The 114,258-nt window shown below is 29.4% G+C and overlaps 8 protein-coding genes, 3 long non-coding RNA genes and 2 pseudogenes across 28 annotated transcripts in view; 7 read left to right on the top strand and 6 right to left on the bottom strand.

Annotated features, from left to right (window-relative positions):
* Positions 1-3,831: 3,831 nt before the first annotated feature.
* LOC145190529 (DDRGK domain-containing protein 1-like) lies at positions 3,832-9,149 on the bottom strand. Its single transcript, XM_090091285.1, has 8 exons — positions 8,929-9,149; positions 8,042-8,158; positions 7,082-7,191; positions 6,486-6,587; positions 6,275-6,397; positions 5,835-5,873; positions 4,415-4,520; positions 3,832-4,049 (listed from the first exon to the last, which is right to left on the bottom strand). Exons 1-8 carry the CDS (start codon positions 9,056-9,058, stop codon positions 3,874-3,876), a joined length of 903 nt encoding a protein of 300 aa, XP_089947411.1. The 5' UTR covers positions 9,059-9,149; the 3' UTR covers positions 3,832-3,873.
* Positions 9,150-12,107: 2,958 nt separating this feature from the next.
* On the bottom strand, positions 12,108-46,865 carry LOC145189710 (uncharacterized). The gene is made up of 10 exons (XM_090091473.1): positions 46,513-46,865; positions 40,710-41,376; positions 40,461-40,607; positions 40,208-40,330; positions 37,496-40,079; positions 32,315-32,642; positions 15,761-16,430; positions 15,366-15,512; positions 15,113-15,235; positions 12,108-14,985 (listed from the first exon to the last, which is right to left on the bottom strand). Exons 1-10 carry the CDS (start codon positions 46,780-46,782, stop codon positions 12,407-12,409), a joined length of 7,638 nt encoding a protein of 2,545 aa, XP_089947599.1. The 5' UTR covers positions 46,783-46,865; the 3' UTR covers positions 12,108-12,406.
* LOC149887101 (uncharacterized) lies at positions 22,832-24,269 on the bottom strand (annotated as a pseudogene).
* LOC149887100 (uncharacterized) lies at positions 32,997-34,652 on the top strand. The gene is made up of 2 exons (XR_016453421.1): positions 32,997-33,222; positions 33,324-34,652. It is a non-coding gene; the product is annotated as an uncharacterized LOC149887100 (long non-coding RNA).
* A 189-nt stretch (positions 46,866-47,054) lies between the features above and the next one.
* LOC149887096 (5'-AMP-activated protein kinase subunit gamma-1-like) lies at positions 47,055-70,657 on the bottom strand. 9 transcript variants are annotated; one of them, XM_090090698.1, is made up of 16 exons: positions 69,869-69,924; positions 69,313-69,420; positions 68,131-68,231; positions 60,386-60,643; positions 60,112-60,163; positions 52,089-52,192; positions 51,318-51,351; positions 51,138-51,185; positions 50,924-50,982; positions 50,718-50,763; positions 50,548-50,602; positions 50,205-50,331; positions 49,986-50,063; positions 49,692-49,814; positions 47,665-47,811; positions 47,055-47,504 (listed from the first exon to the last, which is right to left on the bottom strand). In XM_090090698.1, exons 4-16 carry the CDS (start codon positions 60,569-60,571, stop codon positions 47,355-47,357), a joined length of 1,209 nt encoding a protein of 402 aa, XP_089946824.1. In that variant the 5' UTR covers positions 60,572-60,643; positions 68,131-68,231; positions 69,313-69,420; positions 69,869-69,924; the 3' UTR covers positions 47,055-47,354. The 9 variants fall into 9 exon arrangements, 7 of the variants coding, with proteins under 7 accessions (XP_089946824.1, XP_089946820.1, XP_089946821.1 ...); XR_016453419.1 differs by lacking the exons at positions 68,131-68,231; positions 69,869-69,924 and adding an exon at positions 70,237-70,657 and having other exon boundaries at positions 50,523-50,602; XM_090090694.1 differs by lacking the exons at positions 68,131-68,231; positions 69,869-69,924 and adding an exon at positions 70,237-70,657.
* Positions 52,853-59,911, bottom strand: LOC149887098 (uncharacterized). Its single transcript, XR_016453424.1, has 3 exons — positions 58,751-59,911; positions 55,183-55,751; positions 52,853-55,099 (listed from the first exon to the last, which is right to left on the bottom strand). It is a non-coding gene; the product is annotated as an uncharacterized LOC149887098 (long non-coding RNA).
* Positions 54,932-58,646, top strand: LOC149887099 (uncharacterized). Of its 2 annotated transcripts, XM_090090692.1 has the most exons (3): positions 55,979-56,112; positions 56,468-57,922; positions 57,992-58,646. In XM_090090692.1, the coding sequence occupies exons 2-3, from the start codon at positions 56,473-56,475 to the stop codon at positions 58,519-58,521; spliced, it is 1,980 nt and encodes a 659-aa protein (XP_089946818.1). In that variant the 5' UTR covers positions 55,979-56,112; positions 56,468-56,472; the 3' UTR covers positions 58,522-58,646. The 2 variants fall into 2 exon arrangements, with proteins under 2 accessions (XP_089946819.1, XP_089946818.1); XM_090090693.1 differs by having other exon boundaries at positions 54,932-57,922.
* Positions 66,980-70,505, top strand: LOC149887097 (uncharacterized). Its single transcript, XR_016453423.1, has 3 exons — positions 66,980-67,065; positions 67,722-67,768; positions 70,366-70,505. It is a non-coding gene; the product is annotated as an uncharacterized LOC149887097 (long non-coding RNA).
* A 10,412-nt stretch (positions 70,658-81,069) lies between the features above and the next one.
* LOC145190356 (vesicular inhibitory amino acid transporter-like) lies at positions 81,070-85,619 on the top strand. Of its 2 annotated transcripts, XM_090091937.1 has the most exons (3): positions 81,070-81,348; positions 82,715-82,851; positions 83,826-85,607. In XM_090091937.1, exons 1-3 carry the CDS (start codon positions 81,224-81,226, stop codon positions 85,148-85,150), a joined length of 1,587 nt encoding a protein of 528 aa, XP_089948063.1. In that variant the 5' UTR covers positions 81,070-81,223; the 3' UTR covers positions 85,151-85,607. The 2 variants fall into 2 exon arrangements, with proteins under 2 accessions (XP_089948063.1, XP_089948064.1); XM_090091938.1 differs by lacking the exon at positions 82,715-82,851 and having other exon boundaries at positions 81,219-81,348; positions 83,826-85,619.
* Positions 85,620-93,283: 7,664 nt separating this feature from the next.
* LOC149887095 (N(6)-adenine-specific methyltransferase METTL4-like) lies at positions 93,284-98,666 on the top strand. 7 transcript variants are annotated; one of them, XM_090091932.1, is made up of 10 exons: positions 93,284-93,378; positions 94,647-94,709; positions 94,842-94,917; positions 95,168-95,251; positions 95,396-95,548; positions 95,707-95,773; positions 95,900-96,074; positions 97,569-97,743; positions 97,933-98,024; positions 98,155-98,666. In XM_090091932.1, exons 2-10 carry the CDS (start codon positions 94,689-94,691, stop codon positions 98,200-98,202), a joined length of 891 nt encoding a protein of 296 aa, XP_089948058.1. In that variant the 5' UTR covers positions 93,284-93,378; positions 94,647-94,688; the 3' UTR covers positions 98,203-98,666. The 7 variants fall into 7 exon arrangements, with proteins under 7 accessions (XP_089948058.1, XP_089948055.1, XP_089948060.1 ...); XM_090091929.1 differs by having other exon boundaries at positions 93,328-94,571; positions 94,842-94,911; positions 98,155-98,387; XM_090091930.1 differs by lacking the exon at positions 93,284-93,378 and adding an exon at positions 93,416-94,571 and having other exon boundaries at positions 94,842-94,890.
* A 548-nt stretch (positions 98,667-99,214) lies between these two features.
* On the top strand, positions 99,215-101,376 carry LOC149887094 (large ribosomal subunit protein bL33m-like). The gene is made up of 5 exons (XM_090091936.1): positions 99,215-99,274; positions 99,375-99,432; positions 99,546-99,564; positions 100,911-101,017; positions 101,197-101,376. Coding segments are annotated over exons 2-5 (201 nt in total). The 5' UTR covers positions 99,215-99,274; positions 99,375-99,431; the 3' UTR covers positions 101,271-101,376.
* A 1,168-nt stretch (positions 101,377-102,544) lies between these two features.
* Positions 102,545-104,733, top strand: LOC149887093 (uncharacterized; annotated as a pseudogene).
* Positions 104,734-109,713: 4,980 nt separating this feature from the next.
* LOC145189817 (histone acetyltransferase KAT2A-like) overlaps positions 109,714-114,258 on the bottom strand; it is a 15,040-nt gene continuing 10,495 nt past the window's right edge. The window contains exons 9-19 of one of the 2 annotated variants that reach the window (XM_090090347.1): positions 114,023-114,231; positions 113,454-113,580; positions 113,210-113,320; positions 112,974-113,054; positions 112,188-112,250; positions 111,935-112,049; positions 111,739-111,772; positions 111,153-111,219; positions 110,575-110,659; positions 110,260-110,472; positions 109,714-110,148 (exon numbers count right to left, since the gene is read on the bottom strand). In XM_090090347.1, coding sequence (XP_089946473.1) covers positions 110,129-110,148; positions 110,260-110,472; positions 110,575-110,659; positions 111,153-111,219; positions 111,739-111,772; positions 111,935-112,049; positions 112,188-112,250; positions 112,974-113,054; positions 113,210-113,320; positions 113,454-113,580; positions 114,023-114,231 — 1,125 coding nt within the window. In that variant the 3' untranslated portion in view covers positions 109,714-110,128. The remainder of the gene's footprint in view (positions 110,149-110,259; positions 110,473-110,574; positions 110,660-111,152; positions 111,220-111,738; positions 111,773-111,934; positions 112,050-112,187; positions 112,251-112,973; positions 113,055-113,209; positions 113,321-113,453; positions 113,581-114,022; positions 114,232-114,258) is intronic. The other variant, XM_090090348.1, reaches the window with a different exon arrangement.

Here is a 114,258-nt window from a genome sequence, read left to right as displayed (position 1 = left end):
TCTGTTACTTGAAATTAAAGGATGCGGTCATCAGAAAAATTGAATTCACTTTACATTACTCTTGGGAAAATGCAACTAATATGTTAAAAAATAATAATAGTAAAAAAAACCATCGTAAACTTAATAAAGTACGCTCTCCTATTTATATGCTGTAAAACAAATATCACGTTTATTCCCCAATGAATCCAAACCAGGGACGTGTTTAGGGAAGCTCGAGTTGTTCTTGTTTTCCTCAGAATACTTTCTAGAAATATTTCAAAATAATTATGCTTAGCTGATATACACTAAAACTTTTTTGTCTTTAACCATACAAAAAGTAAGAAGGACGAACTTTCATTTGAAACCTACTGTTTAAAAAAAAAAAGTTTATCATTTCTTCACTCAAATTTTATCTCAGTATCTTTAATTTCTTCTTAATTTTTTTTTTTTTGCTTAAGTAAAACTGTTTTTAACTCGCTGACAGAAAATTTAACAAAGACTTTTATTTACTCATTGACAGAAACGATTGTTCGTGAGAAACGATTGCTCGATTCTGTTGGATGAAGTAAGTTGCTTTCATTTGCATTATGAGGCAGACATATACCTTGAACATATATAGGAAAAAGCAAAAGAATTAAAACTGAATAAGTCTCTCCTGACTGTCAATTCCAAATAAAATGTTAATGTTCTGTAATCTTAATCATAAGTTCCAGAAGAGTACTATGATTAATATAACAAAAAAACAGTTTAGGAATGTTTTTTTCTCCATTTGGTTATTTTTGGGGATGTATATGTCCTGTTTGCCTGTGTGAGAGAGAGCGTTTTGAACAAATCTTTAAGATTTTTATGAATATTTTTGCGTATGAATTAAGTTAACAAGAACGGGGATTAAAGAGAAAATATTGATGTCAAAACTCAATGCCCCAATCTTCCAAACTCGGTATAAATGGTTTAAAAAATTTGGGGTATTGGAGAAAAATTTCATGCTGAAAAAAATTAAAAGCTTTAACTGATTGTAGTAACTTAAGCTTTAAATTTTGGTTGTTTACCATGTGGCTTTTAATGATGAAGCATAAAACTATAGGAATTTACTTTTTAGTAACAAAAGTTGCAATTATAATTTATTAATTTTCATAGGGCAATAACTGCTGTTTCACGTTAAACATCTTTGATTTTGTAAAAAACATAAGTGTGGAGGATATTAGTCTTACAGAAAATGGGAAGACATTCAAAACGTCAAGTAAATAAATGTGACCTATGTAGGTTAATGGAGTTAGTTTTGTCATAAGGATCACACGGTGAAAAATTTTTTTTGTCAGAGATTTTTAAGGCAGTGGAGCTTGTATTGCAAAAACTGAAATCATTAAGAAGAGCAACTAAATTGCAAACATTTTTAACGGAACAGCCATGTTATTAAATTTCTTCATCCTGACCAAATTGAAAGGTTAACAAGCTAAAATAAAAAACAATGAATAACTAAAAACAACATAAGGTTTGTTTTTTTTACAAAAAGTTATACTTAGCGCTAAATTTTATAATTAAATAAACGAATCAGAAGAATAAACTTTTATATATGTATACTTTTCCAGTATAATACTCAAAATCCATTCAGTTGACCAATATTAAAGATTATTTACTTATTTAAAAGCTTACACAGCATTTTTGTTAAGTTCGTCTGAACTAAACAAAAAAGTTGAGACACTTTATGCTAGAGACGAAACATACTCTTAAAACTTGTTTTTTAAATGATAAACAAGGATAAACGCCATTAATGTCGGCATAGTTTGCGTCATTGATGAACACTGGGAGGAATTGGGCTTTGTCAAACTGTAAACTCTTTTGTCTTTAAAAAATGGGTTTACTGAACTTTTTTCTTTATAATATTTCTAATATTTCTTGTATTTATTTCCAGTAAATTCTTACTTCATTTTAAAAAATTAATACTTTGATGAGAAAAATCAGAGTGCTGAATAATTTTTAAATATACCTGGGTATGTTTTTTTTTTATTTGTAAGTCGGATTTTTTGAAATGTTATTTTATTTAAGAATTGTTTATAAATAAACAATATTCATACAAAACTTTGTAAAATGAATAATAATTATAGCAAAAAGTTGAAAAATTAATTTTCAGCGTCAAAGAATAATTTTTCAACTTTTTTTGTTACAATATTTTATTCATGCTACACAAACAAATTTTAAATAACTTTCCAAAAAATCCAACTTGCGAAGTAATAAAAGACATAACCAGATATGATAAAAAACATTACCAGATATGACAAAACTAAAGTGTATATGAAAAATAAACTCAAATCAAATGATTTCAATTACTAAATGTGAATAAGCATTTTTTCTTTTCTCCATCACCCTAAGTGTATAAAAAAGAAGTGGTATACAGGAAAACGTTTTAGCTATTTATTATCCGGCCTGATATTACAGGATGCATAAGCTATTTGCTTAATGCCATCATTTCTTTGTTACATTAATTTTTTTTATTTTTTGCAGATAATTAAAAATGACAGATAATAAACTAACACAAGAAATGAAAAGACATGCTGTATTGTAGCGTTAAAGGCAGAGCATAGCGATTTACAAATCACACAATTTCTTAAAGTCCTCCGATCTTATGTTTTTAAAGTTTGCAAGGAGTTAGAAGAAAATGATGGTGATTGTAATCAAGCTGCTAAACGTAAAAAGCACGAGCAACGGTCAGACACGACTTGAACACCTTAATTTATTTATCAAGTTCAGAATATCGTTGACGAGAGCCCTAAAAAGTCAATGAGGTCCATCGCAAAACCACACTTCTTTCTGCAAGGACTAAGAGTCACTTCTGCTGCTTACATTGAAGTCTTGGGTACTGTTGTTAAGCCTTGGATCGATAGAGTAAGAAATGGAAGGGTCTACATTTTTCAACAAGACTCTGCACCAGCAAATTATGCTCAAAACACTCAGGAATGGTTGGCGGACATATTTTTATGATCACATCACTCCAAACTTGTGGCCTGCAAACTATCCAGAAATGAATCCGTTAGATTATTATGTGTGGGGCGTATTCGAGAAAGAGATGTTAGTAAACATCTCCACAACACCAAAGATTCTCTGAAAGATCCCATTGTCCGAGTAATGGACAACAGATTAGGGCCATCTCAAGCGCGCTTGCGGTCGGCTTAGGTCTCGAATCGAAGATTTCATTGAATGAAGTTACAAACAATAGTTTATCTTATATTATTTATATAATTGATTTTGATTAAAAGTATTTTCTGTTTAACTTTTTATTATTTATAAAAAATTAAAAATATGTTCTCAAATGGCTGACGCACCCTGTATATTGAAAAATCCATGTGATGCATCACAGTTTATGACATCACAATATAAGACAAGTATATTTTCGGACTGATTTCTACTTTTAATTACAATGAAAAATTTTTCGAGAACCTTTAAACTAAAGGTTCTTGGTTATTTAAATGAAAGACAAAAAAATAAATAAACTGAAACGAAATTATTTGAGGCTTTTTAAAAATTAATTTAGTTTCTAAATAACATTTATTACTTGCATATAATCGGTCACAGACTCTCCTTAGAATTAAAATCCGATACTTTTATTTCAGAACTGATTTTTGAATCTTATTGTTTTGTACCATTTTCTTATTTCAGGTTTAGTGAAATATTCAATAAGGTTTAACACTAAATTTCGATAAACTCCAGGAAACAAGAAAAACTTTATCTGCTTTCGTCTTTGTTTATTCATAAGATACCAAGTAAAGAACCTCTCAAGCGTATATATATATATATATATATATATATATATATATATATATATATATATATATATATATATATATATATATATATATATATATATATATATAATCTGTGTGTTAATAATTAGTATTATTAGGCTGTTGCTTCCACAAGTTCATTTCTCCTTTTCTCTTCCAGTTTTATTAAAGAATTACTTGATTCAGCAAGCTCGGCTATGGATATACGGCCACGTTGTTTTATGAATTTAGCAATATCTTTTAGCTCCTCTTCAGAGATGTAGACAAATTTACCGCGGTCGTCCATAACGCCTAAAATTGAGAAAAGAGATAAAATTTGATTACCAATCAATTTGAGTTTCTCTAAACTTTGATAAGAAATAAAACAATTAGCTTCGACCACAAAGCAAAGGAAGCAAAACGCCTAAGTCCAAAAAACTAAATTTTACAGGGCATACAAAAAAACTGTTTATTTTGTCAATATCATATAATCAGCTATAAATCTTTGAGAATTCAATAATGTTGTAAAACATAATTAAGCAATTTTTAATAATTAAGCAATTTCTTTTTTTTTTTTTTTAATAATAAGCCAATTTCATAAATTTCGGTGATTTGCCTCAATTTTGACTTAAATGGTTTGCTTGTGGCAACGACGATAAATAACTTTGAAAAACTACCGGTAATTCTTCCCATTTCCTGCAAATTCTCTAAACGCTCTATCACTTCTTGCGTTTTTAAATTAAAGTGTGCTGCTATGTCTTCCAATAAAACGACTTTGGAATTCTAAATGTTATTGTAAATTCATTACTGGTATAACAAAGTCAAGAAAAAAAACAACAACATGAAAAACGTATTAAAAATTTCAAAAACAAAATTGAAAAGCATATTGCACAACCAGGATTGGCAAGATTTGCAAATTGGCAATTAAAATTTTGCAGAAAATAACTTATTCACCAAAAAATTTTCATAAATCATCATTTGGCATTTAACTTTTTTTTTTAAATCGTGATTTTTATTTTAAATTTTAATATATTGTGACTTCTATTTTAAATTATGCTGAATGCTTGTTTTCACACTTGCATTAACTTTCCCTAATTTTGTAATTAGTGTGAAAATACAACAATATTGATTGCTGTTAAACTTTTTAAAAATATCCTTTTTTTTTGTTTTTTAGATATGATGTGTTTGATACATCTGATTATTTCTTCAACAACCTTAAGGTATGCAGATGTAGTTATAGCCTTTCTATCAATAAAACCTCTCTACTGCAAACCAGATTTAATTTGGGTTTGAATTGGTTATGTATTAATAATGAGTCTAAGCAAACTTATCTAAGCAAATTATTTTTTAAATTTTGATTTTTTTTATAGACTTTCCAAAAAAATATCATCTTAAGTGCTAATGTTTAAAGGAGAAAGACCCAAATTATCAGTGTTACAGCATTTTTAAAAAGTGGATTCAAAAATGCAATATGCTAAACAAATTAGCAAAAGCTAGTATGATTGGTGATGCAAGTAACAACTACTAAAAATACTGGACACAAAAGTGATCTAAAAGTGCAAATCTATTGTCTAAAAAACTATTGATTCTGCTGAAGTAAAAAAATATGAATGTCATGTGCAAAATGTTATTAACAACCTCCACAATAAAAATGCATTGCCTCTTTTTTATTTTAACACCTGTTAAACCGACTTAGCCCAATTCTAACACTACCTACCACAATAAAACATTTATAATTACTTCAGGAGCCATTATACACCATCAGTATACCTAAAAAATAGCTTAGGTTTAGAGAATTAAGCATATCAAAAAACTTTTTTTTACACAAAAACTAAAAAGTGTAAATTGAAGCAAGTAACTCTTAAATAACTCACTTTCAGTTTGCTTTCTCTTACTATAACAATGTATAATGACATTGCTACCATATATAGGATGTTGAAACTTTTTATTGTTTTGCCATGGCAAAAATCCAGCCCTGGCTGCTGCTCATTTAAGTATTACATTTAATATAAACAAATTTAAACATTTCAGATATTTTCAATTATATAATTTGAAAATATCTGAAAATGTTGATATTTTATTATATCTAAAGATTACCTTTATAAAATCGATAAACTCTTGCAACAATGATTGCGACTGAAAACAGAAAAATTTTACAAAATTAGAAAATACAAGGTATAATATAACAAATCACTCATAGATTAACAACAATAGTTTAGAATGTAAAAATGCTTGTTTTTATAACTTGCCATTGTACTGACAAACATTACAACTTTACACTTAAAATTTTGCTGAGATTTTGTAGCTTTAAAGATATTGATATTGGTAAACATATACTTAAGTGATAGTTTAAAAGCAAACTTAAGCTGAAAAGCTGGTATAAGATCACAGCTAGAAAAAAATACAGTCAGACAACAATAAACGTCTTTTTTAGATATTTGTTAAATTACATTTATGCAAAACTGTAGTGAGCCACTTTTATCAAACTAATTTATTTAGTTAGATTTTCACAAAAATAGTAAAAAACAAAAGTAAACCTCTGCTTCACTTAATATTGCAACATCACCACTTTCTTCAATTGTAAATTCTGCTTTTAACTTCAAATATTCTTCGTATTCTTTTCGCTCTTGCTCTTCTTTTTTCAAACGCTCTTGTTCAGCCTAAATAACAGACAAAAGGGTAAAAAAACTGCAGATGCTGTGTTGCTATAGTGAACTTCCATTCTGCAGCTTAAAAAAAATAACTCACTTTCTCTGCTTCAGCTTGAATTCGAAGCTCATCTTCTTTTTTTCTTTCTGCAGCTATTATTGCCTCTCTTTTCTTCTTTTCTTCTCGTTCTTCTAATTCAGACTAAATTTTATATTTAAAAAGAATTTGAAACTATGTATGTTAATAAAAACCTTTTAACATATACAACTAGAAACTGCATAGAGTAGATAATTAAAAGGCTTATAAGCACATATATTTCAAATTTGTAAAAATATCTATTATACAGAGCAGAAAAATTTATGTGAGGAACTTTAGGAACACTACATTTACAAAAATGCTTTATAAACATTTAGGTATATTAAATTTAAGAACTTGTTAAATAAAAAATACTTAAAATATTTAGATTATTCATCAGAGAAGTAATACATAATGTTATAATCTTAATAATACTTAATAATATAATCTTAATAATACTTAATCTTATATGTTAAGATGACAAAAGAGATACTTAATCATAGTGTTGCAGATTTTTTTTTTTTATATATTTTTTTGTATTTGCAAAACTTATAAGTAAAACATAAAAAAAAAAGAAAAATTTTATAAACTATTTTTGGAATCTAATACATTTCTTTTACCTGTCTATTTTCACGTTTCTCAGCTTTCATTTCAAGTTTCCTAAGTTTCTTAGTTCCAATTTTACCTTCTGGTTTATCCTCATCCCATAATACAGATCCTTCTTCATTATCTATATTAAAATAAGTTGTTTTTAAATTTAAGATTTTAATTTTTAGAGGTTTTTATCTCATTTAGAAGTCAAATAGAATAATTTGGCCAAGAAATCTTAACAACTAGATTACTATAAACTACTTGTAAATGTAATTACAACATTGAGGGAAATAAACAAAAGAAACTTTGTATATTTCCCTCAATGTTATTATTAGAAAGCTGCTTATCTGCCTGTCATTTTCCATCTTCAGAAAGCTGCTTATCTGCCTGTCATTTTCCAAATACATTGATTTCACTTTTGAGAAACTTCAAAAGTGAAATCAATGTTTTTTTTAAAAAAGTGTATCAAGAAGAAACTCATTCCTTTCATAAAACTGTATTGTAAACAATCTCAAACTCCTAAAATGGCATCCCAAGACAGTATGTCATCAAGTTGGAAGAACCAAAAGAAATTGAAAAAGATTGAAATTTTAATGTAAGAAGAAAATACTTTATCCAAATCTTTTGATAAAAATAAGTAAAAAAAATGTCTTTTTGAACTCAAAATTAAGTGAAAAATACATTAGTTTGTAAAACATAACTTTACAAATTTCTATCAATAAAACATAAACAACTCAATTTCTGTTTTGAACAGAAATTGAGTAGTTTATGTTTTATCAATAGTCCTCAAATGATGAATGATTGTTTTCAACCAGGCTGCTGAAATTGTGCTCTTGAACTTCTCTTACATGCTGAAACTAAAACTGCTAACAAAATTTATTTTTGCTAGACACCTGTTTGAGTTGTTAATGGAGCTTGAGTAATTGCAGCTTAATAAAAAAAATTTATCACAGGAAATAAAAGTCTCAAGCATGCAAACCCTGTTGTACCACTAAATCTTTCCGAGTTCTCATCACCACTTCCTCGATGTACTCTCATTCTACGAGATCTTTGCACTCGTGCACGTGATGGAGCATCTTGAGGAGCTGGTTTTACAGGGAATTTTTCTGTAAAATAGATACACAGTATTTAGAAACACAAGCAGTATTTAGGTAAATCAATCTTATTCAATTTTTCAAATGCTATTATGCTAAATTTTTGATGAAAATATTATACTACTTCTGCAATGAAACTTCTCTCATTTAATGATGTTTATATATATACATGGTGGCCATAAAATTTTAAAAGTTAAATTCCAGGACATTCCAGGACATTTTGTTGCGTTTTCCAGGACATTTTATATCCTATTAAATGAATATTATCAATTATCTTTATATTAAATTTATTCATATTGATTGAATTATAGAATAGAATATTATATATGTATAAAATAATAAAAGTAAATAATTTTTAGATAATTCTCTCATATCTAAAATTAAATTTAAACCATTTATATAAATTTTTATATTACTTCAATATTATTAGTAATTTTTTAACTTGATTTAGAAAAAAAAATTCCAGGACAATTCAGGACATTTTTGAAAAAAATTTGATTTTCCAGGACATTTCAGAACATTCCAGGACACTTGTAAAAATCCAGGACATTCCAGGACTGTGGCCACCATGTATATATATATATATATATATATATATATATATATATATATATATATATATATATATATATATATATATATATATATATATATATATATATATATATAGACACACACACACACACACACACACATACACACACACACACACACACACACACACACACACACACACACACACACACACACACACACACACACACACACACACACACACAAACCTTTTTTTTTCTTTTTTTCTTTGTCTACAAAGTAATAAGTAAGCATTAGAAGTAGACCAAATACACTTGCCAAAATCAACCATATGAATGCAGCATACTGAGCTTGACCACCTCTTTGCTCTGAAGCCATTTTCTTCTTTTTCTTATATTTTGTTTTTGTTGATATTATTTCTTACTTATTTCTTTTTTATTAAGATACTATTATTAAACAGAAATTTTATTTAAAAAACTATCAGCCGAAGATTTATCCCGAGTTAATATATGATAATATTTTACCTGCTAAAACTTTCTGTAACTAGTACACTTTTATTCTAAGTTACAAATTTACTAAATTATCTTTTTCTTTTTTTTTTTTCTTTTTTTTTTTTTAAATTTTACGTAATGCTTTTTACATTTTATGTCTTTTTGTGAATAAAATTATGCTTTTATTGTATTGTATTTAAGTCTCTAATTAGAAGAAAAGAAAAGAAAAATTGAGATAAAGTTTATCTCAATTTTTCAAATTAACAAAAGTAATCACACTCTACTGGCAGTTTATCATAAACTGCCAGTAGGGTGTAATTACTTTTGTTAATTTGATATATGATGCTTCTTATAGTTTAGATTTAGATTTTTACAGAAAACTGTTTATAATGTAAGTATTATATTTTGGCTATTAAAATTAAATCAAAAGATGAATGAATTTATATAGAAACCCCATAAATGGGGTATCTGTATTTTACGTCACAGTCGTTGTAAATTACACTTGAAAGCAAAATAAGTTGGTTAAGTAAGCGTCATGATTACGACAAATTATCGGTAAAAATATTTTAACCGGTACTGTAGTAAGTTTAAATTTCGGTATATACCGGAGCTCTCATCATTCCGATGAAACTTTTTTTCCAATATCATATCGGAATGATAACGATACGGAAATAAAACAAGATGCCATCGCTTAGCGTTGAGTTCAAACAGCTGATCATCTATAATAGATAAAAAAAGGGAAAAAGAGTGAAGAAATCAAGAAAAATATCGAAGAAACAGCATTAAAAAAACTAATATTTAAGGAACGGATTTGTACTTAAGGGTATCCAGAAGTAACAATATAATTAGAACTTCTTAAAAGAACGGAACAGTAAAATTTTAATGACTTTTAACTTACATTTGTAAGTATTAGCTCATATTATCTTTGCATGGTTAGATTCTCTACAGAAACTTTTGAAACGTCTCTAATCACTTTTCTTTGGGTATTGCAGCGACTACCTCTGTAATCTGCATTTTTAGGATTTAAACTTCTTTATTGTCAAATAGATGTTGCTTATTTTTGCCAATAAACCAAAAATCAAAAGGTGCCAACTCCGATGATGGCATTGTTGTTTAGAAACTCTCAGATAATATAAGGTTTTTTTCATGCAAAATTTTCATGTTTTTGGTGATGTTGGTCATTGCTTCTAAATGGTGCTAACTAACTACTGGCTTGAGTCAGTCTTTGATGTATAATTAAACAGGTTTTTTCCTTATCCAGCCAGTGGATCAGAAAGTGGCCTGTAGATTTCAACATGATTATAATCATGCATTTAGGCTTAATTTGGCCTTGTTGAGTATGGCCTAATTTTACTTGAAAAAGGCTACACGCTTTGCTTTTTGAGCTGTAGTAAGCTGATGGGTGACCCGGCGATTTTTTAAATACAATGATAATTATCAACGGTTCTTTCAAAGGTACCGTAGAGCAAAGGTATTTGGGCTTCAAGTTGATGTAAATAATAAATGAGGTACATCGTTAATGAGTTGCAGTAGAGTTTCGAGATTCTGTGGTATTGTAGTTGTAATTAGTACTCCAAGACAGTCTTGGTTTTCGAGCCAGCGATGCTGCGTTTTAATTAGGCACCGTCATATTCCCAAAAACAGGAAATTTTTCTTAGATTCTCCGCGATATTATGAGAAGAAGTGGTTATTGTGGCCGAAATGTGTGGGAAAAACCCTTGACAACAAGATCAATAAAGTCAAGCGAATAAACTATGCTTATTCAAATAAACCGCAATCATTTTGGAATAAGAATGGGCCAATATGTCTACACATCCTTTAGCAAAATCTACTCTGAAGTGGTTAGGGCTTCCAGCAACATCAAAAAGGTTCTTCAGCAACCAACTCTATCTTCAGATCTTCATCCAATTGAATACATATGTATTCCACATATTCCACAATTGAATGCATATGAATTCCACATTGTGAAATCATTAGAATCAAAATATTCGAAACAAGAAATTAGCAACCTTAATGATCTTATTTCAAAAAAATATTGAGTATATATTGTTTCCATAAACATACTTAATTTTTTTATATAAAAATAAGTACAAAATGCTTTTAAGAGAACATTAGAAAAACAAATGAACGAAACCAAAAGTATCATTTATTATATGTATTAAGCTCTTAAATTCTGAAGGTCAGAAAATGCAACAAAATAGTTTTCATGAGATACTGTTATAGGTAGTATTTCAAAAAATTTAACATGGACTCTAGTTAAAACTTGAGTTCATTTATATTTAATAATTTTTTAGAATAAAAGTAGGCAGGTCGAATTAACAATTATTGAAACCCTAAGCAAGCATTAACACATTTAAAAAATGATTGTAGCTTTTAAAAATCACAGTTGCGATTTGTAAAAAAACGTACACTAACTTAAGTTGGTGTACGTTTTTGTACTCAAGTCAGAATCAAGTCCTAAGTAGAGTTGCTAACTTTGGATCAGGACAATTCCAGACGCTACACACACACACACACACACACACACACACACACACACACACACACACACACACACACACACACACACACACACACACACACACACACACACACACACACACGACTTTAAACTTTAGCTCTTAAATTTAAATAATGCATTCATCATTATTTTCTAATAAAACACTATACTTTCCCTCTTTTAACAGCCATTAAAGCCAGGAGAGGTTATGTTAAATAGTGTATTGAAATTAACTTGGTTTAAGATATATTTTAAACAAATATTTATGGAATAGTTTTTATCTGGTATAATTATTCTTTTATAATATATCTTAGTTACATTTTGTTAAAAAATCACAAGCATTATTTTGTCTAAAATATTTGGCACCCCTGTGCTATTTTCTAAAACTAGCTCAAGTTTAGTTTTCAAATATAATTTGATTAAAACACAAATGTGCTAAGCTCAAATGTTTTCTTGTTTTTCAAAACTATACATTGATACTTATTACAATATGTTTGTTAGTAGAAATCATTCAGTTTGTTGACGTACACAATTTAAGTTTTCTTACTCTGTGCCAAAAGATTGAATTAATCAAAATACTTTTATTTTGAACTAGTCAGGGTTAAAACTTATCTTAGAGCTAATGCTTAACCTAACTTAACAATACCCCTGATCTTAAGCGTAACTCTAAAAATAACATACTTATACTTGACATTTATTTCCCAAACTGGTCTAAGTTCTTTAATTGTAAAGAGTTCAACGTATAAGATAATTATCTCCAACTTCATTTCTGAAATCAGCTTCCTGGTCTTCATCGCTAGATGAATCTTCTTTGATTGGTTCATCAACGGCTGCTTCTTGGAAAATTTCGTTTTCTTCTGACTCGACAACTATAACTATACTCTTGCGTGGTTTTTGAGTTTCATTGGGTACTTCAACTTCAATTTCTTCAACTTCACTTTCGCATGGAGATACGTCTAAAAACATGCCACCATCTTCTGTTTCCTCGACGTCGTCTCCATCATCATCTTCTCCTATATCAGGCTTAGGACCAATTTGATTTGCTTTAATTATCGGATCTTCGCGTCTTAAAATGCAATATAAAATGACGATCGAGAAACCTTGCAGCATATTGCACAGCGCAAACAAATACTCCCAACTAAAGAGCCGGGTCTGAAGAGCTAACGCCCCAAAGATTGCTGTCAACAACACAAACAAAGTAGTAAACGCGGTTTTCATGCACTTCTCTTGTAATATTATACCGTCTTCTAAGTTTTTAGATTCCCAAATCACGTCTACTAACAAAAGAAGCGTTACTACACCAAGTGTGATCACAACGCTCGAAAAGCCCCACACGTTTGTTCCCTCAAACAAATACCAACAGAGTTTTTCGTCGATTTGCTTTTTAAAGCTCAACCCGCTGATGGTAAAAGTCACTCCTAACGGAACAACGTAACCAACAAACAAATATATTTTGTAAGAGTTGTATTTCTCCGTGTCGAAAATCTCTTGAACGCGGCTTTGCAAAAACAAGGTGTAAATGTACAACCAGAAGAAAACCGTTTGCAAAAAGTAGTAGAAAACGAAAACCAACACGTAACATTTGCCAGACTCGCCTGAAACGTTGAAGTTGATCACCATGAAAAATATCTCCGTCAACAACGTGTTTACCATGATGTGCAGTTGAATGACTCGACCGGAGTCAAATTCTTTCCTGCGAATTACTTCGAAGGCAGCGGCACCCCATTGGTCTTTTAAGAACAGGTACACCGTAGCGATCAGCAAGCTCAGAGTAACTAGCAAACTGGAGTAGAAACAGTTTATGCCGAGCTCAAACAACCCCGACAGGCTTTTTTGATGGTACGCGATTGCACGTCCGAGTACGGCAACTATACCCCACGTCTTGCATTCGCATATGGTATGAGTTTTGTTGGTTTTGACTTTTAGGCAAACGGATTCCGAAAACGACGCTGCAGTGGAGTCAAGACTCCAATGAATGCACTTTTTTTCGTTTCTATCGTATCTGAAATGCTCAAAAGTATAAACGATGGGTCCTGGACGAGAAACGTTGCACTGCGGATATTGATAGCAAGCCATGAGTTTTGATACGGGAACAAAATCCAGTTTATTGTCGCGGTCTAGTTCATCTCGCCAACTTTCTAGCATATCACTGGGCAAAGAAGCTAACTGATTATAAATTATACAAGCTAACGAGACACGTGGGTACAAGAGACCCCATTTCGCTTTGAAGCCTGTATATTGATCAAAACTATCGCTAAAGAACTCCACCGTTAGTTTACTACCAGAGCGAACAGGTAATAAGTAATTTGTACGATTATTTCCGCAATACTTTTTTAACTCTATGCCGTTCTCATCTTTTACAGCCACATAGTCGTAAATACAGAACTTGCTTGGCTCTAGGTCAAACTGATCATCAAAGAACCTTACATATACATTGTAAGGTTCTGGAACAACAATGTCCCATTTACATCTTGTTCGAGGAGGGTATTTATTGGTCATTCCATCTTTTGGGCTTTCAAAGAAACCTTCTATTTTCACAAGAGAACCTTCAATGTATGTATCATTACATTGGTAAATTGGAATAATGGGAGGAGCTATAGTAGTGGCATTAATTGATGCAACACTAGAGTTGGCTGTAATTGGTAAAAGAGTGATTATATCTCTTTGAAGAGCATAAGGAGCTGGTGTAGCTCTTGATTCTTCCGGTGTAGTAACATTTACTGACAACCATATGTTAACAATGTCTGTGAAAAAAGGGTACTGGGTACCATCATAACTAGAGTGACAGAAATTAGGGAAAGATACATTCACAACATCAGTGCAACGCAAATCATATAGCTCTATTGAAAAGTAGTTCCCGACCGTTTTGGTCATGAAAAAAGAATCTCTCACTTTTTTGAAATGAAAATCATAGCTCATTTTCAAAAAGTAAGATATGGTGCGTATCCTTTGTGCGTGGTAATCGAGTGAGAAGCGATAGTTTCCATCTGTCTCATCCTTTAAATTATCCAGTACAAAGTTCAAGATTTTACGATCATAAAAAAGATTTTCGTCGAAAGGTTGCTGCATGGGCATAACACTAGGACATATGCATGCGTATGAACCAGGTTGGTTTAAGCAAAACTCTCCATCTTTACAAACTTGTACTCCATCAGTTCTCTCGCACTCATTATTATCGATACAAATGAAACCGTTTCCAGAAAAACCACTTTTACATCGACATTCGTAGCCAGGTGTTGTATCGGTGCAATTTGCATTATTAGAACAAGGAAAACCAAGGCACTCGTTGATATTTTCGCAACTGAAACCGTCACCTAATAATAAATCTTTCTAAATACAGTTTTTCATATATGAGTGACTAACATTTTAGCAAATAAAAGATGTTTTTTTTTTCGAAAAAGTTCAGAATATTTTGTTTGAGAATGAAAATTGAAGTCGTACCTTTATATCCTGACTTGCAAGTACATTTATATTTTCCAACTATATTCGCGCAATCTGCATTTACATCGCACTTATGTGTTCCTTGCCTACATTCGTTAACATCATTACAAGTTGTGCCATCGCCTAAAATCAAAAGTTTTATTTTACTTCTAATAACAAAAAAATATCATGTCAAATGTAAACACTTCTTTAACAAAAAAGTTTGACTTAAAAGTTGTTAAAGTTTAGAAATTCAAAATATTTGATAAAGAACCTGAGTAGCCCGGTTTGCAATTGCAGGTGTAGCTGCCGATTGTATTGTTACAAAATGCGTCATTGGGATGACAAGTCGGATTTGTCGGAGGAATTGGTAAGGAACATTCGTCTATGTCTTCGCAATAAAACCCATCACCTTGGTAACCTAAGTTCAGAAAATTCTCAAATAAAAATTTGTTAAAGTAAAACAATCATACTAATTAAAGTCAAAATCTGTTTTTAAAGAATACAATTAAATAAATAGCATATAAAACAAAAAGGAATACTATTATACTAGCAATATTAAAGAACCCAATAACAATACAATAGCAAAATTAGCAACAATAGCAACAGTAGCAGTTAGAGCAACAAAAACTATTTCGACAAAACGGAAATCAATCAACTTTGTGTTACCTCTTTTACACGTGCAAGTATAAGAAAATTGCGTATCTTTGCATTCTGCATTTAGGTCGCATTTATTTTTATACAATTCGTCTTTATTTGTGCATTCATTTATCAACACGCATATGAAACCATTTTTGTTAATGTCTATCGAACCTTGGTTGCATGTGCAATAGTAACCAGCAACTGTATCTGTACATATTGCATTAACTTTATCGCAGCCGTTGAGTTTTGGAAAATCACATTCGTTTAGTGTCTTCTTCCCGTACAATTCGATTCTCATGAATACTTGAGAGATGATAACGGGAGTGATTTTAATTATTTGAGTGTAGATTCCTGATGACCCAAAAAAGTTGTAGATCACTTCTTCGCTTAGGGTATTTAATGGAACATTGAAGAGGTAATCAGTGTTATTGACTTGATACCTCGTGAGATTATAAGTACTGTTACCATAATCAACGTAAAAAGATTTTACAATAATGGAAGTAGTGGGGAAGCCTGGTCTTCCTTGCGAACCTATCATCCTAACGAATGCTACTACTCCTAAATCAATTTGAAGATAAGATGTAGGAAAAATATTCCATCCAGGTGATTGATAAAGACGGGCTAGTGATGGATTAGGACTGTTTGATGAAAACTGAATAGCTGGAAGAGCTTCAAAATCATAATCAGGCACAGCAATCTAAGCAAACCAAAAATGACAGTAAAAGTAAAAAGCAACGATAAGTAAAAAGAAGCTTGGTAACAATTCAAATAAAAGCGTAGCAATTAAAAACATTTGACGTAGAAATACGAATAAAGTATCTCTTTTGCTAGATAATTTAAGAATGAAATTTTTATTACATAGTATGAGGAGGGAAAACGAAAGAAACTATAAACATAATCTTGAATTTTTTTTTGACTCAAACAACTTACTTAATCGAGCAAAGAAAAGTACGAGGCAACCGAGACACACCAGATGGACACACATGTGCAACTGCATGAAAAATAAAAGTCATGCAATTTAAACTTAAAACTGTTTTCGCAGAAGCAAATGTTAATCAAAAGATAACTGGCAAAAATCTGCTTCAGAGAACCATGACTCAGAAGTCAAAATAAATGACATTTAACAGTTTTGAAGATAAAATCCATTGTCTTTGCTAAGACAAAACCTGAAACATCTGCGGATGCATAGAAAAAAAGGGTTGAGAAAAATCTAGGGGTTTTCTTGAGATTTTTTGGGGAAAATCTTAAAAAAACCAATAGATTTTTCTCAACCCTTTTTTTCTTTACCTCTTCTTTCAAAACCTGTTTTCTTTCTGAAACTCTCTTTTCAAAATTTCCAAAGATTTTGAAGATTTTGAAAAAAGAGTTTTAGAAAGAAAATAGGTTTTGAAAGAAGAGGTAAGGAAAAAGAAGAAAAGGGATATATCAAGAAAGAGAAGATTTGTAAGTTGACAATAGTTCTAATATAAGTAGATATTTTGGCTATAAGTTCCAAAGGTGGTTAGAGATATAGTTTTCTAAATAACATTTGCGTATCATTTTCTGTATTTGTACTTAACAAAAGAATACACTTGAGTTAAATATTTGAAAGTATAAGTTAGCGGAGAAAGACGATTAGTAAGATGGTCTTTCATCTGTAAGTATCATGATCATATTTCGATTTCGGAGTTAGTTTAACGTTGTTAAAAAATTGCATTAAACTTGAAAGCAGAAATAATGTTCTGAACAAGGTTGCTAGGCTACCACAAAGTTGAAATTTAAAAAAAAATTGTTTTGAACTGATTTTGTCATTTAATAAGCGATTTCTCAGCAAGTGAAGCATTTAACAAATAATATACATATGATTTACAGTGCTAATTGGCTCATACAATCGATAAATATGATTTACAGCGCTGATTGGCTCATACAATCGATATATAAATTGAAAATCGTTCAATTAATCAAACTGTGTAAAAATTACGACTTACAGCTTATAATTATGACTATTTAACTTTTTGAAAATGATATTGGCAGGTTTTATTTGTTTGCTGTCTAATATTACTATGGCTACAAAAAATATAAAGAATAGCAGAAGCTATACCTTAATGCTGAATAACAAAGTGAGTTGCATAAAACGAAGAAAAAAGAGCAAAATTATCTTTGAGCGAGCAATTAGATGACCTGCGTGAAAAGGTTAAGAAAAGGCAAAAGAAAATGAAGAGACAAAAACTTGCTTAAAAAATGATCGAAAGGATTAACACAAGTAGTGAACAAACATTTAGATTTTTTAAGAATTGATCGTGATACATGGTCTTCAATGTGAAATTAAGTATATTATAAATAAGTCTCATTAAAACATCCAGTTCCTGAAAAAACAATCAAACACATGAAGCAACTTTGCAACAATCATTACCACTCGCGTGTTATGATGTCAAAGTGGAATTAAGTTAAGACGGAAGTAACTCAAAACGGAAAATTTGAGTATGGGAAAAAGCCCAAAAACAAAAAATGTTTAACTAGTCGTAAAAGAAAAATGTCAGAACGGAAAATTCCCGCAAAAAAATGAGGTGAAACGTGTTTTGTCGCAGAAACACGTTTCATCCCAAATCATTTTTTGATCAATATTATCAAAAAACCCTTTGGTCATAACGCATTCTTATAAAGGTAACGCATCCTAATAAAGGTAAAGCTATTAGCTTTAGCTTATGAATTACTTTTGTAATTTGCTGTCAAAAAGAAATCAAAAAAAACATGAAAAAATCAAAAAAAAAAAAAAAGGAAATCTCAACTTTGATGATCAACTTTTCCAATAGTCAGAAAGAAGATCAAATGTTATTGGGATTTCATCTATGCTGCTAATATTCTTCAGTGCAAAGTTAACAAATTTCATTTTTTTTCTATTTAGAATTTTCACAATGCTTTTAACTTTTCATCCAGATCCAGTTGTAGCATCTGTGCCATTTTAATTGTCTGTCTTAGGCAGAGAGAAAACCGGCTTATAAATCTTGTACAACACCAGGAGAGCTTTTAAGCTTTCACATTGATACTTTCATCTGAGCAGCTTTTAAACAAAAAGATCTTTTTCTTCCAAAGCTTCCACGTAGCTTGCACTCAAGGATAAATTTATTCAATCCTTCTCGGAAAGCTTCCACGTAGCTTGCACTCAAGGATAAACTTATTCTTCTTCTATATCCTTGTTTCCTTTGATCTCCGATTAAACTTTCATACAAACAAAATTCTTAAGTTGCAGATCCGTTGCTTTTTTCTTCAGCTCGCTGAATTATTTTTAACTTTAATGATGCTTCAAATGAACACCTTTTTGTTTTTATGAATTAAAAATCTTGACTTTTATAAAACTTAAGTGATATTAAATCAAGCATCGGAGAAATTAAAACCTTTATATTAGTTTTATTGAAAATGCTCTCAAAACCCAGTTAAAACTAGATATTTTATTTTTAATCAATTACTAATCCTATATTGATATTCAAGCTGCAGTTATTCTAACTTGAAATAGTAGTAACCGTATATGGTCCCATCCATGGCTTTCGAAGCTTATCATCTTTTCTAACACGTTTATGATTTCTTAACAACTCTTTTGTTCCAAAAGCAATTCTATTCTTTAGGTTGACTCTTTTGTCAATGCAATGTTTTTGGTTTGTGAGTTAAATGTTTTCGTGAGCTTCATTAAAAAATCCACTTCATGGCGCTACTCGACTTTCTCTCCCCCCCCCCCTCCCCTAATTTTATGATTGATTCTGATAGAAAATTTTATGCTGATTAAGAATCGAGTAAAAACATAGGTCTCAAAATCAATGGAAAGTGCTCTAAACTGAAGTTGAAAGTACAAAATTATACGATAAATCCCCAATGATATATATTAATTAGATGTCTAACTTCACAAATATTCCTTAAGAAAAAATGAAGCAAGTTTTTAAAGTTCTTAATGCCGGTAGCCGTTTTATTTAAACTGACAATTCATTTTTGCATTACTTTGACTTATGATTGCGTCATTTCAGGCTAGCAAAACATACCTGGGCTGGCAAAAAAATAAGCGTCTGCGTCTCGGAATCGTTTTCTCAAAATGAACCGGGAAAAGCATAATGAGACAAGTGATTTTCCAGAAAAAAATAACGAGACAAAGGAAACAATTGTCCCGGAATAAAGTTATATATTGGAACATAAATTTTGTCCCGGAATTTAAAAACTGTGTCCCTCATAATTACGAAACGTTACGAGACAGATCAATTATGCTAACTAAATATCTAACTCGCGCTTTCGCAGTGAAGAAAATTTTTTGCCAACCAAGTTTATTTTGCCTGGCAGAAACGACGTACAGTGATTCAAAACAACAAAAATGGCAATAAACCCCTCACAACCTTTTTGTAAATATAGTGCCCTTTTTTAAATAATATTAAATTAGAATGAGCATTTATTTAAAAAGTAAAAACAGTTTTTTCATAAAACTTATATTTTATATTTTATGGTTTATATTTTATGGTTAAAAGAAGTTAAAAATTTTAATATTATTTTCAAAGAAATCTAAAAAATGAGAGATTTTTATTTAGTAAAAATGGAGAACTTTTAATCTAAATTAAATTCTATATTTACTTTTAAGATAATTTTTTAACTTTATATATTTTTTGAAGAAAAACAAATGTCAATGAACCCATAAAAAACCTTGTCTTCCGCCATTTTTTAACAGTGGTATATTATATCAAAATAAATGAAAATGGCGGAAAACAAGGTTTTTATGGATTCATTGACATTTGTAGTTCTTGAATTTGAGTTTTTTACTTGTATGACTTGTTTCAACATATCAAATATAGTTTCAAGAAACATATTTTTGTCATCATATGCTATTTAGAAATTTGTCAAAATGTTTTTATTTGAATAATGATTTTGAAATAGCATTACTTAACATTTTCAGTATTTCCTGTAATATACAAGTAGCATTATTTACTTAACTATTATAGGGAACGTAATTTGATAATTGTCAAAGAAATAATACCATAAAATGTTAAACAGTGTAAAATGAAAAATCATATAAAGTACTTAAAAATGTTTCTGATATATATTAATGTTTTAAAAACAACAACAACAAAAAGATTAGATCTTATCCCGAATATACGTGAATTAGGAGTGGATAAATTACGATTTTGGAAGGATTTACTTAACGAAATCAAATAAAACTGAAGAAATTAGTAAGGAGAACATAAACTAATACTACTTTAGATAGATTTATTTCAAAAGTGAAGAAAAAAACTAATACAATGTGGTAGAAATTATGATTCTTTCATAGAAAAAGAATACCAATAGCTTCAAGAAAATCTAATAACCAATAAAAGTAGCCATTTAGGTTCTGGAAAACCCCATAAACAGTGGGTGGTCCTTGGAGAGCAAAGGAAAAAGAAATAATAAAAGAACTAAGTATTGAACATCATGCTCTATTGTTAGTCTCTGCAAAATTACACTTTTTAAAAAAAGTCAAATGTTTTATAGATCAAAAAAGTTTTACAGATCAAAAGACTTTTTGGATAAACTTTCCCTTAAATATATAAAGCAAACTCTTGAATTAGAAGTGAATACTGACCTCAGCGATAAACAATATTAAATAATCGGAAACTTAGCCCTTGGACACATATTTATCCCCTTCTTACAAGATATTTTAGTGGAAAAAGTTAAATACTATCCCAAAAATATTCCCCCCCCCCCCCTGATTTCAGTTGCTACCATTAATTTTTATAAAGCTGTGTTTATATAGATAGTAAAAAATAGTAATAATAGCAGCTGAAATAAATAATGGTAATTGTGCTAGACATTCATTATTCAAATTTCACATTAAGGATTAACTAGTATGTCTCGTTAAGACTCGTTATGTCCCGTTAAAAACATGAAAATTCCGGGAAATTGTAAAGCTCCTATTTTGTCCGGGGTTATCTCGTCTCGTCTCGGTATCGTCCCGGATTTCAATTGAAAATTTAAAACTGTCTCGATATTTATCGCTAATCGGGACAATGCTTTTAGGATCGTTTCATCTCGCCTCGAATAAAAAAAAATAACGAGACGCAGACGCTTGCATAAAAATTTGCTTCACTGCGGAAGCGCAAGTTAGATATATAGTCAATATATATCATTGCATATCCCTAATATTCGCCATCTTGAACCGTAATTTTTATTTTTATTATTTTTTTTAAAAGTAGGCTTTTCAGTCCATTTTATGATCTCGTAATATAATTAAGCTAAAATGTTAATTTTAATTTTATTGCATTCAAAATGTTAATCTTCTTTTAAAATGGCTTTAACCAACTTTGTAGCACTTCCGGTTGTCAAGAAATTTGCATTTTTATACACCTAATTTGACATTTTTTTAGACAAAAAAAAAAGCGTTTTTTTATTAGTTTTTTTTTAAACATTTTTTTTTACCCTCATAACTGCGGAAAAATTTTACGCAACGACTTTAGGCAATAATCTGTTATCATTAAACAATATACAATTAAAACAACTTTCAGCTCACAACTAATCTTTAGAAAAAATATATATACAGAAAAAAAATATATAGCAGAAAAATATATATACATTAATATAGTCATAGACACATTACACATTAATATAGTCATAACTCTATTACAACATTAAGTTGTGAAAAAATAAAACACAAGGTTGCCCAATTTTAAATTTTCTTAAATATTATAGATACGATATTATAAATATTATAGATCAATATAAACGATATATATCTATACATATATTTAAACAATATAAATAATATAGATTGATATATATGACTAATTTATAATAATATAATATAATTTATAATATATTTCTACTATAATAATATTAATAATATATATAATTACTATATATGTTACGTTATAATAACGGTAAACAATATAGATATAAATATTATAGATGAATATATACAACTAATTTATAATAATATTATAAAATTTATTATATATTTATAATATAATATTACTAATGATATATAATAACTATATACGATACGTTATACAACTATAAACATTATAGATGTAAATATTATAGATTAATATATACGACTAATTTATAACAATATTATATAATTTATAATATATGTAATATATTTCTAATAAAATATTACTAATAGTATATATAACTAGTAATTATTTCAAATAAATTGTAAAATAGCCTTTTTACAACTATAACCTTTTCTTTTTCAAGGTCAACAAGCGATGGAAAAGTCCATACTTGATTTTCCTCAGTCTCATAGACCACATCAAACAAAGTTTTTTTTAAGTTAGGAGTTGACTTGTTTACTCGAAGAACTTCACCTGTACACCAAAAGTATTTTTTAGTGTTGATTTTCATTATTTTATGTTGAATAAATTTCCCAACAAGATAATTAACATCATTTAGAATGACAGCCAAGATGTTTGTTTTTTGTTGATTTGCTAATTGAGACAGTCTTGCATTCTTTATTTTTTCACTTAACTCTTCTTTCTCTTTTGCAATCAAAATATCTCGTTCTTTTCTTTCAATAAGAATAACTCTTCTCTCAATGGGCTCTGGAAAAGTCCTTGTTCTAATAACTGATTGTAAATTACTGAACAACTCATAGTTTGTTAAGTCTATTTGCTTACTTCCATGCATTTTAGTTTAGTTAAAATATTTAGGTTCACATTTAACTTCCATAACATACCTATAAAAATCCAACTGTGCTCTTAATATTTTTTTGCTTTTAAATGTGTCAACTAACAAAACATTCATCATCTGCTTCTTTTGACGTCAACCACACCTTCATCCTCAATTTTAACAACTCATTAACCAATTTAGCTTTTTTTAAGGCTTTATCTTCAGTTGTTTTTTTAGCTTTATGCTTTTCAGACAACCTTTCACTCATTTCAAACTTTAATTCTAAATGACGATGTTTGTATTTATCTTTCATTTTATTAAAGTTTATTGAAGCTTTTTTTTAGCAATGAGTCACACTCATCTAAAGTCTTTTGATCCAACCAGTCTAGTGTTTTCTTTTTATACCACATAGTATAAGCTTGTATAGTTTGTATTTTGGCATTTGGCTTTGTACAAATTAAAAGATCCAATACCGCAAAGTCACTTTCTGACGCTTTGTTTGTTGTTGGAACATTCTCTGCAGCCTTACTTATATTATCAGAAGGATGCCAATATTTACCTCCAGGAAGTTGATCAGCAGATTGTCTTTCCAGAACAACTAACAAAGAATGACAAATTACTTCTAATGTCTGCTGTGTTAAAATATTTAAATCAGTGTCATTAGTCTCTTTAAATAATTTATCATACAAAATATCTTTATGAATATTAACATCACTTGGACTGAATATAGGTGTTTTTGAGATCATAATCGATGATGCATTTTTACACAAATCTGAAAGTTTCATTATTAGGGTTAACAAAAATGGATTCATATCAAGAATACTCTTTTGTGATTCAATATCTGCCAAAGTGACCTGTAATTATTTTATCAACTATTCCAAGAGCCCGCAATTCTGCTAAATATAATTTGTTGCTAATATCTTCTTTAACTGCAAAAAAAGGTTATTTTGATTTGGCCAATTTTGAAGAAACTCTAAAATATCTTTTGAATGAAAATACAAAGCTGCAGCATTATAATATAATATATTAAATCTGTTACCAACAAAGGGTGCAAGCATACACTTACTTTGTCTTTTACCAGCAAGAAATGCATTAAAATACCCAGCAACTCCAGCTTCATCACTTCCCCTTACATGAAAAGCTTTACATGCAGTTCTTATTAATCTAGTGGCACCTGATTCAGCAGTATTGAATGCAAAAATATTTTCATAACTAGGACTTAAAACTAACTTTTCAAATGAGTTTATTGTTTTATCAGTTTCTGTTGCAAAGTTAGATAATAAATGCAATTTACAAAAAAATTAGACATTTCAATGAAATCTGCTTGCTCGCCTTTTTTTACACCTTCCCAGTTCTTTATAACTTTAGGCAGTAACTTTTTCCTCATATCTTTAAGCTTTAAAATAAACAGTGGATTAACTGGCCAAAGATCAGACATGATAGTTTTAAAAGAACACACAAGGTTAGAAAAATTGTTTTCCTTGCTGCTACTTTCTAAAATGTCAGATATATCATCTAATGTTTTGGTTAACACATTAATAGTACAATCTGCATCACTGCCAGCCATTTCACGTAATCCAAAAGATAAAGTACTTCCATTTGTGGTAGTAACTTGGAAATTTTGAAAATGTCTATGATGTTTAGTGGTACCGTCACTGTGAAGACAATTGCCCGAATTAATTTCTACAGTGTTTATCATTTCTTCTGCAACTTGAAGTTGAGCAAGTACTAAAGCCTCAGTCATAAATCGAGATTTTGTACAAATTGAGGGAAGCTTCTCTATATCTACTTTGCTAGTTTTTTTAAAACAATTGTGATAACTTCATTAACTTTGTTCATGCTGACATTCAAAGAAACTAACTCCATAATAACTTCTCTTGTATCATTAGAATACCTTCTGTTTTTTTAAATATTATTCTGCGATCATGAAGAAGAGAACTTAAATTAAAATCTTTATTTTTTTTGCTTAATACTCTAGTGTTAGGAGAGTTGGTATCCTTTTCAGGATTATTTAAATTGTAAGAAGACAAATTTTCATGTTTATTTACTACCATGCTAAACTTCTTGTTTACATAATACAATTTTTTGAATGTAATACTTTTTTTTTCTCATGAAGGAGTGCAACTTTATTGTCACTTTTTTCAAGCTCATCTAACAAAAGTTTAACTCTTTTATTAAGATTTGTAATGACTTTATTATAAAAATCTTTTATTTCCTTATTTTGTTTCTTTTTCAATTGATGAATCTTTGCTTTATTACTTGCATGTAATAGTTTATATGTCCTTCTAAGGTCGTTAGAGGTAACTTTTTTTTTCATATTACTAATACGAACATTAGAAGATTTGAACTTATTTATACAACCAGATGAAGCAAGTTTCAATTTTTTAAAACAGTTTTTCGAGGTTTGTTGGTTTAATTTTCTTTTTTTACCCTTCGTCTTATTTTTTTCACTTGATATGCATAATTTACAACAAGTTTCCGAAATAGGCGGTTTAAAGAGCAGATTTAAGAAAATTTTAAAACAATTAAAATTGTTTATTAGTAAAGTATACATATTTAAAATAATAGACTTTTTTTTAACACTTCAAGTTAACCCCCCGTAAAGTTTATCTTCATAATGTCTGTATTACAAAAATGTTTCGAAATAGTTTTTCTGTTTCTTGATTTATCTACATCTCATAGCTCTTCAAAAACCAACAAACAAACGCAATGCCTAGGATCGTTCTAATTAAAAACGGATATTTTCATAGCCACACAATTTCATTAAGAAAATTCTTTGCAAAAAAAAGTTATGAATTCCATTTTTATAATTCAATGAAAGTCTTTTCCACTACTTTTTTTTACTTTTTCTTTTATAATAAGGCAAATTTGTATTGAAAAAATAGTCGTAAATTATTTTACAAAAACAAAGTTCTCAAGAAAAAACCACATGTTTCACAAAAGATGTTTTATAGCTTGTTCGTATATCTTATTAAACTCGAAAGAACTTCGCGCTAACAATAATCTAAAAAACATTTTTCTATTATAAGAACAAAATAAACCGTAACGTTAGTTTATTCAAGATGGCGAATATTAGGAATTTGTCGTATAATTTTGTACTTTCGACATCAGTTTAGAGCACTTTCCATTTATTTTGAATTATTTTTTTATACAATTCTTAATCAGCATAAAATTCTCTATAAGAATCAATCATAAAATCAGGAAGGGGGAGGGGGGGGGAGAGAAAGTTGAGTAGCGTCGCACTTCATTTCATTCATCTTATTGAAAGTTTCCAAAATGTTTTTTTATTTATTTGACTCATCATCTTTCAGAATCGCATCATCATTACATTGAATGAAGTTCTAATCAAATTGACAGAACAGCTTCTCTTTGAAAAAGTAATGCTAAAGGCGGATTTCCACGGAGGGAATTATTTCGCGCGACGCGATATAATTCGCGGCTCGTTTTTCGCCGATATCAGAATTTTAATTTGCACCATCAAGTTGGCACGCTTTTTTTTTTTTTTTTACTAGAAAACATGTCATTAATATGAAAAAAGTTGTTACTGATTAGTAGAAAAATAATTATTTAAAGATAATACAAATGAAACGAGAAAAATTAAAGAAACAATTTTGGGGAAGGAAAATTTATGCCAAACGCCTACAGAAAGGAGAGTTTCATTTATTAGTACAAGATTTACGTTTATACGACCAGAAATACTTTTTTAAGTGTTTTCGTATGTCTCCAAAAACTTACAAAGAGTTGCTTGCGTTTGTAGCGCCTATCATTGTGAAACAAATCACTATAATGAGAGATCCAATCAGTCCAAGTGAGAAGTTAGCCGTAACACTTAGATTCCTTGTAACAAGAGATGCTCAGTGCTGATGCAAGTTACAGAATCAGTACTTCCACTATCAGTGGAATTATTGGTGAAAGGTGTGCAGCCATTTGGAATCCATTGAAAGAGAGAACTTTTCTAAAAGTTCCATCAGAAAAACATACATTTTAAGCAAGCTCCACATAATGGAGGGTCAAAATATTTAAACTATAAAAAAACGCATAGAATTGTCCTTCTAGCAGTTTGTAATGCTAAATACGAATTATGGTGGACATTGGTGACTCGGGAAGACAGAGCAATGGTAGTGTTTTAAACTGCAGTTTTGGTTATGCAATTAAAAATGATAAATTAAATTTTCCTGATCCAAAAAATATTGGTAATTCTGAAAAAATATTACCATATGTTTTAGTTGCTGATGGTGCTTTTGGTTTAAAAAAGCACATGATGAAACCGTATCGTAATGAAAATATTCGTTTAGATCAAAGAATATTTAATTACAGACTTTCAAGAGCCAGAAGGGTTATAGAAAATACCTTTGCTATTGCAACAACACTCTTTCGTATATTTTGCAGGCCAATTATTACTAATCTCAATAAATTTATTTTAATTACACAAGTAATTGTAGCTTTGCATAACTTTCTTATGAAAAAGAGATTAGCAAATAATTACCTCTTCTGTCCCAATAAATACACTGATATTGAAGGTCCTGCTGCGTTTAGACCAGGTAATATTTTAGGCAAATAATTACCTCTTCTGTCCCAATAAATACACTGATATTGAAGGTCCTGCTGCGTTTAGACCAGGTGACCAGGAGGAAAGATAATTTATGTTCCGCTGCACTCCAACCACTGACACAATCAGGTTCTACTCAAAAGATGCAAAACAGGTTAGAGACGGCTTTAAAGAATTCTTTAATACACCAGAAGGAAAACTGGGATGGCAATTAGATTTAGTAAATAGAAACTCATACATTTGAAAAAATGTCAACCAATCAGTTAGAATTTCAATTAGAAAGTAAAAACTTTAAATTATTATTTCTGTTAAGTTTCTGAAATTAATGTAAAAATACTGTTACTCTTAACAACAAACAAAGACGTTTAGATTATGACTCAAATGTTAATTTGTGTAATGCATTTATATTTGCATAACTTGTCGGCCATTTTTAAGTTAAATTTCTTTTCAACAATTTCGATGTGTTTGTTTTTCAACACGATTGCTGAGTTTGTATATTTTAAAGAATCTGATTGGTTTTTTATTTACGCGAATAAATTCGCCACAAATAAAGTTGAAATCTATTCAACTTTTTTGCGAAACGAAAAAAATCTCCAGGCGATAAAAAATATTTTTGTGCGCATGCTCAAAAACATTCGCGGTGAAAAAAATTGCGTCGCGGGAATTAATTCGCTCCGTGGAAATCCGCCTTAACGGTAAAAACCCAGTCAATTTGTGTTTTTTTATTCCAATGATATATTAAGAATAACTAGATGTCTAACTGCCGTAAATCGGCATAAGAAAAAGTGAAGCAAAAATCGGTCATTATGGGGGGCAAAATCTTTACGCTATTTATCAAAACAAAACAAATACGAAGCTTATGATTTGTTAAATTTGCCCCCCATAATGGCCGATTTTTGCTTCAAAAAATACGCGGAAGTTAGACATCTAGTTATTTTTAATATATCATTGTCTAATTCGCACTGAAAACAAAAAGCCATTAAAGATAAATTGCCATTTATTAGCAGCGTTTTCTAACTTTTTTAAAAATTTAAATTTTATTGATTTTGACTTTCCACTAAACCATTTGCTTATGGACGGTATGCACTAGTTACACGTTGACGATTACCTATTTCCTTGTGGAACTCTTCGGACACCTCATGTACAAATTAACGGCCCTGAACGTTAATCTGCATTTCAAAACACCACACTCATTTATACAAGAATAACGCCATAGATTTTACAGTTTTATGCCTCTACCCCATTTGCATGTAATAATTTACAAGTACAATCAGATGTTTGTAATCATTCACTTCTTGAAGTTGACTTCAATCAATTCCAATTTACTTCATGTTACCTTTTGGAACTATATTTGTGATAATGGTCTCACTTGAAGTTTCTTTTTTTTTACATTTTGTTTTGTAAAAAATGTGTAAACATTAGTAATTTAAGGAACAATAATTTGCGTTTAAAAGTATTGACAAAATGCAAAATGGTTAAAAAATAGGTTTTTACATGAGGAGTAAAAATCAAATGATGAAAGTAAAAACCTCATAATGATCGTAAAAAGTTGGTATGAGAATTTTACTTAGGAAAAAAAAATGTGGGAATAAAAATTTCATACTTCACCGGTATGAAACTTTAAGTACCAACAAAGTTGTTATTCTTCAATGTATTTTTGATATAACTGTTCTTATCAATAAAGTATTGAGCAATCTAGAGGGAGGATTTTTTTATAAACATATATATATATATATATATATATATATATATAGAGAGAGAGAGAGAGAGAGAGAGAGAGAGAGAGAGAGAGAGAGAGAGAGAGAGAAGATACAGCGAAGAATGACAACTTTGTTGGAACTTAAAGTTTCATACCGGCAATCATCATCCAAATTGCATAATCAAAAAAACGTTACAAAAGCATTAAAGAAAACGAAAAAACCGTTAAAAATGTCGTTAAAAAAGAATTGTTCTTGTTTATATATATATATATATATATATATATATATATATATATATATATATATATATATATATATACACACTGTGTGACAAAAGTTATCGTACGCTAAGAAAAAAAATAATATTCAATATAGACACAATTTTTCTGCTATATTTAATGAAAATTATTTATAATTTTTTTTTTAATAGTATTTATTTTGTTAATTTATGAATTTTTTGGAATTTATATTGAAATAACATTGAAATTAGGCTCAAAATTTGAAAAAAGTACATTAAAGATGATGACAAAAGTTATCGTACACTTGGCGTACACTAATATTTATTTAACTCCAAACCGTTACGTCCACCATTTTTCATACATTTTTGAAAATAAAGTAAACTATAAACACTTTAAGATTATTTTCAATTGTTTTAAATGAATTTTTGGTTAAAAAAAAGTAAAATGAGCTCGAAACGGGTTAAGACCACTGTAGAAATTCGTAAGCTAATAATTAAGCATTGGAATGAAGGAAAATCGTTAAATTGTATTGCAAAAATTGTTGATTCTAAAAAATCCACAGTTTCTTCAATTATTAACAAGTTCAAAAAAACAGGAAAATTAGCTGATTTGCCCCGAAGTGGTCGTCCAAAAAAACTGAATAAGCGTGCTGAACGAAGCTTAGCTTCCACAATCAAGAAAAATCGTTTTGTAAGTGCCAAAACTTTAGCTTGCAAAATAGAAAACGATTTGGGGGTTAAAACTAGTCCAAAAACAGTCATTCGAAGTCTTAAAAGACAAGGAATAGTGAGTCGCGTTCCAAGAAAGGTTCCTTGTATTAGTGATAAAAATTGTAAGCTTCGATTAAACTTTGCTAAAACGTACATTGATATGCCAGACTCATTCTGGAATAAAGTCTTATGGACAGATGAGTCTAAATTTAATGTAAAAAGATCTGATGGTAGAATTCGTGTATGGCGTTCATCAAAAAATTGCTTAGAAAATGGAACTACAGTCCGAACATTTAAACACGGAAATGGATCAGTAATGGTTTGGGGATGTATGTCGGCAGCAGGTGTTGGAAAGTTAGTATTTATTGAAGGAAATATGGATAAACATTACTATAAACGTATTATTAAAGAAAATGTTGAACAATCAGCGCGTAATCTTGGTATTGGTGAAGACTTCGTTTTTCTTCAAGATAACGATCCTAAACATAAGGCCAAAGATGTGATGGAATTTATGGAAAAAAAAGGTTGGGACATACAAAATCATCCACCTCAAAGCCCTGATTTGAATGTAATAGAACATTTATGGGATGAAATTGATAAACGAATAGATAGAACAGGTGTAAACATCATTAAACAATTAAAAGTCCAAATTGTAAAGACGTGGGAATCAATCGATCCGTCTATTACAAAAAAACTTGTTGAATCGATGCCAAGACGTCTTGCTGCTGTTGTAAAAGCTAAAGGACAAAATACACGATACTAAAATATAAGTTTAGTTCCCATAATATTTATCAAAGTGTACTATTTTGAAAGCGTACGATAACTTTTGTCACCTTTTTGTTACTTTTCTTGCTTTTTCATCAAGATATTAAAATGAATTTTTTTTCTTGTTCTGTTTTTTCAATTTTTGTTTAAATAATTATAAATGAAATAGTTTTTATTCAGTTTTTAACTTGTTCCTTGAATTTCTTTTATTCTAAATTAAAAGTTAGTAATTTTTTTAAAGTGTACGATAACTTTTGTCACACAGTGTGTGTGTATATATATATATATATATATATATATATATATATATATATATATATATATATATATATATATATATATATATATATATATATATATATATATATATATATATATATATATATATATATATAATAACAACTATGTATGGTTCTTAAAGTTTCATGCCTAACGACAATCATCAGCCATGAAATACCATATTTCATGGCTGATGATTGCCGTGTTGTTTCTTCGTTTTATATATATATATATATATATATATATAAACTATATATACTATATTATACTGTATTATACTATATTACATATCTTAAATTATTGCATTCCTTATGATAATGGGTATAAAATTATGAGTAAGAAATGATGAATATACAATATATCTTTAAAATCTTTAAAATTATGTACTCATAATTATTGTATACTTATATACTCATAATTATTGCCAACCTTATCAACCAAATACAAGAAGATGCGCCCTATGTTTAAATGAAAAAACTGAAATTGCTATCTATAGAGGCGCAAATTTATTAAATAAAAAGCAAGAGCTGGTAAGTCAGTGTAGGCATATAAATAAATACATGCTTGCGTCGTTTGACAGTAAAGACTAATTTGAAGCAATTAATAAGAACAATTCTTTTTTAACGACATTTTTAACAGTTTTTTCGTTTTCTTTAATGTTTTCTTTTTGTATGTATGTATATATATATATATATATATATATATATATATGAGATGATAATATAAGAGTTGAACAAATTCATACTTACTTTAACTCCATTTTCCTGAGGACTAAGAGACAGAGGTTGAAAACCATCTGTACAGCTCTCATACCCAGGTTTCCACGAGTTGCCATTTTCATAAAATCTTCTACAAATACAAATGACCGATGGTAAACCTAATGAGGATGACGTTTGACTTGTATCCACGCAATCGTTAAAAGGACATTTATTAGAGCTGCACTTTTTAGCATACATTTCGGCAGCATTTGAAACGTCGTAAAAAACCATCCAAGAAAAAAGTCCGTATAGAAGATTCATTGTCTTTAAAGGAATCATAACGGCCTTCGTTTTGTATGAAAAAAGTGCTTTTAGCAAAAGTTAAAAAAAAGGGCATAAATTTTGAATGAAATGATACTTGTGAAGATTAATAAATAAATTGATTCAACTTTTTTAATGTTTAATTTTTCTCCTTGCAACGAGCAACAAACAACGCTTTTTTTTTCTCTTCCTGTGGTGAAACAGTGAAGCTTATCATAGAATTCAAACACTTATTGTGTTAAAAATTAATGTGCTATTCTATAATATAGTATAATATAGTATTTATGCGTTGATTATGTACATAATATAATTATATATATATAAGAAAGAAAGAAAGAAAGAAGAAATTTGTTTTTGCCTGCATTTGGAAAATATTTCTTTCTTTTTATTCAATAAGATTCCTTGATGAAACATTATCATGTACTTCTCATGCAGGCATAGCATGCAACTTTTTGTGGCCGGGTTGTACGGTTTGCAGTGCTTAATATTTTTCACTTACAACAAGTGTAAAATTTTCATAGATAATTCCGTGTTTTCAATTCTAAAGGATTTTAGGTGGCTTGCATACCTTAATTTGATTGGTGTTTCGCCGATGTTTCTTATTTTATTTCTGGGTTGTTAGAGGTGACAATTGCATGGTAAACTATGTTTCTTGTAAGGCAGTTCGGATGTAAGGATAGTTTGTTTTATCCATGCAATTGAAAGTTTTTTCTCTAATATTGGTTGTTTTTTTTTGTAGAATGTATTGGTTGTGTGAATCTATGATGTCTTTTATGCTTGGCATGCAGCTGTAACTCACTTTGATGGAATTTCTATTGAATATTTTATAGAGTTTGTGGTTTACCGGAAAATGTTTGTCAACCAGATTTAAAAACTGCCTTCCTACATTTCTACAAACATTTTTAATGTAAGGAGAATTACACCAGATAACTTTTCGCTTACAAGTTTTGTTATTAACGGGTTGTAAGTTGGGAATGTATTTATGCTTTTGGTTGTAATCGGATTTTTTTAAAGCTTCCTCGTACATATATTCTGAAGATGTATTCGCAAGATGAATTGGCCGACAATCGTAGATTCATGGAATACGGAATCTGTTTTAAGATGTTCGGTGGATGGTTGGATTCAGCATGAATAAAGCTTAAAGCGTTGTCGGGTCTCCTGTAAGGCCTGAAAGAGTAGTCATCGCAGTAGAATCTGTTTTAAGATGTTCGGTGGATGGTTGGATTCAGCATGAATAAAGCTTAAAGCGTTGTCGGGTCTCCTGTAAGGCCTGAAAGAGTAGTCATCGCAGTTTAAAGTAACATCATAAGAATTGACACCTTTCATATTACATTAGATGGAAATAAGTAGGCCATTGTCTAAGAAGATTTGAACAAAGTGCTTTTTGATTCTTTTTCTTTGCGGACAAAGAGAAATACAGCTAAAACTGTCGTCTCGATATCATCAAAATCAGTCTTGCTATAATGTTGCGATAGTTGGAAAAGTAGGAAAATACCAACAAGTTCACAAACCTCGGCGCTGTCAAAAGCTCCCATGGTAACATCAACTTGTTCATTATTGAAGAGCAAAGATTTTCTTGCGTGTTTAGTAATTATTTTTTGATCGTCTATTAATTGTTATGTGTTGCTCAACGAAGCTAATTGCGTCGGTTAAAAGTTTTTCATTAATTGATGGGTAGAAATCATTTGTCAAAAATAAGAAACTTATAAAGGTGTTTTTCAGTAATTCTCTTAAACCAATCAGTAACATCTTGAATACATATCCAGTGGTTGAGAGCAAGTATATGCTTGATATCAGAGTTTATTTTTGATAGTATACTTTTACTGAATCTTCCAATTTCATTTTTTGCAGGATTTAGCAATCGGATCGTTGGGTTGTTTATAAAATTCTCTTTCAGAGTTAAAAAACAGATGTTCCATTTATTTCAATTCCGTTAAAAACTTCGTGGTTATTTAAAATCATTAGTTATTTAAATTTATTTAAAGTTATTTAAAATTAGGTGATCAATTTTTTAAAAAATGTAGAGTGTTTTAGAGCAATTTTTAAAATGAGTTTACTACTGTTAAAAGATTATTAACACTTTTCCCTATGGTAGTCATTAAAACAGAAGAAATACTCAAAAGAAACAAGAGTAACTCAATTGGTTTATCTAACAATGAAAAATTATATATCAAAAACAACAACAACGATAAAGAAAACTAACTGTGTATCTTTTTGCTTTACGCCTTTTTCATGCAGAATCAATCTTAGTAGCAAAGTAGTAAGCAATCAGAATCATACTTAGTAGCAAAAAAGCTACTAGATCATTTCATAATCGGGAACCTATTCTTTCCATGACTTTACACAACTGAATTTTCTTTAAAATTTCTCCTAGGATGTTTTGTTCTTGAGTACAAAATTAGAATTCACAAAGCCAATACCGTAACTGCACCAACATTATAATAAGCATAAATTAAATTTATATATTTACCAAAATATTAATATTATATATTTACCAAAATATTAATATTATATATTTACCAAAATATTAATATTATATATTTACCAAAATATTAATATTATATATTTACCAAAATATTAATATTATATATTTACCAAAATATTAATATTATATATTTACCAAAATATTAATATTATATATTTACCAAAATATTAATATTATATATTTACCAAAATATTAATATTATATATTTACCAAACTTTAAGTGGAAAACTTTTCATTTCAACATTCTTTACTTCTACACCTGTGATTTAAATAAAGTAAAAAAAATAAATCGTTTTCTTTTATTTATATCAATATTAATTTCGGAAAAACTACTTTTTTGTTGGAATTTAAACTAAAAAAGTTGGAATTTAAATCAAAAAGTAATATATGAAATCAATAATCAAAGTTAATTGGTTAAAAAAATCTCACCAAAGGTGGCAACCAGCATTACCAAATACAATTCCCCCAAACACACTAGCCAAGTGCATCTCTGATCTAGCTTCAATATCACTTATATATATATATATATATATATATATATATATATATATATATATATATATATATATATATATATATATATAAAAGTATTATAATTATTAAAACATCATATACGGTATCATACTATTGTTTCTTTTTCTTTTTTATGTAATATTTCGGCTCATATGGTGAGAGCCATTATCAAAGTAATAAAACCGTTGCATACGGTTTTATTAGTTTGATAATGGCTCTCACCATATGAGCCGAAATATTACATAAAAAAGAAAAAGAAACAATAGTATGATACCGTATATGATGTTTTAACAATTATTATATATATATATATATATATATATATATATATATATATATATATATATATATATATATATATATATATATATATATATAAGAGAGAGAGAGAGAGAGAAAACTCTCTCTCTCTCTCTCACAAAAACTCTCTCTCTCACTTATATATATATATATATATATAAGAGAGAGAGAGAGAGTTTTTGGCCAAAGAAATTTAGTTAACTTTCTTTGCCCAAAACTTAACAATTCTTTAAGGCGTGTTCTTTGTTTGTTCTTTTAGGATTGTTCTCGACGAAATATGATTATACGAACATTAGCAACGTTTTCTGAGCGACTCGCATTTGCTGAGCAATATATAAACATGCCGTTATCATTCTGGAAAAAAGTTTCGTGGACTGACGAGTCAAAATTTAATTCTGTGAAGTTTGGTAGAGCTCAAAAAGTATTGAGAAAGGAAAGCGAAGTTCAGCATCAATCTGATATATTTATACTTGAAAAACTTAACCTTCTTACACACTAAATGGTGTAAGTTAGTTAAATGAAAAATTGCAATTATGTATGTTGATGAATTTTGTTCTTATATGTTTAGATAAATTATGTGTTTGTATGTGTAGATCCTAGTTAATTCAAAGTATTTATTCAAACTATATGTTTGCAACTTTTTGATACTTTGTGTCATTTTTTAATAAAAGGATCAGTCAGTAAGAATCTGTCCACAAGATTAACAACAGAAAGTTTCTTAAACAATTCTATTACTTTTTCAAACTCTTCTGAGCGTAGAAGATTTTTGAACGTAGAAATCTTCTGAGAAGATTTCAAAGAAGAATAGGATTAGGATTATAGCTTGAAGATTTAAAAAGCAGCAAAAATGAGAACATCTTAAAGTGAGCAGAAATAAAGAAACGAAAATTGATATTTTAAAAACTTCTCGCCTTTTTAATCATTCAAAATTTTGATGAGAAGAAAATGGTCGTATATCTGATTATATTCGTATGTCGTATATATGTCGTATAGTGTAGGTTTTGAGAAACCATATATAGTGAGGCGAAACCATATATGGAGCACCTTTAAACAGTATTAAGCTTTCCAGTTAAATTATCTTGAACAGTCATTTTTATTTTAAGTAAACAGTACTTTTATTAAAAGTTTTTAATATCCCTTCTTCATGACTTATTAGTAATGTGTAAATATTTTAATACCTTTTTATTTTTAATGGTTTTTAAAGAAATAAGAGTTCTTGATCATCATGAAAAGAGTCTCAACTATATTTGTTATATTTGCTACTCAGCTATATTTACTCAGATGTTGTATAAACAACATAAATACAACATACATAAGCATTCATACAGATATACACACAGCATACATACACCATAAACTGCACTGTACTATCTGCAAACTTTGCATTAAAAATAAAACTGAATTTACGTTTGTTAATTGACAATATAATCATCATTAATTGAAACTGAAATGATTTAAAAATGCAATCTAAAAACCACACTAAATGAAATTAACTCGCCTAATTTTATTTAAACACCGGTGAGTTACGTCATTTAAAACTTTAAACATCAAAAGTTTGCTTTTTAATTAAAGATAAAAAAAACTTTCATTTTAATTGCTAAATATTTACTGTTCATCGAATAAGATAATCGTCTCCACTTTCATTTCTGAAGTCGACGTCCTGATCTTCATCATCAGTTAATTCATCTAAAATTGGTTCATCAATCGCAGCTTCCTGCAAAACGTCATTTTCTTCTGGCTCAACCACAATAAACACGTTTTTACGAGGTTTTAGAGGCTCTTGCACAATATTTTTGTTTATCTCTTCAACTTCGCTTTCACTTTCGCATGGAGATACGTCTAAAAACTTACCACCATCTTCTGTTTCCTCAACGTCGTCTCCATCATCATCTTCTCCTATATCAGGCTTAGGACCAATTTGATTTGCTTTAATTATCGGATCTTCGCGTCTTAAAATGCAATATAAAATGACGATCGAGAAACCTTGCAGCATATTGCACAGCGCAAACAAATACTCCCAACTAAAGAGCCGGGTCTGAAGAGCTAACGCCCCAAAGATTGCTGTCAACAACACAAACAAAGTAGTAAACGCGGTTTTCATGCACTTCTCTTGTAATATTATACCGTCTTCTAAGTTTTTAGATTCCCAAATCACGTCTACTAACAAAAGAAGCGTTACTACACCAAGTGTGATCACAACGCTCGAAAAGCCCCACACGTTTGTTCCCTCAAACAAATACCAACAGAGTTTTTCGTCGATTTGCTTTTTAAAGCTCAACCCGCTGATGGTAAAAGTCACTCCTAACGGAACAACGTAACCAACAAACAAATATATTTTGTAAGAGTTGTATTTCTCCGTGTCGAAAATCTCTTGAACGCGGCTTTGCAAAAACAAGGTGTAAATGTACAACCAGAAGAAAACCGTTTGCAAAAAGTAGTAGAAAACGAAAACCAACACGTAACATTTGCCAGACTCGCCTGAAACGTTGAAGTTGATCACCATGAAAAATATCTCCGTCAACAACGTGTTTACCATGATGTGCAGTTGAATGACTCGACCGGAGTCAAATTCTTTCCTGCGAATTACTTCGAAGGCAGCGGCACCCCATTGGTCTTTTAAGAACAGGTACACCGTAGCGATCAGCAAGCTCAGAGTAACTAGCAAACTGGAGTAGAAACAGTTTATGCCGAGCTCAAACAACCCCGACAGGCTTTTTTGATGGTACGCGATTGCACGTCCGAGTACGGCAACTATACCCCACGTCTTGCATTCGCATATGGTATGAGTTTTGTTGGTTTTGACTTTTAGGCAAACGGATTCCGAAAACGACGCTGCAGTGGAGTCAAGACTCCAATGAATGCACTTTTTTTCGTTTCTATCGTATCTGAAATGCTCAAAAGTATAAACGATGGGTCCTGGACGAGAAACGTTGCACTGCGGATATTGATAGCAAGCCATGAGTTTTGATACGGGAACAAAATCCAGTTTATTGTCGCGGTCTAGTTCATCTCGCCAACTTTCTAGCATATCACTGGGCAAAGAAGCTAACTGATTATAAATTATACAAGCTAACGAGACACGTGGGTACAAGAGACCCCATTTCGCTTTGAAGCCTGTATATTGATCAAAACTATCGCTAAAGAACTCCACCGTTAGTTTACTACCAGAGCGAACAGGTAATAAGTAATTTGTACGATTATTTCCGCAATACTTTTTTAACTCTATGCCGTTCTCATCTTTTACAGCCACATAGTCGTAAATACAGAACTTGCTTGGCTCTAGGTCAAACTGATCATCAAAGAACCTTACATATACATTGTAAGGTTCTGGAACAACAATGTCCCATTTACATCTTGTTCGAGGAGGGTATTTATTGGTCATTCCATCTTTTGGGCTTTCAAAGAAACCTTCTATTTTCACAAGAGAACCTTCAATGTATGTATCATTACATTGGTAAATTGGAATAATGGGAGGAGCTACAGTAGTGGCATTAATTGATGCAACACTAGAGTTGGCTGTAATTGGTAAAAGAGTGATTATATCTCTTTGAAGAGCATAAGGAGCTGGTGTAGCTCTTGATTCTTCCGGTGTAGTAACATTTACTGACAACCATATGTTAACAATGTCTGTGAAAAAAGGGTACTGGGTACCATCATAACTAGAGTGACAGAAATTAGGGAAAGATACATTCACAACATCAGTGCAACGCAAATCATATAGCTCTATTGAAAAGTAGTTCCCGACCGTTTTGGTCATGAAAAAAGAATCTCTCACTTTTTTAGAATGGAAATTATAACTCATTTTCAAAAAGTAAGATATTGTGCGTATCCTTTGTGCGTGGTAATCGAGTGAGAAGCGATAGTTTCTATCTGTCTCATCCTTTAAATTATCCAGTACAAAGTTCAAGATTTTACGATCATAAAAAAGATTTTCGTCGAAAGGTTGCTGCATGGGCATAACACTAGGACAAATGCATGCGTATGAACCAGGTTGGTTTACACAAAGCTCTCCATCTTTACAAACTTGTACTCCATCAGTTCCCTCACATTCGTTATTATCGATACAAATTCGACCATTTCCAGAAAAACCACTTTTACATCGACATTCGTAGCCAGGTGTTGTATCGGTGCAATTTGCATTATCAGAGCAAGGAAAACCAAGGCACTCGTTGATATTTTCGCAAATGAAACCGTCACCTAGTAATAAATCTTTCTAAATACAGTTTTTCATATATGAGTGACTAACATTTTAGCAAATAAAAGATGTTTTTTTTTTCGAAAAAAGTTTGGAACGTTTTGTTTGAGAATGAAAATTGAAGTCGTACCTTTATATCCTGACTTGCAAGTACATTTATATTTTCCAACTATATTCGCGCAATCTGCATTTACATCGCACTTATGTGTTCCTTGCCTACATTCGTTAACATCATTACAAGTTGTGCCATCGCCTAAAATCAAAAGTTTTATTTTACTTCTAATAACAAAAAAATATCATGTCAAATGTAAACACTTCTTTAACAAAAAAGTTTGACTTAAAAGTTGTTAAAGTTTAGAAATTCAAAATATTTGATAAAGAACCTGAGTAGCCCGGTTTGCAATTGCAGGTGTAGCTGCCGATTGTATTGTTACAAAATGCGTCATTGGGATGACAAGTCGGATTTGTCGGAGGAATTGGTAAGGAACATTCGTCTATGTCTTCACAATAAAACCCATCTCCTTGAAAACCTAATAAATGTAAACCATTTTAGAAATCTTGCAGCAAAAAAACCTTCTTGTTAGTAAATAAAATTTTGACTTACAAATTTTTTTTTTACAGAAATTTATTACCCCTGTTACAAGTACAGGTGTATGAATATTTGGTATCGAAGCACATTGCGTTTAGATCGCATTTATGTTTGTATATACCTTTTTCCAAGCATTCGTTAATTAAACTACAACTAAAACCGTTTTTATATATGTCGATGGTGCCTTGATTACACCTGCAGCTGTATGCAGCAATAGTATCTATACATTCTCCATTAACATTATCACATTTGTTAAGAGCCGGAAAGTTACATTCATTAAGGGTTTTCGTTCCATACAACTCTATTCTTAATGATTTATAAGTTGTATAGGTAGAAGGAATAATTTTTATTACTTGAGTTTCAATTGCATCTGGTGCAAAAAAATTAAAGATGACCTCATCGTTTCGGCTATTTTCAGGAACTGTGAATAATCTGTTGTATCTTAGAAACATACTTGAACTTGTTTTGTACTCAATGTAATATGACTTTACCAATATAGGTAATGGAGCATTATACTTTCCTTGCGTAGCTATCATCTTTATGACACTAACAGCTCCTAAATCAACTTGAAGGTAATCGTTCAATCCTACATTGCCCTTCCAACCAGGTAGGCTTTGATAAAGAAGAGCTGTCTCTGGTAATGAATTTGCAACATTTGACGTAAACTGTGTGTTTGGAAGAGCTTCGTATTCGTAATTAGGCGATCCAATCTTAAGACAAAATAACAACATACTTTACTTTAGCGAAAAATTTCAAACAAAAATGGCTGTCATATTTGGAAAAGCTAGACCATAGTTGTCGATTTGAGGCTCAACAAAAGTATCAAATATATCCTTATCCTTATTATAATCCTTATCAAATCAATAAATTTCTCAACTTTATGTCAGATAAACATCCGAATTAAGGATAGGATTTCTGTAGTGAACAGGCATTGGAACCTGTGTACTTTAAATTTGACCAGCATTTAAACCCATTTTCTGGGAGAATGGGTTCAAATGCTGCCAAAAAGATTTCGTTAAAAATTTATTGAAAACCATGGTGACTTTCGACTCAATTCACCTTTTTTTAAGAAAGATTGGCTAAGCATCTTTTGTTACCGAAATTGCTTATATTTACGAGCATATTGCTATTATTAATCATGCTGTGCAAAGAAATACAAAGTAGATATTTTTTTTTGTTTGTTTATATTAGAAATATCGTTCAGCTCAAAAACGTTCAAGTATCAAATATTATAAATAGAATATTTAAATTAGAGGGAGAGAGAAAATTTTCTACTTCTAGGTCTTGAGAAAAGTATGTTCTAAGGTTTTAAAAAATTTAAGTCAACTGTTGGAAATCTTTTTTCGTTTATTCCGCCAGGGTGTGGTAATCTTTTAGAACATTCCGCTAGGGTGTGATAATACTTTTTTTGTTTTCATGAAAATGAATTAAGTTAAACATTTTGTTTTTCTAAAATAAAATCTTTTCCCTTGTTAAAATATGTCTCTTTTTGGTCATATCATTTTAAACTATTAGCAAGAGATGTGAATATGGTGCATATAAGTTCAAAAAGTTTCTGCTCAGCTTAATAATTGATTATTAATAAACCTGATCAACAGCGGATTGAAACGCTGGCTAAGACATTGTATACAACAAGATTGTGTTCAGTGTTCCATTGATTTAGAAAAATGTTTTTTCCAAAAAAATGTGGAATAGTTTATAGAATGAATCTAACATATTGAAAAAACGCAATAAAATAAGTTTTTTAATTTTACACTCAAAATTTTCTCTTTCTAAATTTGTTTTCTTGACGTGTAAATTTGTTTTTTTTAAGGGATAAGCAACATGTTACAATGACTGAAATGATGATAAATACACACAACACATGTTTGATAAGTAACAACAAATTTGAAAATTTTTAATTTGCTGTTGCTTATCAAACATGTGTTGCATTCTAGTTTTGAATAATATTATGTTGTACATTTTTAAATATGTTAAATTTGATAAGTGTTCTGTATGTGTTCAGTTAACTATTTACATATAAAGTCATACTTTGAAGATGGCAAACCTAAAAAATAAAAAAATATCCAGTCCAATCCAGTTAACAAAAATTCGATAAAAACCAAATTTTTTAACTACTGTGTAACAGAAAATGCACTAAAGTAAAAAATGTAATGGTATTGTTATATAAACAAATATTTCATATGTTAGCTTTGACTAAGGATATTTATGGGTAGAAAGGCAGATTGCACCGCTTAGCTGAATTTTTAGTAATTCAGCAACGAAAAACAGTTGAAAGTCATATCGAAAAATTTCATGATTAAAAGAGCGATCTATTGTAATAGTTTAGAACACATTTAAGCCAAATAAAAAAAATCTATAAAACTAGAGATAGAAAAAGGAAAAGGATTTATCGAAAATTATTGTAAAAATTAAAGTTAAATGCAACTTAAGAATAGAAATTAATTTATTGGCGAGAACACCAAGAAGAGTGCTTTATTGAAAAAGCGAAAGTGAAAGTGTTAGTGAAGAGTTTTGTCCTAAATATTTTGCATGGTCAGATAAGAAATGTGGAATTATTTTGTGGATAGATGAATCTAGATTTATTATTTTTCAATCAGATGGTAAGCAAAATGTACGCAGACCAAAATTTTAAACCACTTTACTTTAAAAAAAAAAAAAAAAAAGCAAAATTTGTTGGGGGAAGCATTTTAGTGTGGTGATGTTTCTCGCTATTTGGTGTTGATCCTATTCACCAAATAACAGATATTATTACAACTGATAACAATATTAATATAGTTGAAGAAATAACGCTTCCATATGTTGAAGGTAAGATATTGTTGCTTTAGACAAATCAGCAGGATAAAGATCTTAATCATACGACTACCAAAGCTAAAAAATGGTTCTAATATAAAGATACCAGACAATTGGATTAGCCAGCATAATTCAACTTTAAGTCCAATAGAAAATTTATGGTAAATTGGAAAGATAAGGTAACAAAACTAAAGCCTCGCAATAAGAACACAAACAGCATGATATGCTATTCCTGTATCAACATGCCAAAAATTGGTAAACAGCATGCCCAAAAGATTTGTAGGAGTTTTAAAAATTAATGGACATACAACAAATAATAATTTTTTTCGTTTATCCTAACCGTTAACCCTTTTGTATATAAACAAGGAATTTTCTGATATAATATTTTTTGTATTTATTATTTAAAAAAAAAAAAAATCATGTAAATGATCGTCAATTACTAACAAAATGTTTTCCTAAAGTCAGTCAAGTTTTTTTTTCACTCTCTAAAAAGTCCAAAATTTTTAACAAAATTATTGAAAACAGTTTAAAATTATTTTTAAATACCATATAACATTAGATAAAGGAAGTAAATTTTCATTTAATATAAGGATTTCATTTTGTATACCGCATGCATTGTTCATATTTTCTAAATAATTTACTAATATCATGTTTTAAACAGGCATTTTACTTTTTATTTTACCACATACGTACATAGTACGATATTGTTTTTAAAAGTGCAATACTTAATAAATTAAGCGTTATACCTTACACTTTATACCAGTATACAACCTTGATTTATTAGTATTTAACAAATGACATTACTTTTACCTCTAAAATGGAAGGGAATAGTTGTTCTGAATTTGTATGCTTATGTCCCAAAGGTAATGGTATTTGTATTTGGGACGTGGTCATATTGCTACAGCACACTATCATAGATTTATATCATAGATTTCCTAAGCTAGAACCAAATAGAAAGAGATAGATTCAAGCTTGTCATCGCAAAGATGAAATTCACTTTAATTGGGAATATGTTTTCTCAAATCCTTTTTTTTTTTTTTCTTCTTCTTCTTTCAGATTTCAAACGAGATTTAATAAATATTGGGAAATAAATTTAAAAAACATTAAATGAAAAAATGCAGTTCCTAGCCAAAACTTACGACCAAGTTCAAGCTAAAAGTTGTTGCATTAATTAAAAATGATGTTAATAGATCTAGTAAAATAATTAAAAAGTCTAGGAAATATATCGTAAGAACCATGCTGGATGATATTAATCTAGATGTTCCTCCATCAAAGAAGGCACATTTGTGTGATATCTTAAGTGAGAACCATAAATCTAAATTTCATCAGGAAATTTTAAATTACGTAACAGGATTCTTAATCCTTTTATCCACATATCTTTGTTTCATTGACTTTTCCATGACGTTTTTAGTCAACTGAAGTGATGAGTATTGAAGACAAAAAAAAAGGTATAGATACAAAAAAAGGTATAGATAAAAAAAAATTTTGATCTTAAGTAGGATGAAGAAATTAAAATAGTACTTTTGTTTAATAAATTCTTTCAGATACTCAGATAAATGTAGAGTATGACAGTACTAGTATGAAAATTTGAGTAGATATTTTCAGATTTCAGAAAAAGAATCAATAGCAAAGATAGAAAATATCATTACTATAGTCAGTCAGAAAGGCACAGAATAAAAATAACAAAGGAAGAGTTATTAAAAAGATCAGTCAAAAATATGGTTAAATTTCTGTTCCAAAACAATCAAAAATATTTCTGGACAGAGGATGAGATTGTATCTGGATTGATGTAAAGAAGTATTTCTAGTAGATCTTACAAGCACATTAGACGAAAAAAGCTTTTTCGATTGCCTTCTCTCAGCTCTTTATTACAATGGAGTAAAGACTATGACATCTGTATCTGGCTTTCAAACAAATGTTATGCAAAGTAATTGACTTTTACCTAAAAAGTAACTAATTCTTATATCTTAAAAATCTTATATCTTTAAATTCTTACATCTTTAGATGAGCTATTTTTCACTTTTTACTGTTAGGGTTGATGAAAGCATCTGCCTGAGAAATTCTGCAAAATTATGATCTATGTACCTTTGCTTTGATGAAATGAAAACATCTGAAGATGCAGCATATCACCAAAAACATGAAAGAATATACGGGCCACATAAATACCTTCAGGCTATTATGGCTAGAGGGATTATACATGATTGGAAGCAACCAATAATTTATTGGATTTGACCAACCAATAACAAAAATTTTACTCTTTGAAACAATTATTAAGTGAGTAAGGAGGGGTTCTAAATTCAAAATAAAGCAAAAAAGGAAATGAATCAAAATAACAAAAGAAGTAAAAAGTATGTGGTGAATTATAATTAGTCTATTTCATTCAAATTTCATCATGTTTTATATGATTATTTAATTTTTATATAGGGTTCTTACTTATATTTACTTGTTTCAATACTTTGAACGACCACAATATTTTATATTGTATGCTCTTAGTCCAGCAGTGACGTCACCTTTAGCACCATTTGGACTGGGACTTTCTGTATGTGTACAACCTGGGTTTTTTCCTATTGGCCTTGGATATTCTTATTACAGTATTGCGCAAAAATACTTGTCAAATTTTTTTTTACAAATTTTCTTGCTTATAGACTTTCTTCTTAAAAATATTCTTGTCACAAAGAAAGAAGAAAAAACATTCGTTTGAAAAGTGACGTAAACGAAAGTAGATCGCAATTGATCTCTAATTCCATTTCCAACAAATTATTTTTTTGTGATGGTCTGTTGCGTTAATTTGTCCCGTAAAAAACATGTTAATTCTTTAAAATTATGACAAATTTTATGTTTAAAGAAATCAAGAAAATACTTCATGAAAGCGACAGAAACATACTAGATGCGTTTTTTTTAACTAACCTTGAATTTAGTGTTTTCGTCAGATATAGTGCTGATTATTGTAATCTAATATGTTCTTTTACAAGATTATATAAAATAAATGGGAGGAAAGTTGTGAACAAAAAAATAATGTATAAACAATAGAAATGTGAATTGAGAAAATTTACCACTGTTCCGTTTTCATAAGGACTAAGAGACAGAGGTTGAAAACCATTACTGCATTTTTCATACCCTGGTTTCCATACACCGTTGTTTTCGTGTATTCTTCTACAAATACATATTTGTGGAGGCAAACTCATGCTTTTTGACGTATTTACGCATTCATTAAAAGGACAGGTGTGCCCAGGTGCGCAAGATGTACCATACATTGACTGACTGTTGCAATATAATACATAGCACAAAATAAAAAATCCGTAAAAAACGTTCATTTTTATCATCGTGATTTTTTTTTCTCGAAAAATTTGCTTTTTTTTATATTACAAACCAGAGAATCAGTTGGAATAATTGTGTACAAACGAAATTCATTGAATGAATTCAACTGCGTTAATAAGTAATTTTGTGCCATGTCAAAGCATCAAACTTCTCAGCATTTGTTTTTGAAAACTTCAATTATAGAAAAAAATCTGTGAAAGAGCGCATGCGTGAAAAGACGATAACAATCATAAAAAAAATCATTAAAAAAAAACAACAAAAAAAAAACAACAGAAAATCAAAAAACTATTATTGCACACAATCGACACTATAACATTCATATTAAAGTTGCAAACTTTTAAACATAAAAAAGTTAAAAATAATTCATTAAAGGTTAAAACCGGGGGGTTGAAAAAAGTTGCTTTAAAATTAACAGCTTCGTAGGAGTAGTCATAAAACGTCACACGGCATGAGATTACACAGATACCTCTAAATGACGCAGCATTCAAGCGAATAAATACATTTTAAAACTTAATGCCAAAAAACGTGTTCATTGACCTATTGTGCTTTATTTGTTCGTTTGTTGACCTCTCATGCTTCATACGATTGATTTAGAGAAGTTCGTCCTAGCGCCAGGTGGTATAATAAATTCTTTTGGTGGATTAAGAACAATAAAACGTAAAATATCAGAAAGCGATACAACGCCTAAAATGCGATCTGTTTCATCCACTACAACTAGTCGATGAACCTGTTTTAAAAGAAATTTTTGAAAAAAAAAAAAAAAAAAACCGATTTAAAAAAAAAAAGTTAAATGATGATAAAAGATGATATTGATAACAGTGTTTCATGATCGTAAATCACATAACAACATCATCCTCATCCTCATCAAAACCAGTAGATGAACAAACCTTAGCATTTGCGATTCTATCTATGATAATGTATAAACTTTCCGTAGGTAAACATTTGTGAACTCCTTCAAAGCCTTCTTGGCGATGTTCCAGAGCCTCTTGTACAGTGACATCGAGATTATTATAGGTACGTTCAGCAGCTAAATTCTAAAACAACAAATATCTGCTTTATCTGACTTCAAAATCTCTCCAATTTCAACAAAGAGTTTATGATTTTCTAAAATATACTTTTTGATACCATATTTTAGAAAATCATAAACTAATTAAATATCAATATCATCTGAATATCATAGAAAGAATTGCATTCCTGACTTATGATAACAGATTTAGCCAGAGAGTTGCAGACAAATATGTGAAGAATATTGCAGCAAAGAATCCTTATATCTTAAAATTTTGAAAGTAAACTAAAAGTTTTTTATCAATAAATTTGGTATTTTACTGTAAGCATACATTCTATTTAAACAAAAGGAAATAATTTAGAAATACTTTCTATTTGTCGTCAAATTTTTACAAACTAAGCGATAAGGGAATGTTTGCTAAGTAGATTTCTTTGAGACTGAGTGTTTTCTCTACTCGAAAGGTGTATCATGAAAGGAAAAATTTATTGAGGCAAGGTGAATCAGATTTTTGCTGCCTTCTGCTTTTTAAACTTGTCTTCTCTAAACTTGTACAGCTACCACACCTCTATTTAAACATAGCACTCTACTTTTAGAGGTCTAAGATCATTTCTGTGCTGTAAAGATCTATGCATTTTTCAATAGTTTAATTGCTGTCAAAAGTGCCATGGTGAATCTGATCAGTAGATAGAATTGTTAGAAAGATTTTATTTAATGTAAAATTTCTTGAGTTGACTTAAACATCAAATTCTGAAAAAAGGAAATATAGATGATATTTCTCATCCATTTTGAATTTACAATTGCTTTTGGGTTATGCTATATCAACAAAACATTCAACTTGTTTATTCAGAAACAACCATTTAGTTGTTTTGACTTAAAAAACTCAGGATATTGGATGAAATTTAAAATATATTTACATAATTAAGTGATTTTTTTTACGGAATGATGAAGAACACATTATCTACTTTAAAAGTTAATAAATTTCACTCAGGTACTTTGTTTTAATAACTGATACAATTTCTTGACCATTTATGTAATTGCTTGATTTACACCTTTGAATCTGATACAATAAAAATAATTTACATCAGCACCTTAAGGATTTAAAGAAGACACTATTGGTCAGGGAGATGCATTGAACTAAAATTTTTTAGCATTTTTCAAATGTATCTTTAAAGTTTGAATAAAGTAAGAAATATCATTTTGCAAAACATTTTGCAAAAGAGCTTTCTTTAACAAAACTTCATGTAACAGGAAAAAAAGGTTGTATCACTCAATTGTTTCATCAAGCAATAGTTTCTTTCAATCATTAAAATTAGGAATAAAGAAATTAGGATAAGAAAATGCACTCATAAATGAATACTTTTTTATTGGAAGGTGAAACTCTTCTACTGAAAACTCATTCCTGTTACTTTTGTACATTTTTGCATTTTTTAATGGCAAAAAATTAGAGTGGGGAAGTTTATAGTTATCAGAAAGAATTTATTTCTTTAGAAGACTATTTTCTAAATTTCATAAAACTTTTTTTTTCAACTTTTTAAGGGGACCTGCAACAAAAATTGGCTAATGCTATTGTGATCTGTTACTCAAATGGCAGAAAATGATCAACAATATTGGCAATTATGCTATTGAATAATACACCTTTTCTATATTCAGAAAAAAGATTAAAAAGGGAATCTACTAAAAAAAAGGTAGAAGAGTAACACAGTAGAAGAGTAACACAGTAGAAGAGGGGTGTGTATGAGTTAAAGTTGTGATGAAAGTAATTACAAAAGAAAAAACATAAAAATATAAATTGATTGCTTAATAATCTCCTGTATTAAATGTAAATAAAGTAAATTTTAATTTTAAAAATTGTTGACTATCAATAGCCACTTAAGATGCTACTGACATCAACTTATCAATCCAACTTACAATGACATCAAATTTTGAGTAGATATCAACACATCGATCATTTTCATCCACAATAGGAAGAGCTGAGACACGTTTCTGATCAAAAATATGAAGAGCCTCAATTACTGTTGTCCATGTATGTATCTGTAAGGGGAACAATTTTTAATTCAATAAAGATAATAAAATGCCTGATTTTTCAATACAACAACAGCAGAGTAACTTCTAAAAATTTGCTTTTTCAATTTAGAAAGCCAAAAAGTAGTCAGGAAAGAACCATGTTATTACAATCTAAGTAAAAATTTCTACATAACTTACTTTTATGACATTATATGATCCTATACCTAGTTCATGTAAAGAATATCCTAAAAAATCTGGCATAGCAAGATCATCAATCTAAAATGTTAAGCAAAAACATATAAAACTCAGTTATACCAAACCAAACTTATTTCAAAACACAATTAAATAGTTACAAAAAGGTTAGTTACAAAAAACATAGTTGCATGATTGTAAATAAACCGCAAAAAACATAGTTACATGATTGTAAATAAACCGCAAAACTTTTTTGTGAGTTAATATAAACAAAGCATTTCCGGTTTCTGGATCAATAACGGGCAACCGGTGGATTTTGTTTCTGACCAACATTTCCACAGCAGAATATATGCTAAAAAAATATATATTCTATAAAAATTTAGCAAGACACAAATGTATATTAATAAAGTTTTTTTAACGTTAATTTTATATTGATATTTTTGTTAATATTAATATGAAAAAGGATCAACACAACTTTATATAGCAACTTTGTAAAAAAATCATAAACAGATTGTTAGCTATAGTATTATGTAAAAGAAACACCTGAAATCTAAATACTAATATAAACCTTTCAGTAGGTGCAATTCGAATAAGAAAGGTTTGAAGGCTTCTTTTAAACAACTCTAAAAATAAAATAAAAACTTGTAAAAAGCAAAACATTCAAGGGAACTTAATGTTGATTGCATGTAACATAAGATTTATTTAAGTAATCAGCTATTCATTAAAACATTGACAAACCTCTCCATGTTTCTATTTTGTGTTCTTCTAGCTCCCACATTTTTACCTACAGAATACTTCAGCACATCAGTATGAATATTTATTTATAATTGAGATGTTTTCATATGCAATTATATCAAACTGAAGAAAACTTTAAACATTTCAACATTTCAATTTATACTTTAAAGAAAAAGAAAAATCTAAGAAAATAAAAACAATTTAACAACCATAGGTGACTTGTAATAGCGAATAAGTATTGTTATAAAATCTGTGATAGTTAACATTCCTAAAAAAACAATTTGAATAGGAAAAAAAGGTGACATTTTTTATATTAGGATCCACAGATATGATAATTGTTACATACAGCACTTACAAATATAATAATTATTACATATTGGTACTTTAAATGAAGTAATTTAGTTTTACTTATAAACAGCTAACCTACGAACTCTTGTACATCTGAATCCCAAACTGGAGCTGAGCGAATACCTAAGGATTGATCATATAAAGATGTTATTTAGAAAAACTATGCAAAAAAATTTAACATCATAATAACTTAAACTTAATAACAATTCATTAAAACCACAAGTTTTAAAAAAAAAAAAAGTATATTTAAGTTACCATTATGAACAAGTGCAAAGAATGCCTTTTTAACCTGAAACAGAGTTTAAAACTTCATTACCATTCATAAAAATATTGTTTTTATAGAGCAAGTTTCAGATTTGAAAAACAATGTTTGTATAAAAGAACCCTTCAACTACTTGCTCTAACAAAAAAAAAAAAAAAAAAGGTAAAGCCTTATTAAAGATTTAAAAATAGGGCACAAAGTACCAATAAAATGGTCAGAGTGGTCATTATAATTTCAATTCTTCTTAAAAACATCAAGTAGGAAGAAATTAACTATAAAAAGCAAGTAATTTTTTAACCAGAAAAGTTAAATACAAAATAATTTGCATATTTTTGGTATAGAAAAATAATGTCCACGACCTAATTCATTAACATTTGATCAAAAATAAAAAAGGCCACCCTAATGTTGCTAAAATATATTGTGAGGTTCCGATAGCCCTGATAGTTTGTGCAGTGGTTAAAAAAATGACTGAGTTCATCATAATTATCATCAGAATTAGTTTGCACATATTCTTCCTTCGAAATGGCTCCTTCATGACATCATTAAAGGTTCTAACTTCTTACAGCAGTTTCACATTTTTAAAAACTTTTAAAGTTTAAAAAAGGAAGTACAAATGCAAAAAATCAAAACAAAAAGCAGAATAGAATAATAGAGAATAGGAAAACTAATATGCCTAGTGATTAAGCCTAAGTTAACACAATAAATTGTTAATTTCATGTATTGTATTGAAATTCACACTGAAATTCAATTAAAATTTCTCTTACTTTAATTTTAGTATCAACCACAACAATTTTTGAGCTATGGGGAATACAGTCATAACATGTATGTGCTTTGAGGAAGTTTGCATAACTGAGTGTATTTTTCTCATCTAAACAAACATGCTATTAAAATGATACACATATTAGTTGCCAAATTAAAGGCCTAAATTATTGCATGAAAAAAATATAGATAGAACAAAAATTTTTTTATATAGCAAAAATGATAAATTTTCATCATGGAAACCAATTAGGTTAAGTTCCTTTAAGGATAATAATTTTCTGTGTGTAAAATCTTGAGATTTGAAAATTATTTAGAGGTTGCACATGAGCATTAGGTTTAATTATATTTGTTGACTAATTTTTTTTTAAAAGCTGATGAAATAACACTTTCACTCTGAATTTGTCAAAGAATTTTTTACAACAAAGATAGATTTAATTAAAGATCGCCAATTCCACACAGTGTTTCCAGCTTTTCAGCCAATCAGAAGAGACTGTGTGAAAACCTTACACAAACAGCTGTGCCTAGAGTTTAGTGTGACTTTCACTGCTGACTTATATACATGTGGAATTGAATGAATTTCACAACTGTATAGCCTATGTATTTGATGAAAATTAGCCCTTCTCTAGTTTTGTTTTTATTTTTTAATTATGAAAATTTTTTTTATCTGAAAACTAAAGCTTAAGGGATGCTTCAGTGTTTAAGATCATTTAAAGTAAATATACTTTTGATCTCACTATTTTAAAGTGTATACATATATAAGTAATAATTATTTTTCTTTTCAGATTCACAGAAAATATAGTTTCAAAATCTCACAGAAGACTTGTGATATTGTAGCATCAGAATGAAATCAAAGGATCCAAAATACCATTAGAAAAGAGATACTCTTGGCTACTTGCTCCATCAAGACATAACTGCAGTGATTGATAAAATTACAGGTTTTTGGAATAGAGCCCGTATTCCAATGGATCATATGAACTGAGAAATTTTACCATGAAATCATGGTCAAATTTCTCAATCATCTTGTTGAAAATGCCTTTAAAGATGATCTGAAAAAAACTGTTCCTAGTACAAATGTATTGCATGTAATTACAACTGAAAACCAAAATTTTCTCCTTACACAAAGGGAGTCTGAAAGATAAGGATTAATAGGATCAATTGACAAAATGCATGCAGTCATGAAGTCTGCTTTGAGCATAGAAAAATCTTGGAACAAAAGCACAGGCAGGATGCTGAAGAAGAGGCTTCCTTGCTTTATGCAATTGTCCAGTTACAATCATCAGGCAGCAGCAGTAGTAAATAGGAGTTATGTGAGGAGAATTCTGGGACTTTGGAAAGCCAGGAAGAGAAACACAAAACATAATTGCTGGTGCATTCACAATGGTGCTTGATCAATCAAAAATTTCTGACAGAAATATAGCGTGCTAATGTAACATCAAGAGCATTTGGACAGAATATTGAGGAATTGAATGTTAATAGGTACTCCATTTGTTGTGATTAAACAGAGTATTGTGTCAAGATTGCAGACAAACTGAAAACTGAGTTAAGAACAGATGTTCCCTAGGTTGTTCACTGGTACAGCAAACTGATGCAAGGATCAACAGCAAAAATTCAAATATTGACCGACTCCCCATTGTCCATAGTGTCTGGGTTGAAGGTGAACAACTTGGATGGAAGCATCATTTTCTACATCAGCACCAGGAAGTGATCTCAGACTTCTCAAGATGTTGCAGGATTATCACAACAAGAGAATTAGAAGTATTTAACAAATTGTCTAGCCATCTGTAAATGGCCTTGGTTTTCTTTAAACATGAAATACCCGATGACATAAAGAGGCAAATAGTGGACTCACGTAGCAAAAATATAGATGAAGAGCCATCTAAACATGTATAGAGGAATAATTGTGCTATTAAGTGATTGACTTTGTATCTATGAACATATGGTGCTTCTTTAAAAAACTAAAACTGAATCAGAAGTTCCTAAATGAAGATCTAAACAAATGGAAGGATCAAATAGGCTATCAGTCAGCTAGAAGATTGGAACAAAGCATTGAAATCACTTATGATAGTGCAGAGCAAGGAATGGCTCTTATTCAAGAATATAAACAGTTCATGACAATGAAGGTCAGTTTCAGTACCTCTTGCAGATTGTATCTAAGTATAGGCATGCCTTCCTTGAATATAAATCTGAGGCTAGTTAGCCAGAGTTTTAGTTTTTGAGCTCTATCATTTCTGGGAGAATATTTTTGAAAATAATAAACTGCAGTTCAAAAGAATATGAATTTGCCAAACATGTTCAAAAATCAAACATATTTATAAAATTTGTAGTCCAAAAGAGGTTTCCAAAAAACAAAAAAACTGTACTAACTTGCCTTATCCCTTGGTAAGTTGCCTGTACCCCTATGGTATGTTGGCACACCACATTAAAAAAAACAAGACTAGCAACATTATGCTCTTTAAGTAATTTTTTCTTAGGCAATTTTTTAATGAAAACAAGAGTAACTATAAAGAAAAAAAAGTAAAAAAAAAACAAAATTTGTTAAATAGTATAAAGAGTAATAGTGATACTAATCACCATCATCATTGTTGCCACAAATGTAAAATAATGCATTTTGAATTATGCAGGACTCATGAGATCAAAGGTTACTTTTAATGCACTCAGATACTGAACTCAGATTTTTCTCAAGTTTACTTTTAAAAAAAGGTTCCAACACAAATCAAACAAATATCTTTCTTTTAATAATTCAGATTTTTTTCTATTAGGTACTTCTTTTACTACTTGTTTTTTTACTCATCTCAATTTTAAGTTTACTAAACTTTTTTTTCTTTATCTCTTCCATATCTAATTTTTTTTTTTTTTTAAAAACATTTGGCAAATCAGTTAATATTGATTGGTCGCTTTTTTCTTGTCCTTTTTATTTAAAATCCTCTTCTTACTTCAGCTTTTCAGTCTCAAATCACCAGGAGTTAGAATCATCGTTTTTTCCTGAAGATGAAATATGGCAATATGGCTCTAAATCCTTTGAGCAATTAGCTTCTGGATTGTCTCTCTATAATATTGTAAAATCAATACAAGTAACTTAATTTACATTTAACACTAAACTTTCTCTAACAGGGACTAATTCTAAATATGGTCTAGTAGTAGTGTATGCAGACATAAAATCATGTTCACTGAAAATGTTAACATTTAATGGAAAAATTCCTGTTCTTTTAAACCCAGCTGTGATATTGCTTGGGCTATATGCTATTGGAAACTAATTACTCACAATAAGATGTGTTACAAGTTGTGTTTTGTATTTTTTAAAAGGACAAAATACATTGCAATTTAGGGTTGCAGTTTTTGGCTAAAAGGAGGTGGAAATGAGCAAACTAATACACCATTTTATTTGAAGTAGTCTGAAGCTTCTATTGAGAGATGTTAGTAAGAGACAGAGGTATTGCAGACACAGCAACTGCAACAGTTACTTAATTGCTTCTCTCAGCATAGGTAATACATCCAACTTGCTTCTCTCAGCACAGGTAATACATCCAACTTGTTTAAAACTTTTTTGAGGTACAACACAATCTGGACTTTGGACTGTGGTAATACCAGTTTCGTCCATATTTCAATATCTTCACTTTCCAGCTTTAAACAATTAAGAAATATTTCTAGTTTGTTACAACTTTCTAACACTGCACAGTGGGCCAGGTGGTAGACAAAACCTCAAAAAAAAATATTCGAAATACTTCCAACTACTCAGTATATTATGTATATAAGAGCATAATAAATGGTTTAAAACATTATTTGTAGTTTGGTAGTACATCATAAATGTACAATTATCAATTACAATTGAATATATTTAGAAATTCATTTATTAATTTTTTTAATAGATATATCACCTATAACTATGACAACGAATAACCTTTAAATTATTTAACATATGCGAAATTAATTGACACATTAATAAAATTTAATTTTATAGCTTTACGAAAAATGCCACAACAAATTCCAAGGTCTTGTATTAAACTCACAGTTTCATTTTGAAATATAAAGGTAAGATTCTTATTTATAATATTAAAATATTCTATTAAAAGTGACGCATATAGTTTAGAACCTGCTGGAACCGCTTATTAATGTTAAAATAAGTTAATACAATATATGTATAGCCTGTTGGTGGTGTTTAATTCTGCTCTTAGCTGCCCCTTTAAGTTTGGTAAACATTTAAAAAAAGATATTTTCGTAAAATGCTATTCGCGACAAACCTATTTTTTTGGTTTTAGGTAATAATAGGTGCTGTGCTTATTATACTGGCCTAATTAAATGTAGCTGAAATGAAAATAATGACCATATTTATGTTATATTTTTTTATAGTGGTTGCACTAATAACGTTAAAATCATTTTTTTGTAGTTGATATGAAGATTAGTGATGTCCATAAACGTATACGGCATGACCAACTAAAGCCTGGTGATAAATCATTTTCTATGTCTGTAGAAGCTATTCTAGTCTCTATGAATTTGGGTTCTACTGGATGTGCTGCGTTTTTAAAAGTATATCAAAAGAAATGGAAGGATGCAAACCGGGGAAATAAAAAGTTTGAAAGTAAAAATAAAAATTGGTTGGCTCAGGACTTTAAATCTACATACAGTAATAATATATCTGAGTCTGATAATTCTAGTCAATCACATAATATTGGTGGAAGACCAAGTTGCTCCTTTGAAGACGCATCTGACAAAACCAAAAGAAGAAGACTCAATGATGTTATAAATAATTTTACTACTGATGAGTTGCTCCACTCAGCAAGGCTTAAATTAAGGAATGAGTTTAATTATGAGGCTGCCAAGCAAGTTGCTGAGATATCAGAACCTTCTAGTCAATTTAAAAAGTATACACCTAATGAAGGTCTGGCATTAATTATAGATGGTGGCATGTCAAAATCAACCTACCAACTTATCAGAAATGGAGCTGAAGAACGTGATTGCCATATATATCCTTCATACAACAACATAAGATTGTCTAAAGCTAACTGCTATCCAGAGAACATCTTTGTTGATGATTATTCAGCACAAATACCACTACAAGAATTACTAAAACATACAGTAAAAAGACTCTGCGAGGTGCAAGCTCCTGTGATCAGCACAATGCTGGATTGTTTGACCCGGTTGACTTTGCGTTGCAAGGCCGGGTTTGATGGGGCTAATGGGCAAAGCGTGTACAAGCAAGTGAGTAGTGAGGAAGCTGGAGATCGTAACTTAAAAAAAGAAGAATCTCTGTTCATTACTTGCTTAGCACCACTAGAACTCAGTGGGTTCTGCAATGATAAAGAAGTACTATTATGGCGTAATGACAAGCCATCATCTACTGCTTATTGTCGTCCAATAAGATTTTCTTTTCAAAAAGAAAGCAAAGCTGTTGTCCTAGAAGAAGCAAAATATTTAGAATCTGAAATAGAAAAATGTAGTATTTTTAATGTTACTTTTAGTGGAAAAGAACTGGTTGTCAAAAGTGTTATAGAACTGACCATGATTGATGGCAAAATTCAAACTATTCTGTCTGATGTGACTAATTCAACTCAATGTTGCTCTGTGTGTGGTGTGTCTCCAAAAATCATGAATAACTTAGAAATGGTGCTGAAATTGGACAATGCTAGTAACTTAGAACTGAAATATGGTCTTTCTAGCCTGCATTCCTGGATTAGGTTTTTTGAAATGGTATTACATATTGGATACAAGCTGGAAACTCAAAAGTGGCAGTCTAGAGCTATTGAAGATAAGGAAAATGTTAAGCAAGTGAAGAAACGTATCCAGACAGAATTTATGAATCAAATGGGACTGGTTGTGGATTTCCCAAAAAGTGGAGGATCTGGTAAGTGAAATTACATAAATACTTGTATATGAATCATCAGGTTAACTATCACATATATGCAATTTGTAGGTACCAGTAATGATGGAAACACCGCCCGACGAGCCTTTGCAGACTATCAATTAACTGCCAAAATTTTGAAAGTAGATGAAACTCTTTTATTTTATTTTTACATCATTCTAGTCACTTTATCATCTGGATTTGAAATTGATAATGTCAAGTTTAAAGAGTTTTGTATTACTGCTCTTAAACTTTACATATCTAAGTATTCCTGGTATTACATGTCACAATCAGTACACAAAATTTTAGTTCATGGTCATGCCATCATTGCTAGACAGTACTTGCCAATTGGACTGATGTCAGAGGAGGCACAAGAGGCCCGCAACAAGGATTTTAAAAAGTTTAGGAAAGATTTCAGTAGAAAGACTTCTAGAATAGACACAAACCGCGACCTGGTTAACAGACTACTTGTATCTAGTGATCCTGTCATAACATCATTAAGAAAAGGTCATAACAAAAATAGTAAGAGTTTTAAAAAAATCCCCAGTGAAGTTTTGGCTTTGCTGAGGGAATCAGCTCCACCTTCTTCTAGTTCTTTGTAGCTAAACACAATTTCTTGTTTGATTTTTTGAAAAGAAGGTTGATTTAAAAAAAAAATTTTTACTAAGCCTATTAATTGTAATTTTGTTATTAAAAACTAAAATATTCTTGATAAAAATAAATATTATTTCATGTATAATGATTATTTATATATCGAAATGGGTTTGGGGAGCAATTGGGTAATAATTAGGTTTTGTCCACCATATCCTATATATCTGGCCCACTGTGCACTGGTGGGATAAAAACTGGAAACACAAACTTGACTTATTGCTTCATGTTTTCTTACTGACAGTTGTTAGGGTAAGCAGTGAACCAGTCTTCCCCTTGATGGTTCGTTTTACTCCAATTTTATGCTATAAGCTTTTCCATACTGGAAAGCTAATTTCCACATTTCTTTGGGAGAAAGTTCATAATAAATATCAGAAACTTTTGTGACATTGTGCTAAAAGATCATTTTGTAAATCATTGAAGCCCTAAATAAAATCACAAACATGTTAATTAAAATGTTAAAAGTGAGAAACCCCTTTTTTTATGTATATTACATAAACATAAAAAAAATTAAGCTTAACTTCTAGATTTTATGTAGCCTAGTGTGTTTGGCATGTTACTTTATATTTTTGAAGTATTGGAACAGGCTTTTTGCAGGAACATTTAAGTCTCTGGTTGTTTTTCTAATATAACATCCTTTTATCAAAATAGCATTAACAGCATTTTTTATAACATATTGAGTATTTATAGGCCTGTCCATTTTTCTTTTACTGTTTTCCATTCCTGCAGATCTGCAGTATTCTATAACAAACATTTGAAATTGAAAACTTTAGTGAACTTATGGCCAATATGAATAGGGGTAAGTTGATATATGCTGCCAACTAGCCCCACAATTATCATGCCATCTGCAATGTTCATAAAATGACCTAGAAATCCTCAACAATCCAAACTATTGAAAAATCCAAATTGTGACAGGTTAGAATGAACCATATAACACTTACATTTATTTGAATTTATTTGATAAAGCTATTGCTTTTAAGAATTAAAAAAATAATGCATTTATAAAAGTTACAAAACTATTTAAATAATGTAAAAAGTACTTAAACTTCTATGCACATTTACTAATTAAAATAATATGCTAATTCCCTTGATACTACACTGGAAGATCTTTTATTTAAGCAGGAAGGTTCCCATGTATATTCTGGAAATTTCTGGTAAAAAAATTCAATATTAAAAGCAGTGTGCCAACTTAACTATGTAGCAAACTAGCCTTGATCTCCTCTACTCTATTTATAATTTTAAAATAATAATTTACCAATAATTTATAATACTGTTATTTTTGTCTTATAGGATAATGATAAAATAGGAAAATAGGAGAGCTTTATTAATCATGTGCAACCTTTATTTGTTATATATATATATATATATATATATATATATATATATATATATATATATATATATATATATATATATATATATATATATATATATTCATATGATACATATATATATAAATAATATGAAAAGATGTAGATTGTTCTTAAAATACATTATAGCATATCTAACATAAGACATTAAGTATACATAAAAAATGTTGCCACCTGTTGCACCCTCATCCGTACATTGGATTTCAACAACTTTTTTAAATGACATCTAGATTAGATAAAACATAACACATTTTTGTGTACTTTATTCAGTATTTAATATTTTGAATATCTTTATATATTTTAAATACAATATTTAAAGCATGGATGTAACTTTAATTTGATAAACTGGTAATTTCATAACTTATTGAATAATTTAAGCATTTTATATTTAATAGACATAAAAGAATCCTATTTACTGTTTATCAAAAGAATAATACTTTTTAGACACCTTAGAGTTCCCATAAAATGACTCAGATTTTATATTACCACTTGGCACAGTTTCTCCAGATATTCGAGTTTTGACATATCTGTTTTGTGGAGAAGTAGATAATGCATGAATTTGTAAAGGCATTGTATGATTAGAACGATTTGGAATGTTTACAGGTAAACTTCCACTACTAGCAGTGTTGTGCATTTCTACATCATCTGTACTGGCTTGATGAAGCAATTGCTCAATATTATCTGACAGAGAACTACCATTCACAGTCTAATAAACAAAAATAGCTATAAAAATAAGTTCTGATATACATTATCAAAACAAATATTACATAAAACATTATTTTTTTTTACTTAAGTCCTATTTATCATTTAACTATTTGTATCAAAACCTAGTTACAAATATTGAAAATTTCAAAAACATCAAAAGATTTTAAAATAATTATCAAAATATTGGAAAATCTCTATTGTCCACAAAAAAGGTACATAGCAGGGACAGATGCAGAGCATAGAAAAATTTTATTACTTAATGTGAATTCATTTAAACTAAAGCTTGAAAAAAAACTAATGTATGAGAAACAAGTTTACTGTAACTACTAAACTTTTAAATTTGTAAAAAAGGAAAAAAGGAGTTTACTATATGTATATACAAATGTAACAATAGATAATACCACAGATCAAAGCTTTGCATTATTAAAATTAGCATAGAGAAATACCTTGTTAGCACTACCTAATATACACACATAACTTTATCAATAATCTAGAATCTATCTGCTAAAAATGGCTACAAATGACTTCTCATCAGTATAATAGTGATATTCTAGTAGTGAAGTACCTTAGAAGATAACTATATTACCTACAGCTGTGTGTTATATACATATATATTACTAAATATTTCAAAATAAAAGTTCATACATTATCAGTGTAATCATAGTTCATATTGACTGCTTTAACATCGTCGCCTTATTTTACTTGATTAGCTGTAATAACAAAGAAATAGCTGAAACAACTGAAATTTAGCTTCCACCACTGTGCAGGTCTATGAATGTGCAATTGCGTATTTTATCTAAATCTTATACTTTAAAATAACAATCCTGTTTAAAAAAACGTCTAATGGGTAGGGGAGGATCCACCTCGAAATTCAAGTTTGGCAAATTACAGATTTGTTAGACAGCGGTTTTCAAAATACCCCTCTTTCTTTCTTTGAATGAAAATATTCTGTAAGTGACTTATTTTTTAAATCCGTTATCAAAGTGTTATATAAAACAATTACATAGACAGAAAAATTAGCTTGTGCGAAATGTAATTTAAGCTTAATAGTGCGTAAATAGTTTGATGAGAATACCGGTAGTTAATGAGCTTAACTGCTAATCTTAATAAATCTTGTACGTTTATTCTAAAAAATTTAAGAAACAATTACAAAGAAGAAAATAATTGAATTCCTTAACACCGTTTATCGAATAATATGGCAGTAAAGATTTTTTTTCTTCAACTGAGCCCACAATGATAAAAACAACTTTAAAGAAACGTAAATCTTGAAGAAAACAGTCAGCCTACCGACAACAAAATAACCAACGTTAACAAGTTTTTAATCATTGATGCTTACATTAAGGTCATTTTTTAAATAACACGAATGTATCCACAAAAAAAAATCTCAAGTACCGCGGTGTGACCTAACTAAGTCCTACGCTTTAAGAAAGTCCTTATTTAAGAAATGACAAATTTCGTATATATAAAAGAAACATTTGCGGAAAATAACTTTGTTGTTTTAACTAGATATCTAGTTAGATAAAATAACTAAATTTTTTTCTCTAAATGTTTATTTTATGAATAAAAAATTTGTCATTTCTTAAATTAGGACTTTCTTAAAGCATAGGACTTTATTAGGTAACACCACGGTAGTAACTGTTTAATTTATATTACCTATAGCTAAAGCTGGCCCTCGATGTCATTCTAAATCACTTTTGTTTAAAACGTTTTATTTTTTAAATATTTAATTCTAAGATTTAAATCCCAACTTTATTGGATAGGGAATCTATCTGTTTATAGAGTTTCTTTTTCATCATCTGTTAAATCAGTTACAGCTGACGACTATTAAATTCCTAGTTTGAGAAAATTAAATTAACTAAACGGTCTACATGTAAAATTTAGTCATTTTTTTATGGCAATATTATATTCTTAACCCCGGCCTGTTGAGATGATGAAAGAGAGGAAAAGTTAAGGGAAGGCGGCATTGGGGAGGGGAATCTTTTCAGTTGTCACTCCTCATGCAAAGTTGTTTTTTTTTTTTTTTTTTTTTTTTGACTTTGGCGTGTGACAAAGAAAACGTTAATCAGACAAAATAATAATCATATATGAATCTATTAAAACGTTTTTTTCCTACTAAAAAATATATATAGTGGTCTCAAACTTTTAGCCGGTAACAAATAATATTGGCCGAAAGTTTGGTATGACCTGAGAGATACATGTAAATATATTATTATTTACAAATAGTTGAAGTATTTTATAGAAATTAACATTATTTTAGCATATGCTTAAATATTGTTTTACGCTTAAATATTTCGTTATTGTTTTAATATAGACACTTAGAAATGCACAATTGAAAATAAATGCAGCTTTTTAAAGTTAAATTCTACTTACAGTCTTCAATCAACTTCTTTAAAGTAAAAATATCATTAAAAAAAAGGTGAGATTTTATGAAACTTGTGTTAAAAAAGCGATCTGCTAGATTTGCACAATCACAAAGATCTGAACGCGCTTTTTCGATAAAGCTAAACACATCAAAGTCTTGCGTTCATCATACAATACTGAGATAATGACAAAGTGGGAGTCATCTAGATCTTCTTTGCTCAGGAAGTCCAAAAGCTACAACAACAAGAGAATAGTAGTTTATTGTTGTTACCAGTAAACGAGATAGACAACTCACACCAAAAAGTTGGATTGAAGTGAACAAAATTCGGAACAAATCTGCTTCTCTAAGTACAGTTAAAAGAGGTCTACGTGATCGAGTTGGTGTCAGTTAACAAAACTTCGGCCACAAAATAAGAAAAAAAAGACTAGAATGGTCTCTGTTCATTGTGAAATAGAAGACTTTGAAAAAGTACTTTGGAGTGACGAATTGAATTTCAGAACACATCTTTGGAAAAGAAGAATTTACGTTCGCCAAAGCAACAATAAGAATATCTAATCAAAGTAAATGATGCCTACAGTGAAGCATTTTGAGGGGCTCTGTTGGTTAAGGATTGTTTCATCAACTTTGGAGTTCAAATCTTGTAAAATCTGGTTTTATTTTATTTTTTCGTGATCCCTACTATGACGGGCCTGTTTGACATTATGCGGCATCACGTAGATAGTAATGAGCAAATCTTTTTTTTTGATTTAAAGTATGCAAATAAATACAATACAGAAGTAAAAAATTAAATGAACGCGCTTTTAAAAATTGGCTTATGTATAGGTATAGGTACGAAGAGTTCCAATGTATATATATAAAGAGAAGCACTCAATAAAGTTAACCAGTGGCTGGCTTTTAATAGATTAAGTCCGTTTGCTGATTTTACTTCTAAAAGAATTTGGGTAGGTTTACTGAGTGAAAACTTGGATATTTAATTATATTTCATAATTTAGGGGTTGTTTGCTGTAAGAAATTTGAAAAATTCAAAATTTTTAAAGCATTAAGCCTTTGAGAATCAAAAAAAAATAATAATAATAATGCTATAAGTACAATTAAGGAAACTGGATCTTTAATTGCACCATTGGAATTTTATATTGTATCACTTACTTGATTTCAAATAATTTGTAATTTAGCTAATAGTTTATAATTTTAAATTTAAGCAAACTAAGAGAACTGATTAAAACGAATGTTTTTTGTAAAGATCAGCACATGGAAATATTCTGATATAGCGTAGGCACCAAACTGCGAAAGTGAAACAAAGTTTTTCATTTAATAAAGTTTATGAACCTTTAATTAAAATACAGAACACAAGTGTCACCAAATGTAGTACAATTTTCATAAAGATTGAATTTTTACCAATCGTGTAGTTAGGATTTGATTAGAGAAGAGGAGAAGACGGGTATTAAAAAATTATACATAAAAACTTCATTTTTTGCTAAAGCTGCAGATGCGTTTCTGTTTTTGATTAACACCTGCATAGCCACAATGACACAGATCTTTGCAAATGAGATGTCATATTCATTTTTGTGACTGCTTCACAGAGTTAACAAAACCAGTTTTCATTATGAAGCATTTGCATGCTTGAACTTTTCACATCCTTCCTGCCCTGTTCTATCTTTTTAATTGATCGTGATACAAGAATTGATTTTAATTGATCGTGCTTCATGAGTTAAATTGATCGTGGTATAAAGTTGTTCAAGAGAATACATCTTCACAAGGACTACTTGTCAATACAAAAGTAGTAATGAAATTTTTCTTATTTCAATTGAGTGGCAAAGTTTGTATTGGAATTTCTTTTATTGGAATCTTCTTTAAAAAAGGCTTAAAAAGTTGAACTAAAATAATTGTTAAACTTGAATAACAAACAACAACAAGTGGAGACTTTTATGTAAAACAGGTTGTGTGTAAAGCTAGAAAATGACTACTTACTGTTTAGGAAGTTGTCTGGGTAATTCTGAAGTCACTAAGTCTTTTTCCTGGAATTGTTTACCGGCCAAATCCCAGCCTCTAAATCTGTTAATGAACAGCTATTTCCTTATCAATTGAAATTAAGTAATATATTTGCCCACATGCTTTTGCATCCATTTATCACAAGCAATCTTATACTTAGAATTCAAACCTGTGTAAAGTTTTTAGTCTATGAGTAGTATGGGATGGTAAAGATAGTATTACCATCCCATGATCTCAAGCTAAAACTAATAGTTCTATATTTTTTGTATGAGTTGGATGACTATTAAGAAAAAGAACTATTTTCATTTGTTTTGGATGCTCTGTTAAACGTTTAAAACAAAGATAGCTTATAAGACGCCTAACAAAGAAAGCAAATCAGAACATCCAAAATTTGTCAATGGTATTGCTGCGTCTTTGAGCTCATTTTTGAATCTCCTAAAATTGAAAATCAGCATAGGGTACCCAGCAAGCACACAACGTTGAAACAACGTTGAAACAACGTTGAAACAACGTTGAAATAACGTTGATCGACGTTGATCAACGTTATTTCAACGTTGTTTCAACGTTGTATGCCTGCTGGGTACAAAAGATCCACCAGCATTCATGCAATATACTCCAGAGGTATTAACACCTCTTTCACCACTTGATATACATCCTACCTGATCTTTACCTTATAAACGTAAAATTGTAATTGGCTTCCGAACTGTACTTGTTCCAGTTTCATCAACTCTTTGTAGTTATATTGTGCTTATCAATGAGCTCTGCAAGCTTTTTTAAAAATAATCCAAATTTTTCTCTACAGAAATTGGTGGCTGTTACCATAAATGTTGGTTCAAGTAATCTCAAATTAAGGCAGGGGTGACGTTTCATGAATTGGTAATACCACTTCTTTCCAGCCACTCTCACTTCATTGTTAAACTGATGAGGCATTTAGTTCCTCTCAGCAATTTCAAATGCTAATTTTCTTTGGTCTTTAGTATTAATTCCTAACGAATCGAGATTTAAGACATGTTCTAATTTTTTCACAACATCAGGAGGTAAATTACTGCGTCTACTAAAAAGTTTAATTCAATTGTATCAATTTTTTTCTTTATGTCCCATATGTCGTTTCAATGTTGGTTTAGGAATTCTAATTTTTAAAAACCTACATTTAATCCGTCAAATTTTACAATTTCTCACCCACCTCCACCCAATATTTTTGATTGATTATGGATAGAACATTTTATGTTGATTAATAATCATATAAAATCTAGGTCTCAAAATTAAAGTAAAATGCTCTAATCTGATGTTGAAAGTTGAAAAGTACATTATATATCGATATTCACTGTCTTGATTAATGATTAATTTTGTTTAAAAGTTAACTTTTAAAAGTATAAATAACCTGACTTCTATTTTTTTATTACCAAGATTCCGAATAATAGAAGGTTAAGCGAATTTTATCACACGCCTATGCGAATACTATTAAGTTTAATTACTACATACCACTTTGTTTTAGCTGAATTCTTACTTTTTTATCTAAAATATCTTTTATAAATTTTATAAAATAGTTATAAAAATTCTTTTATTTATTGTATAATATAATAAACTCTAAAACGACTAAAAATTGTTTATATTAAAACTATTGACATCCTTTTATGATATCAAGTTAAGCCCTAGTGAATTTTTAGTTTTTTATACGCGTGTCAGATAAAAAGAAAAGTTTCAAAATAAACTAAAAAAAGGTTTAAAAATTTCTTTTTTAGAAAAATAGTCTTTTATTCTATTACAAAATTCAAGCTCACCAGAATGAATTATATTTTTTTTATAAGGATCACTTCTTTCAAAAGAATAACATATTTTAAAACTCGTTTGTGATTTCACTGAAAACAATTTTCGCATTTATAAAAAAGAAGAAAACTTTTTATACATTACTTTTTACAAGCAAAAACCAGGCTGGCAAGCTTTTGCTTTTAAAAACAAATAATTTTTTTTTTTACTAAAGAAGGAGAATATTAGCGATTTGTTGTGTATTATTCAACTTTCAACATTGTTCAAGAATTAGACAAATAATAATAATGTATTTTAAATTCTAGGTAATTATTTCGAATTTAGATAAAGTATGGTTTCACAAAAATACGCTGAACTAAGTATATCTTCTACATTTTTTTTAGTAAAATATGCTGAGCTATATATCCCAAAAATAAGAAATCTGCAATAACTAATAAATGAGAGGTTAAAAATACTGTTGACTAATTTTATTTAGCATAGATAAAAATTAAATATAAAACAACAAGTAATGTCAAAAGTATAATACATAATATTGATAATCTTACTAAAATAGAAGTACTTGGTTCACTTTCTCGATTTTTTTTTTTTTTTTTTTAATCTATTTTTTTTTTCGCTTGGCTTAAATTAAAGATTAATGTCAGTTATAGATTTTTGTTTTCCTCTTTTACACTCAATAATAAAAATTGCTATTCATGGTGTTCTTAACAATATTAAACTGAAATTTGATTTTGACACTCTTATTAGTCTCTTTCCAATTAAAATATCAGAAAAATTATTTGGTCTAGAATTCGGAGCAGCATTATTGTTATAAGGAATTAAGGATAACAATAGAGTTTTCGTCTATCACTTTTATATCGTGTTACCATTGATTTTTTTTATAAGCGATTCAACAGATGTTTTAACGAAAGCATATATAACTTTTACTTACTTATTTACATTTTTATTTATTTATTTTTTGCAGAAACGGATGCAAGTGTGTAAATGATATTAAAAATTCAAGAAGGACAGGTAGAAAGTCTTAAAAAATTTTCTTCGTGTGCATAATTTTTTTATTATTAATATTCAAAATTTTATGTAAATTATATTTTAAGAAAAAGCAGTTTTACCACTTCTTCAACTCATTTATAATAAATAGTTTCATACAGCGCTTGTTTTCGGCTTCATTTTGTACTTCACTACTACAAATTCAGTTTTTGCATAATGAACGGTGCACTTTTAAAATTCAAAGTTCAAAGTTAAAATATTTCCCACCTCATTTTAACGGAAAATTGATCTTTTTATTGACTAAATGTTTTTATCTACTTGTGTTTATTAGTTTATCATGAAAAACAATAGTTATTGTAAAATAAATACTAAACATAAAAACTTACTTTCTTAATGTTTTGAATATTTTCACATTTAGTAGTTTCACAGTGGTACTAGTGACCGCCTGGAGGTCATATTTGACCGGGACCCTGGCTCCGGTCGCTCACTAAATGGTAGAGCTATCAATTAAATCCAGAGGAGTTAGAATAGCCTCAATTTCGATTTTTAATTAAAATAAAGTTAAAAATATGACTTTATAAACAATATGCAGTTTCAACATTTTTATCTACAGTTTTAACTGAAGTTATAATTTATCAATCCTTTCCGTTAATGTTCTGTCGCAATTTTAACTTTGCGGGAATGAAAATTATGCCGGAAGTCCGTATTTGCGAAAACAGAGCTAGATTACATCTCTAACCAATAGACAAATAACGATAGTAATAGTAATAATAAAACAGAAAATTGCACCAGCTTGAATAAGTATAAGTTCGCTGCGCTACAAAGTACGGAAAAAAAAGTTCTTAAGTATTACATCCAAATTATACCTTAATTTTTTTCCACTAAAAACTTATTATTTTTACTTCTTTTAATAGTTTTTATTAAGATAAAAAAATACAGAATTTTTATCTTAAAAAATAACTTTTTTTTTGCATTTGTATGATTTTTTTGTTCTACATATTTTAAGGGGAAAACTTCGTTCTTAGAAATTATAGCAATTAGCCGCTTATGCATGAACGTCCCAATTATCCTTTTGGGGCATACGAGCAAAAGCGTCTCAAAAAGTGTAGCATTTTTAAAAATGAATTTTAAAAAATGCTACTCTTTTGAGACCCTTGTGCACGATTTAGAAGATGCGAGCTCCTGTAGATTAGATGATCGATTATGGTTTCAGACAAAAAAAGAGTATAGAATTATAAGAGCATGAAAGTTTGTAAACAAAATTTCTTTAACAAATATTTGCATTCCATAAGTGGAGATGTGTTTTTCTGGGGTTTAAAACAATAACTTTTAAATAGTAATTTCAAGTGCGCAAAAAAATCTGGATACTATTACTATTTTAGAAGAGATTTTTATATATTAATTTTATTCATCTAAGACTATGATCAACATTTTGTTCATCAAAAATGAGAAAAGTAAATGAATCTGCTAAAGCTAGTATCTAATATCACTCGTATTATTTAACTAAAAAAAAACAAAAAACAAATACTTAAGATTAAAAAAACAAACAAACAAAAAAACTAACCTACCGAGTTGAAATTCAGTCTTCGCTTGGTACTATCTTGAGACTTAGACTTTTTACCTCTCAAAAGTTTAATGTGACGAGACATTCTCAGAGGAGAAAAGACTAAGTTACACTGAAAGAAAAATAAAAAAGTTTTTATAAATTTAAAAATCAAAACTTTTCATACAAAAAAATTACCAGTACTATTCTAAAAAACTTGGTGGAATTTTGTTTATAGTTTATTAATAACTTAAATGGAATTTTAATTGGGCCATCTGAGTGTACTGAATTTAAATTTTGCGGAGAGCAGACAAAAATTATGAATTAAACTACTTCAGTTCGGTGCGTTTTTCTCCCGATAAAAAAGTTTTATAATCGTATTTTTATCATTAGAATGTTCAAAGGATTTTTTTTTCATTGTTGATGTTTTTTTTCATGAATTTTCTAAATTCCTTTCTTCATTAACTTAAACCTTTTAAAAACTAGTGCTATTTTTAGTTAGTTTTTTTTTTTTTTTTTTGCGTTTTATTTTTATATAAATAGCTGCGTCAATAATTACCGCAGAATACAAAGTAGCTTACCAATGTGAGCACACTACACGAAAACAAAATCACAAACCCCTACTCTCGAGTCTCCCTAAATATTTTTTTTTTCTGCTTTATAACATTTTAGGTTTATTATCGCTTTTTTTTTACTAAAGAGACAAAAAGAAAATGCATTATTTAATGAAAAATAAATTTTTAACTAATCCTCTATTAAAGCCAGCAGATGTCAAAAAAGTTGTTGTTGTTTTCCATCTTTAAAAAATGTATATACATATATATATATATAAAAAATCTCTTAAGTTTTAATAGACTTCCGTTATTAAAACTTTAAAAGAAAAAAACCTACAAACTGCTAAAAAGTGTCACGAACATTCCCAATAAAAACAACACTTGTACTTAATTACCAATCCTTTTAGAACATCACGAGTAAATCCTAGTAGATAATGCATCTTTTGAAGTTACTCAATTCTCGTATCATATATATTTAATGTCATAGGAAAGAATGTTATCATCGGTCACTTATTTCTTTCTAGAATCACATATTTGCCACAATTGAATTTGGAGAAGCAAAGAAATCCCTTAATCCGCCCACAAGTCTACTAAAGATGAAGTCTGTTATAAAATGAATATTTCAATGAATATTGCAAGGTGCGATATTCCATAGCGATTGCCACCATATCCAACAGCAATTTCTGTGATTTATCTCTATGTGCTGCTATTACAATTACAGAGCCAACTGATGAGCATAGGGCTTTGTGCAGACTCTGCATTGCAGAGCAAAAAATCTATTAATGTCACTATTGCTTTTATTATTATAAAAAAATTAAACAGTTTAGATTTTTTTTTTTTTTTTAATTTTATTTTTTTTTGCATCATCAGACGTCATCTTAAATCATTTAATTTAAAATGTTTGGATTAACGTTTTATTAAATTTCTAAACATTTTTTTTGCTTTTTCATTAAAAACACTTGTTTAACGAATTGGGAGTAACTGGGTTGTTTTTTTTATTTTTGGACAAGTTTGCTAAGTTCTGTATTTCTCCCATTCAAGCTCGTGATCGATGATTCTTCATTACCATATAGTGTAACATAGTCTTAAGTGTGTCTTGTTTACGTTTTATTTTCATATAACCTCTATCTAATAAGAGTCATTATTTCCAGTTTTATCACCCTTAAATTTGCCTTTAAAAATAATCACTAAATACATATTAAATTTGCTTTTAAAAAACAACCACTAAATGCATATTAACCAAAGTCAACTTTGCTTAAAATTTGTATACCTGTGTTAATTAGTGTATCTCGAATGGTTAGTCAAAACTCATTCTGATTCATAAAAACATTTTATTTATGAATTAAAATGAGTAAAATTCGAATTTTTAAAAAAATCTGACTCGTTTTCAAGCATCCAATATACCTGTTGATAAAAAAAAAAAAAAAAAACACGGCTTCAAACTTTTTCAAAATTAAGATCCTTCTAAAAGATTTGAGATGCAAAAACATGACGTGAAGTTAATAACATTGACGTAGCTAGAATAAATGGAGTTCATCTCCACTATATGTCCCTATCTTAATGCGCCACTGAGCTATAAGGTCACACCTTTTTCAAAGATCAATTAATTCTTCCACAAACTGTTAACAGAAGGCGCCTACATCTTAATAACAATACATCTATTTACCTAAATGAGCAAGAGTCATTTTAGACGTCTCGCGGCCGTGCCAATAATAACTCCGTCTGTCCCAGTAACCTAATTTGTACGTCTTTCGGACGTCACATTTCAGCTAATCTCAATTAACTCTATTATCGGAGTTCAAGAATAGTCCAGCATGAAACATTTCTGAGACGTCCAATATTCATTTCACTATTTTGTTTTGCTCTTCATTTTCACAACGTGTTGCACAACGTTTTCAAAACATGTTACGTAAATAACGGGAATATAAAACACACATTGTGCAAACTTTACCGCAGGCTTTTTTAAACATAGGATTGCGTTAACTAAAAACATTCCTTGCGTTAAATTCATAAAACCAGGCAAAAAAATGTTCCTAACAAAATTCGAGCGGTTTTAAAAATACTGTTTTATTTTCATGCTGTTTGAGGCGTTTTGTTAGGACAAATAAACGTCGTTTTTTACTTGACTGTAAATATAACAATTATTTATGTTATTTAAGCAAATAAAAAGATTTTCTAATCGGCAGTTATAATGGCTTCAGTTATGTTTGTAGATGTTATGTTATACAATGCAGAAGTAAATTGTGCAATATCAAGGTATACAAAGTTGTACCAAACTTAGAAGAAGTATTTTTGTGATGCTTATTGAGGACAAATTGTGGCCTTCTCATTTTATATGTAACTGCTGGAAATCAACATTGCAAGAATAGTTAGGAGGTACCAGGAAAAGTATGCCGTGTACAATATCTATAGTTGGTCATAAGAAAACAAAGGGCAGGACGAATTTAATCTATATGATCTTCTATTACACCGGTGCCATATGTGGAGCATTTGTCTGCTCCAGTTTCACCAACAACAAACCAAGTCAACATAGACATAATGAATGAGGAATGTTGCAATCTGGCGAGTTTCAACTGATTGCAACACATTTCATTTTCTTTCGAACATCTTATTTTCAGATCAAAACTTTTTACTTAGGCAAGCAACACTGGGGCAAACAAAGAGTGTCTTTATCCTAGCTCTAAATTTAGTCCTGAGGATCTTCCTGAACACATTTCTGAAAATGGCTAAATAACTTATTCACAGAGAAGCTTTAACCATCTTTCTAATTAACCTTATTGGATATTGAGAAATTCGGAATTCGATGACCTTGATCAACTTAGGTGTACAAAGAGTTTCTTCAAACCACTGCCACGCACCCTTTTTATACAAATCGCTTTTAAACATGAAATCACAATGGTTGTTCTTGATAAAAAAAACCTTTTATCATTTCAGTTTTATTAATAAAACTAAAATGATAACAGATTTTTTATTAAGAAAAATGAAACGATGAGAAATTTTTATTTACAAAACTGAAAGGAATTTTTGTTGCGGTTCAGCAGGTAGACAAAAAATCTAAAAGAAAAATATTCTCAGGTTTGGCCATATTACGTATCGCTTTATAGCTCATATAACTAGCTTTTAGCTCATATAACTAGTTTTTAGAAAAAAATCATATCCTGAAGTCAACATTCTAAGCTATTGATAAAAGATTACTTTATAAACAGTTTTGTCTATAAAAAGTTAAATCTGGCCCACAGTGCTACGGCAAAGTTAAACTCTTCTTTTCGAACGAAGTATTTCAAACGAAGTATTTCAAAGATTCGTCACTCCGTGGACCTATAAGAGACGGACGTGTTGTTTTTTTTACGAACCATGCTCGTTGCGTATTGTTACAAATCTTTTGTTTTAAACAATGGAAATTAAATTCTCTTAAGGTGTCGGATTCATCGAAAATTTTTGGTCTCGTCTAACCAGTCACATCAACTTCCTTTTAGTTTTTCAAGATAACAGCAATAGAACCAAGTTTTAAGCTTAATTTTTTATAGCTAGACATTCTTAACATTTTAAGAAATAACGCTGATGATAATATAGAAATTGAGATCATTTAATTAACTACTTAAGTACATGCATAACTTGAGATATAATAAATAATACAAAATATCAACTAGTTTTGTAGCTACCTAAAGCATATTGGTTCCAAGAAACTACTCCATCTACTATATTGTTGTAGACTTCCAGTTTATGAATATTATAAAATTTTCAATTTTTATGTTTAACAACAGAAATATATACAGTTAAGGATAAGTAACTTATACTTAAAATGAATGTAAATACAATAAAGAAAAAAATAGTTTGTCACAGTTTTAAAGAATTTAGCAAAGCCAATTTATGGCAAACCGCAAGAATAACTAAGTATTTGATATTAACATAACATGGTTTACCAGCTATATATAAACTAAATTTTATTTAACAAAAGCAAATGGGTTATTATGTGCTTTTTATGACAAATGTAATAATATATGAAATATGAAAAACGAAAACATGAATTATCTGGCCGCATTTTGCAAGATAATTATAAACTTGAATAACTTTTTAAAAGGCTTTGCATTATCAAATGAATTATAAAAAATCCCATTAGAAAATACACCTACTAAAAAATAATGCATAATGGAAAATATATTATGGAGCTTAAAGAGTAGTCGAGGCAAAAAATGGCGACATCGGAAAAAATACTCAAAAAATACATTAAGTTAAGCCTGGTAAATGAAGGACCAGAAAAAAATTTTATTTCACCTTTTTTATATTTCGCTATACTTTTTTTAGTCATTTTAAAATTATCCTTACATGTCTATTTTATTATTGACGGAACTTTGTTTACACGAAAAAAGTTCCCAAATTTACAAATGTTTATCTTAGAAAAATGATGAAAATCTGTTCGTGCTGACAACTAATTTCCTTTACCTTGGTGTAATTTGTTTAGTAATTTGTCAACGTGTGAAGTAGTTACTTTATCCTGAACAGTCTTATCAAACAAATGCTATAAAAGTTTAAACTAATAGCACGTTATCAGAGTTTCTGTTTTAAAACTGAGGGCAGCCATTTTAATAGATTTTTTTTGTTGACGGGTGAAAATTTAGAGCTTGTCGGAAACTTGCATGGCTCGCTGATTTCTGCGGCCTCTGTGATGTAAAACAATAGGCTATGTAAAACAATAGGCTGCACGTCCATCTCTTATAGGTCCATGGTCACTCCGAAGTACTTTTTCAAAGTTTTTTAATGTCTATTCGCAAGGAACAGAGACTACTCCAGTCTTTTTTTCTTATTTTGTGGCCGAAGTAAATTTTACCTGACACCAACTCGATCAAACAGATGAGGTTTTCGTAGGCCTCTTTTAACTGTAATTAGAGGAGCAGATTTGTTCCAAGTTTTGTCCAACTTTTTGGTGTGAGTTGTCTATCTCGTTTGCTGGTAATAATAATAAACTGTTATTCTCTTGTTGTTTTAGCTTTTGGACTTCTTGAGCGAAGAAGATCTTGATGACTCTTTTTTTTTTTTTTTTTTTTTTTGTGTGATATTTTTACTTTAAAGAAAAAATTTTTGTTTTAAAAATCTTATTTTCATTGACATCTTAACATCTAATATATAATATAATACAAATGTACTTTTTACTTCTTTAAAATAATTGTAAGCGATATTATTGTATTAACACAGCACCAGCTTTTTGGAAACTAAATGTTAAATACGTAAAGATTATAGTTCCGATAATTAGGCATCAGCGTTTTGTTTTTCCGAGAATAACCAATTACAATGAATAAAAATGCAAACTTTTATATCAGTCATGTGAAATAATAGGGGTGTATGAGGTGGTTATTTTGGGGATATTAAGGGATGGGGGTTGGGAAAGAAGTTTTTCCCAACCCCCAAAATTTTCAGGGTAAATTATAAGGCTGGGCCCAGTTGGCCCAGCCTTATAATTTACCCTGAAACCGAAAAGTTAAACCCCGATGCCTACTGTTTACGGTGGGAAAAAAGAAAATGGTTAAATTATTCCTGGCACCTGTTCATATCTAATTTGGATATGCTGAATTCAAATTATAAAGTCTGTAAATTGTGCAAAAAATCTGTGTTTAGAAGAGAAAAACTTCTTTCCCAACCCCCATCCCTTAATATGACTGTTCTAATTACTGTTGAACAAAGTGTCTCAAAGTTGAAATTGATAAAAACTTATTTATGTTTAACAATAAATTGAGAATACTTGATTGGTTTAGCCTTAATCTCAATTGAAAGAGATAAGCTGCTTTACTGGATTATTCTAAAATTAAATAAGAATTTTCAAATGAAGCTCTTAAAGTTTCTTTTATAAAATTTTGATTGACTCTACAATGTTATCAGAGTTAAAAAATATTCGTTTTTTAATTTTCTTTTAAATTTAGATTTTTTTTTGACAGGATGAAGTATTTTTTTAATTACAGTATGTAAATAATTGTAAATATTCTTTTATAAAGAAAAATATTAAAACGACTATACATAGTGTGTTTGAGTAAGATCTAATTTCAAAAAAATGTTTTAAGATTAATCTAATTGTGCGTTTCTTTTTCTTTATGCATTTAAAATCGCTAAAGTTTTTGGTAGGACAAATTAGTATCCATAAATTTTTTTGGTAGGACAAAATAGTATTCATAAATTTGCTATAAAAATAAATTTAACGGTTTTAATTGAGTAGTAGTTAATCACAATCTTTTAAAGGGTTGAAACAAAATAACATGAGGTATGCGAGGTATCAAAATTTTTCTCTGGTATCTTGAAACTTTATATCTAAATATGTAAATTATTTTAAATTCGACAATTTCAAATGACTAATCTAGATGTTGTATTTTTTTGCGTTATTATTCTTAAAAAACCGAAAAACCAAAGGCCGATGCTCAGTAAACAGTGAGGGAGATCATGTTTTATAAAATTAATTTTATATTTCTAACAAAAACTTGGGTATCTGCATTGATCGTTGTTAGTACAAACAATTTTAAATGCTTATAATATTTACATTTGACGTTTTAACTTTTAAATATATTGTAAAAAGTTTGCAATTTTACATAAGGTTTGTTGAAAGTCATATTACTCACTCTCAAGTTATGAAAAAGCTGGTTTATTCAGCAGGCAAACACTTAGAGTAAAAGCAGGTAAAAAATTAAACGGCACGTAAAATTGAACGGCATGTAACATTGATCAACTTTTGTATTTTTAGTTTTTATGAATTATATTTTAAAGGGAAAAACATTCTGAAATTTCTTTTTTTCTTTAATATTATGGTATAAAATTTTTTGCTCTATCATGTTATAAAACTATTTGGTTTTTAGTTAAAAACCTCGAGAATAAATTTTTTAAAATTTTATTTACCATCTGACATTCCAATTTCGTAAATAAAAACTTTCAGCGCTAAACATAAAGTGGAGTTTTTTAGTAAGTTAACAACTTAAAAAAACAATTACTCATTCTATCTCAGTCAGTAGAGAAAGATGCACACAATAGCAAACAAAAAAAACAAGGAATTACACTGACGAGCAGCTCAATGCTGCATTTGCACAAATAAATATAGCGACTTATTATTATGTAAAGCATCATGTTTGTATGGCATTCCAAAGGCAACTTTATCGTTCAGGATAAAGAACCCTGCAAGATCTATTGGTAATGGCACAGTCACCATTTTAAGTGCTCTTACTGAATTAACATTAGTTGAAATGCTTATTAAACTTCCCAATCGGCAGAACCCGCAAACACTTATTTGAATTTTTTGCTTGCTATTTATAACATACGAAACAAACTAATTTATTTACGAACGGTACACTAGGCAAAACTTGGTACTATGCTTTCATAAAACGTAGATTAGGCGGGAAGCATAGATTAAGCGGGAGAACTGTAAGTAACATTGCAATACTTGGAGCAGCTTCTTGTATTGAAGATAATATAAATAATTATTTCAATACATGCTCAATTTCTTGAAGCAAACATCAATGAATACTCTGTGTCAAATGACTGGAAATTTAACGAACTTGGATTCATTGGTGGCAAGGTTAATCAAACAATTCTCTGCAAACGTGGTTCCAAGCGTCCACTTAGATTCAAAATGTCAAAGCTGGGTATGTTTTGCATGCTTGCCAAAAAGTATACGTTATATAGGTATTGGCGATGAGTTGCTTTGTACCAAAAAATGTAGAGATGGTATTTTTTACTTCACTTCCTCGTTTTGTAGTTTACTGCATTTATTAATCTATTTAATTGCTTTATTTTCATTAATTGAGTAACCCTAATTGTATGACTAGTTATCACGTTTAACTTAAAAAGACAATCATTGTATAATTGAACTTTTTTTTTTTTACTTTAAATGCTAGTTTTATAAAAACTAAGTATAAAAAAAAGCGAATGTTTCTTATTAAATCTATGTAAAACAAAATACATAAAAATCTTTTTCTGGAAAAAAAAAAAACGATTCAATTGAAAACTGTTCAACTAGACCCACTTTTATAAAGCTTTATCAAATTTATAATATTTAATCGGAAGCCAAAATGGAAACCGCAATTTCCACATTTTCTGGGAAATGTTTTCGCAGGACAACCGCGATAAAATAAAACACAAAACTCCGCTGCCTGTTTATTTATTTTTGACGTCACTTTGTATTTTTGATAAATTTTCCTGTGACACTACTCTAGAAAAAATATTTAATTTATGATTCAATTGACTCGTTTGTAATTTACGGATTTGGTTTTTTTGTAAGTGGGACAAGTAGATATTGTCATTCAAATCTTCTTTTCCAAACGTTTCGAAATAATTTTCTATAATTTTCTTGTTATGGCTGCAAATGTGCGGTATGAAAATCCATCGTTGTATCGCGTGTTTATTATAACATAGTGTACACAAGTATTGCATATATCGTTGTATCGCTTATTTATTATAACATAGTGTACACAAGTGCTATATCATGTATGATGTATATTATCATAATATAGATGTGTTTTTTATTTCAGATTTACTATTAATTCTTTATACTATTAATTCTTTTTAGACTATGACATTGTGTCTGAGCCTCTTAACCAATGGCAGTTGAAATAACACTGAAAATAATATTTGCACGTGGTATTCAAATTGTCTTCAACCGTGCTCTAAAAAAGATGTTCTAAAGAAACGAAAAAATATTCCATCACGCAAAATCATCATCAAAATTTTTATTTAAAATCCTTACATCAAAAAGGTCAAATCAAAGGTAGGAATTTCCTAATTTCATATTTTACAACTCTACCAACAACTTTTAAACCAAGTTCAAACGCAAGTCAAAATAAAAATATTTGCAATTTACTTGGAAATTTTAAGTCTTACGTTAAACTTCTTTAAACAAAAACTTTTAAAGCAAATATAAAACAAATTCAAACAATTTTTTTTTTGTTTTTTAAAAAAAACTTAAGCAATCGCGTTTGTTTGAGAGATTATTTAAAGAGAGTATGTCTATAAATTTAAAATTCTTTAAATTTACAGATGTATTTTATTTTAAAATGTTTGTCTAAAGCCCGTCGAGTAGCTGAACATTATTGTATTTTTGTTAGGGTGAAGGTTTTGATTCAATTCGAATTTCAAAAGTAACATCCCAAAAGACTTTTGACTTTTTGAGCTCCAGACTTTTGAGAACCAAACCTTTTTTTTAAGGTATATGTTACGGAAGTAATTGACAGTATTAAGAACAATACAAAAATTTTAGCTAAACAACATTAACATGCTTATTGGATCTAAATCAAGTAACCAATTTAGGTTTTCAGTTCATAACTTGGTTTAACCCCCCGACTCTTACTGTAGCTAAATAGAAACATCTTAGGTGTTTGAATTTCGGCTTTCGATCTGTTCGAGCTAATTGACCTAACGTTCCGAGCAAACGGCTCGGAGATATTCTTTTTGCAGACAGTCATTACGAGTTCTTTTCCGGTTCGTATCTAAGCTGGTTCGAATATGTTTTGAACCGAACTTTATTTTAAGGTTTCCTTCAAATTATGTCTCGGTTTAATAACAGAATATGCTAACTTAAGGATTATTAGTGTTTTGGTTGTCTTATCAAGATTTCAATTAAAGACCTTTTTAAATACCGTTTTTCTATTTTTTTTTTTTTTTTGCTTTTAATTTCAGTATCCTTAGAGACAATCAAGATGAGAATAAGTTTAATACAGAATTTAAAGATTATTATTTTTTTAGTTAAAAACCTTCAAGATTCATATTCTAGCCGCGCAAAAAATTTTTTTTTCCCAAATCATGTGAAAAGTAAGAAATCGCGCCTGCTTTCCCGATTTCATGTTTCCGAGGGATCAAGGGATTCTCCAAAAACTTTAAAGTTTTTAAAGAATATCTAAGTGTTTATTATATTTACTATTAAAAAATTATTAGAAAAAGTCTTAAGACTTCCATTTATACTGTAGTTTAACCAAGGCATTTGAAATGGTGTATAAAAGTCCTTAAGAAATTCTTTTAGTATTTAAGATGAAGCCCTCAACAATCGCCGATGAAAAATGCAAAAAGAAATGAAGCTATTTGAAAAAGGGTTACTTGCAGTGGGTATTTAAAAGGAGCTTATTCATTTTAAACCAACTTTACCCAGTCAAAGATAATCGATAAGTGTCGATTCTGAGCATGTATTTTTTCTTCATCGAACTATTCAGTTCGAAAATTCGAAACATAACAAGAATAATTTCTTATTTATATGATGATTTTAAATAATCTTATCCCGCAATGAGTTGTTTTTCATTTAATAAATATATTTATGTTATTGTTTAAAAATTAAAAATTTTACTATTCAAATAAATTTTATGAGGACTATATATATTTTAATAAACCCGGTATCCCATGAGATTCCAAATTTTCAATCTCGGTATTACAAATTACGAGCTTGATTGTGAAAACAGAAACGTATTTTAATCAATTTTTTTTTTTTTTTAAATAAATAATGATTGATGCTCACTCAGATTTGTTTTGATTTCCACTTTTACTTTAAAACTCAATGTGGTTAAATACAGATTTCGGATTGCCTCCTCCGTACTTATCTTGTGTTCCGTTTTTTTAAAGTTTAACTTACGCAAAATGTAAGGAAAAAGTTAATATTTTGGGCTTAAATTTTTTTGGGGAATTCCCCTTCCTAAAAGAGGGTATGTGTTTGCCTCTGTTTCATATATATATATATATATATATATATATATATATATATATATATATATATATATATATATATATATATATATATATATATATATATATATATATATATATATATATATATATATATATATATATATATATATATATACCCCACTTTTTTCACTCTGTTTTAGGTTCACAACGGGAGTCTCGGACGCCTCATGATAAAAATGTTTATGTTAAAAGTTTATCTGCGTGAATATAATTCAATCTGAGTTGTGCAACATACAATTGTTAATCTACACGCTCCAAATACAAACAGAAACTTTTGGTGTAGAGATTATATTTTTTTGTTAAATTAAAGAAAATTTTAAGTAGCAATATGTTAAGTTTCAAAAAAAATCCACCATAATGAACGCAGTACCTATTGTAAAATGACTTGTATGTTAATAAAGACTTTATTTCGTTTTATTAAAATTAACATCCTGGTATACTTTTATAGAACTACCCAATGTTATTTTCTAATGTCTAGAGGGCAGTTATCACATTCTCAGTCCCGCGAACACGCACACACACACACACACACACATACACATACACACACAAACACTCACGCTCAAACATGATTTAGCTATGTAAGCTACGGATGGTCTTGTATATAACACATTACATGTTGATAAAAATGATTTCTACTTTTTACAAGATATAAATAGTTGAATAATAATAATAGAAAGCAGAATGCCAAATGGCGTTGGTAGTAAACCTAAACATTCTTTCTTTGAAAGTGAGGACAATTTTGATACTGAAGACTTACAACCACAAACTTATGGTAGTATAGCAGATGATGGTAGCTTAGCTGAGAGGTATGTATTTTTAAATCTTATTTTGATGACACCCTTTAAGTTGTCATTTGGTAATTGGTGTATATGAGAATTAGCTCAATTCTATATTAACACTTTTAGATTGTTTGAAAGATATTTAGAAGTGACCAAATTTTTATAAATGTATACATAGTAGCATGATGTTCTTCTACAAAATACATTGTCAGTGAGGGTAAAAAGACATGTTTTCCAATAGTTTTACACTAAAAATAATTTAAAAATATTTGTAATAATATTTTTACTGTAAAAGGAATGTTTTTCAGTCATTTGCAATGTCACTTATATTTATATTAAAAAATTAAAAAAAGCTTATCCACCCTAGTATTAGTTATACAATATGAAAAATGTTTGTAAAAATCAGTTGAAAATTAATCTCTCCAAAAAAAAATTTTGAATTTTTACTTCTCTTTAAACAGCCTCTTTTAACTTATAAATTGCTGCTTGACTTAGAATTGGGATGTCAATATATCATGTGACTATTGTTTGCATAATTTTAGTAGAATTGTTTGTTGATACTCTTGTGGATGTCACCAAGTTGGTTGCAACTTTGCTTTTCTTATATTTTCTTGTTGTTAGACAAATTTTCTGGTCTAGATTGCTGTCTTCTTAATCAGTACCGCTAATATTATGTGCAAGATTGTAAGATTTTGATTTTGATGCTGAAGCTGATTCAGCAAGTAGTTTTTGGCTTTTTAAAGGGTGAAATGTTTTCTTGCCTGAAACTTGACCTGTTGAGTACCCTACTTTTCCTTTGCTTTCAACTTGTTCGTAATAGTTTGTTTATCTTCAGTGGATAACCATTAACCGTTAACTATTGTGATATCAAAAAGTTCATTTAGAGCATCATAATTCATCTTCTGACACATTCAATATAAGTCATTAGCACCATCTCAAATTTTGCTCATATTACTTGATTCCACATCTGGAAAATTCAATTTATTGTTATAAGCAAACCACCATTTAAGTTGTGTTATGTAAATTACATTAAGTCATTTAATATTGTGAGGAACAAAAATGACAACATGTTAGACAAGAAGTAACAAGAAGTGTGGTATATAAAAGAAAAACATGGAGAAAAATCAATTAAATGGAGCATCATCAGGAAATGCTTTACCAACCAACCAAAAGAATACACCCAATGTTCAAACAAAAAAAAAAACTTTGACACCTATAACTGTTAAGCAAGTGTAGACACATGCTTTTATCATTTAACAGTAAGGCCTAATAAGAAACCATTAATGAACATAATTCATATATATATATATATATATATATATATATATATATATATATATATATATATATATATATATATATATATATATATATATATATATATATATTTCAGGAGTCTTTGGTATAGAGATACTTATTTGAGTGACCAGTCATTATCAATATCTTCAACTGAAACAGAGATTCAAGATCTTGAAAAATACTATCATTCTGGAGATCAGGATATTACAGACTTTCGCAAGAGCTACAGAGGTTTGTGCTAGGAAATGTCATAAATATATAAAATGATTAATGATGTAGTATTAATAGTAGGAGCAAGTTTTGTTACTATCAATAGTAACCTCAACAGAAAAAAAATCAAATAGTAGTTTTTGTATTAAAAATAATAATGCTAGTTATTATTATTTTTTTCTTTTATTATTGTTGTTGTTGTTGTTGTTGTTATTGTTGATGTTGTTGTTGATGTTGTTGTTGTTATTAATATTAAGATTATTAATTACTTTTTTTAGCTAAATTTTTAGCTCATTAAATTGTACTTAGGTAATTTTTGTATAATAAACCAATGGTTTAAGTCCCTACAGAACTTACAATTTAGGTCCATCCAGAACTTGATCATAAGCTTGCTTTTATCCATTTGCAATAAGCTTTTGAATTTAACTAGAATGGATGTTTGTTTTGCGAACCATCTTTGCAGTATTTTTTAGAAAAATACCTAAAATTAGAATATATAGAGAGATTTGATGAAATTCTTCTAAGCTAGCAACAAATAATGCATCTATTTGTTTGGTTACAAACATCTGTGCTTGATTATTATTAGTTCTTGGTTTGTTCAAACAAACTTCAAATTGTTCCTAATTTATTTTGTAATTTATTCTTGGAAATTTTCCAAAATTTGATTGAAGAATCTTGGAAAGGTCTTAGGACTTTGTAGAGTTTTCAATAAACTCTGTTTATTTTGAAAAAAACTTTTATAATTCCTCAGAGGATGATTATATTTGTGACAATAAAAATATTCCCCAAAAACAGTTACTTACATTACTTTTAGCTTTAGATAATAACAGCTCTCTAGTTTTAGATTATATTATTAAAAGTTTCCTCAATTGTTATTATTACTTATGTTACTAAATCTATCAAAAGTATGGCAAATCCTTTAAGTATTTTTTATTTCGAATATAGTATTTTTAACATTGCTATTTGAATTTTTTTATTGTAAAATTCTTTTACAGGTGCTGGGTCATTCATCAATAATAACAGTCATGATGTATTTTTAAGTGACCAAAATAATCAAATGTATTATTCATCTAAAAATACAACCTCTCCTGGAATGGCTTCAGGAAGACTTGTTGCCTGGAATATAACAAATCTTATCATTGGCACTAGTTTACTTGCTTTCCCATTTGCTCTGCAAAAGGGTGGTTTAGTTGTTCTTCCTGTAACAGTATTTATTGCACTTATTATGAACTACACAAGTCGCTTATTGATAAATTTGATGTATGAGGAATCAACTGAAATAGATGGTGGTAAAATAAGGGTGCGAATGAATTATGCTGACCTTGCTAAAGATATATTGAACTCTACTAAAGGCTCATTAATTATGCAGATTATACAAACTATTGAAATGCTTGCTAAATGTGTTTTAAATATTTGCGTTCTTGGTAAATTGACTCATGAAGTAGTGCAGAAAATGGAAATAAAACTGTGTATAGTAATTGCTGGTGGATTAGCATTGCCATCATTTTTTATTCAGAAACTGGTTTTAGTGGGTTGGCTGCAAACTGTTGGTGTACTCTTCTTAAGTGTGGGTTTAATTATAATACAGGTGTACTGTTTAGTAAATGTTTCAAAATGGCAGATTACTAATCTGGTTGTATGTCACAAGGATAGTTTACCACTTGCCATCGGAATTATTGTCTATGCTTTTGGAATTCATGGTGTGATGCCTGGTCTTGAAGAGCAAATGAGGAAACCACAAAAATTTGGTATGGTTGTTAATATCACATTTTTTACAGCATTTTTGTTACAGAGTGTTTTCAGCATAACAAACACTTTGTTTTATGGTGATGGCATACATCAGGTTATAACCATAGATTTACAATCCCATTTTGTTCTTGGTATTGTCACTGCAGTATTTATTGGAGTTTCAATTCTATGTCATTTTTCATTACCAACAATAGTTGTAATGGACAAACTTGAATTAGCTGTTCATCGTATTCTAGTGTGCTGTCATCTTGGAGATAATAAATCTCAATTTGTTATTCGTGTTCTGTTAAGAGTATTTATCATATCATTCTCTCTTACTGTTGCAGTGTTCCTTCCATACTTTGCATACCTTATGGCTTTTATCGGAAGTTCAGTTATAGTTTTGACATCAATGGTAATCCCATGTTTATTACATTTAAAACTGAGAAAAAATGAGTTGCGTTGGTATCAAGTTTGTTTGGATGCTTTTATAATTTTTTCAGGCTTTGTAGTCATGGGATTTGGAATGTTTTATAATTTTGTTGATATCTGGCATCTTATCTATCTTGAAGTTGAAAAGAAAAAAATATAATCATTTATAAAGTTTTATGACAGAATTTTTGTTTAAAATGTTTAATTCAAAGTTATAATCTACATTTATATATATATATATATAAAAAAAAGGTGTGTACATAGATCATAAAGAAAACCAATAATTTTAGTTTATAATTTTGATTTTTCTTTTTAAAGCTTTTTTGCGGTTTGAAGATTTCTTTGGCAATATTATTTATAAATTGAAATGTGCTAAATTGTGTGTGTGTATGTGTGTGTGTGTATATATGTATGTATATGTATATATACATATATATATATATACACAAATACATATATATGTATATGTATAAACTTATGATTCATAGAACTAAGCAAATGATCTTGATGTTATAAATTTATTTATAGTCTTGTAATTAAATTTTTTTTTATCTATCAAAATATTCTTTAAGTTTTCAAAGTTATATTTTTTGAAAGTATTAAAACGCTGTTATTTTGATTTTTAATAAGTTTTAAAGCCTCAAAACTTCCTCTATGTATATGTAAAATAATTTCCTTTGAAGTCTATAGGTACGACTTTTTAACAACTTTTAAAATGTACATATAGTGAAGGGGAAGTGATAAATGTCTATCACTTTAACTATTGAAATTAATTCCTTAGGCATTCCCAGACTAATTAACTATGTGTTTCTCGGATTGTATTACATCATTCAATCAAAGGTTACTAAATGCTACAAAAAGTATATTAAAGATCGCTTTAAGGTCTTAGTACTCCTTCAGCCATTTCGTATTTAAAGACTCTTTAATCCACACGCGACTTAGACCAAGTTAAGTACGAGAGCGTGAGAGATTTTCATTCAATAATCCACCAAACTTGTTATGTCAATCATTTTTGTATTAAGTTTCATTTCTTCTATTTTAGAAAACTTTTTATTATGCTAAAGATATTACTATATTACTTTATATTATGTACTTCACAGGATCTATTTTTCTTTAAATTTAAGTAAATATCAATTGCAATGTAAATGTTATACTAATGATTATTCAGAAATGGAACACTTTGCTACTTAACGCCATAAAACGCTAACAAACAAATCCAGATATCAAGTTGCTGTTTGTCATAAGTAATTGGTGTTTGGCTTATTTATAAAAGATGTTATAAGATATAAGGTATACTCATAACAAAACAAACTGAATTACTTGGCTGAAAAGTTTTAGACTGAAATTGTTATTACGAGCGCTGAAATTGAGTATTAGGTTTTGCTTGGTCGAGATACTAGAAAGATCATTCAACCAATCCTAAAACATCGTGAATCTGTAAGCATTCATTATTAGACTTAACTTGAAATTGAATTCTGCATAACAACTCTAGGGGAATCAAGTAAATTCGCTGTGCAACATCGTTCGTCTAATTATAAAAGTGGGTATTGTCTAATGAACGCCAAATCAATTGTAGAGCTCAGTCGCAATAATATTAAAATGTCAAATAAGCTCTTAAATTTCACAGGATGTCCTTCGCATTTTGCTTCCAGAATTAAGTGATGCTTGTTAAAACGTGTAACATTGGTTCGTAGTCATGCAATTTTACTAACAAGCGAATTAGTAAAGGTTTTCAATCATGTCAAGATGAGCTTATTCTAAAACCTTCAGAAAAAATAAGTGTCAGAAAGAGTTAGGCATCTAGTTTTCAGCAAATGTTTCCCTCAAATCCGTTAAGAAATCTGCCAGAGGTTAAAATATTGCAATCGCGGTTAGTAAATACATTGTGTGCTATGGGGATGGATCCTTCTTTCTTTCTTTTTTTGATCTGTGAAGTTCTACATAACTCATTTGAACTCATTTTCTCCAGTGACTGACAAATTTTTGACCGTAACTATAAAATCACCAGGCTCTTAATTGTCGTCAGTTAGATTGTTCAATTAGCAATAGAGATTAGAACATTTTAGGAACAGCACTTTGACCGACTCTGCATTCTGCCACTCTTTTTCAAAAGCATGTTGTTTTGTTTTTTTGTATTTAACCAAAGAAGTTTATGAAAAAATTCGATCGAGATTCGATGCTTGTTTCGCACTTTAAAAATATTTATGAAAAAATTCGATCGAGATTCGATGCTTGTTTCGCACTTTAAAAATATTAAAACCGTAAATGATCAAATTGCCACTGCGCATAACTTTCTCAATTTGAACATCAAATGTTTCGTTTGAAGAAAACAAATTTATTTTTTTGTTACAGGGTGCTCGTGCGATGATAAACTCGAAAAATGGCTACTCTTCGTAGAATAACAATTTTTTTTCAATACGATCTACTCACAAGAAGTTGACTGACAAAGTATTATTGGTATATGTTGCTATGAGTTCGTTGACTCAAAACCAACTTGAAAAAACTTTTTTCAAAATTTGTAGAAGATGATTTGTAAATTATCTTCAAATTTATTTATAAAGGATTACACCTTTTGACAGTTCCGATATAAAATTTATGCGCGTAGAAATGGAAGTAAAAATGTGAACAAACGTAATCTTAACAGTTATTTCATAGAGATTTGCCAAGTAATACTGAGAATTACTAAACAATAGTACTGAACCAATGCTATAAGTATTTTGCTTAATTCTATTTAAAGTGAGAAAAGCAAAATATAGTAACAGCATATATATATATATATATATACACACACTCCTGCCTGATGAGAAATAGTGCAAATATATGATATATAGCACTCTTTTGCTTTGCCTTGGCAAAAGCACCCCTAGAACACAGATGGAAATATTTCAATAGAAGCGCTTTTAAAGAAACGTACAAATTTTAATTACTCAAAGTAAATGATTTTTGGACAATTAACTACTTTTATTACTAATACAATTTAACAAACTGGTTACAACCAAATGGCCATAGTCTTACAAGATGAGTTTTAGTATAAAAAAACAGAAATAGACATTCATTGATGATATTTTGTCAAAAGACTGCTCCAGGAAATATAAACTATATATTAAAAATTGTGTAATTTTGTATAAGTGGATTAATAAATTTTGTATAAGTGGATTAATAAATTTTGTAGTGGATAAGAAAATCGTAATATGTAACACATTTCAGTCCTAAGACACATTTGTATGGGATTAACACAAAAGCATATATTGCTCTAGAGTTCCACCTTACATTACTTTCATTAGGTAATGCTTTAAAAATAATAAAGATAAATATAACATGTTTTTGATAATATTGGTATGCATATTTATTAATTGATGTTTCAATCATCCTCATTATTTACATTTCTTTTATGAATGAAAAATGTAACTTTTCCCACAATTTTTTCAATTCATTAGCTAACACTTTAAATCTGCCATTTCTAGATTTTTCATTTCGAACAAGAAATTGAAACCTTACAATAATTGTCATTTCTTTGAGCATTTTAGTTAATCCATCCAGTGGGTCATGGAATGCTGCTATAATTTTCCTTTCTGTTACACTCTTTTGGTAAGCTATCAAGTTTTTTCTCCTCTTCCCAGAATTTTTTTCAACATTTTCCCTGCTCTTCTTATATGATACTTTCTACAAATATTTGTAAATATTATACATATATATGTAATCTTAAATACTATTATACAGTAAGCCAAAAATTTAAAGTTTAATTGATTGGCAAAAAAATATAATGAATTATCATGTATGTTTGTGCCAACTAATATGTGTGACCCCATATTTGAATTTGTGAGAGAAGATTTTTTGTTTGTTTGAAAACAAAAAAAATAGTTTAATTTAACATAAACAAAATAAGTCATGACTTGATTTGTTTATATTAAATTATTTTGATAATAAGTCATTAATTTAGTCCAAAAATACATATGTATAAATATATACAGGGTGTGGCAGCGATTTACGAACTAATTTTTGGCTGGGTTTTGCGATGTAAATAAGATACTTCCGCACTTTGTTTTTGTTGGTTAATGTTCAATGAACGTCTTAGATTAGAATAAAATTGTTAATGAAAAGCATTTTAGTTAAGTTTTAAAATGGAAACCAAAAGAGCCGAAGTTTGAAATTTGATTCACGCGGGTTTGCCTGCACGTGAAGTGATTCGTATTTCTGAATTGTCTAAAACTACATTTTACAAAGTGAAAAAACGTGAAAGTGCTGAGAGAGCCTAAATGTCCTCTCCAGTGAATAAAAAAGTTGATAAAAAAATAACAGAAAAGCTTAAAAAGCATGTTGAAAAGAATCTTGCTGTATCCATCAGAAAGACAGCAAAATTGTTCAATGTTGATGAGAGGACAGTCAGAAGAAATCTAAAAACACTTGGAACATTCAGTTTGGCCCGACCTACATGTCAACTTTTGACAGAAACGGTAAAAACTTTAAGATTGGAGCAATCAAAGAAGCTTCTGAATCAGCTGAAAAGCCATGCTTCCTCAATAGTTAAAGTTTTCTCAGATGAAAAACTTTTTAGTGTTGACTGTGTGATAAATAGGCGAAATGACATTGTGCAGAAGGGTGATAAAACACCACCTGTGTATCACACGAAGCACCCTTAGTCTATCATGATGCTAGGAATCATCGTTTCTAATGGAGAGAAATGTATGCCAATTTACATAAAAGAAAAAGAAAAAGTTACCTCTGATGTGCATATCAGCTTACTAAAACGTTTTGTGGTGCCATGACTGAAGAAGACATTCCCAGAAAGAAATTCATTTTTCATCTGTGTGGAGTGAAATTAAGAATAAGAGTTGTAAAAAGTCACAGTCAAGTGTCAAGTCACTAAAGTCATCAATTACCCGTGCTTGGAACTCAACGTCAAGGGATTGTATAATTAGCATCTGCCAGTCCTTTCGTCCTAGGTTTGAAGCAGCGATAAAAAAAGGAGACCTAGTTGAAAGATAAGGCGAGAAAAGCATTTATCTTCAACTTTTCTTTTACTAATATTCTATGAATATAATTTTTTAGTGCTTTAAAAATTCATTTTTAAAAAATGTTCTAAAAAGTTCGCAAATCGCTGCCGCACCCTGTATGTGTTGTTTTCTGGACTAAATTCAACTTGAATTTTGTGTTTCGTCATTTTTTTATTTAGTTAACTTAGAAATTGGCATTCACTTATAAACAACAAAATTTCAAGCTTACTGCTTTTAATTTTGTTTTTAATTAGTAAATGGTTAATATATAGAATTCTAAATGATGACGGTTTGAAAATGAATGCACCCCCAAACAATATGCCAATCTTGCATAACAGAGAACTGAGTGGGAATTTTTTGAAAGAAAAAAAAAAGGTCAAAAACTATCAAAAACCGAATTCTTACAATTTTTTGACACAGGTTACGTTGCAAGATTAAACAAAGATTAAACTTAATGTTTCCCATTTTCATGACTTTCCCTTTTCATGACCGAATTCTTACAATTTTTTGACACAGGTTACGTTGCAAGATTAAACAAAGATTAAACTTAATGTTTCCCATTTTTATGACTTTTATAGTCCCACAACCCTGAATCTGAAAACATTCCCGTAATCCTGAGGGATAAGGTACAAAAACTGTGTTAAAGTTATTTGTTCCACAGATTTTGATCACTGGGATGTCTGTTTGGCATTATGTAATCTAAATTTTGAATGAAATATGTGCCCATTGGTAAAAAAAAAGAGTTAAAATTATAAATAAAGATTAGGCTACCCTTTTTTCAAGTACCCTATCATTGTTTTTTTTTTTTTGATTCAAAAAATATGTTTTGCAACTTTCATTAAAATAGTTTTTTCACTTTATTTTCCGTTTGCATATGGGTAATATCTCTAATATTCTTAAGTGTCCGGGGCAACTCACCTCTTCCCTATCAGTCATTTCGATGGCAATCGCACTATGGAACTGAGTTTTTTAACTTTTTCACACAGAATACAAAGCGTTGCAAGCCTCAAGGATCTCTTTCATTATATCAGAAGAAAAGCTGTTATTTTTTTAAATCACATAACTGAAATGTCTTGCATCTAATGTCTTGATTATTTCAATCCAAACTATCAGCGCATCCTGACTATGTGCTTAATATATCATTTATAAAAAATTTTAAGATTAAAGTTCTACAACAGAACATTTGCTCACAGACTTAACTTGTAACTGGTAATTGTATTTGTCGCTCTTTTTTAAGAATTCTTTCACAGTGCTCTTTATTCTTACTATACCCGGTATTCTAAAATGTAAAAATCTTTATTTATAAAACAAAAATATGGTCTTTGGAGTATTTTAACAAAATTTTTAATGTTTAAGAATAACAAAAAAAAAAACAATAAACGGCTAGCAACGGTTTTCAATATCATATTTTTTGGAAAAAAATCATTTTGCTATGAAGCAGAAGCGTATCCTTGTAAAAATACAAAGTTGCGCAATAGTCTGCTTTTTCTGGGAAAAAAAAAAAGATGAAGTTTGGAACAGAAAAACTTCATAAAATTCTACAATCTTTATTACTTAAACTTCGCATATTATTTACATTCAGAGTATATAATTATAAGTCCGTTTCTACAACTTTTGCGTGATTCCATTAATAGCTAGTTTTAAATGAATAGAAAATCACCATTGACAGTTCGAGAATCATAAGCTAGATCTCCAATCCGAGTAACTTACAAACTGACCTGGGTTTTTAACATAGAACCATTAGCTCAAAAGCAAGAGCAAGCAGTGATGTCTAGTTTAGGTCTTGATGAATTAACTGTTTTCGCTAGGGATGGGAGTTAAGGTTAGTTTTAGTCTAACTAAAATTAGTCGACTAACTTTTTAGTCTAACTAAAACCAGTCGACTAACTTTTTAGTCTAACTAAAATTAGTTGACTAAAACAAGATTTAGTGCTAAAAAAAAACTGAATAACCAATACCATGAAATTATATGAACATAATATGAATTATGACCAATAAATCAATTTAAAGATATTCATCAAATTTTATTGTTTTGTACGTAATATAATTTATGACAATTAGGTATAAAAATTGTTTTGTTTGTACCTAGTATTGCCCCAAATTTTCTTTTATCAATTTAAATAAAAATTGGTTTGTTAGCAGAACAACTCCGTCAAAAACAGCTGATATTTTATACCGAAAACGTAATTAGTTTTTAGCATTTTAATAATAATTTTTAAAAGAAAAACAAAATTGAGAGTTGAACAAGATATATGTTCAATTACACAATATAGAAATAATAAAAAAGCATTAATTGCCGAACTGTTTCAATCTTATTGTTTTGATTGTAAATATCTGCGTTTTTATGAGTGTAGAGCGAAATAAATTAGATATTATTACTTCAAAAAATCATTGCAGGTATTAAATAAAGGAAATCCGAAAATGCTTCTGCACATAACACACCTTTCAAAAACATGACACCATTTTTTTTTAATAAATTGATTTCACATGTGTCTTAAAATTTATAATTCACTTTAATTAGAAATTGAAAAATCCAGATCTGAAACGCTTTTCATTGAAATTTAATAATAATAACTTAATAATAACGGGGGACTAATTAGATAAGTTTTATTACAAAATTCCAAGTGTATATGTCGCAAACCTTTCACCAAAAACTTGAAAAACTCTGAAAATCGATCTTGAAAAAGTTACCCTCGACTACTTACACATTACAAGATTTTAAAAAAATATTTTTTGGGTAAAAGTAACAATATATTTTTCGCAAATTAAAAAGTTAGTCGACTAAACTTAGTTAGACTAAAAAGTTAGTCGACTAAATTTAGTTAGACTAAAAAGTTAGTCGACTAAATTTAGTTAGACTAAAAAGTTAGTCGGGTAATTTTAGTTACGGTTTTTTTAGTTAAGTTAGTTACAATTTTTAGTTTTGGTCACAACACTAGTTTTCGCACTTTTCCTTGAAAAAACTCTCTTCATGCTCGGTTTCAATTCAAAATTTTTCTCATCGATATTGTAGAAAGCATTTGGACGATCAAGGACGTGAAGTTAAATATTCTTTTGTAAAAAATTTTCAAAAATTTCTTGATTTTGCTAGCAGGACTCATTGCTGCTGCTCTGCTAATAGATTCAGGGGGAAAGAAGAACATTTTAGGATTTCTTTTAAGAAATAGTTTTATCCAATTATTTTTTTAGGATTGCCCTAAAAATCATATGACACACTAAGCCATTCAACAAATTTTTCTTCTTTAAATTTGATTAACACATTTTCAGGACCTGTTTTCTTCAGACCATCTCCATTTTGTTGCTTATTTAAATGTCGCCTATCCGTTTACACGAAATGACATACTTTTTGGAAGCAGCATATACTGATAAGGTTCCTTCGGAAACTTCTTGAAAGGTGACCTTTAGAGAAAGAACTTTATACTTCTAATATTTTCGAGATAAAGCGGCAGTTACTACTTCCTCTACTTCAAAACTGTCACGATGTTCCATGATTACAGCACTTAAATTAAACTAATTATTCAAAAAGATCTTCAAAAAAGTTTTATGCAAAATGATAATCTTGAATCATCGCAAATTTCGTTTTATCGAAGGAAAATTTCAATCATCAAAATTTAATTATAGTCAAACCATAAATAAATGTTAAATTTTTGTTTAAAATGGTTTTATATAAATATTTACACGTTCTGAGAGCTAGTTAGAACTTGTCAAGTACTCTAAAGTATTTTCTTATAAAAAAGTGAATATGCAAAAAACAAATCTTTTACCCTACATATATAATTTACAGATTGGTCAATAAATTTTCGAATTTTTCCTATTATCAGACTAATACAGATCTAGTTCATGTAATATATATAGTATAAACCAATGGTTATTCAAATCCAGTTGAATTTGACCTTTTAAAAAATGCGACATCTTGAAATCTGAAACAAATAATATTAACAAAAGACTCAAAATAAATGACAATTTCTAACACATAAATGGATCAAATACTATAATGAAAACATGCTTGTTTGCTTTAAGCTATTACATGATATGATAAAATAAGAAAATCACTTTTTCTGTATAAGTCTTGAAATAGGTAATGGGGAAAAATTGAATGTTATTTCAAAACTAATGCTATTTCAAAACTAATTTTTCAGGAATCTTTCTCTATTTCTCAGAGCGAGTTTATAAGAAGTCTCTTAAAATTCTGTGACTAAATATTTTAAGAAATTTCAAGCAAAAATTTGAGTAGCATTTATGTTTTTCTTTTATGCAACTTTTTTAGAGGTTAGCATGGGGTTTTCATACATGACCCATTTCTGGAGGGCTAACTTTATGTAATTAACATTTAATGGAAAATTAAAAAAATATATGTATATATATATGGCTGTTATTCTTACTGGGCAATATGGTTGGCTTGTTGATCACTCCGAATCAATTTCATTTTCAGTTTATGATTCCAAATATAAATGTGATCCAAGACTATTTGTTATAAAAAAGTATGGATTTACGAAGCCTTCTTCTAATCTTTTGATTAGTAGTCATATGAATGATGAACAGAAAAACCATGAATCAATGCTAGAGCAAAAAGAAAAAAAAAGAAGGGTAGATAAAGTTTAAATCTAATCAATCTTATATCTGGCTATTTGCATAAATAAGTAATATTGATTTATTTTACAGAAGCGGAAGCGGAAACATCCTTTGAACTCTGGAGAAATCCAAATGATTGAATACCATGAAATGGTCAGTTTTTATTGAAATTTTATTTCTTTTTTATTTTAAGATAATTCCTCCATATTAAAATTATCTAATAGTTATTATAAAGTTTCCAAATGTATAAAATAATTTAGAGTTAAATGATTGCGTTTATTTTAGCATGCTGAATTTCTAAGTATAGCTACAAAAGAACTTTTGGGCATTCATGGTGAATATCTCTCATTGATGGGTAGAGGTATCTTTTTAATAATCACTAATTAATACAGTCTGAATTATTAAACAATTACTGAAAAGTTATCAAAAATAGCTGTGGTAAATTTTAAAGAAATGGCAAAATTTTAAATATTATTTTTAAGTAAATTAAAGATATTATTTCACTAACATATTTAGAACTTCATATGACTATTTATTTTTTCAATTACTATGCCATAAATAATTAAAGTTTTTTTTATAAATTTTACAGAAATTATTATTTCAATCAACAGGTGGTCATTATTTAAAAGCTGAAAATATCTCTAAAAAGATGGCTTTTGTTAGCAATCTTTGTTTGGGTAAAGATTTGTTTGAAGGTATACTTATGTAATTTCAAAACCAAAATCATAAGTTTGGTTTTAAAGTACCTATAATGAAAATTTTACTTGTATTTTTATTTTTCATATACTTAAATATTATTCTTACTCCTATACCTAATATAACAGTATTTATCTGTAAAGGTGAAAACATTATGTGCTTGAAGGACCAAGTGTTTAAAAATTCACTCTCTGCAACATGTACAGTATTATATCAAAATGAGCGTTATCTTATCCCTCCAAAATCTTCCTTTATTGTTTCGGATTTCTCAAACTTATCCCTTTTAGTTGAACAAGGTATCTTCATTTTTGTCATTTCTTAGTTTTAACTATTCTATTTAGCAATATAAATTTATTTTTAACTTATTATAAAATTTTTGAATATGATTTATGTTTCAAATAAAGTTTATTAAGTTTAAAAATTATTAATGAATGTAGTTATTGTTAAACTTTAGATATTTTTTATGATTTTATTGTAATTGATCCTCCTTGGGAAAATAAGTCTGCAAAAAGAAAAAAAGAGTAAGATTACAATTTGTTTTTCATTAAAAACTTCCTTTATATTCTTGTCTTATGTGTAATTTTTAATTGAATATCTTGAAATTTTGCAAATATATAAATTATATTGCCAAAAATTATGTTCATTAGCTATGCAACTTTACCAGAGTTTGATTTTAAAAAAATTCCAATTCAAAGATTGTTAAATCCACATGGATTGGTAGCTGTATGGGTTACAAATAAACCAAAATATATCCAGTTTGTTAAAAAACAACTATTTGTTGACTGGGGAATCATTGTTGTGGGACATTGGCATTGGGTCAAAGTAAGACTTAATTTTAAAAACTTTTTTTTTTTTATTAAAGTTAATAAATTTTTTGTATGTGTTTTATGATTTATTGATATTTTAATGTTCATTTTAACACTTTTGTCCAAAGCATTTTCCACTGGCAAACTACTGTCATTGTTATTGGTTCCAAAATAATTTTAGTAACTTTTTGGTCCCTTAGGAGCAATTTTTTATATTAGTTATTTCATATCAGTTGAAAAACCCATAATCAAAATCTTTAATCAAGCTATCATGACAGAAATCAAGAGATCATGATAGGAACAGGAAAGTTGTGTGCTTGTTGTGCATGAGAAAATGCTCAAAGCCACTAACAGATATTCAATACAGCAGGATTTGTATCATTTATAAAACAACCATCAATTCATCTGATGCTTATATACTACACGGTCTTTGTGAAGCTTGCAAAAAGTTATGAGGAAAAAAATAAAGTTGAGATTTTGCCCTTCCAGTATTGTTTGATTTCATGCCAATAAAAATCAGACCATTAACCTGTGGCCAAAGGTGTTACTATGTCATTTACAAATGAATGAGAAGAACACGATTGATCAACCCATAAATGATAACAAACCACCACCTTCAAGATTATACAAGTCCTTTATTCCAGCAAGTATCATTGCCAAAAGTCAGCTTCACCACAACAAGTAGTATACCTTGTAAAGGCAACTGGAGGAACACCAAACAAATATATCTTTCCTTTTCAGTGTTATTAAAAAATAGTTACATGGAATTAATTTAGAGAAGAAAAATCATTTTTTGACTGTTTTTTGTTGCTGAAAGTTATTTAAAACCTGAAAATATTTTATTCTCAAGAATGTTTCCTAGAAATCTTGCGCATGTTTGGATAATGAAAATAAAAAATTTCGAAAGTTTTTTTAATCCTTCACATGGAATACAAAGCTACTATATCTGGAAAGAATTAATCAAACCCTGCTACATTATTCATTTAGTAAACCATCAAGCATCTTATCTTGTGAATGAATACAACTAAAGTGTTACTGTACGAAATTCATTGTTAAGTTTGTGGTCTGGCAACCTCTTATTGCTATATAGTTACATAACCACCAATTTTCATGTGGATGCTGCAGATTTAAAAATAATTTTCTAACTTGCATTTCAAGGAATAAAAACATTTATTTCAACAATTTTAAAATCAATTTGTTTTTGCAGGCATCAGAGTTGAGTCTCAAAATTTACACCTTTGGACAGTCTAATTTCACCCCATAAAAGTTGGTGGCACCTTCATGTCAGCTCTAAGGGTATCATCCTTACTTTTGACAACAAATAGTTTTTTGAAGTAATATTATAATCATGATTTCAGTTTCATTTCAATCATTTTCCTAAGTTAAAAGTTCATGATTTATGTAGAAATAAATCTGTTATGTGTCTATGAGGAAAAAAAATTTTTTTTGTATCTGTTTTGATTCCTAAATATTTAAAAATACATATGAGGATTGGGGAAATTTTTTTCAGGTGACCAATCATGCAGAATATGTAACAAATCTTTCTTCAATACACAAACGCCCATATGAACCATTATTAATTGGACGCAAAGAGAATTTTGAGAGTAAATCTTGTTTAATACCAGAGAAGAAAGTCATATGCTCTGTCCCATGCAATATTCATTCAAGAAAGCCTCCATTAAATGGTAAGCTAAACATAAATACTAAGTTTACTTATTTAAATAACTTAAAGATTTATGATTTGATTATGATTTATGATTTATTTAATTAATTTTAACTTATGTACACAAACTTATGTACTTAGAATTTAAACAGAAAAATGTTTTAATTGGTTTTTTGACCATAAGTTGAATCTTTTTTTCATTTTTTTCTAGATATTTTTTCTTCTTACCTACCAGAGAATCCATTATGCCTAGAAATGTTTGCTCGTAACTTACTGCCAGGCTGGTTGAGTTGGGGAAATGAGGTTTGATTCCCTGTCATTTATATTTGAAAGTTTTTGGATATTATTGTTAATATTAAATGTTTTTTAAAGAAAAAGTAAACACCAGTTGATGATATTCAATATATAACTAAATGCTTAATGCTTGTTTTAGGTATTGAAATTTCAAAACTGTAAGTTCTTTTGCGAAACATCAAGCTGACACTGAAAGAAAATTGGTTTTCTTCTTAAAAGATATCTATTTCATTTTTTCACGAAAACTGTTTTGCATTTGTCTTATATTTACTACAAAAATGATTGTAATTTAATTCAACTATTAACATCCACGTTTACATTTCAATGCAAGAAAATGTTAGAAATCATGATGATTTGAAAAAGTTTCTGGAATTTTCCGTGCTCTTTAATAAACAATGACGGCGATGCTAATTACAACGATGACAATGATGATGACCATGATGATGGTGATCATGATGATGATCATGATGACCATGATGATAATCATCACAATCATCATAATGATGATCATGATGATAATCATGATCATCATGATCATCATCATGATCATGATGGTCATCATCATGATGCTGACAGTGTGATAATGATGTGATGACGATGATGATCTTTTTTTGTATTTAGTTTTAAACCAATACACTTTTAAAAAAGAAATATCCTTTGTTGGAAATATACCTGTTTCATGTAATTTTTTTTTTCTTTTTCTTTTTAATCGATGATGATGACAATCATGATGACAACGTTATTGATGATGATGATGATGATGATGATGATGATGATGATGATGATGATGATGATGATGATGATGATGATGATGATGATGATGATGATGATGATGATGATGATGATGATGATGATGATGATGATGATGATGATGATGATGATGATGATGATGATGATGATGATGATGATGATGATGATGATGATGATGATGATGATGATGATGATGATGATGATGATGATGATGATGATGATGATGATGATGATGATGATGATGATGATGATGATGATGATGATGATGATGATGATGATGATGATGATGATGATGATGATGATGATGATGATGATGATGATGATGATGATGATGATGATGATGATGATGATGATGATGATGATGATGATGATGATGATGATGATGATGATGATGATGATGATGATGATGATGATGATGACGATGATTTTTTCTCTTTTTTTGTATTTAGTTTTAAACCAACATACTTTTATAAAAGAAATATCCTTTGCTGGAAATATACCTGGTCCATGTAATACTTTCTTTTTCTTTTTAATTGATGATGATGATGGCAATGATGATGACAATAATGTTGATGATGTGACAATGATGATGATTTTTTTTGTATTTAGTTTTAAACCAATACACTTAAAAAAGAAATATCCTTTGCTGGAAATATACCTGGTCCAAGTAATATTTTCTTTTTCTTTTTAATCTTACTACTTATTCTTACATAGTTTTAAACATTTATAGAGTAATATAGTTTTAAACATTTTAGAATAAAATTCATTTTTTTAATTTAGTGGCAGGTGCAAAGGCAAAGTAAGTTGTTTTTAATGTTTTCCTTATATTTAAAGTTGAAGTTTATATGTAACCAGTTACAATATGTTAAGGAATATGTACTTTTAAAATAAGGTCATTTCAAAATTACAATTGACACCTTTCATAAAATCCCACATGATTTTAATTTTTTTTTCCTGATTGTAAAATTTTTTAAGCGTCTGACAGTTCCTGAGTTTTAACAGGTGTTTTCATTGGAGGTTTTTATTGACTGCACCTCCATGTACGTAAAAAAAAAATCAACTCTGATTAGTAATTAGAAATCAGATTTGGAGGAGTGTTATTAGAGATGTCAAGACTTTTTAAATGACATCATTATCAAACCTCTCATCTTATTTTGTGGAATGTAAATTTGATATTTGTATAAATCGGTATACAAACTCATTTAAAATACCACCTGAGATGGAGTAGTGACAGGGATTTCAGCCTTTGGGAGCCACCCAGTGTACACTACTGTAAAAAATCCTTTAGAATGAATTTCCTCCTCAGCAGCATTTAAGTTTGGAGTCTTATTCAATAGGATAAATATTTTAGGGAAATAAATTCCTTTTGCATTGAATCTTGTATGGTGCATAGTACCAAGCTTTTTGAGTTGAGAATGTAAACTCTGAAAAATGTCTGGAATTAACAATAACACTTGAGATAATAAAATTATGCTTACTAAAAATCTCTCCCCAGGTGCAGTCTACTTCAGAATATCAGAATAATATGGAAGAGTAACCGAATTAGTACTAGGTTTTTCAGTAACCTTTGATACATATTCAGAGTCTGAATCAATTTTAAAGTTAAGTTAAAAAATGCGTGAAACTCAAAAATACTTAGAACTGACATCATTCTTCTTACTTTCTACATGTTTAATAATTGATGTTTTTTGATGCATATGAGTATCTTTGATCTTATGTTGCTATTTTCTCCTCTCTGGGTTCAACATATCTAATTGTTATTTCTTACACATCACTAACTTAAATATATATATATTTTATCTGGAAAAGTTTTCTTGAGATTGAAATTTTATTCTCTTTATCAGAATGAAGTTATTGATTTTAAGAAAATCCCATTTTTTTAAAATGCTTTTACTGTTAGTTGTAACAAAATCTACTATCATCTCAAATGAAACATTTCATACATACATAGATACATACAAACATACAAACATACATACATACATACATACATACATACATACATACATACATACATACATACATACATACATACATACATACATACATACATACATACATACATACGTGCATACATGCATGCATACTAAATACTCTGAGTACCTCATTTATAGGTTGTTCAAGCAGAGTTTTTTGATTTTATAGGAGAATTGTGGTTCGATTAGTTAGTATGGCGGGAACAGGTTACTTTTACACAACTACAAGAAATCGTCTAAAAGAGAAACTTACGTTTATTAAGCATGATCCCGTAGGTTAGTAAATCAATTTTTAATGACGGCGATGAACTTAAACGATGGTTTGTTTTTTGATCGTACTTTTTATCATTTCTATGTAATCTTACTTTTCTATAATTTTTATGTCGGTTAATTTTTGTTGGAGTATTTTTTAAATTCCTTAGGAATTCCTCATATGTTTAATTGGGTTCTTTTAGTAAATAAGCACGTGTTGTTCACCGAACAAAAGGTAGTTAAAGGAGAAAAGAAATCAAAAGCAGGCGGAAGATAAATTCGTTGAAACTTGAGACAACTGAAATTTGAAGATTTGTTTTTTATTTGTCTGAATTCTTCTTAAATAAGAACCGAAGTGAAAAGTTATTTAACAGCCTCGATGCTACTTTTGATCTTTTGATGTTCTTTTCAACCTCGGATGCTCTTTTTTAAATGGAGTTCCTTATAATTGGATTTTTTAAATGTTGTTCTACAAATGTTCTACTAAAATCAACAACTAACACAATCTACCAGAATAATTTAAAAAGTCGATCTTACAGTTTCTACAACATTTTTACTACGCCTCCATAATCGTGGATATTACTTTCTCTCCATTTTATAAATTGATTCGGTACATTATATTCAAATTAAAACATGCATCAAGTGATAGAAGTACTTGATCGTCATTATGGTAAAATAAACTTAATTATGTGACTTTATTTCACTAGTAATTCGACTCTTATGTTTTTATGCCCATAATACCTATATCCACTCTATCTTTTTAAAAAATCTGATAGCACACTACCAGTATTTGTAGATGATAATGCAATCAAAAGTCGTACAAATCTTTGAGAAATAAGTACGACGCACAACAAAGGTTTTGCTTCTTGAACACTGTCAGGTGTCTCTTATAGATTTTTGGATGCTAAATACGAATATCACATCAAAATTTACGCATCTCGTATCGTTAAGAGAAATCTTCAGTTTTATCATAAATTTTGCTCAAATTTTTATCCAAATATCTCACTCCAGTTAGTGACTCCCCAGCAAGCACACAACGTTGAAATAACATTGATCAACGTCAATCAACGTTGTTTCAACGTTGTGTACTTGCTGGGTCACCAACATGGCGTACTTTATAACAGGCCTATTCACCGTGCGGATGACGTCAAAAACTGGAGGCGAACATTTTGTATTTTTTAACTTTGATACTTGTGAAGCGTTGAAGGGTCTTGCTAAATTATTTAGTCAAAGTTTTTAAGTAATCATTAATATTTATAATAAACATGGGTCGTAAATGCTGTCACAAATTGCAACGGAAATTATGATAGAAGCTCCAAAGAAAAAACTTTTCGCCTTCCTCGAACACCAGAAGAAAGAAAAAAATGGTTGGCTGTTATACCAAGAGACAATATACCAGATAGGAAAGACACCGTTTTTTGTGAAAGGCACTGGCCTGTTGGATACGTTTCAACAAAAGATTATGGCAAAGAAAGACCTCGTGATCCTCCGTCTGTGTTTAGTGTGTAAAACCAAGTTTAATTCCTTAGCCATCTTCTTGTCCCAGAACTACTTCAAGAACTCATTCAGAAACTAGAAATTTTCAACCTGATGAGTTGTCTGAGTTCAATTTTAAAGATGTTATAAAATCGTTTAATGATCTGAAAGCAAACATTGAAAACTACAGCTTTAATGGAGTTAATATACTATTTAATACTAAAACAGAGAATCGAGTATTGATTCAATCATTGGAGTTCTTCCAAAACACAGATCTGCCTTTGTTTGTTTTGAAAGTAGATAATTTTCATTATGAACCATTTCATTGTGGAGTTAGTTGTATAATAAAAACTCTCTCAAAAAACAGAATTACCATATTGAATAGATGGTCCCATATTATAGAAGCTGTTCGATTTTTAAATACTTGTGAGATACGTAGTAAAAAAAATATTATTCAACAGCAACTTTTTTCAATGGGTGATAAATATTTTACCGATAAAAAGTATTCTGTTGAAACAATGGTAAGAGTATTTGAGTACTTTGCAATGTCACGTTCTACATATAATCGTCTCAGAGAAGACTTTGAACTTCCTAGCATTACAACATTAACAAGACTAACATCTAAAGTGAAGTCTATTCATGAGGATATTTATCTACAAAAGATTTTTTCAAATATAACAGATATTAGACATAAAAATTGTATTCTTTTATTAGATGAAGTTTATGTTGAGACTATGTTGCAGTACCATGGGGGAACAGTTTTTGGAAAATCAGTTAACAATCCAAGTGTTCTTGCTAATACTGTTTTAAGTTTTATGGTTGTAACTTTGTTTGTTGGACCCAAATTTTTATGCAAAATACTTCCTGTGTGTAAAGTCGATTTAAATTTTCTTTTTGACAAACTAGCTTTCTTTTATCTGCCATAAAAGCAGCAGGTGGTAATGTTGTATCTATAATTTGTGATGGTAACAGGACAAATCAGGCATTTTTCAAGAAATTTAAGACAGATGGTGTACCTTGGCGAACAAAAAATAATATATATCTTTTATATGATTATGTACACCTTTTAAAAAATATTTGCAATAATTGGATAACTGAAAAAACTCAAGAACTTGAGTTTTTTGTTAAAAAGGAAAAAAAAGTTGCTAAATGGTCTCACATTGTAGCATTACATAAATTAGAATCAAGTCAAATGATTAAAATGTCTAAACTTACTGACATTGCTGTGTTTCCCAAACCAATTGAAAGGCAAAAAGTTTCAACTTGTCTGAATTTTGTGAAGAAACAATGTGTGCCTTAAAATGTCATCCATAATTAAAAGATGGTGATGATACTATTTATTTTCTTTCAATAATAATTGAATTTTAAGAATTGTTAATGTTCATAGCCTTTATGCAGATGTACGTATGCGTGATCCATATCGGACTGCTATTTTCTCTTCTGGTGACTTTAATCTTCAAAAACTGTTAGAATTTGGAAACATAGCTAAACAAATGTGCTCTTCTCAAAAAGTCCGTTTTAAATGTTTCTCAAAAGATACTTCTAATAGTCTTTATCATACTTGTAATGGTCTTGTGGAGTTGTCAAAGTTCCTCTTGTCTACAAGTCATAAATATGTTTTGCTTGGAACATTTACAACTGATCCTTTAGAGAAACAGTTTGGAAAACTCAGACAAGGATCAGGTGGTACATACTTTATTACTGTTCAACAAGTACTTGAGAAAGTTGGTATTATAAAAACAAAACTACTTTTGCACCTAGACAATAATAGTGTTGGTCTTGATTTTACTACATCAGGGCATTCTTGTGAAAGATGTGGTTTTTATTTAAATGAAGAAAAATGTTTGATATTTGATGACCTACCAGAATTAGAAAAAATATCATCTATAGATGTCAAAATGACTCTGATTTACATAGCCGGATATATTGTCAGAAATGATAAAGATTCAGATGACTCATATTTTTATTATTAGAAATTCAGAGATTTTACTGAGGAAATCAATCGTGGGGGATTAACAGTGCCTGGTGATTTGGTATGTCAATGGGTAGTATATTGCTATATAATGTTTCGTGAAATAGCTGATAATACATGTATTTCTTCTTTGTGCAATCTAATGATGCTTATTTCTGAATCATACCAACTAAATATGAACAGAAATCATTAGGTTATACTTTCAAATATTTTCTTTAAAAACTATTGTAATTTGTTTTCTCCAAGATCTGAAAAAGAACCAAAACAAAAAATTTTGAAACTCATTATTTAATAACACAGGCCAACAAAGAAAAAAATCTTTTTTTCTGATGCCTGAAATTTTTAAATTGATAATTTTATATATTTATTTATATCTTTACTGCATATATTGTATTTTACTGCATATTGCTGATAAAAAATATATATTGTATTTTATTGTGCATTGTTGGTTAAAAAAAAAAAAAGAAAAGAGTAAGGTGTTTATTTTTTTCTGTTCAAAAAAATTCGCCTCCAGTTAATGACGTCATCCGCACAGTGAATAGGCCTGTTATAAAGTACGCCATTGTCACCAACAATTTGTCAGCTTGGGCATGTCCGTCCATGTAAAATCAGACCAAGGCCCAATCCTATAAAGCTGAAAAATACGTAATTTACGCAAAATTCTATGGATTTTTCTTATGCTAAAAAAATTTCCGTAAACTGCAATCCTATAAATAAAATTACACAGAATTTTTGAGTAAATTAGGCAAAAAAATCTGCTGCAAATTCTAAATTTTGCGTAATTATTGAAAACTTTAACCAAAGAATGATTGTGCGAAGTATTGCAAAGATTCGTGATTTTTTTTTTTTCAAACGACATGTCTATTTCTGTACAGAAAAAGATTTGTCCTTGAAAATCGTAGTTACATAATTAAAAGTTTCTGTGAAAGTTAAGTAATTTAATTATATAATTTAACATAGTTTTCAAGTAAGTCAAGGAAGCATTGGATAAGAAGCATTGTTTAACTTTAAAATATCTAAAAAATCCATCAACTTGAAGTAGAAACTTTTATCAAACTGGTAAGTTTACACTAGAGCAAACTCACGATTGATTGTAATACAAGACATGAAAGACCTAACAATAGGCGTCTGTTAGTCTAAGAAACAAGAGGTTGAAAGCTGTTATATTTACCATTTACTTAAAAAGCTAATGAGCAAATTAGTCTTCGACCGAAAATTGTTTATCATCTTTGCAAACGAGTTATATAAAAATTGAACACTATATAGTTAAGTGTGCAACCATGATCCTAAAAATCTATCCGGCCAATAATTTAATGATCATTTACTGATCAAATTATTTAAAATAAATTAAAAATTATAAAAGTTAATAACACTCAATTGGGATCAAGGGTACATACCAATATGCTCCCTTGATCCTATTTTTGTATAATTGATCCGAATCCAAATTCATACTGTGAATGTGTAAAAAGTGTTTTTAAGTCATTCAAGCAATGTCTATGTTAAAAACCAATTAGTTTTTTATAAATTTTACTGCAAGTTTATTTCTCTTATTAGCAGAAAAAAAAGAAAAATCAATGAAAGAAAAAAATTAATCCAACAAAAAAGAAAAATCAATGAGACAAAAAAGTTATTTGTTCACTGAGACAAAAACGTTACCTCAGTCAAGTACAAAATTTTTTACAACGTCCTTTGAGTCGATCTACGATCAACGATCTACAAGACGATTCGTTTGAATGTTGTGATTCTAATTTATCACTGTCACTCTTATTGCAGTTCAAAATAACATTTTTTCTTTTATCACTTATGACTACAATGTAGTGGAAATGATAGTAATGTTATGCCTTTTTTTATCTTTTTGCTAAATCTAAACACAGTCAAGGAGTAAAAGCAATTGTTTAGCAGGTGAACATTTCGCATCTTAAATGAAATGCTTCATTCATTCTAAAAATGTTGCAACATTCATCAAGCCGGAAGAATTTGCAATTCCAACACATCCAGGTGGACAACCATTTATCATGCTTCCTTTGAAATCAACTCTTGGAAAAGTAAAAAATAAAGGGCTTGAGTTATTGAGGAAAAAATAAAAAACGAGGGATTGAGAGATTGTAACAAAATTAGGTTTGCAGGCTGTATTTGGTTTGATTGACATTTTCTTACATATCTTTTCAGTGTCATTAAATTTCCTTAAGAAAAAAAAATCCTTAGATACACCGTTTAGCCATCAAGAACTGCATCAACAGCTGCTCACATTTCATTTTCAGAACTTCTACGCTTGATCCATATGTACCTTTGATCCTATAGCGTTATCTCCTTACTTACATAACATCAATTTGTTTACAAAACATAGATTAAAAAAATACTATTCTCCAAGTTATATTCCTTGTTTTCCTTGAGTGCCAAAAAAGCTAAAATTTCTCTTTTTACATAAAAATTGCACTTTTACGGCAAATATGAAAAATCCCGTATGTACGTGTTTTTTAGAGAATTGCAGTTTTGAAAGTTGTGTAATTACGCAAAATTTGAAATTACGCATTTTTTTGCATTTTGCGTAACAAGCTTTAGGATAGGGCCCAGGTTGGAACATGGACATATGAGAGATGGACGTGCAACTTATTGTTTTACATTAAAGAGGCCGCAGAAATCATCAAGCCATGCTAAATTTTCATCAGGTAGCCACTCTATATTTTCCGCCGTCAACAAAAAAATCTATTAAAATGGCTACCGACAAATTTAAAACAGAAACTCTTATCACGTGGTATTAGCTTAAACTTTAATGGCATTTATTTAATAAGACTGTTCAGGATAAAGTAACTACTTTACGTTTTGACAAACTACCAAACAAATTACACCATTAGTTGTCGGCACGAACAGATTTTATCATTTTTTCAAGATAAATATTTGTAAATTTGGGAACTTTTTTCGTGTAAACAAAGTCTGTCAATGATAAAATTGATCTGTAAGGATAATTTTAAAATGGCTAAAAAAAGTGTAGCGAAATATAAAAATTCCTTGGTCTTTTATTCACCAGCCTTACTTTTTTGTATTTTTTTAGCACTTTTTCCGATATGTCGCCATTTTTTGCCTTGACCACTCTATAAGCTCAATAATAAATATTCCTTTAGCAATGAGACCTGTACCACATGACGACAGTCTCCCAATTCCGAAACCACCCGAGGACTGAACCTTTGACGAACCAGATGAAGATACTTTCTTGCAGGGTACTGACAGTGACATTAACCCAGATTTTGAATCTTGCTCATCAGGTGATCCATATCTGATAACACAGTCAGAATTGAACGTTTTGGTCAGAGATTTGGATCTGTCAAAAGCAAAAACCGAGTTGCTGGGTTCCAGGCTGCAGGGATGCTGTCACCAGGCAGAAAATTTCTATGTTTAGAAGCCAGTATGATATCAACAAACTTTTTGCACAAGTTGACAGTCTGTTTCTGTTATAATATTGAAGGATTGTTCTCGGCCTTGGGTTGTGATCACAATCCGGAAGAGTGGCGTCTTTTCGTTAGTTCGTCAATGCCGTTCGTTAATGCGTCGATGGCGGCCTGAAAGCCGTTCTGCTACACAATCGCATCGTTTATCCGTCAGTACCTGTTGACTACGCAGCACATATGAAGGAAACGTATGAGAATATGGAACTGTTGCTTAACCACATCCAGGTATAACTGAAATATCTGTGAAGATCTTAAGGTCGTTGCTCTTGTACTGGGACTGCAGCTCGGCTATACCAAGTAATGTTGTTTCATCTGTGAATGGGACAGCCGTGCCAAAGATTCACATTATTGTCGACAGAGTTGGCCACTCCGCAAAAAGTTAGTTCCAGAACAGAAAAGTGTTGCACACGAACCGCTTGTCGAGCAGGCAGGCAAAGATTTTTTTGCTTCCAAAGAAACTTCTCCGCGCATACCAGAAAATGAATTGCAATATGTCACTCAAGATTCATTTCCTTCACTCACATTTGGACTTCTTCCCCTTGAATCATGGTGCTGTTAGTAACAAACACGGTGAGCGGTTTCACCAGGATTTTGCTACAACGGAGAAACGATACCAACTGGAATGGAATCCGTCAATGCTTGCTTACTACTGTTGGACACAAAAAAAAATCAGAAACAAAATACAAAAAAAAATCAGAAACAAAACATTTCTAATTCTGTTGAACTTAATGCCTCATTCAGAACATAAATGTGATTAAATAGGTAGACATGTCTATTTCTTAGGGTTCCTACGTGATGTAGTAAAACAAAAACTATATTTTTTCATGCTCTATAGGTACCTGTCACAATCACCTAAAACTTTCCAGGAAGTAAAACTTTTAAAAGAATTTGTTGTGCAGTGATATTAGGCTATAGTTATGTTCGATATAGTTATTTTCTTTTTCCTTATAGAAGTCGTCCGTATTTTACATCAAGCGCAGAGGGGGAGGGAGGAATTCGTGTTTTTGTGATGAGAGAGAGAGAGTGTGTGTGTGTGTGTGTGTGTGAGAGAGAGAGAGAGAGAGAGAGAGAGAGAGAGAGAGAGAGAGGGAGAGAGAGAGGGTTGGGGTTGGAGGAGAGACGTATCAAATTTTGTGATGAAACAATTTTTAGATTTACAAGTTAATGTAAAACTATAACGAGGTGGGGGAGAGATTCATTATTAAAAGACTCAATTTATTTATCAATTACCCAGAAAACTCAGAAACCATCTCTGATTTGTTAGAAACCAACGACAACTGGTGGGCATCACATGCAAATATTTGTCAGTATTCTCTTCATATCGTCAAGTGCGCAAACTGAAGATGCTATTAACCACCGAGAGTCTTGCTCCATCGCCATTTTACTTGATTGTTTTCTACCACCACCGATCCCTTTCTCACAAAAATCATAACGAAATAAAATCAAATAAAAATCATAATGAAAATCATAAGTTCCCTCTGAGCTTATGGTAATCAGACTGATTGAAGAAAATGATTCAACATGTATTTGTGTATAAATTTACGAGATTCGTTTAGTGACCATGATTTGAACCTGACCTTGCTTTTTTTTTGACGAAATATTCCCACACATATCACTGAGAATCTAAGAAATTTTATGAAAATTTTAACGGCTCGCTTTATATAAATACAAACCTGTGAGTTCATTACTAAAAAAACAGTCGTCTGTTGTGCAATTGAGACATTCAAACACATCAATTGCACAACAGTTGATCAATTAATAATAAAAAAAACTTTTCTGAAAAATTATATCCGCAAATAATTCTAGCTCTAAAAGATGAACATATGTTTGTTTAATTATTTTCACTATTTTTCAAGAAAATCAAAGAGGAAAATGGAGAAGTAAGAATTGGAATTACTACATTCAAATAATTTTCTTATGATAAAAAAATGGCGGCACAGCGTTAGAACTGAGTTACAAGAAAACAATTCAGAGCAAGAGATAGTAAAAAAATAGAAAATTATTTTATTTAAATGTCATTTAGTTTAACAACATTTTTCTTTCGGGTAGCTGCTTGCTGGAACCCGGAAACTCTAGTCTACGGAGCGAGTCGCCCTTGAAGCGAAGTATTGCAAGATCTTTGTGCATACTTAATCTTTGTACATACTGAACAGCTAAGTGATCAGGTTCAAAATGCGATTCTTGCAATCAGAACGAAAGCGACATTTACAAATGCATCGTTATCGCTAATCCATAAATATTTTACGATTCTTTTTCTTCTACTAAAATGTCGTATACAATGACTATAGCTTATAAAGATTAAAAGACAAAAATTTTGTAGTGCGTTCAAGTTATTTAACACAAAACGAATCACAACCTATAAGCAAGCTCACCTTTTATTTTTGTATCCTTTGTGCTACTATCATCGTAGAACTCCTTCATTTTGGTAAAAAAGTATCGCTCCACAACACCTGCACACCGATAATATTCCGTATCCGGACCGTTGTATGTTCTACAGTTAGCAAATATTCGTGACATATCTGCGATGAAGAGTTTTTTAAAAGAGTAATACTTTTTTTCTAACCGCTCCTCCATGGTTTGTAAATCTAAAAATAGGGTGTAAATGTTTAAATAAATAGAATGTTAGAAATATTTAAAAAGAAAAAGTTAAAAAAGATTAAAATGACATAACAAACTTTCGTTCTCACCCATTGGATATTTAATTATGTCATAGTAGTCCGGAACTTCACTTCGCGGAACTGGCTTGAGGAAAGGCCAAGCACTTGCATGATTCTATGAACATATATATTCACTAAAACTTATGTGCATAGTATTCTGCATCTTTTACACAAAAGAAAAACATAAAATAACTTAATCTAAATGTTAAGAATGCTTGTAATAAAACAGCATGAGAGATCTGAAAACTTTTATAAGAATTTTTATTTAGTCATTTTATTACGAATTTATGAACATCTTAAGATCTTTAGATTTTTAATTTGTGTGTTATCCTAAGATCTTTAGATATTTAGCTTGTGTATTCAAGATGAAACAAATCTAAGATCTTTAGAATAGAATTCGTGTATGTGTGAGAGACAAAATATCTTTAGATTCTCTGAAGATCTTTTCTCTCTCTCTCACACACACATGCGCACACACACACACACACACACACACACACACACACACACACACACACACACATACTATTCACGCACTCTCACAACCACACAAATAAAAATAATGAAGATCAAACAAATTAAACAATAATAAACCACAAGAATTTGACCTTGACTGCATTTAATACATTAAGTAAAGCACCATGGTGAGCAGCAGCATTCAATAGGATATCCTTGCTAAAAAACAAAATTAAAAAATTAAAAACAAAAACAACTTTTTTACAATAAACGGACAAAACAAAGGCTGTTTGAATAAAACACGAATTTTATTCACATACTAATAAATTAACAGATGAGATTATTTGTTTGTTAAAATAATTTCATTTGTAAATGTGTAAATCTTTTTTCAACATTAATAGTTAAGTCTAAAATTTAAAATCAACATTCTAATTTAAATATTGCGAACTTTCTTTAAAAGAAATCTTTAACTATTCTAGTTTGTTTTTTTTTTGATAACTTTCTTTTTATGTCTTAAATTGAACAAAGTGCAACTTAAAACAACAACAAATGCAAAACAAAAGGTCTTGACTTTGGTTTTCTAGGAGATTTTTCTACATGTCTCAAACTCTCAAAGGTAACATAACTTTCTTTCTCATCTCCCTCTAGCGACAAATAATTACAGAATTACAGAACGGTTAGATTAACTTAAACCAAATTTTAAAATGTGTATTAAAAAGCAGAATAATCAATTCTCACCCATTCTTTTGAATTTGCCTCCATCCAGTCTCTTCTATACCAAAAATTTTAAAAATATTGTTTAAAAACATTTAATAAAATATTTTAAGAAATTCCAAAATATTTTGCTTTTATAATGCAGGAAGAAAAAATTAAATAGAAAAAAACAGAGTTTCCAGTTGATAATGGAACTTTGAAACTTCTTTTTAAAAAGTACCTATTCCAGGAATACTTGATATAGGTATTTCAGATACTCCGTTTTTAAAACATGTTAATCCTGGATAAACCTTTTTTATTTCCTCTTGTTTTTCTTTTATCAACTGACGAACAATCTAAAAATAATTTCAAAAACTAAAGTTTGTTACATTTCAAATAAATGATGATAAATAAAAGCCATGTAAAATTTTGCCACCACAAGTAATAAAATGAAACAAGTAATGTAAATAAACTTAAAAGTTTTTGTTACTGACCTCTTTTTGTTTTTTAATAACCAAAGAGAATTCTCTATAAGGAATCTTTGGATTCAACAAGCACTGTAAAAAAGATCATTTTATCGGAAATAAGAAAAATGAAAGTAGTGCTGTATATTCTGATTTAACACTTAAAAAGATGTTGATTAAAAAAAACAGCATTATCATCTTTTTAAGTTGCAATCATAAAAAACTCTGTAAACTTGTATATTTAGTAAAATTATAAATATAAAGTCAGATTCTTCTGTGATATCAACCCATAAAACAATTAATTTCGAATTAAAAGATGAATAAAGTTGTGAATCATTCAAATTCATTGGAATTTAACGTAAAATTCCAATCTGTAAATTTTTACAATAAATATTTACAATAAAGAGATCTTCTTGAAGTGCTCATTCATCAACTGAATGTAATCAAATAATCAGAGGATTACAACAATTTTTTGGCAAGAAAAAAATTTATAGTCAATAAGTACATAGATTTAACAGAAGGTTAAGTGTTATACAACATTTATAAATAATCAAATTTATTTTTAAGGGAAAAGGTAAAGTTACTGTAAATGTTTTGATGTTTCTTTTTCTCTTTCTCCTTAGATTTTTCTCACCTGAATATTTTAGTTTATGGAACAAGAAAAATTTTTAGTATAAAATACTATATCAAATTAAATACAAATGTTTTTGCTTTTCTTAAAGAAAAAAGCTGAAAGAACCTTAGCAATTTTAAACATAAAAACTGTGACAAGCATCTTTTATTATATTACAGATATAAAACAAAACAAAAACTTACATGCATGAGTGTTGCCCCTTCATACTCTTTGATGTAGCCAGCATATTCAGATTTGGGCAATTTAATATCTTTAGAGAACCCCTGAATACATTCAAGTGTAAAAGAGTAATTTTGGTTGGATTTCCATATTTTAAAAAGAAAGTTAGAAAATCTTTAAACATATAATATGTCAAAGCTTACTTTTTTATTAAAATTTATTTCAACCATTTAAAAAAGTTTTATTTCACCATAATTACCTGCTTCTTAAAGTAACCAATAGCAAATTCATCAGCGTAAGTAAGAAAGTTAAGAATACCATTTTGCGTGTGATAATCTTTTAGATGATTCATCATGTGAGTGCCATATCCCTACACATATGTTATAACAATAATGGTATCATTATACTCATGTCTGTTGTTACTACACAAAATAAGAGACAATATGAATGTATAAAATAAGTTACACAAATATTTTTTTAAAGCTATATAAGAAGATTTTCACCTTAACTTGTTCATTTGAAGATACAGCACAAAAAACAATCTCAGTGAAGTTTTGCGTGGGAAACATTCTGAAACATACACCACCAATCGGCCGACCATCTTTAACCAAGACCAAAGTTCGATGTTTACTGGAAAATAAAACAATTCAACTTTTGATTAAACAAACATAAAAACACAAAATCAAGAAAAATTTGAGAGGTTTATTGCTATAACCAAGAAATGTTTGTTTAAAATCAAGTATGATTAAAACTTTTAGATTGCCTTTTTAATTTCAAATAAACCAAGACAAATAATAGAGTTTTTAATTTAATTTTACAACAAAATTATGTTTTCATATTACATTGAAACATTTTTGATCAATAGTTCCCAAGTTCATTTTTACAACATTGTATGCTAGCTTTATTTGACGCTAAACTGATTGGTCATATAAATTATGATTTTGGTCGATCAAATTTTTAATCAAACTTGATCACCTCATTTTATCTTAAATCTGTTTAGTTCTAAAAAGTGATTATCATTTTTTTAATTAAAAGTTGATCATAAGTAATTAGCAGGCAATCAACTGCATACGTATCAAACACAAGACGTGTTATGTATTCCTTAGGCATTCTTGGCAATTGATATGAGAAAACATTTTGTAAGCCAATCAACCAAATTGTTGTTTGCCGAGATGGTTTCTTGGTTAATGAGTTTCCAATAACATGGAACTCTATTAAACCCCTTCGTTCTTCACTGCGTGCTGCTTCATCGCGAGCAGTTTGTGATGGATACAATCCTCCCTAAAATAGGAGAAAAAAGAATTTTTA

This window comes from Hydra viridissima, unplaced genomic scaffold, assembly GCF_058129835.1.
Source record: "Hydra viridissima isolate aposymbiotic clone 2 unplaced genomic scaffold, HvirCarnegie_v1 scaffold_6, whole genome shotgun sequence".
In the NCBI taxonomy this organism is placed as follows: Eukaryota; Metazoa; Cnidaria; class Hydrozoa; order Anthoathecata; family Hydridae; genus Hydra; species Hydra viridissima.
Note: the sequence above shows the minus strand (reverse complement) of the source record. Positions and strands in the feature narration are given on the sequence as shown.

What these genes read in the sequence shown, in the direction of transcription:
- LOC145190529 (XM_090091285.1), bottom strand. Translation starts at nt 9,058, where the DNA reads ATGGCTTCAGAGCAAAGAGGTGGTCAAGCTCAGTATGCTGCATTCATA. An exon ending in GAACTCGGAAAGATTTAGTG is followed by an intron (nt 7,192 to 8,041) that starts GTACAACAGGGT and finishes ATTTTAATATAG; the next exon opens with ATAATGAAGAAGGATCTGTA. An exon ending in AGTTTATCGATTTTATAAAG is followed by an intron (nt 4,521 to 5,834) that starts GTAATCTTTAGA and finishes AATAACATTTAG; the next exon opens with AATTCCAAAGTCGTTTTATT.
- LOC145189710 (XM_090091473.1), bottom strand. Translation starts at nt 46,782, where the DNA reads ATGATAAAAATGAACGTTTTTTACGGATTTTTTATTTTGTGCTATGTA. An exon ending in CACCTGTACTTGTAACAGGG is followed by an intron (nt 40,608 to 40,709) that starts GTAATAAATTTC and finishes TACATTTATTAG; the next exon opens with GTTTTCAAGGAGATGGGTTT. An exon ending in TTGCAAACCGGGCTACTCAG is followed by an intron (nt 15,236 to 15,365) that starts GTTCTTTATCAA and finishes TTTTGATTTTAG; the next exon opens with GCGATGGCACAACTTGTAAT.
- LOC149887099 (XM_090090693.1), top strand. Translation starts at nt 56,473, where the DNA reads ATGAAGATTAGTGATGTCCATAAACGTATACGGCATGACCAACTAAAG. An exon ending in CCCAAAAAGTGGAGGATCTG is followed by an intron (nt 57,923 to 57,991) that starts GTAAGTGAAATT and finishes TGCAATTTGTAG; the next exon opens with GTACCAGTAATGATGGAAAC.
- LOC149887096 (XM_090090694.1), bottom strand. Translation starts at nt 70,281, where the DNA reads ATGCATTATCTACTAGGATTTACTCGTGATGTTCTAAAAGGATTG. An exon ending in GTGATGTTCTAAAAGGATTG is followed by an intron (nt 69,421 to 70,236) that starts GTAATTAAGTAC and finishes TTTTTCTTTCAG; the next exon opens with TGTAACTTAGTCTTTTCTCC. An exon ending in CATTTTATGGGAACTCTAAG is followed by an intron (nt 60,164 to 60,385) that starts GTGTCTAAAAAG and finishes TATCTAATCTAG; the next exon opens with ATGTCATTTAAAAAAGTTGT.
- LOC145190356 (XM_090091937.1), top strand. Translation starts at nt 81,224, where the DNA reads ATGCCAAATGGCGTTGGTAGTAAACCTAAACATTCTTTCTTTGAAAGT. An exon ending in GATGGTAGCTTAGCTGAGAG is followed by an intron (nt 81,349 to 82,714) that starts GTATGTATTTTT and finishes TATATATTTCAG; the next exon opens with GAGTCTTTGGTATAGAGATA. An exon ending in CTTTCGCAAGAGCTACAGAG is followed by an intron (nt 82,852 to 83,825) that starts GTTTGTGCTAGG and finishes ATTCTTTTACAG; the next exon opens with GTGCTGGGTCATTCATCAAT.
- LOC149887095 (XM_090091928.1), top strand. Translation starts at nt 94,338, where the DNA reads ATGTATATATATATGGCTGTTATTCTTACTGGGCAATATGGTTGGCTT. An exon ending in GACATTGGCATTGGGTCAAA is followed by an intron (nt 96,075 to 97,568) that starts GTAAGACTTAAT and finishes AATTTTTTTCAG; the next exon opens with GTGACCAATCATGCAGAATA. An exon ending in GGTTGAGTTGGGGAAATGAG is followed by an intron (nt 98,025 to 98,154) that starts GTTTGATTCCCT and finishes TGCTTGTTTTAG; the next exon opens with GTATTGAAATTTCAAAACTG.
- LOC149887094 (XM_090091936.1), top strand. An exon ending in TATTAAGCATGATCCCGTAG is followed by an intron (nt 101,018 to 101,196) that starts GTTAGTAAATCA and finishes GGGTTCTTTTAG; the next exon opens with TAAATAAGCACGTGTTGTTC.